The following is a 136,651-nucleotide window of genomic DNA, read 5'->3' as shown; positions in this document are numbered from 1 at the left end:
ATAATACATGGCACTTATGATATAATTATGATTGATAAAAAATTAGAAATATTTGCCATCTGAGCAGCAGCCAACTCACCCCAACTGATATTTAAAGAGCATCTTTGATGTAATATTCCTATACATATCAATTTTATTTTCATAATTTCTTTGTTTTTGTAGCAGAAATTGCAAGCATGCACAAAAGCAGAAAGAATCGTGTAAGCTTTAGTGTTTCTGTGATTCACCTGGGGAGCTTGTTAAACTGCAGATTCTAACTCAGTAGATCTGCAGTGGGGCCTGAGACTCAGCATTTCTAGAAAAGGTTCCCTGGGACACTCAGGTCTGCAGACCACAAATGTCATACATATGTGTGGCTACGAAGTACCTTGACTGGGTGGCTTAAACAACAGAGATAGACTTCTCACAGTTCTGGAGGCTGGGAAGACTGAGATCTGGGTGCCAGGATGGTCAAGTTCTGGTGAGAGCCCTCTTACTGGCTTGCAGACTCTTCTTTTTTGCTGTATCCTCTCATGGGAGAGAGAGGAAACTCTGGTGTCTCTTTTGTGTTTTAAGGGCACAAATCATGAGAGCTTTACTCTCATGATTTCCTCTAAACCTAACTACCTCCCAAAGGTCCCACCTCCTAATACCATGGCCTTAGGAGTTAGGGTTTCAATATAAGAATTTCAGGGAGGCACAAACATACAGTTCGTAACACAAGATATAATGTACTTCTAAGCACTATTATTCAACTTCAATAGTAATTAATTCATGGCCAATTTTATCTTTGTCTCCTCTTCATCTACCCCTACTCCAGTTATTTTGAAGTAAATCTCAGGTTCCTATCACTCACTACACCTATATTTTAGTATTACTTCTTTAAGAAGAGATGCAGTCGTACCCCGGAGATGTTGAGGTTTATTTCCCCACCACTGCAATCAAGTAAATCTTGCAATAAAGTGAGTCGAATGAACCCTTTGGTTTCCCAGTGCATATAAAAGTCATTTTTATACGATACTGCAGTGTATTAAGCTTGCTTCTTCCTCTGCCTGCCACTCCCCCTGCTTGTGTGCTTTCTCTATCTGACAAGTAAATAAAAAAAGAATCTTAAAAAGTTGCTGTAGCTGAGTTCGAAGAGGTTGTTGGGTGTGTTTTCCTCAAGAATTTTGATGGATGGGGCTCCTGCGGGGCTCAGTGGGTTAAAGCCTCTGCCTTCAGTTTAGGTCATGATCCCGGGGTCCTGGGATCAAGCCCCGCATCGGGCTCTCTGCTCAGCAGGGAGCCTGCTTCCCTTCCTCTCTCTCTCTCTCTGCCTGCCTCTCTGCCTACTTGTGATTTCTGTCGGTTAAATAAATAAATAAAATCTTAAAAAAAATTTTTTTTGATGGATTCCTGTCTCACATTTAGGTCTTTCATTCATTTTGTCTATTTTTGTGTATGGTGTAAGAAAATGGTCCAGTTTCATTATTCTGCCATGTGGCTGTCCAATTTTCCCAACACCCATTTGTTGAAGAGACTGTCTTTTTTCCATTGGTCATTCTTTCCTGCTTCATCAATGATTCGTTGACCATAGAGTTAGAGGGTCCATTTCTGGGCTCTCTATTCTGTTCCATTGATCTGAGTGTCTGTTTTTGTGCCAGTACCATACTGTATTGATGATGACAGCTTTGTAATAGGGCTTGAAGTCTGGAATTGTGATGCCGCCAGCTTTGGTTTTCTTTTTCAGTATTCCCCTGGTTATTCAGGGGCTTTTCTGGCTCCATATAAATTTTAGGATTATTTGAGCTGGGGAAAAAGCTGATGATATTTTGATAGGGATTGCATTAAATATTAGATTACTCTAGGTAGCATAGACATTTTCCCAATTTTTGTTCTTCCAATCCATGAGCATGGTATATTTTTCCATCTTTTTGTGTCTTCCTCAGTTTCTTTCTTGAGTATTCTATATTTTCTGAATACAGATTGTTTGTCCCTTTGGTTAAGTTTATTCCTAGGCATCTTATGGTTTTGGGTGTAATTTCTTAATTTCTTTCTTCTGTCTTGTTGTTGATGTATAGAAATGCAACTGATTTCTGTGCATTGATTTTATATTCTGCCACTTTACTGAATTCCTGTGTGAGTTCTAGCAGTTTTGAGGTGGAGTCTTTTGGGTTTTCCAATAAAGTATCATATCATCTGCAAAGAGTGAAACTTTGACTTCTTCTTCGCCGATTCAGATGCCTTTTATTTCTTTTTGTTGTCCGATTGCTGAGGTTAAGACTTCTAGTAATATGTTGAACAGCAGTGGTGGTAGTGGACATCCCTGCTGTGTTGCTGATCTTAGGGGAAAGCTCTCAATTTTTCCTCATTGAGAATGATATTCACTGTGGGTTTTTCATCGATGGCTTTTATGGTATTGAGGTATGTTCCCTCTATCCCTAGACTGCGAAGAGTTTTGATCAGGAAAGGATGCTGTACTTTGTCAGATGTTTCTGCATCGATTGAGAGGATCACATGGTTGTTGTCCTTTGTTTTATTAATGTTGTGTGTCACATTGATTGATTTGCAAATGTTGAACCAACCTTGCATCCCAGGAATAAATCTTTTTTTTTTTTAATTTATTTGACAGAGAGAGTAGGCAGAGAGGCAGACAGAGAGAGAGGAGGAAGCAGGCTTCCCGATGAGCAGAGAGCCGGATGCGGGGCTCGATCCCAGGACCCTGGATCATGACCTGAGCTGAAGACAGAGGCTTTAACCCACTGAACCACCCAGGCACCCCAGGAATAAATCTTTTTAATGTACTGTTGGATCCTACTGGCTAGGACTTTGGTGAAAATTTTTGCATCCATGTTCATCAGGGATATTGGTCTGTCATTCCCCTTTTTGGTGGGGTCTTTGCCTGATTTGGGGGTCAAGGTAATGCTGGCCTTATAAAATGAGTTTGGAAGTTTTCCTTCCATTTTTATTTTTTGGAACAGTTTCAGAAGAACAGATATTAACCTTAAATGCTTGGTAGAATTCCCCTGTGAAGCCATTTGGCCCTAGGCTCTTGTTTGTTGGGAGATTTTTTATGACTACTTCAATTTCCTTGCTGGTTATGCATCTGTTCAAGTTTTGTATTTTTTCCTGGTTCAGTTTTGGTAGTTTGTAGTCTCTAGGAATGTCTCCATTTCTTAGAGCATTTCGTTGCTCATAATATGTTCTTATAATTGTTTGTATTTCTTTGGTGTTGGTAGTGATCACTCCTCTTTCACTCATGATTTATTTATTTATTTTTTAAAAGGTTTTGCTTATTTATTTGACAAAGATCACAAGTAGGCAGAGAGGTAGGCAGAGGGGGGGGGGGGATGCAGGATCCCTGCTGAGCAGAGAGCCCTATGCAGGGCTCAATCTCAGGACCCTGGGATCATGACCTGAGCCAAAGGAAGAGGTTTTTTGTTTTTTTTTTTTAAATTTTATTTACTTATTTGACAGACAGAGATCACAAGTAGGCAGAGAGGCAGGCAGAGAGAGAGAGAGGAAGGGAAGCAAGCTCCCTGCTGAGCAGAGAGCCCGATTCAGGGCTTGATCCCAGGACCCTGAGACCATGACCTGAGCCGAAGGCAGAGGCTTAACCCACTGAGCCACCCAGATGCCCCATTCACTCATGATTTTTTTTTTTTTTAATTTGAGCCCCTTCACTTTTCTTTTTGCTAAGTCTGGCCAGGGATTTATCAATCTTATTAATTATTTCAAAAAACCAATTCCTGGTTTCATTGATCTGTTCTACTGTTCTTTTGATTTTTATTTCATAGATTTCTGCTCTGTTCTTTATTATTTTTCTTCTCTTGCTGGGTTTAGGCTTTATTTGCTCTTCTTTCTCCAGCTCTTTTAGGTCTAGGGTTATATTAGGTGCAGCGTTAGGTTGTGCATTTGAGACCTTCCTTATTTTTTTTTTTAAGATTTTATTTACTTAATTGACAGAGAGAGAGATCACAAGTAGGCAGAGAGGCAGGCAGAGAGAGAGGGGAAACAGGCTTCCCACTGAGCAGAGAACCCGATATAGGGCTCGATCCTAGGACCCTGAGACCATGACCTTAGCCGAAGGCAGAGACTTAACCCACTGAGCACCCAGGCTCCCTAACCTTTCTTATTTCTTGAGAAAGGCCTGTATTGATACATACTGCCCTCTTGGGACTGCCTATATTGCATCCCAAAGATTTTGAAGAGTTGTGTTTTCATTTTTATGAATTTTTAAATTCTTCTTTAATTTCCTGGTTGACCCATTCATTCTTTAGTAGGATGCTCTTTAGCCTCCATGTATTTGAGTTCTTTCCAACTTTCCTCTTGTGATTGAGTTCAAGTTTCAAAGCATTGTGGTCTGAAGATATGCAGAGAATGATCCCAATCTTTTGGTACCAGATGAAACCTGATTTGTGACCCAGGATGTGATCTATTCTGGAGAATGTTCCATGTGCACTTGAGAAGAATGTGTATTCTGTTGCTTTGGAATGGAATGTTCTGTATATATCATGAAGTCCATCTGGTCAAGTGTGTCATTTAAATTCCTTCTTTCCTTTTTGATCTTTTGCTTAGATGATCTCTCCATTCAATGAGGGGGGGTGTTAAAGTCCCCTACTGTTATTGTATTATTGTATTATTGTTTGACCTTTTTATTAATTGGTTTATATAATTGGCTGCTCCCATGTTAGGGGCATAGATATTTACTATGATCTTCTTGGATAGATAGATCTTCTTGGATAGACCCTTTAAGTATGGTATAGTGTCCTTTCTCATCTCTTATTTCAGTCTTTGGTTTAAAATCTAATTTGTCTGATATAAAGATTGCCACACCAGCTTTCTTTTGATGTTCATTAGCATGGTAAATGGATTTCCACCCCCTCACCTTAAATCTGAAGATGTTTTTGGGCCTAAAATGAGCTTCTTGCAGACAGCATATTGATGGATCTTGCTTTTTTATCCAATCCAATACCCTGTGTCTTTTGATTGGGGCATTTAGCCCATTTACATTCATAGTAACTATTGAAAGATATGAATTTAGTTCCTTTATATTGTCTATAAGGTGACTGTTACTGACTGCACTCCTTTCTGGTCTATGTTGCTTTTAGACTCTCTGCTTAGAGGACCCCTTTCAATATTTCCTTAGGGCTGGTTTGGTGTTTGAAAATTCTTTTAGTTTGTGTTTGTCTTGTAAGCTTTTTCTCTCTCCTATTTTCAGTGCCAGCCCTCTTGAATAAAATATTCTTGGCTGCATATTTTTTTCATTTAGTGCTCTGAAAGTATCAGGCCAATCTTTTCTGGTCTGTCAGATCTCTGTGGATAGGTCTGCTGCCAATCCAATGTTTCTACCAGTGTAGGTTACAGATCTCTTGTCCCAAGCTGCTTTCAGGATTTTCTCTTTTTCTCTGAGTTTTGTAAGTTTTATTATTAGATGTCAGGGTCTTAACCTATTCTTATTGATTTTGAAGCAGGTTCTCTGTGCCTCCTGGATTTTGGTGCCTAGTTCCTTCCCCAAATGAGGAAATTTCTCTGCTATAATTTGTTCTAATATATCTTCTGCCCCCCTCTCCCTTTCTTCTTCTTCTGGGATTCCAATTACCCAAGAAGAAGATCTTCTTTTTATCTATCATTTATCTCTTGAATTCTCCCTTTTGTGATTCCATAGTTGTTTATCTCTCTTTTTCTTAGCTTCTTTATTCTCCATCATTTGGTCTTTTATATCACTAATCCTCTCCCTGCCTCATTTTTGATTTAGGCAGTTAGAACCTCCATTTTTGCTTGCACCTCATTAATAGCCTTTTTGATTTCGACTTGGTTAGATTTTTTTTCTCCAGGAAGGGATACTCTAGTATCTTCTATGCCTTTTTCAAGCCCAGTTAGTATCTTTAAAATTGTTATTCTGAACTCTAATTCTGACATTTTCCTAATACCCATATCGATTAGGTCCCTGGTAGTCAGTACTGCCTCTTGTTCTTTTTTATTTTTTTCAAGATTTTATTTTATTTTATTTTTTTCAAAGATTTTTTTATTTATTTGACAGACAGATCTCAAGTAGGCAGAGAGGCAGCAGGCAGAGAGAGAGAGAGAGGATGAAGAAGCAGGCTCCCTGCTGAGCAGAGAGCCCGGGGTGAGGCTCGATCCCAGGACCCTGGGATCATGACCTGAGCCGAAGGCAGAGGCTTTAACCACTGAGCCACCCAGGTGCCCCTCTTGTTCTTTTTTTTTTGAGGTGAGTTTTTCCATTTTGTAACTTTGTCCAGAGAAGAATAGATGAATGAGAGATCAAAATGCTAAAAGGGTAACAACGACGCCAGAAAAATATACACTAAACAAATCAGAAAAGACCCAAAACCAGGGAGAAAGGGGGGGGAAGAATATGATCAGGTTGGTGAATAGAACAGAGCCATACACTAGATTTTGGGTGTTTTTGGTCTGCTAGAAGAAACTGCCTCCCCAAGTTGTAAAGAAAGAAAAACTTATACAATGAAGGGATGGAACATGAATGTAAAAATGAAAATCAAAAAAGATTTTAAGGGTACCTGGGTGGCTCAGTGGATTAAGCCTCACCCTTCAGCTCAGGTCATGATCTCAGGGTCTGGAATAGATCCTTGCATCGGGCTCTCTGCTCAGTGGAGAGACTGCTTCTCCCCTTCCTCCCGCCTGCCTCTCTGCCTACTTGTAATCTGTCTGTCAAATAAAGAAATAAATAAAATCTTTAAAAAGATTTTAAAAAACAAACTGATAAGAAGTTGTTTGAAAAAAGAAAAGAAGAGAAAGAGAGAGAGAGAGAAAGAATGGGATCAGGTAGATGAATAGAACTGAGCCATACACTAGATTTAGGATATGTTTTGGTCTGTTAGAAGAAACAGCATCCCCAAAATTTAAAGAATGAAAAACTTATATACATACAAAAAATAAGGTTAAATAACTGAAGACATAGAATATGACTGTTCAAAATAAAAATTAAAAAAGATTTTTAAAAAGGAAGTGATACAAAGTTAGTGGAAAAGGAAAGAAGAAAAAGTCAAAAGGAGAAAAAAGGAAAGAAAAATTAAAAAATTAAAGTTGAAGGGCTAAAGAATCATGGGGGAAAAGCCATGATTCCTATGTGCTGTATTCCCCTAGCACTGGAGTTTTGCAGTTCTCATTGATCAGTAAACTTGATCTTGTCTGGCTGTTCTTGCTGATCTTCTTGAGCAGGGGCCTGTTGCCCTGATTTTCAAATGTCTTTGCCTGAGGCAGAATTGCGCCACCCTTGCCAGGGGCCAGACTAAGTCATGTGCTCCAATTAAGTTTCTGTACCTTTTGTTCCCTGAATGCTTTCGTAGAGTTTTGGAGGAAGGGAATGAAAATGGTGGCCTCCCAATCTCTGGCCCTGGAGGAGCTGAGAGCTCGGGCCCCACTTCTCAGTGAGCCCTCAGAGAAAAGCAGTCAATCACTCCTGTCTCCCTAGTCTTTGGCGGCACTCCATGCTGGCCCAGCCTGTGACCGAGCTCTATCGCTCTATTGTAACCGGTTTCTATCTCCAGCGCACAGCCCCATTTGGAGTCTCCAAACACAGTAGTTTCCTGCTATGTGCTCTGCGCTGTTCCCCTCAGAGGAGGAAGGTGGGGGTCTCTCCAGATCTGCCACTTGTGGGGTCCCTGCTCAAAGAGCAGTGGTTCAACTGTGCTGGGGATCCCAGTTTAAGGGAACCCTAAGCTGAAAGCCTATTCCTCGGCTCTGTCTCTGCAGCTGGCTTCCCCGCTCCAATACCTGGAAGCTCTGCCACAATCGTACATCCCCAGCCTCTCTGGGACCCCAGGGTCCTGGGACCACTCTGTCCCAGCAAGCATTCTACCCCCTGCTTAACCACCAGAGCAACATCCCTCACTGGAGCCGATGTCTAAAACTTCTAATTTCAAGCTTCTCTTGCTCTATCACTTGCTGTTAAGTGGCTGATTGAGGCTCCCTCCCCTCCCCGCAGTCTGTTTGCTCATATATCACCTCAGATTCCCTCTTCCGCATGTCCTACCTTCCAGAAAGTGGTTACTTTTCGTTCATAGAGGTGCTGCTATTCTTTTCTTCGATCTTCTGTTGAGTTTGTAGATGTTCAGAGTGGTTTGATAGCTATCTAGCTGAACTACTGGGACCAGATGAAATTTCGGTTCACTACTCCTCTGCCATCTTGGGCCTGCCTCTGGAAGTGATTATTAAAAAGCATCAATCTCCAGATAGCATCCCCATTTCCCCCATTGCCCCCTCAACGCTTTTTTATTGTGACATGTTAATTTGTCTCTTCAGTCTTGTTTAGTCTGAGGAGTCCTCTTCCAGCTTTTTTTTTTTTTTTTTAAGAAGCTAAGGTTTTTGTCTGGTAGAGATTTTCCATACCCTCACTCATTGCTCATAACCTCATGAAGTTGTTTAATGTCTCTTCCTGTATTTTCTTTCTTTCTTTAAACTATTTTATTTATTTATTTGACAGAGAGAGAGAGAGCACAAGTAGGCAGAGTGGCAGGCAGAGGGACATGGAGAAGCAGGCTCTCTGCTGAGCGGGAAGCCTGATGTGGGGCTCAGTCCCAGGAGCCCAGGATCATGACCTGAGCCAAAGGCAGACACTTAAAGGACTGAGCCACCCAGGTGCCCCTCTTCCTCAATTTTCTGTATATTGGTAGTTAGATCCAGAACCTTATTCATTCAGGTTTGATTTTTTGGCAAGGCTTCTTCATAGGTGATGCTGTGCATTTCCTCAGGATGTACCGAGCGTCTGTGTCTTTCTACCCATGGTCTTTTAAACGAAATTGTCCCTCCAAACAATGGAATCCATGATTGGGGTATGCTGCCACCGAGTGGTAACAGCACACATAGCCATAGGTTCAAGCAGTAAAAGGAGAAGCGTTTTTCCTGTAAGGTGCCAGAATGCTGGACTTGTTCTTGTCATTGAAACGTTATTAAATTACCACAGTTCTTAAATATGATACTTAAAAGCCTTTTTTAAAATAAATGAATGCTGTGTCTTTATAGTGCTTTTATAGCAACTAACAATAGCTACAATTTATTGAGTCCAGGAACCTTATATCCGTGATCTCATTTAATTTTCACAATACCTGAGAATATTAAATCATAGTGTCCATGGTAAAATAGTGGTGAGGCTGAGATTTGAGGTCTAGGTTTGTTTTCCTAACCATTTCTGCACCTTCCTGCCCTCCCTTTTGATCTGTTTCGGAGTTGCCTGTGCTTGCTGTCCCCTCACCCCTGGGTTACGCCTGTGCTGATTCTTATTTGTTTGTCCTGTTCCCTTCCACACACCAAACCATTGTCCATCCATCTCTGTTCTGGGAAACTGGCTTCTGTGGCTGTCTGACCCAGTGCCTTCCAATGGTTTCCAACTGAGTTCAGCCCAATTTATTCTTTGTGTTTCTACCCTACTTTGCAGTGTTTCTCAATGGCTACTTCTCTCATAGCTACAACTTCTGCTCCAGGTGGCCCTCTTCAAAAGCTTCTCACCTAGCTACAGCTAATAAAATTTTCTCTTCTCTCCCTCAGGCCTCAGGGTGTTAACACTTCCCTCTAATCTGTTCCCTGAGGGTCTCAGCTTCCCTGTGAGTATCCTTTCTCCACCCACCCCAGTCACTAGTACCTTCATTAAAACATCGCAAAAAAAAAATCCCAGCTGAGGGGAACCCTGGGTGGCCCAGTTGATTTAAGCCTCTGACTCTTATTCTCAGCTCAGGTCTTGATCTCAGGGTCGTGAGTTCAAACTCTGCACTGGGCTCCACACTGGGCATGGAGCCTACTTAAAAAAACAAAACCCAAAGAAATAGCAAAAGCAAAGCACTCCCTTATCCCCTCCCCCCTCCCCGGACTGAGGGCACTGGCTGTTTCATGGGGATTCTCTCATGCTCTTCACTCACTTCCTCCCTCTCATTTTCTCCTCAGTCTACTTCAGTGAGACAAGCACCCTGGCATTTCACTGAAAAGTTACCAGTTTCCACTTTTCCTAGGCAAGGGGTTAACTCTCAGTTCTCACCCTGATCTACTAGTAGCTTTAAAGAAATTTTTTTAGTTGAATATAGTTGACACACAATGTTACATTAGTATTGGGTGTAAACATATAGCATAGTGATTGGACAGCCTCATACACATGGTGCTGCAACCCCCACAGGTGTGGCTACCATCTCTCTCCCTGCGAGGATAATACAACATCACCGACTATATTCCCTGTGCTATGCCTTTTATTCTGTAACTTCCTCATTCCATAAGTGGCAGCGTGTACCTCCCACTCCCCTTTCTCCTCTTTGCCCATCCCCCACCGCTCTCCATCAGGTTGTTTTCTGTAGTTAAAGGTCTGATTGTGCAAGAGCCCTTTCTGATGTCCTGGTTGAAGCACTTCCTTCCTAGGCTTTGTTTCAGAATAGTTGACCTTTGTACAGTCTCAGCCACTCCTTCTCCTCCTGACCTCTGTTTTGGTGGCATGTTCTAGCATTCACTCTGCAAACCTCTTCTCTTTCTTGACTCTCTTCCTATTCATCTCATCTAGTTCTGGAGCTTAAATGCCACCTCTGCACAGATGACTCCCCAAATCTCTAGCCCTTACCTACCCCAGAGCTCCAGAATCACACATCTAATCGCCTACCTGCCACCGCAAAATTCCTGATTCTAGACCTCCTCCTACCACTCTGATATACTACCTACCACTTAATTGATGGCATCACCATTCACCCACATGCTCAACTCAAAACCCTAGAGTCATTCTTGACTCCTCTCCTCACTCCCCAAGATACACTCCATCAGCAAGTCCTGTGGGATCTGCCTTCAGAATATATCCAGGATCCCAATAGCTTCTCGCCATTCATCACTGCCACCCATACCCAAGCCACTGTCCTCTACCAGGACAGCAATAGCTTTCTTGACATGTCTTACTACTTAAACTCTTCTCCCTTCTAGTCAGTTCTCCACACAGCTGCCTTCTGGTCTTTTATTTTTTTAATTTATTTAAAAAAAATTTTTTTTAAAGAATTTATTTATTTGACAGAGAGAGATCACAAGTAGGCAGAGAGGCAGGCAGAGAGAGAGGAGTAAGCAGGCTCCCCGCTGAGCAGAGAACTCTATCCCAGGACCCTGAGATCATGACCCGAGCCGAAGAAAGTGGCTTAACCCACTGAGCCACCCAGGCACCCCTAGTCTTTTAAAAAAATGTAAATCGGGTCATGTCACTCCTCTGTTCATCTGTTGACCTTACCGCACACCTGGAATGGAATCTGAAGGGCTCCCATGGGCTTCAGAACACTATGCCATCTGGAGGCGCCCTTCCCCCCCCAGCCACCTGCCTCCTTGCTCTCTCTGCACCCGCAATGCTGACCTTCTCTGAACATGCCAAGCTTTGTCCTGCTCAGAACCTGTCTCTGCTGCTCCCTCTGTGTGGAATTTTTTTTCAACCTTCACGCGGCTATTTTTCATCCTGCAGATTTCTGCTCTCCTGTCATCTCCTCAGAGGGGCCTTCTCAGACCCCTATCTGTAATAGCGACCCTCCCTCCGTGTCACTCTCCAATCTCTGTCCCTGCTTAGTTTTCTTAGCCAGCAAGTGTCATGTTCTGAAATGAAATCACTTATGTGTTCACGTGTTTGTTCTCTGTCTCTTCCTAGAAGGGAAGTTTGGTGAGAGCAGGGGCTTGTGGGAGCCCATTAAATATTTGTTGGGTGGCATCACTTTTATCTCTGTCTTCACACACAGCAAGTGTTTGGTAGATGTTTTCTGGAGACCCTTGGAATCCGGGCCCTGATTCCAAAGGTTCCAGGGCCCCTACGGGCTTCTCCTGGCCTGGGGGGCTAAAGCTATGTGACCTCACTGCGATCCCCTGAGCACTCTACAGTGCCCTTCTCTCTCTCTCTCTCTTTTTTTTTTTTTAAGATTTTATTTATTTATTTGACAGAGAGAGAGAGATCACAAGTAGGCAGAGAGACAGGCAGAGAGGGGGAAAGCAGGATCCCTGCTGAGCAGAGAGCCTGATGTAGGGCCTGATCCCAGGACCCTGAGACCACGACCCAAGCCGAAGGCAGAGGCCTTAACCCACTGAGCCACCCAGGTGCCCTACAGTGCCCTTCTCAAAGGAATGCTGATATCTTGGCCCTGGAGAGGCCAAGAATTTCCAGTGAGCCTTCTTACGGTGGACATGGCTTGCTCTTAGCTTAAGTCCTCCTGTTTGTCCTTTAGTTCAGTTCTACACAGAGTCCTCTGCCGGCCCTGCCATGGGGTGGCAGAGCTAAGGAAGCTTTGCTACAAGAAGCTCAGGACGAGGGCACCTGGGTGGCTCAGTGGGTTAAAGCCTCTGCCTTCCGCTCAGGGTCCTGGGATCGGGCCCCACGTCAGGCTCTCTGCTCAGCTGGGAGCCTGCTTCTCCCTCTCCCTCTGCATGCCTCTCTGCCTACTTGTGCTCTCTCTCTCTCTGTCAAATAAATACATTTAAAAGAAAGAAAGAAAGAAACAAACAAACAAACTCAGGGCAAGGAGGGGTCTCCAGCAGGTGTCACAGGTGCCCAACAGAGGCAGAGCAGCCAGGCTCAAAGGTGCCTGATCAGCAATCCATTTGTTTCCAGCATTCTGGCCGAAAACTTTCTGATCTTGAACTTGCTGCCTCACCTTAACTTGGAAACTCCCCTCAAAGTGAACAGGTTGGGCTTTCCATCTCCCAACCCAGCTTCAGGAGTTATGGGAATCCTGGCCAGCATGCATAGCTTCCAAACTGGGAGTGAAAGCTATTTCAAGATGTATTTGTACACAAGGACGGTGATCTATGGGCTCCGTTACCATAGACGACATCTTCTAATAGTCGTGGCTCTCGGGCATACACAGTATTGATGAAGTTCTAGAACCTAGGTGAGGTTCGGTGGGGTGAGGTTTGGAGCTGACAGCTAAGAAAGAATTCTTAAGACGTCTCTGGTGCAAAAAGGTGGTTTATTAAAGCAGGGGGACAGGGCCCGTGGGCAGACGGAGATGCTGCCCCACCATCCTGAGGAGTGGCTGATCATATTCACAGGAGTTGGGTAGGTGAGGACAAAGAGGGTGATGTTAGTCTCTAAGGAATTTTGGAAGCAAGGTCTCCAGGACCTCGAGGGGCTAGCTATTGCTGGGAAAAAGGTTATTTATTACTAGTAAAAAAAAATCTTCTCGTGAGACCCTTTGGATGTATATCAGTGGGTCATATGCTTGGGAATGATTGCTGACACTATTTTGGAGGTTCAAGTGCCCTTGTTAGTGAGATTTAGATTTAGAAGAAATTTAACTTTATTTACATTTCCTTCTGCCTCAGCCTCCTTCGATTTTATGGTGGGGAGGGCAACATTAGGGCTTGGGGAACTGAGTTATTTGCCTCTGGAAATTGGGCTATTGTTAGGACATTTGTAAACCAAGGGAGACTCTTGTCTTGCAGGATTGTGATCTCTGCAAGTTAACTATTTGGTTTTTTGTGTGTTTTTTTAAAGATTATTTATTTATTTATTTGACAGGCAGAGATTACAAGTAGGCAGAGAGGCAGGCAGAGAGAGAGGAGGAAGCAGGCTCCCTGCTGAGCAGAGAGCCCAATTCGGGGCTCCATCCCAGGACCCTGGGATCATGACCTGAGCTGAAGGCAGACATTTTAACCCACTGAGCCACCCAGACGCCCCAGTTAGCTATTTGTTTTTCTTTTAGGGCAGTCAGGGGTGCCTGAGGAATGTCACACATACTACCAAGGGGAGTGGATGGAGAGGGGGTGCAAGGTGACAGCTTTTGCTTTGTCCTCAGCCAGCCTTCTGCTCCCTCATGAATATGGCAGCAGGGTTGAAGCAGGGACACGATGCAAGATAAATTTTTTCTCTGGCAGGTGTGAATGCTCATTCGCTCATGTGTCATTAAATGTCATTAAAAATGTATTGAGCTGTTGTGTGCTCTGGAATACCATTTTTTGAGATGTTTAACTGTATTCCTTTCACCATGTGCTTTATCACCCTCCTCTCAACTTATTCCCCTACCCCTCTTCCATTCAAGGGGCTGCCTTTTTGGTCATCTATGTCCCTAGGAAAGGGATATGATAGAGATGAAAGAAAAATCAAAGAAGTCTGTCTTGCTTTGGTGTCCAAAAATATATGCCCTTCCATAAATAGAGAAGACTCCAAGAATAGACAAAATCTGCCTGAGAGCAGGGCTTCCCAAACCCCACCCTCAAACATAGAAGAGGTTTCCCTGCAGCTGGGAAAAAGAAAAGACCAAGGTGGTGGGGATAGAGACCTTGGTGGTAGGTATATGGAGGGACAAGGCCTGCCTTCTGGACAGAGACTCATGAGGCAGGGTTGAAGCTTGGGGAGTCTTTCACTCTGGTGAAGGAGTCTGATTCTCATACTCTCAGATGGCAGAGAAGGAAAGAGAGCTTCCAGGCCAGAAGGGTCTTTTTGGCTGTCAGGAATGAGAGAAACAGTGATGGTCACTGGCATGGACAGATGACTGAAGGTGAGGTCCTCACCTCCATCATCTTAATGAGGTGGAAGAGAAATTGTGGGGTGGACTCCAAAAGCCCGAGATTAGGTTTCTGCTCCTTTGGCAGAAGGTGAATTCAAACTCAAAATTAAGTTAAGCCTTCACACACACACACACACACACACACACACACACACACAGATACACAGACACAGATATGCAGACACACAAGCATGTTCCACTTCAAGAAGAAAGTTTATTGGGTTCCTACTGTGTGCCAGGCTGGCAGAAGCCTCCCAGACATGGTTGCTGGCCTCCAGTACTACTGAGTCTTCCAGCAACTTGGGAAGAGCTGGCTGTAAGCCTTGGTGTTCAGGGGACTACTGAAGTGTGTGGATAAGGCTGCATGACCATAGAGGCAAAGTGTGCATTTTCCTGGGAGTTATAGCTCAGGCTTTGCACACTCAGAAGACCTCAATTTCAGGGTGCTCACCGTAGTCACTAAACTCTCAGAAGACTACTAGGGAAAACCAGAGCCTGTGGATTCATTCCCACGAGAACAACAGACCTTCAGGAACTGGCTATTCTCCGCTCCCAGAAGGTTGCTTAGAGGATGGAAGCCTCCAATTAGGCCAGGTGCCCAGATGTTGTTGTGACATGGTTCCCTCCTGCTACCTTTGAAAGGGCTCAGACCTGGGGAATTCTCTGTGATGCCTTGCTCAGTCTCTCCCTGGTGACAAGCCCTCCATTTCTAGGGACTGAATTCAGTGTCCACTTTTTTTCTTTCTTGTTTGCTTGCTTTTTTCTTTTTTCTTTTTTTGTTTTTGTTTTTTTATTTTTATTTTTTAAAGATTTTATTTATTTATTTGACAGAGAGAGGTCACAAGTAGGCAGAGAGGCAGGCAGAGAGAGAGAGGAGGAAGCAGGCTCCCCGCTGAGCAGAGAGCCCGATGCGGGACTTGATCCCAGGGCCCTGAGATCGTGACCTGAGCCGAAGGCAGCAGCTTAACCCACTGAGCCACCCAGGCGCCCCTCTTTTTTCTTTTTTTTTTAAAGTAATCTTTACACCTGGGATGCTGGGGTGGCTCAGTCAGTTACATGCCTGCTGTCAGTTCAGGTTATGATCACAGAGTCCTGGGACTGTGTCCCGCATCTGGCTCCTTACTCAGTGAGGAGCCCGCTTCTCCCTTTGCCTGCCGCTCCCCCTGCTTGTGTTCTCTCTCTCTTTTTCTTTCTCTGTCAAATAAATAAATTTAAAAAAATCTTTAAAAGAAAACTAATCTCTACACCCAACATGGGGCTCAAACCCATGACCCCATGATCACAAGTCACATGGCCCATGGACTGAGCCAGCCAGCCTCCCCTACAGTGTCCATTTCTTAAAAGGAGACCCTTTTTTTCTCATTGTTCCATGTATGTCCCTTTCTTTGCCCACTTCCGTCATCTACTGTTTAGTTTTCTGGGTTATCTTTCCTGCTCTCCCAGTAAAGATTTGCAGAACCATCTTTATTTCTGTCACAACATGCGCATTAGCTCCTGGGGTGGGCAAGATTCCTACATTTTTGTGCATTCTCACTAATTTCATCAGGGAAACACCTCCTATGCATGTCCCCATGCCTTTGGAAGAGGATTATATAGTTCTGAAATCACAGCATACAGCTTGTTTCATCCAGAAAATCATTTTGTAAATAATTACGTAATTACGTAATAATTACGTAAATAATTACGTAAATAATCGCATGTGTTGCAAAAGTTTAAAAATGCATGTATTACTTTAAAAAGCAATTCAGCTTTGAAAAGGTAATAGACAAGTTTGGTATAAAATTCAAAAGGCACTGTCAAATGACAAAACTAAGACAATTTAGTAACAAGCTTCATGTTCTTTGTGCAAAGGAAAACAATCCACGGATTGGGGGAGTACAGAACCTCACCAGCCGTGAGGATCTGGGCCAAGAGCGGATTTTATAGAGCATTAAAAGCAGCAACACAGAAACAGGGCCATGACTGGCTAGGAGGCTGGGGATTTCGTCGTAAGGCTAACAGGACCCATTTTGCTGGGGAAGGTGAGCTAGCTAAAGCTGAGCTGGAGGACTGGGGTTGCTGTATGTTAGGTTTCCACGAAGTGTTTCCTCTAAGTGCAGGCCCATTTAAGCTTAGGTTTGTGATATGGGCCTCACCACGGGGTTGGCCTCCATGCTGTGGGTCCTGACGCACAGTACAGATGCACCGATGAAGTGTATCAGTACAGAGCCAAAGTGGTGAAAAAGAAGTCTTCTTTCCTCTAGCCAGTCAGTTCTCCCCAGAGGTAATCTCAGCTCCCAGTTTATTATGTCTATGAATAAGTTGTAAATATTTCCCAGTTTGTGCCTTGCCTTTCTTTATTTGTGTTTTTTTTTGTCATGTTGATGTTTTAACATTTTTATGTAGTCTATTATTTTTAGATCTAAAAATTAGTTTAAAAATGCACACAAATGTTCATAACAGCTTTATTTGTAATAGCTTCAAACCAGAATCATCCCAGATGTCTTTCAACATGTGAATGTGTATATACATACATATAAATGTATATATATACAAACACACCATGGAATGCTACTCAGCAATAAAAAGGAACACACTATTGATACATGCAATGGATGTATGTATCCATTGGTTGAATTTGTTTTGCAAAATGTTACAATTGGGGATATGGCATAATAAGAAATATAAATTTGCTGTCTGCCTTCCTCTCTCCCCCTTTCCTGGCACACAGCTCCTAAAACCCTTGGAACTCTGAGGTGGTAAGTGTATTTTTATATGTTAATGAGATGACTATTGGCTGGAGTCTCTTGGAAAGCCCCTAAGGATGGAGGGTGTTTTTTGTTTTGTTTTGTTTTTTAAAGATTTTGTTTATTTATTTGGCAGAGAGAGAGAGGATGAGAGAGAAAGATCACAAGTAGGCAGAGGGTGGGGGGAGGGGGAAGTGGGCTCCCTACTGAGCAGAGAGCCGGATATGGGGCTCGATCCGAGGAGCCTGGAATCATGACCTGAGCTGAAGGCAGAGGCTTAACCCACTGAGCCATCCAGGTGCGCCGAGGGGTTGATTTTTGCCAGAGGAACCAACATTGTGATTAGAGAGTTGGAACTTTTAGCCCCATCCCCCAACCTCCAGGGAGAGCAGAGAGGCTGGAAGTTGAGTTAATGATCAGCCAGTGATTTAATCAATCATACCCACATAGTGAAGCCCCCATAGAAAACCTTAAGGCAAGCATTCAGAGAGCTTCCAGGTCGCTGAACACATTGAAGTACTGGGAGGGTGACTCGCCTGGAGAGGGCACGGAAGCTCCGAGCCCCTTCCCACATGTCTTGTCCCATGCGCCTCTTCCATTTGGCTGTTCATAAATTGTATCCATTTAGAATAAAGCAGTAATGTAGTAAGTAAACTGTTTTCCTGAGTTCCATGATCTGCTTTAGCAAGTTATCAAACCTGACGAGGGGTCATGGGAACTCCCGATTTATAGATAGTTGGTCTGGACTCCAGATGGGCAATTGAAGTGGGTGTAGTTTTGTGGGACTGAACCCTTAACCTGTGTTGTCTAATGCTAACCCCAGGTAGATGGTGTCAGAATTGGATTGAGTTGTGAACATTAAGCTGGTGTCAGAGTACTACTTTAGTGTGAGTAGTAACACAGAAAAAAAGAGTTTTTCCCCTTATTTAGAGGGAAACTGAGCAAAGCATAGTGGGGATCTCCTCTCTTTTATTATTACTGCATGTGAATCTATAATTATCTCAATAAAGATTTCAAATAAAAATATATGCAATATAGCATAGAAAGTAAAAATAATGCCTCCTCTCCATACCCTAATTCCATTTTCTAGAGGGAATGTTAACACTACAACATATATCCTTCCAGACATTGTCCTATACTTACACATTTTTCTAAACCAAAATGGGGCTGTACTATTTATCTATGTAAGTAGCTTATTTTTTTCACCTAAAAGGCAGACATCCTTCCATGGCATTTAGGGTTGCTAGATATAGCAATTAAAAATAGAAGATGCCCAATAAAATTTGAATTTTGGATAAATACTAGATAATTTTTAATATGAATATGTCCTGGGGCACCTGGGTGGCTTGGTGGGTTAAAGCCTTCTGACTCTGGCCCGGGTCATGATCCCAGGGTCCTAAGATTGAGCCCCGAATCAGATTCTCTGCTCAGCCGGGAGCCTGCTTCCCTTCCTCTCTCTCTGCCTGCCTCTCTGCCTACTTGTGATCTCTGTCTGTCAAATGAATAAATAAAAATCTTTAAAAAAAAATTAAATATGTCTCTATATGTTGTTTCTTTACCTGGCAATGCAAGGGCAGTATATTTACCTAATTCTTTTGAAAAATTGGTTGCATAGTACTCCAGCATGTACTATTTAGCCTTTGTCTATTGGTGAGGGTGCTGTTTTTGATCAGAGCATTTCATTATTTTTTGTATTAATTCGTAAATTCTCTTAAATTTATATGTACCTTAGACTTTAATTGTTCAAATGTCTCTCATGTTCAACTCAGCAAACATTAACTAAACTACAGCAGAAAAAGCTTGGGCTTTGAATCCCTGGCTCTGCTTCTTAACAAATAACTAAACTTCTTGAGCCTCAGTTTCCTCATCTGTAAAATGGGAATAGGAATATCTACTCTGTATGATTAGAAATAATGTATCTATAACCCCTAGTACCAAGTCTAGCAGAGAACAGAAACTTAAGAGATAAACTACTATTTATTTATAGCAATGTGAAGATCCTGTGATAGGTGCTAAGGATAAAAAGAGTTAAGAAACGTGGGAACCTAGGTGGCCCACTCAGTTAAGTGTCTTGACTCTTGGTTTTGGCTTGCAACCTGATCTCAGGGGTGTGAGCCCATGATGGGCTACCCACTTAGTGTGAGTCTGCTTGAGATTCTTTTTTTTATAAGCTTTTCTTTATTTATTTGACAGAGAGAGAGAGACCACAAGTAGGCAGAGAGAGAGAGAGATCACAAGTAGGCAGAGAGGCAAGCAGAGAGAGAGAGGGGGAAGCAGGCTCCCTGCTGAGGAGAGAGCCCGATGCGGGACTCGATCCCAGGACCCTGAGATCAGGACCTGAGTTGAAGGCAGCGGCTTAACCCACTGAGCCACCCAGGCACCCCTCTGCTTGGGATTCTGTCTATCTCTGTCCCTATCTCCCAAAATAAAGAAATAAATCTTAACAAAATAAATTTATTCCTGACATTTTTATTTACTTTTTATTTTGATGCAATTTCAAAGTTATTGGAAAGTTGCAATACTAAAACAGAACAAGGAACTCTCACATACCTTTTACTCGGATTCACTAATTTCACATTTTGTCCTATCATCATTGCCACTTTCTTCTTCATCATCATCATCATCATCATCATCATTCTCTCTCCCTCTTTGTTTTCCCCAGAACAAGGACATTCTCTTACATAACTACAGGTTCAATGATCAAAATTAGGAAATTTAACAAATTTCCAAAGTAGATTTTGAATTCAGATTTCTCAAGTATTTTTTAAAAAAGATTTATTTGTTTATTTTGAGAGGGAGAGTAGGGGCAGAAGAAGAGAGAGAGAGAATCCCAAGCGGACAGGGTCCAACATGGGGTTTTGATCACACGACCCATGAGATCATGACCTGAGCTGAAACCGAGAGCTGGACACTTAACCAACAGAGCCATCAAGGTGCCCCTGAAATATTTTCAATAGGCTTTTTTGTTGTTGTTAGAGCTATCCCCTTTGCTAACAGGACTGTGGCCCAAAACTTGATTTTGTGTGGCTTCGCAATTTCTCTTTGATTGTATATAGGAATCAAGACATGGTTTGTAGCTTGAGGTCGTCTAACCTGGGCTTACTTAACTTACTTACTTGCTGTGAATGGACTGAAGCGTTCGTCTCCCATTCCCACTGATGACTTAGCCTCATGTAGTGTTGACATCCGGGCATCCATTCTGCCAGAGAGGCACAGTTCTTACCCTGCCTTGCTAAGCTCAGATACTCCTATGCTGATAGCATGGCTGGTTGGTCTTTCTCTGAAAGGTACACCTGCTCATCCCCCTCTCCTGGTCAGCGCCCCACCCATCTCTACCCTGGCACACAGGGCCTGATGACGTGGATCTCCACTTCCTTGCCCTTCCTTTCTTGCCACATCCCCTGTCTCCTTGTGCTCTAGCCAGCATGCCTTTCTCTGAAGAGACTTGTATTTTCTTGCCTCTGGGCTTCTGCACACACACCTTGCCCTGTCTGCGGACTGTTCTTCCCTTATCAAATTTTTCTCTTTCATTTTTTTCCCAAGGCGTAACTCCTTACAAAATACTTCAATCCCCTGGTCAGAAATGGTTGCGCCACTCTTTGAGCTCTAATCAGCTTGGCTTTGTGCACTCGTATTTAGTACTTTTGTCTGGCCCTTTATCAGGGTTGGTTGTCTTTGAATCTGAATCGGGCTCTTCTGTCTGTGAGCTTTCTTGGGCAGAAGCCACATATTTTTTTCCTTTCTCTGTCATTGCCCTGAACAGGGTCTGACATAGGGCAGGCACTGGTGACTGATGGAAGAATAAATAGCATACATTTCCCTGCATGAGAGGGCAGGCATTTGGTTATAGAGATGATGCATGTAAGTGCACATTAACTGCTCAAATAGTCATAGTGGGTCTTATTATTGCTGCTAATGGTGTAATTATTAGTAGACATATTATATCCCAAACGGTCAGACCCACCCGGTTAGTGACTCATGAAACAGGGAGCAGCACACGTGAAATCCAACCTCCTTATTATCTATATGAAGAAATAGGCTTGCATAGGATCAGACACTTCTTTTTCTTTTTTTTTTTTAGGTAACTGAGAGGTTTTCATTTTTATTTATTATTATTATTATTTGGTTTGGATCAGGCACTTCTTTAAAGCCTCACAACCCAGAGCCTGCTTCCTTGTACTGGACTGTTTTGCTATGTGACATAATTACTCTCCTCAATGTAGTAATATCCAACTCTTTTGAATATGTATACTCACAAGAATTTTGAAAAAGAAGACATCTACAGTTTCTCATTATCCTGAATGGTCAAAGAATATAATTTTTGGATTATTGTAAATATTTCTTTAAAAAGCTTGATTAGGGGCGCCTGGGTGGCTCAGTGGGTTAAAGCCTCTGCCTTCGGCTTGGGTCATGATCCCAGCGTCCTGGGATCGAGCCCCATGTCAGGCTCTCTGCTCCGCAGGGAGCCTGCTTCCTCCCCTCTCTCTCTCTGCCTGCCTCTCTGCCTACTTGTGATTTCTCTCTGTCAAATAAATAAAATCTTTAAAAAAAATTAAAAAAATAAAAAGCTTGATTATTGTGTACCTCTTAGAATAAAGCTGTAACATCACTCCTTTAAAGTTATCCAATGGGGGCACCTGGGTGGCTCAGTTGTTAAGCATCTGCCTTTGGCTCAGGTCATGATCCCGGGATCCTGGGATCCACCCCACATTGGGCTTCCTGCTCTAAGGGAAGCCTGCTTCTCCCTCTCTCACTCCCCCTGCTTGTGTTCCCTCTCTTGCTGTCTCTGTCAAATAAATAAAGAAAATCTTAAAAAAAAAAGTTATCCGGGATGCCTGGGTGGCTCAGTTGGTTAAGCAGCTGCCTTCGGCTCAGGTCATGATCCCAGCGTCCTGGGATGGAGTCCCACATCGGGCTCCTTGCTCAGCAGGGAGCCTGCTTCTCCTTCTGCCTCTGCCTGCCATTCTGTCTGCCTGTGCTCGCTCTCTCCCCCTCTCTCTCTCTGATAAATAAATAAAATCTTAAAAAAAAAAAAAGTTATCCAATGGACTGGAAATACTGAGTGATTTGATATCCATCATCATCCATTAAAAAAAACAAACAAACAGGGGCACCTGAGTGGCTTAGTTGGTTGAGCTTCTGCCTTCTGCTGGAATCTTGATCCTGGGGTCTTGGGATCAAGTCCAGCACCCAGCTCTCTGCTGGGTGGAGCAGGGCAGGACGGGGTGGGGGGGTGGGGGGTGGGAGGGGGTTGTGGAGGGTGGGTGGTGGAGGGTGGGGTGTGGTGGGGTGTGGTGGGGGGTGGGGCCGGGTGGAGTGCTGCTTCTCCGTTTGCCTGCTGCTCCCCTGGCTTATGCTTTCTTTCTCTGACAAATAAATAAATAAAATCTTTAAAAAAATACAAACAAAAATACACAGCTTTTTTTTTTTATTAAAGATTTTATTTATTCGACAGAGAGAGACACAGCAAGAGAGGGAATGCAAACAGGGGGAGTGGGAGAGGTAGAAGCAGGCTTCCTGCTGAGCAGGGACCCCCCCCAATGTGGGACCCATCCTAGGACCCCAGGACCACGACCAAGGCAGACGGTTTAACAACTGAGCCACCCAGGCGCCCCTACAGGTTATTTTTTAACAGTTGTTCATTTCTCTTTTTTTTTCTGATACATATTTCCATTCCACAGAAGGTTGCCTTAATGTAATTTTTTCTGCTTGAAAATCTAGGACCCTATAGTACTTCATTGCAGTATACCTATCTATCATCTATCTAGAGATAGAGATATCTATATCTTATATTGCTTCATGGGTAGGTAGAGCAGAACAGAGAATTTTTAGGGCAGTAACACTCCTCTGTATGAACTACAATAACAGATACATGTCATTATACATTTGTCTAAACCATAAAAAGTACACACCAGGAGGGAACTCTGATGTGAACTATTGTCTTTGAGTGATAATACGTCATTGTAGGTTCATCAGTTGTAACATATGTACCATTTGGTGTTTTGGTGGGGGATATTGATAATGGTGGTGGCTATGCATGTGCAGGGGCAGAATTTTTAGGGGTATCTCTGTAGCTTACCCTTAAATTTGCTATGAACCTGAAACTGCTCTAGAAAAGTAATGTCTCTTTTCTTTTATTTTTTGAGGGTGAAAGTGTGCATGCAAGAGCTGTGGGGGAGGGGCAGAGGGAGCACAGTGTGGAGCCCATCTGGGGGCTCCATCTTTTTTTTTTTTTAAAAGATTTTATTTATTTATTTGACAGACAAGATCACAAGTAGGCAGAGAGGCAGGCAGAGAGAAAGGGGGAAGCAGGCTCCCGCTGAGCAGAGAGCCCGATGTGGGGCTCCATCCCAGGACCCTGGTGATGAAGTTCTCGAACCTAAGTGAGGTTCGGTGGGGTGAGGGGAGTGGGTGGAGAGGGGGTGCAAGGCGCCAGCCCCTGCTCCGTTCCCAGCCAGCTTCCTACTCCCTCATCATTGGGATCATGACCTGAGCCGAAAGCAGAGGCTTTAACCCACTGTGCCACCCAGGCGTCCCTGGGGGCTCCATCTTATCCTGAGCTGGGCAGAAATCCAGTCGGCTGCTTAACAGACTGAGACACCCAGGTGCCCCAAAAAGTAATTTCTATTTTAAAAATACATATGCAAATTTGTACTTAACGTTTTCGTTTCTGTGACTGTAAATTTTTTTTTTTAAAGATTTTATTTATTTATTTGACAGAGAGAAATCACAAGTAGGTAGAGAGGCAGGCAGAGAGAGAGAGGAGGAAGCAGGCTCCCTGCCGAGCAGAGAGCCCGATGCGGGACTCGATCCCAGGACCCTGAGATCATGACCTGAGCCGAAGGCAGCGGCTTAACCACTGAGCCACCCAGGTGCCCCTGTGACTGTAAATTTTTATTTTTTCTTCCAGATAGTTTACCATTACAACTGTAATTCATACAGAGATGAAAATCACGTAATGGTCAGACAGCGAACTGTGTCGGGTTGGTGTTTATGGTACCTTGAGTTACCTACCTAATGGACAATTAATTTGGCCCCTGGGGGTTTTTATTCCTGGAGGCCGCACATTTTAGTAGTATTTGGCGAGAGGGGAGGTATACTTGTATTGATGGGTGGGAGAAGGGCCATTGGGCAAGGAGAGGACGAATTGAGAACCGTGAACACTAGCAACTTCTCTAGATAAATTTTAGGAAGCAGGGCCTTAGAAGGCTGAATTATGTGCAAATTTTGTACGTCCACGCCCCCTGGAAAACCTTCACATGCCCTTCGTTGAAAGCGTACTCAGGCATAAGACTAAGGCCTTACGTCACCCAGCCCCAGCAGCCCCAGGATTACTCCGCGTTCATTCCCAGCCCAGCCCTTCCGGCTGCCGGCCAGAGGGCGATCGCGCGCCCCCGCCTCACCCGGACCCGGCGCGACGCGCGCCCCCGCTTCGCTCCGCCCCTTCCGGCCCGGGAGGTTTGATTTCCTTGGCGGGCGGAAGCGGCTCAAACCCGGCGATCCCAAAACTTTCTAGGGGTTTTGGGCACTCGCTGCTTGGCTCGGGACGGCTGGCCCTCTCCAGTGTGCTTCTGCTCGGCCCCGCCTCGCCCGGCTCCCCGCCCCTCAGGTCAGTGTCTCCCCGGGTAGGGCCGGGGTCACGGCTCTGCGAGACGCGAGGGAGCGGCTCCTCGAGCCCAGCTTGCTCCTGGCTCCCGGGAGACTGGAGAATTTCCCCGAAACCTCACCGTACGAGCCCACTCCCGAATGAGATAGGCTTTCCGACCCCCGGTTTTCTCCTCTGTAAGTGGGGATAATGACGTACCTACGTCAGGGTTATTGGTGAGGGACAGGCGAAAACGTTTGCTACGAAGGAGGCTGCGAGAGGTGTGAATTCCCGTTGCATGTTATGTGTTACCACTCCCTTTTAGGAGTCCAAATCCTTCCTCTTTCTTCACCTTCCTAGGGTAGTGGCTTAAGAGGCTCACACTAAAAGGGATATACCCCGACTGCCAAAGCAGTAAAAGGAGCAGCATCACCAAGAAACTGGTGGGGAAAAGAGAAACTCCCAAAGGAGAGCATCCCAAGAAAGCGAGCAGACCTGTAGCAGCTAGCATGAGTAATTGTTCTTGAGCCTCACCTTTGGTATTTCTCTGGTAGTGGAATGGGGGAAGGTGGCGGCGGGTTTCAGAGGTACCTGGACTTATGCTTAGAAGCCAGGGTTTCCTAACTTTTTTGTTCATAATATGGTTTCTGTTGACTACGTTGGGAGAAATCAGAAACTCCTTTTCTGCCCTGCACCATCATGGGCTTCTTTCACCAGCGGATCTGACATTATTGTGTATCTACTGTGGACCAACCAGATGGGCAGATGAGTCCCTTAACGCCTTTAGGAATGAATGCCTCTTTGTTGGTGCTCCCAGAATACTCTGCAAAGGAGCAAGAGAGGATGTTATTAATGTATTAATTACAAGGCCACCTTATAAGCCATTCGGTATTCTACTTCTTATTTGAAATATTTTCTGCATCAGTATCTTAACCACATTCATAGATGAGGTGAATGTATTACCCAGCAAATAATAACACAGCCCAGCTAATACCGTTAGTAAGAAATTGTCCCCAATTTGTTTCTTTTCTATAACATTTAATGATAAATCTTCTGTTATCTAAGCAGTTCCTTGTTGCCTCAGAGAAGTTCAAGATCCCAAATGTACATGTCAACAATTCTTCTATTTAGTCACACTGAGAAGGACATTCAGGTATCTGATTGGGGTCTAGTTTTCTTCTTCATTATTCACAGCTGAGAGGCTGCCTTCCACATTGATCCTGTACCTCCTTTAGACGGCTACAAAGTTGGGTTACTCCAGTCCCATTCTTCCTATGTTCTGTATTTCTAAATTCTAGAGGATAAACAGGGCACTTAAGAATATTTAGATGAGGGCGCCTGGGTGGCTCAGTGGGTTAAGCCGCTGCCTTCGGCTCAGGTCATGATCTCAGGGTTCTGGGATGGAGTCCCGCATCGGGCTCTCTGCTCGGCAGGGAGCCTGCTTCCTCCTCTCTCTCTCTGCCTGCCTCTCTGCCTACTTGTGATCTCTCTCTGTCAAATAAATAAATAAAATCTTTAAAAAAAAAAAAAAAAGAATATTTAGACGAGGGGTGCCTGGGTGGCTCAGTGGGTTAAAGCCTCTGCCTTCTGCTCAGGTCATGATCTAGGGTCCTGGGATAGAGCCCTTCATCAGGCTCTCTGCTCAGCAGGGAGCCCCCCCACGCCCCTCACCCCCACCTACTTGTGATCTCTGTCCGTCAAATAAATAAATAATATTTTAAAAAATATATTTAGACTAGCTTCACAAAATTTAAAAACCAAGTAAACTCTGCTGTCGTAGTACTTTGCAATGCAAGCACCAGTTTTCTTCTATAGTAGCAGAAATGATGTTCCCTGGATTCAGTGGATGTAATTGAGGCCCACATTTATATTATCCAAAAACATGGTATAATTTGAAAGGGTGGATGGTAGATAAAGAAAAAGGAATAAAGAAAGTGAAGGTGATTGGTTTTGTCTAACATTGGCACAAGTTGATCTCTGCTAGTTGACTTGAGGCCATGATCTGGATGTTCAAAACTCATTTGGGAGAAATTTATCAAGTTAATTGTGAATTCTTATATCTCTAATCTGGAGAAATAAATTCCAACCTCATACAAATGGTTGTCTCCTTTTGAGTATGGCAACAAAGCCCAGTCCTTTGTATGGAATTTAGACAGTAAGGTTGATAATTAGGATTCTTATATTTTGTGAGGTCTTTGTCCATTTCCAAACTTTGAAATGTCTTTTTGTATTTCATTTTAAGCTCCTGTGTTCTGAATACCCCAATACTGCTTTAGTGGGGCTTTGCTTTCTCACGAACCTGATAGCCTTCTTTTATAGCAGACAACTTTCTAAACACATTTATAGCCTGACATTCCCCCATTTCTAATCTACTCTTTCTCTTCTTCCTCATCAGGATCCCAAATATTTTCCTTTTTTGCTTTTAGAGGGAGAGTGTGTGAACAGTGGGGAAGAGTAGGGGGGGGAGAGAGAATCCTAAGCAGGCTTCACATGCAGCATGGAGCCACATGTGGGGCTTGATCCCAAGACCCTGAAATCATGACCTGATCTGAAACCAAGAATTGGATGCTTAACTGATTGAGCCACCCAAGTGCCTCTCCCTCTTAAAGAGATTTTACTTTTAAGTAATCTCTATACCCAATGTGGGGCTTGAACTCATAGCCTTGAGATTGAGAGTCACATCTTCCACTGACCTAGCCAGCTAGGTGCCCCAAAACCCCAAAGATTTCTTGTGTTGACTGCACTTTTACTGCTGTTATTGTCTGTTTTGAAATTTCTTAGTCTTGTGAACCGTGTCTTTTTGGGGTGTGGTTCTACTGCATTCCTACCTTTGCCCCATGACAAATACTCTTTAAAAGATTTCTGAATTAGTACAGCTGTTAAGGATATTTTTAATCCTATGCCTCAGGTGCCAGTGAGAATGAATATGACCTTTGTGATGTCTCCTTGGCTGGAGTAACTTTTGCCATGGCAGTGGAAGCAGAATATTTTATACCCCAACTTTCTGTGACCTGACTTCTCTTCTTCCATTGCCCTATCCCATTCATGCAGGTTCAGCTAGATTAAAAAAAGTTCAACCTAGGGGCACCTGGTGGCTCAGTGGGTTAAGCCTCTGCCTTCGGCTCAGGTCATGATCCCAGGGTCCTGGGATCGAGCCCCACATAGGGCTCTCTGCCCTGCAGGGAGCCTGCTTCCCCACTCTCTCTGCCTGCCTTTCTGCCTATTTGTGACCTCTCTCTGTCAAATAAATAAACAAAATCTTAAAAAAAAAAAAGTTCAACCTAATTAAGTTGGTCCACTGCCATCTCTTCCTAGGAAGTGGCTACTATTTATTGGATCAGAATGTCTTTTGTCCATGATCTTTATCTTTCTTGCTATAATAGCTTTGACGTTGAGATTAAAACTGGTTTTTTTTTAAGGCTGATATTTTCCTTGAATTTTAACTTTCCATCCAAAACTTCTGCTCTAGTGTTCTGTTCAGTGACCAAATTTTTGAAGGTTTTTACTTGCTGACAGTAATTTATCTTTTATTTCAAAGTAAAATGATTCGTGGAATCAGAGTGCTTTAAGTATTTTTATTTATTTATTTTGTATTTTTATTTTTTTACAGAAGACAGATAATTTTTAATATTTAAAGAGACTGTTGGGACGCCTGGGTGGCTCAGTTGGTTGAGCAGCTGCCTTCGGCTCAGGTCATGATCCCAGCGTCCTGGGATCAAGTCCCACATCGGGCTCCTTGCTCGGCAGGGAGCCTGCTTCTCCCTCTGCCTCTGCCTGCCATTCTGTCTGCCTGTGCTCACTCTCTCCCCATCTCTCTCTGATAAATAAATAAAATATTAAAAAAAAAAAAAAAAGAGACTGTCAGTGAATTGTCACAATTATGAAAAATATTTGTATTCATTAAAAAAAGAAAAAATCCCTCTATACAAAATAAAATCCAACTGAGTGTTCATACTGAGTGTTCATATATAAATAAATTGTGGTACCTCAATGGAACATTATTCCATCACTAAGAAAATCTGTTTATTTATTTATCGTTAACATGTAATGTATTATTTGTCCCAGGGGTACAGGTCTGTGAATTGTCAGGCTTATATATTTCATAGTACTCACGGTAGCACATACCCTCCCCAATGTCCATAACCCAGCCACCTTATCCCTCCCCCACAACCCCCAACAACCCTTAGTTTGTTTCATGAGATTAAGAGTCTCTTATGGTTTGTCTCCCACCCTGGTCCCATCTTGTTTCATTTTTTTCCCTCCCTAGCCTCCACGACCCCCACCTGCCTCTCAAATTCCTCATATTACAGAGATCATATGATAATTGTCTTTCTCTGATTGACTTATTTCGCTTAGCATAATACCCTCTAGTTCCATCCACATCATTGCGAATGGCAAGATTTTTTTTTTTTGATGGCTGCATAGTATTCCTGTGTGTTTGTGTGTGTGTTTGTGTACCACATCTTTCTTTATCCATTCATCTGTTGATGGACATCTAGGTTCTTTCCATAGTTTGGCTATTGTGGACTTTGCTGCTATAAACACTCGGGTGCACATGCGCCTTTGGATCACTACATTTGTATGTTTAGGATAAATGCCCAGTAGTGCAATTGCTGGGTCGTAGGGTATCCCAATTTTCAACTTTTTGAGGAACCTCCATACTGTATGCCAGAGGGGCTGCATGAGTTTGCATTCCCACCAACAATGTAGGAGGGTTCTACTTTAGGCATTTTAAAAGGAGATTTAAAAGGATATTTGAAAAAATATCCTTTGCAGTTCTAGGGCTTTTGATTATTTAATTCAATTTTTTCTCTATCTCAGCATAAGAATATGCCCTATCCTCAGTGTAGTAAGGATCATCCCTTTATTCCCCTGTCCCCCTTTTTAAAAAACATTTTAATTATTTGAGAAAGAGAGTGAGAGACAACACAAGCAGGAAGAGGGACAGAGGGAGAAGCAGACTCCCGGCTGAGCAAGGAGCCTGATGTGGGACTCCATCTGAGGACCCTGGGACCATGACCCCAGCCCAAGGCAGATGGTTAACCGTCTGAGCCACACAGGCACCCCATGTACCCCCCCCCCCCCTTTTAAAAATAGACTCACCACACTCTTGAGGTAGAACTTACATTCTAGATCTTCCAAATTTATAACCATTTTTAAGGCTTAGTAACATGCTTGCCACTCAACTCTGGATGAGAGAGGATGGGGAACAGAGAACATGAAGGTAGTGAACATGGTGTTGGCCACTCGTCAATCCCAAACCTTTGGCAGTGTTGCTGGAGCTCTGCCTGTTGTTGAGTGAAGACTATTTGGCTCTAGAAATGAGCATTAATACCAGGTTTCCACTTCTGAGAGACGATCAAGATGGATGATCAAGTGATCAAGAGGCATGAGCTTTGCTGTTTCCAGGTGGAACTTCACTTTCCATATCCTGCTTGGATATGCATGTACTCACTTAATTTTTTGAGATGTTAGAGAAAATGGGGTCTGAGGATCCAGAACCCTGTTCTGCCATAGATAGCCCACTACTAGGTCACCAAGGGAGATTTGTGCACAGGGGTCAGGCCAGGCAAAGGAGAATTTCATTACTAGCTGGGTATTGGCCTCAAACACCTCTGTGAACTCTAGAGTCCTGGTATGCTGTGCTGGATTATATGGGAGATTCTTTGTGCCTGACTCAGTGACCTCCACTTCTCTGGGCTTCCTGATTCCTGCTTGGCTTTCTAAGGGGTGTTGGGACATCTCTTCCCAAGACTGAAATCCCAGCCTTGTCCTTCCGTACCAACCTCTGAGAAGGAGAGCCCCTTAGAGAAGCCATTTCTGTATAGATTCAGACATCTTTCACCCTATGTCTACCCGTAAAGAAATCTCCACTTTGCAGTACTAAGATTCAAGTCCTAAGACTTAACCTATATATGAACACTTTTAGAAAATTTTAGAAATCTACTTCCTAGAAACTTTCTGTTACTCATTTTACTTTTTTCTTCCTTCTTGGCTTCCATGAAGCTGTATTCTTCTAATTCTTTTTTTTTTTTTTTTTAAAGATTTTATTTATTTATTTGACAGACAAGCAGGCAGAGAGAGAGGAGGAAGCAGGCTCCCTGCTGAGCAGAGAGCCTGATTTGGGGTTCGATCCCAGGACCCTGGGATCATGACCTGAGCCGAAGACAGTGACTTAACCCACTGAGCCACCCAGGCGTCTCTATTCTTCTAATTCTTACTTTTCTTTTTCCCTTTTGCCTTTTCCCACTCCTAGCAATAGGCCTGGTATGGGTAAGACCTCACCTGAATCCATTTGAAAGATTTTTTAAGTCTTTTAAGTCTTTACACTAACTATAATTGATTTTGTGTGGAATGAGAGATCCAGTGTTCTTTTTTCCCGTGTGGCTAGCCAATTGTCCCAGCTCCAAATCTGCATTTCCATTTGCTGGTACCCCTAAAAGCAGTTTCAGTTCAGTACATATAGACCTCTCCTCCCAGCCCCCCGGGATCTTTGCACCTAAATTGCCTATTTTTGGCATACTCTTCCTCTCCTTTTTGGGCTCACAACCCTGTTGAGGCCTACTGACCAAAGACCACTAAACACATCTGGAGTAAAAAAATTAGGAAGCTTACCTGATTTGTGTGTGTGTGTGTGTGTGTTTTCCATAGATTTATTGATAATATATTAGTTTACCTGATTTTTTATAAAACAAACAAAAAACATTAGGTTTTACTTAGCTTGTTGCAGCAAGAGAAACCATGCTCCCTAGGAACCGAAAAGGGGTTATAGGATTTAAGCTGTGCTGGTGATTTTAAGAAAGGATTAGGGAAGCAAGGACCAGTTTTAGAATGGATATTGTCAAAGAGCTGTGGCATTTCAGCAGGTGGGTATCTTATGGAAGCAGGAGGTGGGAGGACAACATCAGGGAGAAAATGGCAGTCAGTCTAAGAAGGGATCATTATTTCTTTTTTCCCTTTAAAGATTTTTATTTATTTATTTATTTATTTGACAGACAGAGATCACAGGTAGGCAGAGAGGCAGGCAGAGAGAGAGAAGGCGGAAGCAGGCTCCCTGCTGAGCACAGATCCCAACGTGGGGCTTGATCCCAGGACCCTGAGATCATGACCTGAGCTGAAGGCAGAGGCTTTAACCCACTGAGCCACCCAGGCGCATAACATTTTCTTTTCTCTATCTTACTTGATTGTAAGAATTTAGTATATAATACATATGAAATACAAAAGATGTGTTAATTGGCTGTGTTATTAATAAGGCTTTCTGTCAACAGTAGGCTATAGTAGTCAAGTTTTGGGCGAGTCAAAAGTTGGATTTGAATTTTTGACTGTGCAGGGGAATCTGTGCCCCTAACACCTGTATTTTTCAAGGATCAACTGTATATGTAACACATGTAAATTGTGGAGCATAGTAATAAAATATGTATATCATTATATGTTTCTTAAAATTGTATGTGATTGGAATCTTAATTTGCATTTCCCCTGTGACTAATAAAACTGAACATTTTTTCATATTTTTATTGGTCATTTGTGTTTCTTTATGAAATGCCTTTTTATTTCATTTGCTTCTTTTTTCTTTTGGGTTGTCTTTTTCTATATTGTATATAGTATATTCTGGATAAAAATCCATTGTTTATAAGTGTTAGAAATATTTGCTCACATTTATGGTTTTCTTTCTTTCTTTTTTTTTTTTAAGATTTTTGTTTATTTATTTGATAGAGATTACAAGTAGGCAGAGAGGGAGGCAGAGAGAGAGAGAGAGAGAAGCAGGCTCCCCACCGAGCAGAGAGCCTGATGCGGAGCTCGATCCCAGAATCCTGGGATCATGACCTGAGCTGAAGGCAGAGGCTTAACCCACTGAGCTACCCAGGCGCCTCTGGTTTTCTTTTTTTTTAAGTCTATCTTTAGACATGCAAAAGTTCTGCATTTTAATGTTTAATGTATTATTTGTTTATGATTAGTACTTCCTGTATCTATTTATTTATTATTATTTTTTTTGTTTTGTTTTTTTGAAGATTTTCTTTATTTATTTGCCAGAGAGAGAGTGAGAGCACACAGGCAGGCAGAGTGGCAGCAGAGACAAGAGGGAGATGCAGGCTCCCCACAGAGCAAGGAGCCCGATGTGGGACTCGATCCCAGGACACTGGGATCATGACCTGAGCTGAAGGCAGCCGCTTAACCAACTGAGCCACCCAGGCGTCCCTCCTGTATCTATTTAAAAGATTCTCTTTTGTCCTGAAATCACACAATATTCTTTAAAATTTTTTAAAAGTTTATCCTTCATATATAAATCTTTCCTTGATCTGAAGTTGATTTTTTTTTTTTTTAAGATTTTATTTATTGGGACGCCTGGGTGGCTCAGTTGGTTGGGCAGGTGCCTTTGGCTCAGGTCATGATCCCAGCGTCCTGGGATCGAGTCCCACATCGGGCTCCTTGCTCTGCAGGGAGCCTGCTTCTCCCTCTGTCTCTTCCTGCCATTCTGTCTACCTGTGCTCGCTCTCTTTCCCTCTCTCTCTCTGACAAATAAAATCTTAAAAAAATAATAATAATAAAAAAATAAAAATAAAAAAAAATCTTTAAAAAAAAAAGGATTTTATTTATTTATTTGATAGACAGAGATTACAAGTAGGCAGAGAAGCAGTCAGAGAGAGGAGGAAGCAGGCTCCCTCCTGAGCAGAGAGCCCAATGTGGGGCTCGATCCCAGGACTCTGGGATCATGACCTGAGCCAAAGGCAGAGGCTTTAACCCACTGAGCCACCCAGGTGCCCCTGAAGTTGATTTTTATATATGGTATGAGATAAAAATCCAGTTTTGTTTTTCTTTTAAACCATATGGCTAATCAGTTTTTCTGGTATAATTTATTTGCCTATGACGTATTTATATGTGCACTTACAAGAGTGGAGGAGATAATCTCATAGTAGTTCCTGTTTTGATCATGTATTATTTCTGTCTTACAGGTTCTTTTTGTAATTTTATATACACCTCCAGGAGGACTATGAAAGATTATGATGAACTTCTCAAATACTATGAATTATATGAAACTGTTGGGACAGGTAATTGTTTTGTTTTTTTCTTTTCCCTTGGAGGCAGAGGACAGATCAACTATTTTTTTTTTCTTAATTTTGTTTTAAAGGTTTTATTTATTTATTTGACAGAGATCACAAGTAGGCAGAGAGGCAGGCAGAGAGAGAGGGAGGGGGAAGCAGGCTCCCTGCTGAGCAGGGCTCCATCCCAGAACCCTGAGATCATGACCTGAGCTGAAGGCAGAGGCTTAACCCACTGAGCCACCCAGGTGCCCCTAGATCAACTATTTGGGAGTATAGTACATTTGGGCAGTCATGAGCTTTTCAGTTTAATTTTAAAATTAAAGAATTTAAAAATTCTTCAATGTACTTTAAAAGAAAAAGTAGAGTAAGAGAGAGGAGAGTAGTGGGAGAAGCCTTGTAGGTCCTTTTATTTAGAAGAGAAGTCACTGGAGAGTTTTGAGCTGAGGAGTGATCTGACTTTTCTTTTTTTTTGTTAAATATTTTATTTATTTATTTGACAGAAATCACAAGTAGGCAGAGAGGCAGGCGGGGGTGGGGGTGGGGAGGGAAAACAGGCTCACTGTTGAGCAGAGAGCCCTATGCAGGGCTCAATCCCAGAACCCTGAGATCATGACCTGAGCTGAAGGCAGAGGCTTAACCCACTGAGCCACCCAGGTGCCCTGACTTTTATTTTTAAGGGTCATTCTGCTGCTTGGTTGTGAGAAGCTTGGACTGGGAAAGGCAGGGCAGGAGCAGAGAGATGTTAGGAGTTTATTGCAATAATTCAGGTGAGTGATGCTGGAGATGATGGTGACTTGAATGAGGGTGAGAGCAGTGAAGGCAGTGAAAGGGTGGGATTCTGTATGTGTGTGTTTGTGTAGTTTAATTTATTGAGAAACAATGCAATAAAATATGCAAAGTACACTAGTCTTGCTGGAGATTTAGTACACATCCACCTATGTGTTCCCTGTTTAGATCAAGACAAAGTTTCCAGTCAGTACCTGCCTCTTCTCCCCCAGGGTGTTTTGAAGGCAGAGCCAATGGGATTTGTTCATGGGCTGGATATTGAGTATATTGGCCCCCGGGATTTTGGAAAATGTTGAGTTTTTATTTTCTGAAATTGGGAAGACCATGAGAGGAACCACCAGAAGCTTCTTTTTAGAAGTTATATATTTGCTATTTCTCTCTTTCTTTCTTTTTTTTTTTTTAAAGATTTTATTATTTATTTGAGAGAGAGAGTGTAGAAGCAGGGGGAGGGGCTGAGAGAGGGAGAAGCAGGCTCCCCGCTGAGCAGGGAGCCCAATGTGTGACTCAATCTTAGGACCCTGGGATCATGACCTGAGCAGATGCTTAACCAACTGAGCCACCCAGGTGCCCTGAATTGGCAATTTCTTTTAGATACTGATCTGTAGACATTTATCCAGTTTTTGATCCAATTTTGGAACATAATATGCTGCTTTTTTTTTTTAATATCCTACCTTTGATCCTGTTTTAAAACTGAGAGGATGTTTCCTGTTGTCTTTTGTCTCAGCAACTTTATATTGTGTCCTTTATTGTTAATTATAACAATATTGTTAGTGTTATAGTGGATTCTTAGTGTTAATTACAAAGCAAATTTAATTGCTTAATTATAATGTTAATTGCTTAATTATAGTGTTAATTATAAAGCAAATTTCTTTTTTTTTTTTTTTTAAGATTTTATTTATTTATTCGTCAGAGAGAGAGGAGTGAGAGTGAGCACAGGCAGAGTGGCAGGCAGAGGCAGAGGAGGAAGCAGGCTTCCCGCCAAGCAAGGAGCCCAATGTGGGACTCGATCCCAGGCCGCTGGGATCATGACCTGAGCCTAAGGCAGCTGCTTAACCAACTGAGCCACCCAGGCGTCCCATAAAGCAAATTTCTAAACAGCGAATTCTGTTTCCTATTTTCTTCAACCTAAAGTTAGAGACACTATCATGGTAAAAAAAAATCTTCAGCTAGCATTGAATGAGAAGAGGTTAGGATCATGGCTGGCATTTTGGAAGCTACAGAAAGAAAAAGCTACAAACTTTCAGGAAAAAATGGATTGACAGAGCCTTTTAAAAGCATATGGAGGGGTGCCTGGCTGGCTCAGTTGGAGCGTACAACTCTTGATCTTGGGGTTGTGAGTTTGAGTCCCTCACTGGGTATAGAGATTACTTAAAAATAAAATCTTAAAAAAAAAAATTTAAAAAAAGAGTAAAATCTTAAAAAAAAAAAAAATAAAAGCATGTGGAAAGGTATCTGTGCCTGAATCTTTGGGTTGCTCTGATGATGATTTTAGATTACTCTGGCTTATCTTTTCATAATACTTTTTCCTCTACTTAGGTGGCTTTGCAAAGGTCAAACTTGCCTGCCATATCCTCACTGGAGAAATGGTAGCTATAAAAATCATGGATAAAAATGCACTAGGGGTAAGTTTAAAATTATTTAAAAAATATGTATAAATCAGTTTTGTAAATTAAAATCTGAATTTGCTCAAATGTTCTGGTTACTACTTTTGTCTTTCTATAACTTTTTTTTTTAAAGATTTTTTTTTAATTTATTTGTTTGACAGATAGAGATCACAAGTAGGCAGAGAGAGAGAGGAGGAAGCAGGCTCTCTGGGGAGCAGAGAGCCCGATGCGGGGCCTGATCCCAGGACCCTGGAATCATGACCTGAGCCGAATGCAGAGGCTTAACCCACTGAGCCACCCAGGTGCCCCAGGACTGACATTTTGAAATAAAGTTACAGTTGATCCTGGTCAAGACCTGACAGGTCAAGACCTGTATGGTCCCACATAATTGGATGTTTTGCCACTGGACATTAAATTGAGCCTCTTTTTACAATAAAGTTTTACTTGATATTTCATAGATATCTAGATTTCTGTCTTTAATATGGAGTTGGCAATTTTTTCAGCTTAGCTCTTCCTCTTTCCAACTAACTTTTTGTTTTGAAAAATTTTAAGCCCATAGAAAAGGTAGACAATTGAGATAGTGAAGACCTGTGTGTCTTTCACCTATATCACCAGTTTTTAGCTCAACAGGCTTCTTAAGGAACACTACTAAGACTGAAAATGGTAGCACAGGCAGGTCTCTATTATTTTCCTTGTTCGGAATGCTAACCTTCTAAGGGAGTCTGAGATTGTTTTTATTTTTCTGGATGTTGTGCTATTGACCCACATCAAACTAGTCTTTCATAAAACCCTCAATGCTTTGTGTGTGTGTGTTTGTGTATGTGTATACATATAAATAATTTTTGTTATATTTTTCTGTGCTTTTGAACAGTTTGTTTTGAGGCTGTTGGTTGCTTTTGCTACTCAGTATTAAAGCTGTTAATTTTTTTTTTTTAATATTAAAGCTGTTGATATTAATGCTTGGTGTACTTCCCAAATAGGTTTATTGCTCATATAATATGTTTTGTCTCAGAATGATTTGCCCCGGGTCAAAACGGAGATTGAGGCGTTGAAGAATCTGAGACATCAGCATATATGTCAACTCTACCATGTGTTAGAGACAGCCAACAAAATATTCATGGTTCTTGAGGTTAGTAGTGTGATCTAGGGACCAAAAGATTTTTGATCACTGTCTTAGTCTGTTTGGGCTGCTGTAACAGATAGCACAGTCTGGGTAGTTTGTTTCTCAGAGTTCTGGAGGCTGGCAATTCCAAGATCAAGGTGCTGGCATGATCAGGTGATGGCCCTCTTCCTGATTCTAGGCTGGTGCCTTCTTACTATGTCCTTAACGGTAGAGGGGCCACGGGATCTCTCTGGAATCTCATTTATAAGAGAATCAATTCCATTCATGAGGGCTCCACTCTCATGTCCTAATCACTTCCCAAAGGCTCATCTCTTAGAACCATCATCTTTTGGGGGTTAGGATTTTGACATACCAATTTTGGAGGGAAATCAAATATTCAGACCATTTTCATTCACTTTGTCCATAGTTAAGGGAAAAGTGTGTTTCACCTAAAAGATTAAAATAAATTTTAAGCAGCTTACCTGTATGAGTTCTGTCTGTAACTATTTATTTATTTATTATTTAAAGATTAAAAAAAGTTATTTATTTGAGAGAGAGTGAGCGAGAGAGCACAAGCAGGGTGAAGGGCAGAGGGAGAAGCAGACTCCCTGCCAAGCAGGGAACCTGACATGGGACTCTATCCCAGCACTCTGGGATCATGACCTGAGCCAAAGGCAGATGCTTAACCGACTGAGCCACCCAGGTGCCCTGTCTATAACAATTTAGATTAAGTAAACATAAATAATAAGTTGGAGATTCATTGTAAGTTCACAGTTTCTAATACACTCCTGATGGGGTTAGGATTAATGAATGGATCATGTTAGAATTTGTTTCTAGAGGGAAGGATCCATTTCAGTTTTATATGGCATATTTATATGGCATATTAGTCTAGGGCTGCCATAGTAAAGTACCACAAAGTTTGTGGTTTAAAATGACAGAAATTTATTGCCTCATAGTTCTAGAAGCTGGAAGTCTGAAATCAAGGTGTGGGTAAGGTTGGTTTCTTCTGGACAATCTGTTCTGTGCTTCTTACCTAGCTTCTGATGGTTACTGACAATCTCTGGCATTCCTCCTTAGCTTGTACCACTCCAATCTCTGCCTCTGTCTCTAAATGGCGTTTTCTTATCTGTGTCTTTGTCCAGATTTCCCTCTACATGTAACAACACAGTCATTGGATTAGGGTTCATCCTGATTTAGTAGGACTTCGCTGGGACTTGATTACATCTACAAAACTAAGTAACGTTATGTTTATTGGTACCAGATGTTAGGACTTGCACGTATCTTTTTGGGGGACATAGTTCAACTCACAGCCTATAGGTGGGTTTCAATACATGTGTCATATGAATCAGACTCAAGTTTTAACTGACCTTTTGGGCCTGAAATGTCAAGTCTTTAGAATTTCCATCATTCATCTCTTGTTTCATTTTCTTTAATCTCAGCCAAATAATTTGTAACTGCATATCATTTTATAGCTCTATTTCAAAAGCACATTTTTTTTTGTTTTAAAGATTTTATTTATTCATTTGACACAGAGAGATCACAATAGGCATAGAGGCAGGCAGAGAGAAGGGGGGAAGCAGCTCCCCACCGAGCCCAATGCAGGGCTTGATCCCAGGACCCTGAGATCATGACCTGAGCCAGAGGCAAAGGCTTTAACCCACTGAGCCACCCAGGCTCCCCTCAAAAGCACATTTTAAAATTCATAATGTTGGGGCACTTGGATGGCTTCGTTTGTTAAGCAACCAACTCTTGATTTCTGCTCAGGTCATTATCTTGGGGTCCTGGGAGGAGCCCTACATCAGGCTTTGCATTCTGCAGGGAGTCTCCTTAAGGATTCTCTCTCTCTCCTTCTCTGTGTTTCCCTCCGCTTGCACGCTTTCTCTCTTAAGAAATAAATAAATTTAAAAAGATGGGAATGGGTTTTAGTACTCTACTATAGAAATATAAAGCCCCGAATGGACTTAAAGAATCACAGGCGTTGGGGTGCCTGGGTGTCTCAGTCAGTTGAGTGTCTGATTCTTGGTTTCGGCTCAGGTTATGATATCAGGGTCTTTGGATGGAGCCCTGCATTGGGCTCACATTTAGTAGGGGAATCTGCTGGAGATTCTCTCTCTTCCACTTTTGTGCTCTCACTCTCTTGAATAAATATATCTTTTAAAAAAAAAATATCCGTGTTTGTTGGTTCTGCTCCTACTTACTGGTCATAAAACTGCTTGAGTCCATTAGCTATTGATCTCTTTCCTGGAGTAATTATTAACTTGTTTGATCCCAGAGGATATTTTTTAATATGCCTCATGTGTTTTCCTTCCCTTTAAGTTGAATTTAATAATATCTTTGAGTTAAGTAAAATTTTTTGTTTTAATTCCCCTGAAGTGATTTTTCTAGGTAGTAACAATATCTGTGTGTCTCTGTTGTTACTGAAGTATTGCCCCGGAGGAGAGCTGTTTGACTACATAATTTCCCAGGATCGCCTGTCCGAGGAGGAGACCCGAGTTGTCTTCCGTCAGATAGTTTCTGCGGTCGCTTACGTGCATAGCGAGGGCTATGCTCATAGAGACCTCAAACCAGTAAGTGACTGTCACACATGCTCTCAATGTTGAGAATTCAACACCATTTACTGGTAGTTACTAGTTGTCCAAGCATTCTTTCTGTTTATAATCTATCTTGGCTTCTTTTTTTCTTCTACTCATAATGTGAACACTTTTTTTTCCTTTTTTTCTTTTTTGTGCTGGTAGGCTTTTTTGGATGTACTTGATTATTGGCATTCTATATATTTGTTTGCTGTGGGCAACATTATGAATGTCTTTGTAATCAGCTGGGGAATATAAACCTCAGGATTTTATCTCTCAGAAAGAGGAGTTTTGAGTATTTTCTTCAAGAAAATTATCATTGAATATTTTCCCTTCAGTACTCTTTTCCTAACCCCATCTTTTTTAAATTTTAAGTCCATTTTGCATCAGAAGGGAACAGTTCAATGGAATGAAGAGACTCTAATTTTCAGAAACAGAATAAAAATGTGAATACTCTTAAGTCTGCAAGCTCTGACTAATATGAACGATGGTGAATTTATGTTACTTGATATTAGGGTCAGGGACCTAGAATTGGTTGGCAAAATACGGCAATGCTACTATCCTTTTTCTCTGTTTATACCCCAGTCCTTTGATTTGAGTTCATTCTTTTGGTTTAGCACACACTCTGTTTGCTTGTAGTTGAACTTCAGAGCACCAAGGAGAAAATGGTTTATGTTAAAGTGTCTTGAGGGGAAGCAGGATCATTATTAACATTCCTCCTCTTTCCCCTTCTATACTTCTTTTCATTTCATTTCATTCTTTTTTAATGATTTTCATTCTATTGTTCCCAGACTGTTTAATATAAACAATCTTAAATCTTATTTATTGGTTTTGCTGCTGCCTGGACAACATCACACAGAACCTCTAGCGGCAGGGTCTGCAGGCAGAAATGTAACTGTGACAAAGGGTTTTAGAAGAAATGCTTATCATATGGAAGCAGAAGTCTGCATTACATTTCCTGAATTTGGAAAAATGCAAAATATGTGTAACTTCCTTATTGAAAAGCTAGGTAGCTCTGCTGTCATCAGCCAACTCCAATTCTGTTATACTCCAAGTTCTGTTGAGAATCTCAGATGGCAAGACTGTCTTGTTGTGAATGTGTGGTGCAAAGCTCAAGAAGTCTATAATCTTGTTGGCCAAACTCATCAAAGAAGAAACAAAAGAATGGGAAGGCTAAATAGATGATCCCCAGTTGTCCAGACTCTCAAGTTCATTAACTGCACAACAAAAAACCACAAGTGCAATAATATATGCTGCTTCAAAATATTTATAACTCTTGAAGTAAAGGGGAAAGAGAAGAAAAAAAAAACTCTGAAATTCCAGCCAAAATGTATTGCTTTTGCATCTTTTTGTTTGTTTTTACACTTTTTAAAAAAAAAGATTTTATTTATTCATTTCACAGACAGAGATCACAAGTAGGCAGAGAGAGAGGGGGAAGCAGGCTCCCTGCTGAGCAGAGAGCCCAATGCAGGGCTCGATCTCAGGACCCTGGGATCATGACCCAAGCCAAAGACAGAGGCTTTAACCCACTGAGCCACCCAGGCACCCCCTGTTTTTATACTTTTATAGTGTTTGCTTTTGTCCTAAATATATATACTATACATATGTAAAGGGTTTCTCCCCCTAAAATCTGTCAGTCCTTGCATAAGTTCCCCCAGAACACCTAAATTTCCTTTCTATTTTTTAAAAGCCTACTATGGGAAATACTCTGGAAATAAATGTCTTATATGTAAAAGAAAAGCATATATGTTTAAAAATTGTTTTTAGAAATGGCTAGAGGTAGGATGTGATATAAGGAAGTCAATACACAGTTAACGAAAATATCTTTGTTATCCCAGGAAAATTTGTTGTTTGATGAATATCATAAAGTAAAGCTGATTGACTTTGGTCTCTGTGCGAAACCCAAGGTAAGTACAGAAATCAAAACACATTTATTTCCTTTGTAAATGCACCTTTTAGTATGTTATCTTGCAGTGACTCCCACTTAGATTTTATTGAGCCTAGTAGCATCCATTAAGAACGTTAAATTTCATCCCTTTTAGAAGTTCTCTAGATGATTCTTGTATGTAGCCAAGATTGAGAACCACCGCTCTAGGTGTGGGGTTGGTCCACTGAAGACCCAGTGGGTATGCTCTGAATTTGTAGTGCCAAGGTAACATGAGGTCATTATAACGTGAATTCTGAATTGATCATGTTTTGCAGTTTGAGTATGTTGCCACTAGATGATGCTTTTGTTCATTTAAATAGGAGTTTTGGGAATTTAGTGCAGGTCTTTTTTTTAATCCAAGTGGTTTTATAACTAACAGTTACATTTTGAGAGACAGTCCCCTTTTTTAATAAAAGAAGAAGAAAGAAGTCCATATGCACTTTTAAATTTATCCTGTTATATGTTTCCTTAATTTGCACTCCACAGTTAAATACTGGTGTTCTCCAGTGTATCTTCTCTTTGAGGTGACTTTGAACTTCCCAGCTGTGCTATCTGCAGAGCTTCTGTGTGGCTGCCTGTTGGAGGCTTCCTCCTGAGTTCTCTAATGATGGCACTCACGGTCTCTAAAATGAGCTGTCTACACTCATTAAGAGTGTTGAAATCGCAGACCTGTCTCAGCCCTTTGCAGTCCCATGATTATTTCCTGCCCCCGTCAGAATGAGCTAAATGCAAAGGGAAGCAGATTTTGCCCCTTCAGCTGAATGTTTGATTCTTTCTGATTTTCCTCTCCTTCCCTTGGCTCTTCAGAGATTGTCAATGGAGCCTTGTGTCTGGGATTCAAATGCTATAAGGCATTTTTTTGATCGGCAGCCATATAAAGATAAAACATACTTTAAGCAGATAAACTGGTTTAAGTCATGTTCTCCATAGGAGGCAGTGGAAAAGGTTTGTGACAGACTCCATTAGCTTTTATTTATGGCTGCCACAGATTCGACCCACACAGACACCATCTAAAAAAAGCAGGCTTGGCTGAGAGAGGATTGCCTCCGCTTTCTGCTGAGGAGTTCACTTCTGGGCATGTTGTTGCAGTTGTAAATGAAATTTCGCAATCTCCCAAGTCGTTTGCAAGTTGTAAGAGTATACAAGCATTGGGTGGTTGTATCATTTCCATTCTGTCTTGATATTCTGAGGGAGAGCAGAGGATGTTGGGCAGATCCCTCATTTTCACAGTTCTGGAAGTTCAGGCTGTGATCTGTGTTAAAACTGGGTCTAGAACACAGGCTCCTGAGATGCTGTTTTGTGCAGCAGGTCCCTCCCTCCCCTCTCAGAGAAGCCAAGCTTCTGTATTTGTAAAGATTTGGTATTTGAATTAGGGTCCAGGAAAAAAATAGCCCCTTTTCTTTGAGTACTTGGGGGATGGGAAGACACTGAGTGCTTGGGTGTCTGGTAAGCCGATTAGTATGTGAGTAGACGTCTAGGAAAGTATGAACCTGACTTAACTGAACTAAGGGGAAAAGGATTTTGTTCATGCTGGGTTGCAGTGATGCTGCAAATCCCAAAAGGAGGGAACTACATGTGTTTGCATGCGTATGGGCAGAGTATTGAGTTGGCCGCAGAGTCTCTTCGGGGTAATCCTTCATCTAGCTTCTCTTTGGTTGTGCCAAAAGAATGTTTATCATGGTTTTGATTTTGTAAGGCCTGTAACTAATGAGTCTTTCGTTTTTTCTTATTGGCAGGGTAATAAGGATTACCATTTGCAGACATGCTGTGGGAGTCTTGCTTATGCAGCACCTGAATTAATACAAGGCAAATCCTATCTGGGGTCAGAGGTACTCATTCACTGATTAACTCAGTATATAACCAATATATATTTATTGGTGATTTCTAAGTGAGCCAGGCATTGTGCATTGGGGATATTACAATAAGGTAAGAAATAATCTTGTTCTTCAAAGGGTTCAATTTATTCAGAGAGTAAGATATAAAGTAACACATAAAATGAATAACTTGCAATAAATATAATAAGACATAGTATACTTATGAAGCAGGGATGCATTTCTGGTGTCCTTGTTGTGCTTGTTTTTGTGTTAAACAGTACCATAGTTTAGAGTGGTTAGTCCAGCCAGGAAGAGCACAGGGCCACAAGAGCAGAGCTCTTGATGCTGGCTAGCTCTGAGAAAACTTGCACTTTGTTCATAGCCAACTATCTGAGGCCTACAGTCCTGTGTAGGAGGCCCAAGCTCAAAAGGCCTGGGAATTGCTTTTTTACTTACTATTTGCTACTACAAGCTAGTCAGCCCTTTCCAGTGTCTGGAATACTAATTTTGCTGATATTAATATCATAAGGCAAACAAGGTTTAGGTATCAAAAGCTCAGGAAATGCTGGATTGAACAGTTTTCTTTAGTTCAGGACATCGCCAAATCTTTTATTTTATTTTACTTTATTTATTTATTTTTAAAAAATTTTTAAAATTTAAAAATTTTTTATTTTTTTAAAAGATTTTATCTATTTATTTGACAGATCAGAAGTAGGCAGAGTGGCAGGCAGAGAGAGAGGGGAAAGCAAGGCTCCCTGCTGAGCAGAGAGCCTGATGCGGGGCTCGATCCCAGGATCCTGGGATCATGACCTGAGCTGAAGGCAGAGGCTTTAACCCACTGAGCCACCCAGGCACCTCTATTTTACTTTATTTTTAAGATTTTATTTTCGAGAAAGACAGCAGAGAGAACAAGTAGGGAGGGGGGAGTGGGCGGAGGGAGAAGCAATGAGGGACCCAGTCCCAGGATCCTGGGATCATGACATGAGCCAAAGGCAGATGCTTAACTGACTGAGCCACCCAGAGGCCCCTGGACATCTCCAAATCTTTAATATGTTCTTGTACAATGTTGTCCTTTGGGGAACATCACAGAGAACAGCAGGTCTTGATTTGCCTTGCCTACGGAGTCCCCTTTTTATGTGGAATGTCTTTTGGAGCTAGTGTTATGTCAGAGAAACTTTGACATATGTCCATTAACTTTATTTATAACAAGAGAAGACGGGAACTGACTTGTTTTGGTGACTTTTAGTTGGATATAATTTCACAGTTAGGAATAGTTGCAGATAGGGAATGAGGAACTTCTGTATATGTTTAGTTATATTCACAGTTGTTTACATTTTTCCCTATTTGCTTGATCATTCTCTATGTTTGTATATATGTCTATTCTTTCTTGAACCAATTGAGAGTAAGTGTTAGACCTTATACCCTTTTATCATTATGTACTGCATATATTTCCTAAAAGCGAGGACCTTCTCTTTTATACCCATACTTTAGTTCTCAAAATCAGGGAATTTAACATCGATACAACTTATTTAATCCATAATTCATATTTCCATGCTGCTAATCATATCACTAATGTCCTTAGCTATATTTTCCCTCTGGTCCAGGATTGAGTTGAGGATCATGTAATGCATTTAGTTGTTATGTTTCTTTGGTCTTCTTTAACCTGGAAGAGTTCTTTACCCTTTCTCCATCTTTGACCTTGATGTTTTTGAGGAAGCTCGTTATTTTGTAGAAAGTCTCTCAATTTGAGTTTGTGTGAAGTTTATGGTTAGATTCAAGTTAGCATTTTTGGCAGATACAGCACAAAGGGGATGTTGTGGTTTTCTCAGTGAGTTGTAGGGAAAGGAACAAACTTTCACTGACCATTTAACATGACCATTTAGCATGATTTAGCATTTAACTAACCATTTAGCATGATTTTAGAATCATGCTAGGTCATTTTCTTTTTCAGTTGTAAAATTTTACCATCTTAACTTTTTTTTTCTTAAACCATTTTAACCATTTTTAAGTGTACAGTTCAGTAGTGTTAGGTTCATATCGTTGTGCAAATAATCTCCAGAGCTCTTTCCATTTTGCAAAATGAAACTCTATATCCATTAAATAATTACTCTCTATTCATCCCTTCTTCCATTGCTGGCAGCCACCCTTTTACTTTCTGTGTGAATGTGACTATTCTAGGTACCTTATAAAGTGGGGGCATACAATATTTGTCTTTTCATGACTGACTTATTTCACTTAGCATAATGTCTTCAAGGCTTATCCATGTTGTAGCATGTGCCAGAATTTTTTCCTTTTTGGGGGGGGCCTAGGTGTCTCAGTTGGTCCATCCCTGGATGAATGAATAAACAAAATGGGGTATATATACACAATGGTATATTATTCAAACTTAAAAAGGAAAAAAAAATCTTTTTTGGGGGGGGGCGCCTGGGTGGCTCAGTGGGTTAAGCCTCTGCCTTCCGCTCAGGTCATGATCCCAGGGTCCTGGGATTGAGCCCCACATCAGGCTCTCTGCTCAGTAGGGAGCCTTGCTTTCCCCTCTCTCTCTGCCTGCCCCTCTGCCGACTTGTGCTGTCTGTCTATCAAATAAATAAAATCTTTAAAAAAAAAAAAAAGATTTTTTTTTTTTTTAAAGATTTTATTTTTTTGTTTGAGAGAGAGAGTGAGCGAGCAAAAGAGCAAGAGCAGGGAGTAGGGAAAGGGACAAGCAGACTTCCCTCTGCACGGGGAGCCCACCATGGGACTCAATTCTGAGACCCTGAGATCATGACCTGAGCTGAAGTCAGATGCTTAACTGACCACCCAGATGCCCTAGTAACTCTATTTTTAATTTTTTGAGAAACTGCCATACTGTTTTCCATAGTGGCAGCAACATTTTACATTCCTACAACAGTCTACAGGGTTCCTTATACAAGATATTTTTTATAATTGTCATTTATATCCACAGAGATCCTAGGGCACCTGGGTGGCATAGTCGCTCGAGCTTCCTACTCTTGGTTTGAACTTAGATCATGATCTCTCTGTAGTCTGACCCAACCCTGCATCTGGGCTCTGCACTCAGTGAGGAGTCTACTTCACATTCTTCCTCCCTCTCCCTCCCCCACTCTGTTCCTCCCACTCACCTGCAGGGCACTTGTCCTCTCTCTCTCTCAAACAAATAAATACAAAAAATTAAAAATAAATAAATTCTTTATGTCCACAAAAATCCTTTGGAGTGAATACCACTATTCATTTCATTAAGTTAAGATAAAGAAGTTGAAGAAATTGAGGCTCAGAAATTAAGTGCCTCTTCGGGGTCACATAGTTGGTAACTACAGGTCAACATTTGAACAGAGCGAGGCTGTACTGTGTACCCCTACTTTCTCTTTTTTATTATATAATAATTTTCTTAAAGATTTTATTTATTTATTTGAGAGAGAGAGAGGGAGAGAGAGTGAGCACGAGTCAGGGGCAGAGGCAGAGGGAGTGGGAGAGGGAGAAGCAGATTCCCCACTGAGCAGAGAGCCTTAATTCGGGGCTCGATCCCAGGACCCTGAGATCATGACTTGAGCCAAAGACAGCCGCTTAACCGACTGAGCCACCCAGGCCCTCCATAATAGTTTTCTTGAATAGACGTTTTTTTTTTTACATTTTTAAAAAAAGATTTTATTTACTTATTTGAAAGAGATCACAATTAGGCAGAGAGGCAGGCAGAGAAAGAGGGGGAAGCAGGCTCACCACTGAGCAGAGAGCCTAATGCCCTGCTTGATCCCAGGACCTTGATATCATGACCTGAGCCAAAGGCAGAGACTTAACCCTCTGAGCCACCCAGGTGCCCTTTTTTCTACATTTAAAACAAGTTTTAATTCCAGTATAGTTAACATATGGCGTTATATTAATTTCAGGTGTCCAGTATAGTGACTCAGTAATACATTACTCAGTGCTCATCATGATAAGTGTACTCTTTAATCCCTTCACCTATTTCACCCATCCTTCCACTCACCACCCTGTATTTTTCCACTGTTCCGTCTAGTCTCCTAGGGGGAGCGGTAATTATATGCCTAATGCTCACAAGATTCTTAGAGAACTGGTGGTGAGACCCTGCTGGTTTGAATGCATATGAGATTTTCCTATGGGATCTTCAGGTGTTTTCTTGTCTATTTTAATTTAATTTAATTTAATTTTGGAGAGAGAACGAGGAAAAGCAGATTGGGGGAGGGGCAGAGGGGGAGGTAGAGAGAAAATCTAAAGCAGGCTGCATGCCTGCATGTGAGGCTCATTCTCTCACCTGGAGATTGTGACCTTAGAGGAGAATAGGTCAGTTAACTGACTGAGCTACCCAGGCACCTCTCTTGTTCATTTTAGTTTGACTTTCTATCCTTCTAGGAGAGTGTCCCAAGGAATTGTATGAGGCACTTGTTAAAAAATGTAGAGCTCAGTCCTGTATGCTTAACAGATTTTGATTGTTTTCTTTTTTCCTTTTTCTTTTTTTAAAAACGATTTTATTTATTTATTTGAGAGAGAGAGAATGGGAGAGAGAGAGAGCACGAGATGGGGGAGGGTCAGAGAGAGAAGTCAACTTTGCGTTGAGCAGGGAACCTGCTGTAGGACTGGATCCTGGGTCTCCAGGATCATGACCTGAGCCACCCAGGTGCCCTGGTTCTGTTTTCTAAGGCGGGGCTAAAAAAAAAAAAAAGAATAAGGAAAAGAATCTTCATTCTAAAATAAGTACGTTAGGTAGTTCTGTTGTTCATGGTCCAGATCATGCTTTAAGGAATGTCCCATATCTCTAATAAATATCTCTAATTGCTTCAGTGATTTCTCACAGGAAATGGTTTCAAACCCCTCCTCCCTCTGATCATCATCATCGTTATTATTTTTTTCTTATTCGGCAATTGGTAGCGTATGGATTTGCTTGCATTTGCTTTGGCTTATAATTTTACTTGATTAATTTATTCTCATATCCAGTTCAAAACAGCGCAGGAAAGGTGTTTGGATGAGTTAACTGAGGAATACTTTTTCTGTTGTTTTTCTCTCTAGTAGGCTTTGGTAGATTTCTAAGAGGTTGTTGATTTTCTTTATCTTTTTATGTGACCTCAGACATAATCTCTGTTGACCTCTTCTTATAAGATTTGATGAAGCCATGCTAGCCCACTTCTTCCTGTGCAGTCTGTTTGCTTTGAATTTAGCACCCTGATCAGGAGTGCTATGCTATCAAGGCTTAATTTATGGGTTAATTATTTCACATCTCTGAGGCATAAATTGTTAATTTCTGACCTCTTGCAACTTGGAAGAAGAAATCAGGTGTTTGCCTGAAAGTAAATTATTTACTTGGGACATTTTAATAATTTCATATGATTTGGTGGACAGGACTGGGTTAGATTTGGGTTACTTAGTATGGGCACTACCTAGATGTGATGCTGCTTGAGTTATTTTAACGGTTTCTCTCCTCTGCCCAACACTTCCTGCTTTTAAAAAAAAAAAATGCTTGGGGTGCCTGGGTGGCTCAGTTGGTTAAGCAACTGCCTTCGGCTCAGGTCATGATCCCAGGGTCCTGGGATTGAGCCCCACATCGGGTTCCCTGCTCCGTGGGGAGCCTGCTTCTCTCTCTCCCTCTGCTGCTCTGCCTGCTTGTGCTCTCTTGCTCTCTCTGTCAAATAAATAAATAAATTTTTTAAAAAAATGCTGCCCTTTTTACCTCTTAAAATTTTCCTAAGGCTCAAGTGAGGGTGGGAGCTGTGACTTGTCCTCAGCCAACAGTGGCGTCATTATGGACTAAGGCCAAATACCGCTTGAGTAAGTAGGTAGTGCTTAGGACTCAGAGGACACACGGTTATCTTATGTAAAGGTTAAGCTTCTTTCTGGGATTTTGAGATTTGTAGGGGTGTTTGTGCTGGCAGGCTAATTTCTAGCATCTGTATTTGAGAAGTCAATTGCTGAACTTTATTAAGGTTTCTTTACATAGAGAGGACTTTACAGCACAGTTTAGTCACATTTGCAGATTGTTAGAAGTAAATTTTAAGACTTGTTTTGACATCCTCGTGCATGTTTATATAATCCTCACCTGTAATAAGCCCTCAATAGCACTATAGAATTGTCTTCCCGAATCAGAGGCTGGCTCTGTCTCCTTCCTTATCATGTCCTATCCAGCCCAGCCAACTGGGAATTATTTTCTCTTAAGTGTTAGAATCCAACATTGGAAGAAAGCGCATGAACTGAGTCAGGAGACCCAGCTGGGTGGCCTGCCATTGACTGGGTAACTTCAAACAAGCCTTCCTTTCTGACCTCTAGCTTCCCTGTCTGTGGAAGCAGCAGGCTGAATTGGATGGTCTCTGTGCTCTTTTTCAGTTCTCTAAGATTCTGTGATTTTTGTTAAGTGTACTGCCCTTCTGTAATATGCTCTAAATGTTTTTTTAAATTATTTTTTTCTCCTCAGGCAGACGTTTGGAGTATGGGCATACTCTTATATGTACTTATGTGTGGCTTTCTACCATTCGATGATGATAATGTCATGGCTTTGTACAAGAAGATTATGGTGAGTATGACAAGGCATAGGATTTCAGTGTAAAAGTTCTGTACTGCATACTATTTGCTTCTATCCATAAAAGTACAAAAACAGGTAAAAGTAATGTGTGCTGTTAGAAGACAAGATGGGGGTTATGGTTTGGAGGAAGGAATGAATGGAAGAGGGGTCAGGGGTTTCTGTTGTGTTTCTTTTCTTTTTAAGATTTTATTTATTTACTTGACGAGAAAGATCACTAGTAGGCAGAGAGGCAGGCAGAGAGAGAGGGGGAAGCAGGCTCCCCACCGAGCAGAAAGCTCGATGTGGGACTCGATCCCAGGACCCTGAGATCATGACCTGAGCCAAAGGCAGAGGCTTGACCCACTGATCCACCCAGGCACCCCTCTGTTGTGTTTCTTGATCTGGGTGCTGGTTATACTTGTGTATTCAGTTTTTGAAAACTTGTCCAGGTGTGCCCTCATAATATGTATACTGTTCTGTGTGTATATTATACTGCTTCAGTAAGTAGCTCAATGAGACAAAAACAAAAGTAAGATGATTTTTCTGCTAACAGTTTTTATTTTGTATCCCGAAATAATACTTTAGTAATTTACTGGGTTAAATCACATTCTTCTATTGAATTCTGACAAAATAAGAGAAACGGTTTCTTTTTGAAGGTAACATTTGGCTTTAAGGTATAATAGAACTATAGTTAAGAGTACTGTTAGCTTTGTTAAAATCGTTATCTATCAGAGACAGGAAGTAAATTTGTGGTTGTGGGTGTTGTGGATGGAGTAGCAGTGGGGGAGTAACTGCTAATGATATAGGGTTTATTTTGGGGGGCTGAGAGCATTCTGGAATTACACAGTGGCAATGATCGCATAGCTTTGTGAATATACTAAAAATTATTGAACTGAACACTTTGAAAGGGTGATAAGTTATGTGAATTATAGTCAATTAAAAAAATCCTCAAAATCATGTATAGCAAGGAAAACAGTAAAATTCTTTTCAACGATTTCATGTTCAAAGCAAGCTAACACAAGAAGATATGTAAAGAGGAAGAAAGAACACCATTTTGTGCCCCTAGCAAACCAGGGTCAGACCAGCGGAGCAGCTTCTCTCCACAAAGTTTGAATTCAGTTCTGTTGAACAAGTATTTCCAAAGGTCGTCTTTGTATGAGATATTGGAAGGCATGAACAGGGATCTGTAAAACTTGATCATCGTCCATTTCATTCTTGTTGGAGACAGATACAAGACTATCTTAAAAGAGTGAAGGGTCAGGGATGCCATATTATAACAGAGATATAAATGAGGCTAATACAGGAATGGGTAAGGCGTGTGGGAGAACATGTTCTAGGAAGTGAGGTTTGAGTAGGGCTTTCAAAAAAGGGTGGAAGTACTTCAGAAAAGGATGTGGGAGAGAGCATGCTGATGGAGTAGACAGTATGAGCAAAGACAGAAGATTGGAGAAGCATGAGGGAAAACTGTCTGACGTTTTCTGTGGCTGGACCACTGGGTTTCCAGCACCCTTTAGGGAGGGAGACTACCAAATCAACTCTCGTTCTTTGGATGTGTTACACCAAATGGAAGTGGGAATTCCGGTTGGCTCATTTCTTGCCCTATAGAACAAGTTTAAGGGCACTGAGTTCAATCTTCAGTTTTTAAATTTATTTGACTTATTATTTCCTATATCCCATCCTGGAAAAGCCTTTAAAATCCATGCCAGAATGACAAAGAATAGTTTTGGGAAGAGATGGAATGGTGGTAGTTCCAACTCTTTGAAGGCTAAGGAGCTCTGATGGATGCTCGGTTCACGGTAGCTGTTAGCACTGCTTTGGGGAATTGTGTGGACACGTGCTTCTCCTTGGGAAGGGGAGAATGATGGGGCAGTAGCTGGCAGCCGGCTTCCTGGGACTAGTAGCTAACAGCCTGTATTTATTTCTTTCCCTTCTCCAGAAGCCTTCTTTCGGCTTTATAGGATAGTAGCGGTTGCTTTGGCTCTGGTGGCTCATGGTGGCCACAGTTCCTGACTACATAGAACCATAGCCTACTCTGCTCCCAGCAGCATACGAGAGTAGTGGTTGGATCGCTTTATTGCTTCAGCTTTGCTTAGAACAGAAATGGAGTGGGTTGGAGACTGGTCTTTGGGCAGCTCAGCAACAATTATCTAGCTATGCTTTTAAAAAAAAGAATTAGGTTGGGCTCTTCAATATTCTTTTTTTTTTTTTTAAAGATTTTATTTATTTATTTGACAGAGAGAGGTCACAAGCAGGCAGAGAGGCAGGCAGAGAGAAGGGGGGAAGCAGGCTCCCTACTGAGCAGAAAGCCCGATGCAAGGCTCGATCCCAGGACCCTGAGATCATGAACTGAGCTGAAGGCAGAGGCGTAGCCCACTGAGCCACCCAGGCACCCCAATAATTCACTCTTTTTGCTGCTCTTTTCTTTAAAGTAGTAGAGCTATGTTTCTTGTTCTGAAAATAATTTTAGTACTGTAACTACTAGTATATTTTACCTCACTCTTTTTTTTGGAATTCCATGCCAAAGAAACTGACAAACATATTTCTCCTAGATGAACTAGAATTGGATCTATTTGGTGGTATAGCATTAAATCTTATATACCGTTAAAATTCTAGAAAGACAGTGTGGGAACACATAATCCTAGAAAGTCACTGTTGGAAAGGATCTTATAAATTATGTTTTCTTACTTCTGCTTCTTGTTTCATATTTAAATCTTGACTAAAACTTCTTCTGCCTTGGCTGTCGATGTAATTTCTCTGCATATTAGCATCATTTGGAGTACTTTGAAATATATTGGGTCTGGCCCCCAGAGCAATTAAATAAGAATCTCCATGGTTTTTTTTTTTTTTTTTAAGATTTTATTTATTTGACAGAGAGATCACAAGTAGGCAGAGAGGCAGGCAGAGAGAGAGGGGGAAGGAAGCAGGCTCCCCGCAGAGCAGAGAGCCCAACGTGGGGCTCGATCCCAGGACCCTGAGACCATGACCTGAGCCAAAGGCAGAGGCTTAACCCACTGAGCCACCCAGGCACCCCTCCATGGTATTTTTAAAATCCAAGATCTCTGCTTCTGTCTGTGGACAGAATATGGCAAATTACTGAGCCTTTTTGAGTCTTAGTTTCTTCCTATAGAAAATGGATGGAATGATAGTTTTTATAGTCTAGGGTTGTTTGGATTAAATGCATTAAGCTATGCACAGCATTCAGAGTAGTGCTTGATAAATGTTCACCCTTATCCATATACATGTCCAACTATTTTGTCCAGGACTTAAAATTTGTTCAGATATTAGTATGTACTTTTTTTTTCTTAAACTGTTTTATTTGTTTGTTTGTTTTTGGTTTTAAGATTTTACTAGTCCCATAAAGTCTTTTTTAAAAATCTTATTTATTTATTTATTTATTTATTTTGAAAAGATATTTATTTATTTATTTGACAGACAGAGATCACAAGTAGGCAGAGAGGCAGGCAGAGAGAGAGGGGGAAGCAGGCTCCCTGCTGAGCAGAGAGCCCGATGCGGGGCTCGATCCCAGGACCCTGAGATCGTGACCTGAGCCGAAGGCAGAGGCTTTAACCCACTGAGCCACCCAGGCGCCCCTTATTTATTTATTTGACAGAGATCACAAGTAGGCAGAGAGGCGGGGAGAGAGAGAGGAAGGGAAGCAGGCTCCCTGCTGAGCAGAGAGCCCGATGCGGGGCTCGATCCCAGGACCCCGGGATCATGACCAGAGCCGAAGGCAGAGGCTTCAACCCACTGAGCCACCCAGGCACCCCGACTAGTCCCATAAAGTTAATTGAGGGGTATTTTTCCTATTATTGTTTCGTTAAACTGAACCCCTTTTATCTCAAATGAGTTTCAGTTCAGTTTTTAACACAAAGAATGTGCCCATTTTGTCTAATTTCTCAGAGTTAATTCATATAAGATTATTTATCAGTGGCAAAGTATATATCAGATTTTTATGTACCTTTTTAAAATTTTGCTTATATAAGGAATTTTATAATGTATCTATTTATGCTATTCCCTTTCCAGTTTTTTCACATGAATGGAATTTCCTGAAGTTATGGCTATGCTAGGGGCAAAAGCAACTGTCAGTGTAACAAGAGCTAGAATTGACATTGTTTTGTGAAGATGGAGACTTCTGAGGATTATTGACTTCTTGATGATAAGTACAGGAATCATAGTAAGACATTATGCCAGAAAAGATCATTATAATAATTTTATCCAGGGGGGTGCCTGGGTGGCTCAGTGGATTAAAGCCTCTGCCTTTGGCTCAGGTCATAGTCCTGGGGTCCTGGGATCAAGCCCCGCATCGGGCTCTCTGCTCAGCAGGGAGCCTGCTTCCCCCTCTAGCTCTCTGCCTGCCTCTCTGCCTACTTGTGATCTCTCTCTCTCTCTCTCTGTCAAATAAATAAATAAAAATCTTTAAAAAAATTTTTTTTATCCAGGAAAAGTTTTGAATATTTACCTTGGCCATGCAAAGGCTCAGTAAAGATGTCTGACTTTGGACAGTCTAATTTCTATATACCCCATGGATATCCACCTAGTAAAACAAAATGAGATACTGTATGCATTTACCAACTATAAACTTTCATTTTAGAATAATTATATTTCTTTTTTATAATGATGATTAGACAGGCTGTAATCTTTGATTTGCAATGTTAAAATGTAATCCACATGTAAGAAGACTGCTTGGCAGATGGGCATGCATTCAGCTATTCCAAGTTATATCAAGGCAGTAGGGACAAGTTAAGCAGAAGGGGTAGATGGACCAAGGATTGAGGTCAGGATATATTGTTGTCTTATCCTATTGGAAATAGTAGTTGATCTATCATGGAATTGTTCCTACCAAGTCTGACTATTGAGTTAGAAGCGTGATGCACAGGTGTGTGAATAGCTCCAAATCTGTGCTGATCTGTGCTGTAGCTTAACTTACTCCTTTCTAGAGTGCCAAAGGCAAAGAAAGGTTGAACTTCAGTCAGTCTTTTTGCCCAGGTGATATAGAGGTTGGCAAACTGTGACCTACCAGCCAAATCTGGCCCACCACCTGTTCGTTTAAATAAAATTTTATTGGAATATAGCCATAGCTGTTTGTTTACATATTGTCTGTGGCTGCTTTTGCACAATAGTTGGTGGAATTGAGTAGTTGTGACAGAGATTGTATGGCCCACAAAACCAGAACTATTTACTATCTGTTCCTTTTCAGAAAAAATTTGCTGACTCCTGGCTTAGTGTTTGTGATCTGTAGTAGAATGGTCCTCCCTAGAGCCTGCCTACTCCCTTTCTAGAATATTGGTCTAAAATGCTTAGGCTTGTAGTTTATCAAGAAATTAACATTCAGTTAATTGTTTTTATAATGAAAAACAAAGAATGTATGTTAGGTAAAAAGCTAAAACATTACTAAGGAGTATATATTAAAAAAACCAACCCAAAACAAAAAAACTTCCCATTCGCTTAGGCCTCTATTTTCTACCACAGAGACAACTATTTAGAGATTTCTTTTATACATTTGTAGGAATTAGCTGTACTTATACAAACTTTTATATATCTGTATATATCCTTTGGGATTGTATAATCCACATAGTGAATGGACCTTGCCCCCTTCTTTCTTCCTTTTTATTTTATTTTTAAATATTTGTTTATTTTAGTGAGAGAGCGAGCAGGGGCAGGCAGAGGGAGAGGGAGAATCTCAAGCAGACTCTGCACCAAGCACGGAGCCTGATATGGGGCTCGATCAGGATCCATTCAATCCTGAGATCATGACCTGAGATGAAACTAAAAGTCTGATGCCTAGATGATTGAACCACCCAGGTGAACCCCCGACTTTTAAAATCTATTTATTTATTTATTTATAAAGATTTTACTTATTTATTTGAGAGAGAGACACACACAGATATAGTGAGAGACAGAGAAAGCAGGATCAGAGAGGAGAGGGATAAACAGGCTCCTGCTGAGCAAGGAGCCTGACGTGGGACTCAGATTTCAGGACCTTGGGATCATGACCTGAGCTGAAGGCAGATGCTAACTGACTGAGGCACACAGATGCCCCTCCTTTTTAAATTTAACGCTTTACTTTGAAGATTGTTTCATATTTGTACTATGTATAGGTTTTCATTGTTTTTTTAATGGCTGTGTAGTATTCATTATGAAATTTCTGATTCTAAGTTTAGGTACATCATTTTTAAAAATTAATTTTTACACAATTACATAAGCAGTGCATAAAAATATTTTCTGTATCAAGAATTAAAACATTACAGATAACTGAAGTTCTCTTGACCTCTCACATAGGTAATTACTATTATCACTTTGGTTCTTTTGGAACTTTAATTTGTATTTCTAGTATTTTGTATTTTTTCTTAACATAAATGGTACCATACTAATATAATCCTGTATTTGTCTTTATTCAACAGTATGTACCATTGTACATATAACATTAACTCATTTTTACAAATAGTTTGTCTAGCCATTTTCTTATTGAATATTTTAGGTTATTTTCTAATTACTACCATTCATTGAGTATTTACTATGAGCCAAGTGTTGTCTATGCATTCTACATGGATTAACTCATGTAATCCACACGATAGTCCACTGAGGTAGGTACTGTTATCATACCCTTTTTTGTTTTTTTTCTAAAGATTTTATTTATTTATTTGATAGAGAGAGAGATCACAAATAGGCAGAGAGATAGACAGAGAGAGAGATGAGGAGAAGCAGGCTCCCTGCTGAGCAGAGAGCCCAATGCGGGACTCGATCCCAGGCCCCTGGGATCATGACCCGAGCCGAAGGCAGAGGCTTAACCCACTGAGCCACCCAGGCGCCCCTATCATACCCTTTTTTAAAGATGAGGAAAGTGAAGCAGAGAGCAGGAAAATAGTTGCTTGAAGCTATTCGGCCAATTATTGATAGAACTGGGATTTGAATTCAGGTGGTCTGCATCCAGAGGCTTATTCCTCTGGATGCCAGGTATATCCTATGACATGGTTATTCCATCTCGTAGAGCATCCCAAGGAAATTAACTTTTGTCCTGTGTGTTAAAATATATATATTTTAGGATTTTATTTATTTATTTGTCAGAGAGAGCACAGCAGTGGGGGAGGGGAAGAGGGAGAAGCAGGCTCCCCGCTGAGTAAGGAACCTAATGTGGGACTTGATCCCAGGATGCTGGGATCATGACCTGAGCTGAAGGCAGCTGCTTAATCAACTGAGACACCAGATATCCCTATATATTTTAGTTTTTTTCTTCATGCTTTTTTCTAGTATCATTAGCTTTTTTTATTTTGGGGGGAAGGCGGAGATATTATTAAGTAACCTACACCCAACATGGGGCTCGAATTCACAGCCCCAAGTGTGAGGAGTTGCACATTCCACCGATGAGCCAGGTTGGCCCCTAATAATTTTAAATTTTTTAAATACTAATTTTTTGGTCTACCAGAAATTAGTATTGGTATAAGAAGTAATAGAGACTCAGTTTTTTTCTTTTTCAGCCCAATTTTTAAAAAATATTTTATTTGTTTATTGACAGATCACAGGTAGGCAGAGAGGCAGGCAGAGAGAGCAGGGGAAGCAGACTTCCTGCTGAGCAGAGAGCCCGATTCGGGGCTCGATCCCAGGACCCTGAGATCATGACCTGAGCTGAAGGCAGAGGCAACCCATTGAGCCACCCAGGTGCCCCTTCAGCCTAATTTTTATTTTATTTTATTTATTTTTTTTTTTTTAAAGATTTATTTATTTATTTGACAGAGACTACAAGTAGGCAGAGAGGCAGGCAGAGAGAGAGAGAGGAGGAAGCAGGCTCCCTGCTGAGCAGAGAGCCCGATGCGGGACTCGATCCCAGGACCCCGAGATCATGACCCGAGCCGAAGGCAGCGGCTTAACCCACTGAGCCACCCAGGCGCCCCCCTAATTTTTATTTTAAAATAGTTTTAGATATACAGGAAATTTGCAGAGACAGTACAACATTCCCATGTATCCCTCACTTAGTTTTTCCTATTATTAATATCTTGTTACAACTAAAGAACCAGCATTGGTACATTAATATTAACTGAATTCTGTACTTTGGTCCAGTTTCATTAGTTTTTCTCTAATGTCCTTTTTCTATTCTAAGATTCTGCCGGGGTACTATGTTATATTTAGTTGTTATATCTTCTTAGCCCTCTCTGATCTGTGATAGTTTCTAGGGATCTTCTATTTTTAAATAAATTATTACTTACTTATTCTAAAATAAGTAATTGGTTGTCCCAGGACTGCTTATTGAATAATCCATCATTTTCCCATTGATTTGAAAGGATGGTTTTATTATGTATTAAATTTCTACATTTACGTATTTCTTTTTCTGGAATTTTTATTTTATTGTACTTTTTGTCTATTCATCTGATACATAATTGTTTTAGTTGCTGTATCTTTATTATACAATTTATTTTATGTCTGGTAGAATTAGCCTTTTCTTATTATTCTGTTTTTCCTCTAGAATTTTTCCAGCTCTTCTACTATGACTTTTTTCCTTGGCGTACTGTTTAAGTGGAATGTTTGGAAAGCTAATGTGTCCATAATTTGATGTAATAAGGTCTATTCCATTTTAAAAAGGGATGACTTGGTAACATATCTGTGCTATTAATAATGGAAAATGAATGAGCCAGGATTGTTGACCTGGCCTTGGGTGCTCTTTCAGTTGTATGAAATTCCAGTCCTTTCAGAGGGTCTTTATGTTCATAGCCTAGAAACACACTTATTTCCTGCTTGTCCATGTTTTTATTTCTTAATTTTTTGTGTGTTTGTGAGCGTTAATAGTGCTTCTTTTTCTTTTGAAAAACACTACTATTAAATTACTGTACTTCTTTATAATAGAATGTTCTATAGCCATACAAATAAACGAGGAAGCTTTTTACTGTTTTGACTGACACCCAAGATAGATCGTTGTGGGGAAAAGCAAGGTTAGAATAGTATGTATACTGTACTGTTATTTTTGTAAAAATGAAGGAAAGGGAGGCATATTTGTGTTATTTACTGATACATAGAAGGGGACACAAGTTGTTGTAGTTGCTGTTCTTTTTTTTTTTAGATTTTATTTATTTGACAGACAGATTACAAGTAGGCAGAGAGGCAGACAGAGAGAGAGGGGGAAGCAGGCTCCTTGCTGAGCAGAGAGCCTGATGCGGGGCTCCATCCCAGAACCCTGAGATCATGACATGAGCCGAAGGCAAAGGCTTAACCCTCTGAGCCACCCAGGCACCCCTGCTGCTCTTTTTCGAGAGAAAAATTGGGAGAGAGGAACGAAGGGAAGACTTTTCATTCTATGCTCTTTTAAATTTTGAATCATGTAAGGTTTTTACTTCTTTTTTTTTTTTTAAGATTTTTTTTTATTCATTTGACAGCCAGAGATCACAACTAGGCAGAGAGGCAAGCAGAGAGAGAGGAGGAAGCAGGCTCCCCGCTGAGCAGAGAGCCTAATGTGGGACTCGATCCCAGGACCCTGGGATCATGACCTGAGCCCAAGGCAGAGACTTTAACCCACTGAGCCACCCAGGTGCCCAGGTTTTTACCTCTTGCCTAATAGTTCTGATTAGGACTTCTAGTACTGTGTTGAGTGGAAGTGATATAGAGTGGCCATCCTTGTCTTGTTCCTGGTCTTGCAGGAAAAGCTTTCAGTCTTTCCCCACTGAGTATGATACTAGCTATGGATTTTTCATTTATGACTTTTGTTATTTTGAGGTAGTTGCCTCTTTATTTCTGTTTATTGAATGTTTTTATCATGAAAGGGTTTGATTTCTGTCAAATGACTTTTCTGCATCAGCTGACATCATGTATTTTTTTTTTCTCCTTCATTCTGTTAATGTGATGTATAATGTGTATTCATTTGTGTATGTTGAACCTTCCTTGCATTCCAGGGTTTACATAAATCTGACTTGGTATTGGTGTATAATTCTTTTAGTAGGCTGTTGAATTTGGTTTTCTAGTAATAAATTTTTAAAAAGTAGAAGGATGGTGGCTCAGGGGGTTAAAGCCTCTGCCTTTGGCTCTGGTCACAATCACAGGGTTCTGGGATCGAGCCCCACATCGGGCTCTCTGCTTGGCAGGAAGCCTGCTTTCTCTTCTCTCTCTCTCTGCCTGCCTCTCTGCCTACTTGTGATCTCTGTCAAATAATTAAATAAAATCTTAAAAAGAAAAAAAGTAGAATGATGGGCGCCGAGGCAGCTCAGAGGGTTAAGCCTCTGCCTTTGGCTCAGGTCATGATCTCACGGTCCTGGGATCGAGGCCCACATCAGGCTCTTTGCTCAGTGTGGAGCCTGCTTCCCCCTTTCTCTCTGCCTGCCTCTCTGCCTACTTGTGATCTCTCTCCCTCTGTCAAATAAATAAATAAAATCTTTAAAAAAAAAAAAAGAAAGAAAGAAAAGAAAATTGAAAAAAAAAAGTAGACTGATGAAGTTCTGTGTGAGTTTTGAAACCCTAAAACTGATGTGAGAAGTGGAGGAGATGTCTTCTCCAGTGAAGTCTGAGTCTGTCTACAGCAGTGGAGTTGTATGTTTGCTTGAGTTGTGACGAAGTCTCTGCTGCGTAGAGCATCCGCATCAATTTTTTTTTTTTTTTAAAGATTTTATTTATTTATCAGAGGGAGAGAGGGGCAGAGAGCGAGCACAGGCAGACAGAATGGCAGGCAGAGGAAGAGGGAGGAGCAGGCTCCCCGCCGAGCAAGGAGCCGCCGGATGCGGGACTCGGATGCGGGACTCGATCCCAGGACGCCAGGATCATGACCTGAGCTGAAGGCAGCTGCTTAACCAACTGAGCCACCCAGGCGTCCCTGCATCAATTTTTTTTTTTTTTTTTAAAGATTTTATTTATTTATTTGTCAGAGAGAGAGAGAGAGCACAGGCAGAGTGGCAGGCAGAGTCAGAGGGAGAGACAGGCTCCCTGCGGGGCAAGGAGCCCAATGCGGGACTCGATCCCAGGACGCTGGGATCATGACCTGAGCCGAAGGCAGCTGCTTAACCAACTGAGCCACCCAGGCGTCCCCCTGCATCAATTTTTTTAATTGTTGATTTTTTTTTTAAAGATTCTGTTTTTCAGATAATCTTTATCCGCCATGTGGAGCTTGAACTCACAATCCTGAGATCGAGTCACATGCTCCACTGACTGAGACAGCCAGGCACACCTTGTTGTTGATTTTTGTGCTTTATTCCTCTACTCCTTTTTTTTTTTACTTCCAAGGGGAGAGAGCATTCTGAAGTGTGTATGTTTTGTATTTTCATGACCCTTTCATGTGGATTCTTAGGAAAAATAAAATGTTTGCTGGCATGGATATTCTTATTCTCTTGTTATAAAAGTAGTACTTAATATTCATGAGCTTCTCTTGTCATTCTCTAAGTGGCCTAGTTACTATTACTCTACTCCTCTTATAGATGAGGAAACTAACTTACTCAGAGTCTTTTGGCTGGTAAGTGGCAGAGAGGTTTGAACTCAGCTTGTCAAGCTCCAAGCTAGTTCTCTTAACCATCCTGAAATACTGTTTCTCAACTTTGTAGTTACTAGTCCATTCACTTGGGAATAGTATCAAACACCCCAACTTGTCAGATTTACCAAGACTACCAGTTAATTCTCCTAATTCATATTATTGTGCATCAGCTTTTTTTTTTTTTTTTTTTAAAGATTTTATTTATTTATTTGAAAGACAGAGATCACAAGTAGGCAGAGAGACAGGCAGAGGGAGAGGAAGGGAAGCAGGCTCCCTGCTGAGCAGAGAGCCCGATGCGGGACTCGATCCCAGGACCCTGGGATCATGACCTGAGCCGAAGGCAGAGGCCTTAACCCACTGAGCCACCCAGGCGCCCCTGTGCATCAGCTTTTTAACTCACTTTCGGTGTCACTGCTGGTGGAGCAATTTAGGTGAGTCCTTGTTTTCTTTATCAGTAGTGTTAGAGCCTTGCAGTCAGATCAGTCATTTGAAGGTCCGTTCTAGCTCTGAGTAGCTGTAAGTTGTCTGACTTTTCTTTGTTTCCATTTGTGTTCCTTTGTTTGTTTCAGCCTGGGATTTCTGTTGAAATTTTAAATCTTGATTCTGCCCTCATAAATCAGTATCACTTGTCTCTCCCAGCATTGTACCCCTTCGCACGTTTCTTAAATAGCTCTAATCCAAGTTGTCAATTAAAAAACTGAATAGAGGGGGCGCCTGGGTGGCTCAGTGATTAAGCCTCTGCCTTCAGCTCGGATCATGATCTCAGGGTCCTGGGATCAAGTCCCACGTCGGGCTCTCTGCTCAGCGGAGAACCTGCTTCCTCCTCTCTCTCTCTCTCTCTCTGCCTACTTGTGATCTCTGTCAAATAAATAAATAAAATCTTCTTTAAAAAAAAAAACAACTGAATAGAATAGGTATTTAGAGAATTGGGTTTTGGTCCCTATAAAGTACAGTTAACCAAAGTTTTGTGGTGTGTTATCCACAAAGATGAGCTGAGTGACCATTAGTGGCCTTACAGAAATTGAACTACATTAGATCCATGGTGTTTCTCATTTACTGACTTAACTCTAAGCTTTGTTTTTCTTTTCTTTTTTTTTTGTCAACGTATCTGGACCTAAGTTTCCATACTGTCTATTTGCTTTCACTTGCTGCTACTTCATGTTCACATTCATATGGCAGCCATGGAATCAATGCCCTTGGTTATTAATGTATTATTTCTCCAGCGCATGGGGAATGTACCAACATACAGTCTTCAGTGTTCTCTACATTTGTTTGTTTGTTTGTTTGTTTTAATCCTTTGAGGGATATTCTGATATTTTTGGTAAATCAGATATTTATGCATTGGAATGAATATGGTAGAAAATATCTAATTCTTGTTCAGTAGAGATTTAACCTTCCTAATTAATATTATTTACTGATAACTGTATATTCTTTGTTTCTCCTACTCTGAATTCCATTTTTTAGTTTTTCATGTATTTGCAAGTTGAAAATTGATTCAAATTAGGACTTTTATGCATTATTGTGGAATTTAATTTCACACATTATAGATCTTGAAATTTATTGTAATCTTGGCTCAGAACTATTGTTCCGAGGTGCAGTGTAATACAGTCTGCTGGTTGAATCTAATTAAGGTGTCGTATCACTTGCATGCAGTATGTATCTTTGCCTAGAATGTTCTAAAATTCCTCACTTGGGAATAACACTTCCTTCAGTTCTTTTTGGTCTGATTGGAAAACCCAGCAATATTTGACACACTATATGTAACTCTTGTTTAAGAGGCAGACTGTGTTTATCTTTTGCATTTGTTGACTGTTTTAACCAAATTGCTCAACAGCAGTTTCTAGTATGATTACCAGCAGATTGGGTATTAATCTTATTAATGTCACCTATATTCATTTACCATTACTGCATTCAGAGACAAGCATGACTGGGTGCTTGGGTGGTTTAGTTGGTTGGACGGCTGTCTTCGGCTCAGGTCATGATCCCGGTGTCCCAGGATCGAGTACCACATCCGGCTCCCAGCTCCATGGGGAGTCTGCTTCTCCCTCTGACCTCCTCCCCTCTCATGCTCTCTCTCACTCTCTCTTTCTCTCAAATAAATAAATAAAATCTTAAAAAAAAAGAGAGAGAGACAAGCATGACTGTACTCCAGTTCTGGGTACACAAATATTAAAGAAGTATAAATAATTTAGTAAATGAAAGTTGAATAGCTTGCAAGTAAAATTGCTTTCTAACAAGTATAATTTATAATTTTAAAGAAAATGGGCATATTATCTTTTTATGAGATTATATTTTACAATTATTGAGTTGACTATATACTGTAATTATGTGTTAGAAAGATTGCCTGCCTTTCTTAGAACCATGTGAAAAATGAACAATTTCAAGCTCTCTAGAATTCTCAGGATTATCTTGCATAGCCCACAGGGTGTCATACCCGCCCCCCCCCCCCCACTGCCGCTTGGTTTCTCTATTACCCATTTCTTGCTCTCATTTGCAAGGTAATCGTCCTTTAAATAAACAAGAATTCTCTAAAGACTGAGCAGAAACGAGGGTTAAGTTGCACAGCCCTGGTTGACAGAGGGCCTTTTATGGAGATATTCTTCCCCAATAGAATTGCTCATCTCAAGGTCTTTACCATTAGATCTTTGGGTATACTTCCAATATTGAAATAAGGAGCCTTTCTTCCTTTTACCTCTAGGCTTTCTTAGACTTTCCAGCATAGTACAACAGAAAAAGTACCGTATGTCTCTCTTAGTTCCATGTCCACCCCTGTTTTGCTCTGTACAGTGTTTTTCAATTTCAACACTATTGACAATTTGGACTAGATAATTCTATGTTATGGGGGCTGTCCTATGCATTGTAGGATGTTTAGCAGCATCCCTGGCCTGTACCCACTAGATGCCAGTAGTAGCTCCCAAGTCATGACAAAAGAAGTCTCTAGTTGATAAGAGAGTCGATCTTAAAAGTTTTTATCACAAGAAAAACACTAGGCAAACAAACCTTGTAAATATATGTGGTGATAGATATGAATTAAACTTATGGTGGTAATCATTTCATAATATATACATATATTATATCATGTTGCACACATAAAAAGGTCTCCAGATGCTGTTAGATGTCTTTTGGGGAACAAAATCACCCACAGCTGAGAACAAGTGCTTTATAATATTGAACAAGTGCTTGATTTCCCTGGTTGAGACTTAGTATTCTCATCTGTGTAATGTGGTTAATAATCCTTGCTTACTGCACAGGATAAAATATATATGCAAGCGTTTTGTGTGTTTTAAAGTGTTAAGTACAATTAAGAGGCTGGGTTAAGCCTGGCAGTAGAACTTGGCTCTGAATTCTATTACTGTCAGTATCTCAGTGCAAAGAATGAAGCTGAAGATGTTGGGTGTTGGTGATGGGTCACAGGCCTCATGACTTACCGTAGATGGTACTCTCCATAGCTCTTCTGTCCCAACAGGGAAAGTGGGTGGGTATACTTCAAGATGTAATGGGAGCAGCGCTTGACTAGATGATGCATTCCTTACCAGGCAGTCCTGAGGCAGCTGCAGTGGGGCATAGCTCTGTTGGGAGGACATGTGGCATTCCCCAGAATGACTGTAGCCTTTCTTACAGTACTGAGTATTTAGCACTCTGGCAGGCATGGTTTTGGCTAACATACCCATCTCTGGTCTGTTACTATTTTGGGCATCCCTCTCTCCCTCCTGTTTCTTTCAGATTCAACAGACATTTGTTGTCTCTTACGTGCAGGGCATTGTGTTGAGTGCTTTCACATATTCTTTTTTATTCCTTTTAGAATCCTGTGGGTGGAATTACTTGTTTTACAGATAGTAACAATAGTAGTAGTAATAGTAGCCTTAGTTGTAGAGGTGACAGTAGTAGAACTAACATATGTGGTGTTCTTACTGTGTGCCTGGCACTCTGTTCGGTGCTTCATATATATTGAATCACTGAATCCTAGCAACAGTTTTTGGAGTAGGTACTATTATTTTGCTTCTTTGTACAGATGAGGAAACTGAGGCACAGCATGATTCAATAGCTGATCCATATGACTAGGAAGTGGTAGATTCTGGATTTGAATCTAGGAAATTCATCTCCAAAGACTACTGTCTTAGGAAATAGGTCCAGAGAGATTAAATAACATGTACAAGTTCATGGAGCTACCGAGAGGCAGGCTGGGATTCACGTGTAATGTTGACTCCAGCCCCTTACTGTTTCCTGTGTTCCAAGCACCACGCTTTTCATTGACCCATTCTTGCCTCTTTCTGGCTAGGATAGCTTTGGTGGTGCTAACTTAGTGGGGGACTTGGGATAGCACAGTAGGGGGAATCTGTATGAAGATTCGTCATGAATTCAAGATGGGATGATAAAAGGGGTGATAAAATGAGGCAAAGAGGAACTTGGAATCAATCTAGTGGAGATTTTCTTCTTCAGTACTTCATTCTGAATGTTTCTTTTTACATCTGGTTTCTGTAGAATACTGCTGATTTTAGTTAAGAGTATTTTTGTTTTGGGTGGTACTTTCTGAATTTAAAGGCGTAACATTTCTTCTATGTTGATAGATCTGGTGATGGGCCTATATATCTGTGTTGGAGCAGACCACAAAGGGCTAGAACCTAGGATCAGACCTTTCCTTGGGGTGGGCATGCGCTGATGGGAGAGAGGTATGTGTAGACCCTTATAGATGGTGTATAATTTCCTGGTGTTATTATAACAAAGTACTACAAGGCAGTGCCTTAAAACAGCAAAAACTCATTCTTTCACATTTCTGGAGTCTAGAAGTTCAAGTCCAAGGTGTCAGTAGGGCCATGTTCTCTCTGAAGGCTCTAGGGGAGAATCCTTCTTTGCCTCTTTCTAGCTTCTGGTGTTTGCTGGCAAACCTTGGAAAGCATTGAATTGTAGATGCATCACTCCAGTCTCTGCCTCTGTCTTCACATGGCCTACTTCCCTGTGTTTGTGTGTGTCCCAATTTCCCTCCTTTTATAAGGACACCAGTCATATTGGATTTAGGGCCCACCCCTACTCAGTATGACTTCACCTTAACTTGATTACATCTGTGGAAGACTCTATTTCCAAATAAATATGCATTTACACATTCTGGGTGGACATGTGTTTGGGACTGCACCCAGTGTAGGCGGTGCCCAGAGAGTAAACAGCTAAAGGCTCCACTGTCAGCATGAGAGGAGACCCCCAGATTTCATGGGGGTTCTGACCAGTGAATGAAACATGACAGAGGGCACCATAGGAATAGGTTGTGATCGGAGATTTAGGTAGGTCATAACCATTTGATCAGTGTAAGCAGATAGAGTCCTTACCCTAGGCTGGTCTCTGCTTTCTGTGAGACTCTGGCAAGAGCAAGCCCGACTGTTTGAGAGGACAGACAAATGGTCAGGTTGCTAAGAAAGAAAACAAATTAAGACACCCAGGATTTGAATCATGCGAGGGCTTGATCTCAGGAGTTAGGAGCTCAGATAGGAGGGTGGGACCAACTGGTTCAGAGCCAGTCGAACAGCAGCTTTGACTTACTGCTCAGTCCCAGAGAGTTGGCTGAAGCATCTAAAAATGCCCTCTTGCCAGGGATAGGCCTGCACGGAGGAGCAAGGAGAAGTGAATTAAAGGCTTTATCACTGTAATTCAATTTCCAGCACTGGCTAGTGTTAAGGTGCACTGGCAAGGTGTAAATAAGAATGGGCTCTCTGGATGATATTGAGTGCTCTGGATAAAGGAGATTGAAAAATTTAATAACATTAAATGTCATTTGTAAATGAAAGAAAGCTCTTGCCTTTTCTGGGGAACACTTTGTAGGCCAGCCCCTCTGCTCTCATCAGAGAGGCTGAGTCAAAGATGGAGTTGTTTTGACATTGACACCTTTTCATTTGAAATTTATTGCTTGATAACGCTTCTTTGGAACTTTGCTTGTTTCTTGAACATAATCAAAATCTAACCTGCCATGTAAGTCTAGGACTCTGAGTGACCCATACGTTTCTTTTTTTTTTTTTTTTTTTTTTTAAGATTTTATTTATTTATTTATTTGACAGAGAGAGATCACAAGTAGGCAGAGAGGCAGGCAGAGAGAGAGAGAGAGGAGGAAGCAGGCTCCCTGCTGAGCAGAGAGCCCGATGCGGGACTCGATCCCAGGACCCTGAGATCATGACCTGAGCCGAAGGCAGCGGCTCAACCCACTGAGCCACCCAGGTGCCCGACCCATACGTTTCTGTTTCTCCCATGGCCTTGGAGCTGGGCTGATTTTTGTGAGGATGATGTCCTGGACAGTTTATAAGAGCAGAGAACCTGGGATGCCTGGGTAGCTCCGTCAGTTAAGTGGCTGCCTTGGGCTCAAATTGTGACCTCAGGGTCCTGGCATCAAGTCCTGCATCAGGCTCCTAGCTCAGCAGGGAGCCTACTTTTCTCTCTGCCTCTGCCTGCCACTCTGCCTGCTTGTGCTCTCTCTCTGACAAATAAATAAATAAAATCTTTAAAAAAAAAAAAAAAAGGGCAGAGAACCGCAATGCTTGGGCTAGTCGATAGATTCTCCATCTACCTATCTCCACCCTTCTAGTCTTCTTTAACTGCTGTAGGGTTTGCGTGTACACACATGTGTTCCTGTGTGCATGTGTGCTTGCCCTTGTCTCCCTGGACCTGTATTATATTTCTGGCTCAGGAGCCTTATTCAGTGCTTTTTGTCTTCTCTCATTAGTTTGGGGGACCCTCAGGAATTTACCAGCAGATTATGTTCCAAAGTTATCACAAACAATTCTGTGATGAATGTTACTGTTCATGTATTTTATATGCCAAATTATTTGCTTAGGATAAATTTGGGAGTGAAATTGCTGGATCAAGGATATGCGATTTTGAGTGTTTTTATGTGTATTTCTAAATTATTTTCCAGGAAAGCTTACATTCTCTAGCTATATATATAAGTACTCTTTTTTAAAAATTTTTAAAATTTCTTTTCAGCGTAACAGTATTCATTGTTTTTACACCACACCCAGTGCTCCATGCAATCCGTGCCCTCCCTAATACCTACCACCTGGTTCCCCCACCTCCCACCTCCTGCCCCTTCAAAACCCTCAGACTCTTGTCCCTGAACTCTTATTAACACTGGATAATGTTTTTCTTTTTTTTTTTTTTTAAAGATTGGCTTAACCGACTGAGCCACCCAGGCATCCCTGGATAGTGCTTTTCTTAAGTTTGTCAGTTTGATAGACAACAGATGTTGTCTTTTTGTTTAAATTAATTACTTTTTTATTAAATTATTACTTTTTTATTACTTTTTAATTACTATTTTATTTATTTGGACATATTTTCATGTTTGTTGGCCATTTAAAAGTTCTTGTTTTGGATATTATCCATGAATATTCTTTGTTCATTTTCTCTTGGAATTTTTGCTTTTCATCCCATTCCCTTATTTATTTAAAAAATATTAATTGAATACCTTCTATATGCTAGAGCCAGACACTGTTATTTGAGAACAGTACTGACAAAATCCCTGTCTTTAAGGAGCTTACGTTCTATTGTAGTAAGGCAGAAAATAAATAAGTAAATATGTAATATGATGAGAGGGGATAAGGACTGAAGAAAAAGTACGTATGAAAAGGGGTAGAGAATGATTGTCAACTGTTAATCTTTATAGTTTTGGGTTTGCTGTCATGTTTAGAAAAATTCTGAAAATTGCCTCTTCTTTACTTAAGTACTCTGTGGTTATGTATTTCTATTCCTTCTTTAATCTGGATGAAATTAATTTTGGTATAAGCTGTGAATTAAAGTTCAATCTTAATTTTTTTCAAATAATTAACCTTTTATCCTAACATCATTAAACAATTTGTCCTTTGCTAAGAGAAATGATTCTGTTGTTTCTTCTGAATTGTGAGAGGGGTGTATGGCAGGTTGTGTAAATAGATGTGCTATTACCTATTAGTGTTTTGCAAGCCCCTGGTCTTTTCTTTGGTTGATGAATTGGTGACTGTAATTTTTGAGTATTCTAGATTGTAAACATTTGTCTCCTGAGCGTCTTCCATTCTTCCATTGACTTAGAAAATGATTTGCATCAGTTTCCCTCAATGATTATGAATTCTGTCGTATGGATGATATGAGACCCTTTTTTTTTTTTTTAAGATTTTATTTATTTATTTGATGGAGAGACACAGGGAGAGAGGAAACACAAGCAGGGGGAGTGGGAGAGGGAGAAGCAGGCTTCCCACTAACCCTAACCCTGGGATCGTGACCTGAGCTGAAGTCATACGCTTAACTACTGAGCCACCCAGGTGTTCCTATGTGACCTGTTTTTAACCACAGCCTATGTCCTGCCACCAAATATTTTCTGTTACTTCATTTTGTCAACTGATAATTTTTCTGAGATTATAAACTAAAATTTGCTTTAGCAATACGAAAATTGACTACAATGTGTGCTGGTTGTCCATTTAATCACATTACAGATCCCAAAGCCCTCCACATTTATGTTTTCCAGTTACATGCTCTGTGCTCTAGGCCTTCTCTGATATGCGGACAATGTAGAGGTGACAATATTTAATTTGTTGGATTTTCTTCTTTAGGGCAAGAAATATGTTTCTTATGTTGTTAAAATGTTTACTAAATCTTATATTTGGGTTAAGTCTTCAAGCTTGGAAGTATACCTACAGTACTTTGTCATCTTAGAAATTGATGTCAAGGCTGATTAACCTAAATCTTTTAAATGTGTCTTTGTTTTTTGTAGAGAGGGAAATATGAGGTTCCTAAGTGGCTCTCATCCAGTAGCATTCTGCTTCTTCAACAAATGCTGCAGGTAAGCTTTGTTATTTGTTTTTTATTTTTTATTTTTTTATTTCTATTTTTATTTTTTATTATTTTTTAAAAATTTATTTATTTATATTTTTTAAATAATAGAAGTCTACTGCAGTTGTTTGATCCAACTGTAAGATATCTGTAGTGCTGGGGCACCTGGGTGGCTCAGTGGGTTAAAGCTTCTGCCTTCAGCTCAGGTCATGATCCCAGGGTCCTGGGATCGAGCCCCAAATCGGGCTCTCTGCTCATTGAGGAGCCTGCTTCCCCCTCTCTCTCTGCCTGCCTCTCTGCCTACTTGTGATCTGTCTGTCAAATAAATAAACAAAATCTTTAAAAAAAAAAAGGTATCTATAGTGCTGCTACGTTTGGAGGACAGTGCTGTTTCTCTATTAGCTTAACAAATTCCATTCATTATATCTACTGCCCTCCTCTAGATGCTTTCTTAATTGTGTTGCGAATGCATTTTCTTTCAGATCTCTACCATATGTCTTTGCTGATATGGTTTTCCTTCCTTTTTCTTTAGCATTGTCTGTCTTCTCTGACTGGCTCTTGCTCTACTGTCTTCCTCTTTCTTGCTCCCAGTCTTGCACATTAGGTGTATAGTAGACAGGGAGTACAAGCTTCAATGGACAATTGAGGGGACCCCATGACCTTGTGCACTGGTTCTCAAACTTTAGCATGTATCAAGATTGCCAGATGGGCATGTTAAAACACAGATTGCTGGGTGCCACCCCAAGAATGTCCGAGTCAAGAGATCTGGGGCAGGACTAGGAATCTGCCTTTCTAACAAGCTTCCAGATGTTGCTTATGCTCCGGGTCTTGGAACCACACTTTAAGAACCACTGATATTGGGGAAATGGCTTCTTAAGGGCTTAAGGTAAGAGTGCTAAAATCTAGGTATCTACTCTGCCATTCACTAGGCATGCCACCTAACCTGGTTCTGATCTGTCAGATGGGGTTTTGAACCTGGCCTCATGTCTGTGTTATGAGGATAAAATGGGATTAATAGGCAACACTTTGAAAATATGAGTATCTTATTAGTGCAATATTTTTTCATTATTATGTATTCAGAATATCTTTCCGTTTTTCCATCTATTAAGCCATCTCCACTTTTTATTCAAAATTTACCTTAGGCTCACCCACCTTGATTAAGTAGAGCCAGACCACCAAATCTCCATAATGAGATTGAAAACACCTCATCCTTTCTTCTAAACTCCAAAAAACTTAATCTTTGCTGATTAATTTTCCTCTCCTCACATTCGAAAATTATAAATGGAAAAGAAAGGTGTGCTTTTCAACTTGTTCTATGTGATTGTAAGCTCATCGGAGGTAGAGATTGCATATTCACTATGAATGCCCTGCATTGTGGCTCCTTGAATATTAAATTGGTGAATATTTCCTGTGAATAGATTTTCCAGCAAAGACTATTACATCATACAATAGATTGACTGAACTTCATGAATAATGTCCATACCAATGAAGTTCATGTTTGTTAAACATTTATCTCCTAAGCGTGTTGGTTGCTATAGTTTTCTTGCCTCTATTGCCTTTTTTATAGAATTTATTCCAAGGCCATTTTAAGGTCTTTGACAGCATTTTTGTGATGATAAAGTTTACATCTGTTCCGATGAATTTTGAGTTCTTCAGGAGGAAAGGAGTTTTGTGTTCCCCATTCAAAATGTTAATCTCTAGCTACTTCTCAACGACCACTAGGTGGACCCAAAGAAACGGATTTCTGTGAAAAATCTGTTGAACCATCCCTGGATCATGCGTGATTACAACTGTCCTGTTGAGTGGCAAAGCAAGAATTCTGTAAGTAAAATGAAGTCTGGTAGAATTTTTCAAAAAAACTTTGTTTGATCTTTGTGTGGATTCAGGACCTATAGTGATGTAGTTTAAATAAAGAAGAAAATGTATTTTGTAAACTTGTTTGTCAGTTTGGTGTTTATGAGGCTTGTAACCTAATTATACATTTGTCTGTTAATCTCTAGGACAGTGGCTCTTAATTTAGGCTGTACATGAGACTCACTGGGACCTTAAAAAAAATGTGCCCATCTCAGAACAATTAGTAGTTAATTTTAAAAGCTTTGGGTATTTCTTACATGTAGTCAGGATTGTGAACAGTGCTCTAGAAATCGCAGGCACGTCACTTAACTTTGCCAAATATGTTTGTAAAAAGTAGTTTAACAGTTCAGTCTACTTCTTAGAGGAGTAATGAGGTTATAGTGGTTGTCACACTTTTTTAAGTCTGAGGACTCTTGTACACTCTAAATATTTATTGATTGATTCATTTAAAAGTAACAGTAGTAAACCTATTACATTTTATGTCGTTAATTTTTTCATGAAAAATAACTTAAAAAATAAATTTAATGAGAGAAGTAGCATCTTTGCAAATTTCTTTAAAGTCTAGCTTGACAGAAGACACAAGGATCTCATCTGCTTCTATATTCTTTTTTTTTTTTTTTTTAAAGATTTTATTTATTTGACAGAGATCACAAGTAGGCACAGAGGCAGGCAGAGAGAGAGGGGAAGGGAAGCAGGCACCCCGCTGAACAGAGAGCCTGATGTGGGGCTCGATCCCAGGACCCTGATATCATGACTCGAGCCGATGGCAGAGGCCTTAACCCACTGAGCCACCTAGGCGCCCCTATTCTGTTTTGATATGTTGTTTTGATTGAAGCATATGAAGAAAAAGCAGCCTCACACAGATATGTACTGGGAAAATGGTTTAACACTTTAAAAGCTTTTTCAGATAAGTAGGGATATTCTGTGTTAGTTCATTAAGCTTTCTTTTTTTAATTTAATTTAATTTAATTTATTTATTTGACAGACAGAGATCACAAGTAGGTAGAGAGGCAGGCAGAGAGAGAGAGAGGAGGAAGCAGGCTCCCTGCTGAGCAGAAAGCCCGATGCGGAGCTCGATCCTAGGACTTGGGATCATGACCCGAGCCAAAGGCAGAAGCTTTAACCCACTGAGCCACCCAGGCGCCCCTTACATTTAGGTCTTTAATCCATTTTGAATTTATTTTTGTGTATGGTGTAAGAAAATGGTCTGGTTTTATTCTTTTGCATATTGCTGTCCAGATTTCCCAACACCATTTGTTGAAGAGACATTCTTTTTCCCTTTGGATATTCTTTACTGCTTTGCTGAAGATTGACTGTATAATTGTAGATTCATTTCTGGGTTTTCTATTCTGTTTTATTGATTTTATGTGTCTATTTCTGTGCCAGTACAATACTGTTTTGATTACTACAGCTCTGTAATATAACTTGAAGTCCAAAATCATGGTGCCTCCAGCTTTGTTTTCCATTTTCAAGGTTGCTTTGGCTATGTGGCGTCTTTTGTGGTTCCATGCAAATATTTGGGATTGCTTATTCTAGCTCTGTGAAAAATGCTGTTGGTATTTTAATAGGGATTGCATTGAATGTGTAGATTGCTTTAGAAGGTATAGACATTTTAACAGTATTTGTTTTTCCAATCCATGAACATGGAGTGTCTTCCATTTCTTTGTGTCATCTTTGATTTCTTTCATCAGTGTTTTAGTTTTCAGAGTATAAGTCTGTTACCTCTTTGGTTAGGTTTATTCGTAGTTATCTTACTGTTTTAGGTACAATTGTAAATGGGATTAATTCCTTAATTTCTCTCACTCTCTCTCTTTTTTTTGAGATTTATTTATTTATTTATTTATTTATTTGACAGAGATCACAAGTAGGCAGAGAGGCAGGCAGGCAGGAGGGGGGGGGGTGAGGGAAGCACGCTCCCCACAGAGCAGAGAGCCCAATGTGGGGCTTGATCTCAGGACCCTGGGATCATGATCAGAGCTGAAGGCAAAGGCTTCAACCCACTGAGCAACCGAGGCGCCCCTCTCTTTCTCTTTTTAATGATTTTATTTATTTATTTGAGAGAGAGCAAGAGAGCACAAGCAGGGGGAGCGGGAGAGGGAGAAGCAGGCTTCCTACTCAAGTAGGGAGCCCTATGCGGGGCTTGATCCCAGCACCCTGGAATGATGACCTGAGCAGAATGAGGACTCTCAACCGACTGAGCCACCCAGGCACTCCTTAATTTCTCTTTCTGCTGCTTCATTATTAATGAATAGAAATGCAGCAGATTTTTGTACACTGAAGTTATATCCTGTGACTTTACTGAATTTGTTCTAGCAGTTTTTTGGTGGAGTCTTTTGGGTTTTCCACATGGAATATCATGTTATTTGCAAATAGTGAAAGTTTTACTTCTTTCTTGACAATTTGGATGCCTTTTATTTCTTTTTGTTGTCCGATTATTGTGCCTAAGACTTCTCGTATTATGTTGAGTAAAAGTGATGAGAGTCTACATCCCTATCTTGTTCCTGATCATAGAGGAAAAGCTCTAAGTTTTTCCCCATTTAGGATGATATTACCTGTGTATTTTTCATATATGGGCTTTAATATGTTGAAGTATGTTCTCTCAAAACTTTGTTGAGGGTTTTTATCATGAATGGATATTGTACTTTGTCTAATGCTTTTTCTGGATCTATTGAAATGATCATTGATCATATGGTTCTTATCTTTTCTTTTAGTGATATGATGTAGCATGTTGATTGATTTGCAAATATTGAACCAGCTTTGCAATCCAGGAATAAATCCTACTTGATTGTGGTGAATGACTTTTTTTTTCAATATATTGTTGGATTTTGGTTTGCTAGTATTTTTTTTTTTTAAGATTTTATTTGTTTATTTGACAGACAGAGATCACAAGTAGGCAGAGAGGCAGGCAGAGAGAGAGAGAGGGAAGCAGGCTCCCCGCCAAGCAGAGAGCCCGATGTGGGACTCGATCTCAGGACCCTGAGATCATGACCTGAGCCGAAGGCAGTGGCTTAACCCACTGAGCCACCCAGGCGCCCGGTTTGCTAGTATTTTATTGAGGATTTTTGCATCTATGTTCGTTAGGGATGTTGGCCTGTAGTTCTTTTCTAGTGATGTCTTTCTGGTTTTGGTATCAGGTAATGCTGACCTCACAGAATGACTTTGGAAGTTTTCCTTCCTTCTCTTATTTTTTTAAATAGTTTGAGAACAGGTATTAACTCTTCTTTTTTTTTCTTTAAAGTAGGCTCCACACCCAGCATGGAGCCCAACACATGGCTTGAACTCATGACCCTAAGACCAGGACCTGAGTTGAGATCAAGAGTTATATGCTTAACTGACTGAGCCACCCAGGCACTGTGACACTTCTTTAAATGTTTGGTAGAATTTGCCTGTGAAGCCATCTGATCCTGGACTTCTGTTTGTTGGAAGTTTTTTGATTACTGATTCAATTTTTTTCCTGGTTATCGGTCTATTCAAGTTTTCTAATTCTTCTTGTTTCAGTTTGGGAAGTTTATATGTTTCAAGGAATTTATCCATTTCTTCTAGTTTGTCCAGTTTGTTGGCATATAGTTTTTCATAATTATCTCTTATAATTACTTGCATTTCTGTGTTTTTGGTTATTTCTCCTTTCTTATTTGTGATTTTATTTATTTGGGTCCTTTCTCTTTTCTTTTTGATAAGTCTGGCTAGAGGTTTATCAATTTTATTAGTTGTTTTCAAAGAACCAGCCCCTGGTTTCATTGATCTGGTCTATTGTTTTTGGTTTGTTTGTTTCTATATCATTTATTTCTGTTCTAATCTTTATTATTTCCTTCTTTCTGATGGATTTAGGCTGCCCTTCTTGTTCTTTTTCTAGCTATTTTAGCTGTAAGGGTAGGTTATTGAGCAACAGCTTCATTCAAGCAACTGTCAGTACTAAGCCTCAGAATAGCAGAGTGTGCAGGTGTGTGAGCAGTGCACTAACAGGGCCAGGCAAGCGGGGATGTGTCCCCTGTGAGGGTGAGGGAGTGGGTGGTGCAAATGCCTGTGTTCAGCCATTGGGGGTCATCATTTCTCCATGTGTGGGAGGGCTTGGCGTGTCTTCTCAGCCATGATCCTCATAGCATAAGATACACCACTGCTTGTGGGAGAACAGATGCCAACATGAAGAAAGTCTCTGATTTCACCAACACAAAAATTATTTTAAATTTGGGTGCAGAATAAAGTAAAATATATAGTTCTGAGTGTTCAAAAAAAGTATGTAATTTTCCTTATATTTTAGTATAATAATTGCTGATATTTACTGAATACATACTATAATTGAGTAGTGTGCTATTATGTAAGAGCTCTCTATATATTATACTAGAGTATAGTATAGAGCCCTTAGGATATTACCTTTTTTTAAAAAAATTATTTTTTTAAAATTTATTTATTTGACAGACAGAGATCACAAGTAGGCAGAGAGAAAGGAAGGGAAGCAGGCTCCCTGCTGAGCAGAGAGCCTGATGCGGGGCTTGATCCCAGGACTCTGGGATCGTGACCCAAGCCAAAGGCAGAGGCTTTAACCCACTGAGCTACCCAGGCACCCCAGGATATTATCTTTAAGAGTCAAGTGCAGAACAATGTTATTACTTTCAATTATACAGAGCAGTTAAATTTTTTAAAATATTTAAAATTATTTAAATATTTACGTATACTTTTTTTTAAAAATAGGGTTTTGTGTTTTTAATTCTTTTCACTCTTTTTATCCTCTGAAGTAGATACTATTATTGTCTCCACTGTGTAGATGAGGCAATTGAGACACAGAATCACAAAGAAACTTCCCCAAGATCAAACAGTAAGTGTAGAACCAGGATTTAAACCTAGACATAAGGGCTCCAGAATGTGATGGATCTGGCAGGTCAAATCATTCAAATCTGGGGCCTGCATCCTGCGTAGCTGTGACCTTTGTGACAAGGGTTGCTTTTGCTTGTCTGGTCTCTGTTAAAATAGCTCATGGAGCAGAGTTTTGGAGAGGTGGTGTAGTGGTTCTATAGAACAGACTCTGGACTAAGAACAAAAAATGCCAGTCCTGGGGCCGCTTGTGGCTCAATTGGTTAAGCAACTGCCTTTGGCTCAGGTCATGATCCCGGAGTCCCGGGATTGAGTCCCACATCGGGCTCCCAGCTCCATGGGGAGTCTGTTTCTCCCTCTGACCTTCTCCCTCTGACCTTCTCCCCTCTCATTCTCTCTCCCACTCTCTCTCTCTCAAATAAATAAATAAAATCTTAAAAAAAAAAAAAAAAAAAAGCCAGTCCTGGGCACATTCCAGGAATCAGAAATCTGAGTCTTCATTTTCTTCCTCCAGTATGAGTTTTCTGATGTCAGCCTCTTATGTATGTTTGGGTTATGTTTTGTCATTTATAGAGTGCCTTTACATGTTATGTCATTCATCTGTCTTGCCTGCCTTACACTATTGCTTCAGGGATCAAATGAGTAATATACAGGGGAAGTAGAAGTGATGATTATTGCTTTTCAAAGTATTTGCTTTTCTCCCCTCAGTTTTCTGTTTCTTCAAGAGTGAATTATAAAAAATAATCCAGAGTTCCTTGGATATTTAACATATAGGTGCTATTCTATAACTCTATGCATGATCTCCTTCTATCACTTTCACACATAGTTCTAGTACCCAAGTATTGTATTAAATAGAAGTTATATTCAGTTCTATTTTCTGCCCTACTGAACAGGAAATGTAGTAGGCACGGATAATCCAAAATAATTAGCCAGCTTTTGGTATTCAGTTTTGTACTTAATTTAACTTGAGTATGTGTGGCTGAGAATTCGGAGTACAGATCTTCCTTGACTTAAGGGGTTACATATAAACCCATCATAAGTTGAAAATATATAAATAATAAATATATATATATAATATACAATATTATTATATATTATATATACTATAAAATATATTTTATATTTTTATATATATTTCATATATATATAATATATATAAAAGATATAAACCCATTTTAAGTCGAAAATATTGTAAGTCAAAGATGCATTTAATGCATCTAACCTACTGAATGGCATAGCCCAGCCTGGCCTCCCTCAAACATGCTCTGGACACTTACATTAGCCTGCAGTTGGGCAAACTCATTGAACACAAAGCCCATTTTATAATAAAGTGTTGAATATCTCGTGTAACTTGCTGATTACTGTACTATAGTGAAAAATGGAATGATCGTGTAGGTACAGAATGGCTGTAAATGTATTGGCTCTTTCTTCTCACGATCACTGGCTGATGGGGAACTGCAGCTTGTTGCCCTGCCCAGCATCACAAGAGTGTATCTTACCTTATATCGTTAGGGACAAGATCAAAATTCAAAGTGTGAAGTACAGTTTTTATTGAACGTGTATCACTTTTGCACCGTGGTCAAGTTGATAGTCTGGGACTATCTATGCTTAAAGTATTGAGTTTGGTTTGCTAGTATTTTTTTTTTAAAGATTTTATTTTATTTGTTTATTTGACAGACAGAGATCTCTTTGGAAAACCCAAAGTTTCTCTTTCGAGTTTGGAGTCTCTTTGGAAAACTTGAGATAAGTCATGTTTCAGACTTTGGAGTCTTGTCCACCCTACTCTTTAACCTCTCCAGTTCAGGAGTCCAACAAAGAAGCTAACACCTTTCTACCCTTCCCTCCTCTCCCACATACACCTTGTGGTAAAAGCAGGAGGCTAGGAGAGATAGAAAGGTTTTTTTGTTTGTTTTTAAGAGACTGTTTGTTTGTTTGTTTGTTTTTAAGAGACTGTTTTTTGAGAAAAAATGAGCAAGAGAGAGCCGGTCAGGGGAAGAGCAGAGGGAGAGGGTGAGAGTGAGAATCTTAAGCAGGTTCTACAAGTGTGGAGCCTGACGTGGGGCTTGTTCATGTCCCTGAGATCATGACCCAGCCAAAATCAAGAGTCAAATGCTTAACTGACTGAGCCACCCAGGCACCACTGTTTTTAAGAGAGTAACATTAAGATTATGGGGGGAATCCCAGAAATCTTCTCCTTGAGCAGTAGTCACATCAACTGGTGTCAAAGAAGATGCCCAACTGGTGATAAAGTGTCTGAGCTTCTGAAGTTGGGACCTTCCTAAAGGGGGTATCTATAGTAGGGGGACCTGCTAAGGTCAAAGCAACACAGTGGAAACTTATCTTAGCATTTGGAACTTTCATATAGTATCGTAAGTATGAGCTTCTGTGGTCTTCATGTTCTCCGTAACCCATGAGGTTGTGCTTATACCAGCCAGTGATGCCGGTCATTGTTTCTAGTGTTCCTCTATTTTCATGATGGCAGCATGATTTTTTCTTGAATCCATTATAACAAGTGTGGTGTCCAGAACAAGGGAATGTTCAGGATATTGCTCTGCTTAGTGGTGGGCAGAACTTTCCTGGTATATTATGTTTGATTCTGAACACTTCACACTGAGGGTCAGGGACAACCTAGAATGTGCGATCTAAAGAAAGGTCCAGGATGGCAAGAGGTGGCAATCATTAACATGTTGGTTAAGGGAACTAGAAAAGATAAAACTTCTCTATACTAGGAATATTCAAATTCTGAAAAGCTCTTACACCAAGGAGGAAGTAAAATTATGACTGTTAGTAAAAACAGTTAATCATTTTTTGAGGGTCTACTCTGTTTAGATGTACTAGGCTCTCCACATATGTTACGTGTATTGCAAGGCAGCTTCTGTTTCTGCTTTGCAGATGGTGGAACTGAGGCTCTGAGACGAATAATAACCTACTCAAGGTCATACAGTTATTTAGTGATTTCACAACCCAAACCTAGGTCTTCCTAATTCCAAAGTCCATTAGCTGTCAGATTGTAGTGATGCTGCATGGAGATCATAGGCAGACAGATTTTAGGGGATAGGGCAGAAGCTAGCCATCCCAGCTGTTCTGATTCCCGGGAACGGAGAATTTAGGGCAGAAAGTGAAAGATCACTTATTGGGGTTGTTGTGAAGAGAATTCGTACATGGCAGAGATGACTTTAAAATCACATTCCTTTTGAATCTCTTCCACTGTGATTTTCTGAACTCCTGTTCAAGGTCCAGGACCCTTCAGCCTTTTGGTTCTCAGTTTTTCAGATTTAGTTCTCAGAACCTATTTCTGGCCCTTCATAGATAGATCTGAGTACTTGGATAATTTCTTTCCTTCAGCAAAATAAAGCTTATCTAAAAACTATCTCACTTTTTGAAGTTGTGCTTCACTAGGTCCCTTAACATCTTAACATCATGAGGGCTTCTTGGATTGGTGCTAAACCCAAATGTAGCTTGAGGTGCACTGTGCTACAAGTCCAAGCCACTCTTTTCTCCAGCCTGTTGGAGAGCCACTGATCTTAGTGCTCAGATGACTGTTCCTTGAAGAAAATGCCATGCAGGTCTTACAGTGGGGAAGGAGGATGGAGTGCCTTGGCTACATAACATAATTTTAAGAATTAATCAGCAGATGATGGGATGTGAAGGGCGAGGCAAGGGTTTTTCTTTGTGGACTGCTTATTGTCACCTGCTGATACCTTTACAAATTATGGAAAGTGTTTATTCCTACTTAAGAATTTGATGAACTCCTGTTGTTTTGATATTACAAAGTAATTATGCTAGCTTTAAGATTTGAAAACAATAAATATGTTGGTAATTTTTTGTTAATAAAGTTTATAATTTTTTTTGTAGCTTATTCACCTCGATGAAGATTGTGTAACAGAACTTTCTGTACATCACAGAAATAACAGGCAGACTATGGAGGATTTAATTTCATTGGTAAGAAGTACAGTGTGAATTCGAGAATAACATCTTTTGTTTTATTGTTTATTGATAAAATAAATGTACCAATAAAGTACATTAAAAAGAGTAGAACATTTTTCAGACCTAGGATTTTATCTTGGGTATAAATAATATATTTGTGTATGATTTTCACTCAATTCTTTTCTCATGCCCGCTGGATATCCTCTTTTTTAAAAATTTAATTGAATTTTTTTTGTGTGTGTTCCAAAATTCATTGTTTATGCTGGATATCCTTTTAAAAATAACATTGATTAAAGAAAATTATAGTGGGGAAAAAATAAAGAAACAGAAAATACTAGTCCACAGAGAATTGACAGAGTTCTGATTTTACTCCTTGAAATTCTCTAACATGGAACTATGATTCTGCTGTAGGAATAGGTACATGCGAAACACTTTTCTTCTTACTTAAAAGCAACCTTGTAGCATCACATCACCCCGAAGCTTATGAACCAAAATCTATGAAATCATTATCATGATTTCTGGGTTGGATTATTTTAGCTCTTTCAGATGCTCAATCTCTAGATTTTTTCCTAAAGATGGAGGTACTCACTGCGGACTCTGAGTATAATCTAACCTGAAGCAGGGATTGTGCCTAACTTTGCTCCTGATTTAATACTGTGTCTTTCATCATCTATGATTGTATTTTTTCTCTTTTTTAATTTGCAAGGTAAAGGCTTTAAGCCAAAAAATTTTTTTTTTTTTACTAAACAAAGCTTTGTTAAGTCACAGTTCTTTTCAGTGAGAAGGTATAAAGGATTTCTTTTGAATGATATAATAAGCAAAGGTTCTGGAATGTGTGTAGAAAACAGAATGATAATTTAGTTTTTCATGGATAATGCCTTTATTTTATTTTTAAAGATTTTGTTTGAGAGAAAGAGAAAGAGAGCATGAGTGAGGGGGGGAGGGGCAGAGGGAGAGGGAAAAGCAACTCCCCACTGAGCAGGGAGCCCAACACGGCTAGATCCTGACCCGAGATCATGACCCAAGCCAAAGGCAGATGCTTAGCCAACTGAGCCATGCAGACACCCTGGATAATGCCTTTATTTTTTAAAGATTTTATTTATTTGACTGAGAGACACAGTGAGAGAGGGCACATAGCAGAGTGAGTGGGAGTGGGAGAGGCAGGCTTCCTGCAGAGCAGGGAGCCAGATGCAGGGGCTTGATCCCAGGACCCTGGGGTCATGACCTGAGCCAAAGGCAGATGCTTAACGACTGAGCCACCTAGGTGCTCCCTGGATAATGCCTTTAAAGGAATGTCAAGAATTGGGAATTATTGCAAGGTCTTTTATAATGAAAATTTGAAGTTTCCATTGAAGTAACTTTTTAAAATAAAAAGTATGACTTTCTTTAGGATGATCTTTAATACAAGACTGTATTTCAGATACATATGGTTTCTTTTAAAATTTTTGTTTTACAAGTTTTCAGACACCTACAAAAGTAGAATAGAATCGTTTAACAGTGATCTTCCATGTAATCATCATCTAGTTTCAACAGTTAATGACACTTTGCCAGTTTTATCTGTATCCCAGCACCCTCTCCCATTTGTCCTTTCTAACTAGGATATTTCAGTTAGTCCCACACATCCTGTCATTTTATTGAGAAAAAATTTGGTTTGAGATTAACAGACTTAAAATCTGAATCTTAAAGCTAATATACTTAGTAGAGTGCTTGGATGGCTTGGTTGGGTGTCCAGCTCTTGTTCTCAGCTCAGGTCTTGATCTTGGGATCGTGAGTTCGAGCCCCATGTTGGAATTTCAAGAATTATTGAAAAAAGTTCTTAAAATAGTATCCTTTATGTGGTTTTTACATAGTTTTCAAACTTAAAAGTGAAATGGAAATAGGAATTATTTACTTCTGTTACAGAAAAAGTAGATAATGAAGCATGATGGAGATTGTTTTCTGGTGTTACTCTCTCTAAAGATCTCCATGATTCTAAAAGCTAGACTTGAACAACATCAAGAATGCTGTGAAGAAAGTAATAGTTTTTCTTCTTTTGTACTCTTCCCTCACTTTAAAATGCTTTTTTATATTTATTTTCCAGTCCTAGGGATGAGTAGGATAGGCTATGCATTCTAAATGTGAGATTGTCAACTTTATCGGAGCACTAGAGTCTCCTGGGTACTTTAAACTAATCCCAGTGCCTAGGTCACACCCCCAGAGATTATGATTTTATTGGTTTGGTGTGTGGCCTAAACATTAGAATTTTTAATAGCTTCCCAAATGGCAAAAATTTAGAGTAATACTTCTCAACTCCTACTAATATAAATTTTTGCCATTCAGAGTATGTTCTGATTGGCAGCATTAGCATCACTTGGTGCTTGTCAGAAATGCAGACTCTCAGGCCCCACTTCAGACCTACTGAATCAGAATAATCTGCATCTTAGTAAAATCCCTGAGTGATTCCTATGTACATAAAAGCTTGAGAAGCATTGGTGTAAGTCAGTGGTTTTCAACTGGGAGTGATTTTGCCTCTCAGGGGACATTTTTGGTTGTCGCAACATGGGTACGTATACATGCTAATGGAATCTAGTGGTTAGAGGCTGGGATTCTGCTAAATATCTCACAATGCCCAGAATAGCCCTCATAAGAGAGAATTATGCAGGCCAAAGGCCAATAGTGTTGAGGGTGAGAAATCTTGGTTTAGGTAGTCTAAGAGAATTCACATTGGTCCTAGTACTTTCCAGTTTAAATAGCTTCAGGGAATCCAGATTTGAGGTCATCTGTGGTCTGTTATACTTTTTCTGGCACTTTGGGAGCTTTGCCTTTATTTGGGGGGCTGGTTAGATAGGACAGGGAGAAACCAGTTTAGTGAGATCCATGCTGGTATGGTGCTGCTGATCTTTGTGCAGAGAGAGAAGCAATATTATTCTCAAATGTTTGACTCCTTGAACTCCCACTTTTATATCATTTATATGAGCTCTGTCTCTTTTTTTAAAAGGTCTTATTTAGGGGCACTTGGGTGGCTCAGTTCTTGGGCGTCTGCCTTCGGCTCAGGTCATGGTCCCAGGGTCCTGGGATTGAGCCCCACGTGGGGTTTCCTGCTCAGCGGGAAGTCTGCTTCTCCCTCCCACTCCTTCTGCTTATGTTCCCTTTCTCACTGTATCTCTCTCTGGGTCAAATAAATAAATAAGGTCTTATTTATTTATTATATCTCTTGCTCTAAATTTGTCTCTGTCTCAAATAAATAAATAAATAAGACCTTATTTATCTGTGGTCTGTTATACTTAAATAAATAAGACCTTATTTATTTATTTGAGACAGAGACAAATTTAGAGCAAGAGTTGGGATAGGGACAGAGAGAGAGGGAGAGGCAGATTCCCACTGAGTGTGGAGCCTGACATGGGGCCAGATGAAGGGCTGGATCCCAGAACCCTGAGATCATGACCTGAGCCAAAGTCAGACACTTAACTGACAGAGCCACCCAGGTGCCCCATACATGAGTCCTCTAAACTGCTTTTTATATGCAGAAGTTAGAGTTTCATATGTGTTATGATTCTGGACTATCTCACCATGGCCCTCTTGAGACTCACAGTAGTGGTACTAGAGCTTCCTTCCACCTGACTGCATTCCTTATTTTTCCCCTCTCCTTCCAGCTGTGAGTGACTGTGAATTGTGGGAGCAGTCAGTCATCTGGTAGGGGGACTTCACTAGGGTTACACATGCCTATGAGAACCTATTCAGATCAATCCATTCCCCCACCCCTGCAGTGCAAATCTCCCTGTATTCTGGTGGCAAAAGTTTAAAGATTGAGGACCTCACAGCCAAGCTCAGGAAGGACAGTGAGCTATTCCTCAATTTCTCAAATGCTCTGTTCCAGTAACTGCCTGTCCTCAGCCCAAGGGCTTGGGCAGTTCTCTAACATGTAGTCTGTGTGAACAAGAACTGGGGATTTTAGAATGTTTCGGTTTTTTAGGAATGGAGCCTTCTTTATGATAGATAGACCTGTTGTTTTACTTTCAGACATTTGACTTTCAAAACAGGGAGCTGCTGGAGACATGGGTTGTGTTAGACTTGTGGACTGATGATGTTACCTGAAAGTGTAGCTAGTGTGCCAATTAATCTGTTATTGAACACACAACTCCTCCATGTGTCTAATCGTAATGAGTAGTGTGCAGTGGCTATGGCAAAAAAGTTATTAAAAGGATGCTTTTTTGCTTCGGGATAAAGAGGGCTTAGAGTTGTAAAACTCCCAGGCAGGCTGAGAGGACTCCATCTAAAACTGTCCAGGTATTGTGTACAATCTAAGGAGGTGGCAACTTGTTTCTGAGCCATTGTCTGTAATCAGTGTATGGCATCTCTTTTACAAAGGTAGGACTCTCATACTGGAGAGTGATTGTGATTGTATAGTTTTTATCCACTTTCCAAGTACCTTCTCTATGAAACTTTTTCTGTCCTTCCTTCCAACCCATCCTGTCTGGATTAAAGGCAGCATTCTTTGATAATTTATCACAGAATTTTATACTTTTTCCACTAGATTGATAGGTCCATTATATAGATTTCAAAGATACATGCTGATTGTGGCTATCTAAAATATTAGCTGATAAAATTTATTAGTGATAAGTTTTTATTTACACCTTTTTGGTAGTAGGCCTTTTTGGATCATGTGCCTTGTGAGGAGATACATGCATTAAATATTATTTAATTTATTAAAATTTAACACTCCTGTAGGGTAGAGTCACCTAGTTTTATGAGTCCATTATTTAGAAACTTCTAGTTATACATAGTGGATTGAACAGGTGTGTTTACATACAACACTTCCCTAAAATCTCACTAAAATAATAATAAAGAGATAAAAAGAAAAAATTCACAAGGATGTTGAGGATAAAAGAGGAGACAAAAAGTTACGTCAATAAAATTTGGGGAGTTATAAAATAGAGAAGCGGCATCTGACATAGCATTTTAGAAAAAGCTGAAAGTTAAGTGTCTGCAGTGGGAAAGAAAAGAAAATAAGCAAATTGATTAGAGCCTTAGGCTCCAGAAAGACTTAGGAATTAGAGGTACTCGGAGCCTCTGAAGTTGGGAAATAAGTAGGGTGGAAAATAGGAAGATCGGTTGAAAATCTGTACTAGAAGCATTTGGACCCCAGATCTCTTTCTCTACCTTGTGCTGCATGACATCCACCTCCTCCTTACCCCAGCAGGAAATGGGAGACAGTGAACAAGAGGAACTCGTCTACCATACACAGCTTGGGTGGGGGTGATGAGCCATTCTGAAACGAATGCATAGCTACATGCAGTCTTCATATTCATGAGTGAACTGCTATCTCTAAACACCTTCCCTCTTCAAGCCTGAGAATGTTGGAACCAAGATTTTATCCTGTTTGCAGTGGGGGTGGGGAAAATATTGGAAGATTCAATTCTAGGGAAAAGCCAAAGAGAGGACCTACTCTACTAATGGTTGGGAGTTCAGATTCCTGTCTGTTCACCGTAGAGAGAAGCCCCCAAGGTGATGAGCAGCCTCAGACTATACTGAAAGCCTTTAATTAACTGTGCTTTGTAATTCTTCATCTTTCAGTAGAGATAGGCGGCCAAAGCTTATCACACATTTGAGGAAAGCCTCTAACATGAAAATCAGAGATCAAAACAAATGGTGGGGGTGGTGAGGTGGGGGAGAAAGAAGAAAAGTAAAGATACTGAGAAATAAAAGATAAGCAGGGAGTGGAAGAAAATGGCTTGAAGTGATAATTAATATTCCCAGAGATAAGAAAGGCTATTTCTTCTTTGAAATAGGAATAAGATGACTAAAAAGGAACATTTCAAGAGATAGCTCTTGAAAATTTAAGATATGACCACAGAAATGAAAAGCTTAGTAGAAATGATTGAAAGTAAAATTAAAGGAAAACCTCTTAAAAATAGAATCAAAGAACAAAGAGATAGATGAACAAATAGAAGAGAATGGGTAAGAAAGGTCCAACATACAAATAATAGAAGTTGCAGGAAGATAAAACAGAAGAAGGGAAGAAAACATAAAAAAATAATAATAATACAAGAAAAAATATTCCAGAACTGATGGTTTCTAAGTTAGTAAAACTGAGTTGTTTTTTTTTTTTTTTTTTTTTTTTTTAAAGATTTTATTTATTTATTTGTCAGAGAGAGAGAGAGTGAGAGCGAGCACAGGCAGACAGAGTGGAAGGCAGAGGCAGAGGGAGAAGCAGGCTCCCTGCGGAGCAAGGAGCCCGATGTGGGACTCGATCCCAGGACGCTGGGATCATGACCTGAGCCGAAGGCAGCTGCTTAACCAACTGAGCCACCCAGGCGTCCCAGTAAAACTGAGTTTTTTAAGAAGGAAGGGGTTTAGCCAGGTTTTGGAAATATGAATGAAAATAGATGAACACAAAGTGAAATTTCAGAAAACTGGGGAAAAGAGAATATTCAAAAAGTTTCCAGAGACTCCCCCTCCCCCCAAAAAAAGTTTCCAAAAGATCATAAAGAAAGGCCTGGAGTCAGAAAGACCTTGGATTTTTCAGTATCTGTACTAGAAATAAGAGGAGCATGGAACAATTTTTTCAAAACTGTGAAAATAATTGTCATCCTAGAATTCTATACTCAGCCCAACCAGAATCAAGTGTGAGCAGGGAATGCAGTCATTTGTCATAAATTCAGAGTCGCACAAGATTTACCTCCCATTCATCCACCCTCAGGGAATTACTGGAGGATGTATTCCACCCAGACAAGAAAGTATCCAAGAAAGAGGAATATTTAGGATCTGGGAAACTGGGGATACATTGTAGAATAGATGTGAAGGGAATCCCTAGACCAACAGTTGAGTTGCAGGTTGAGAAAGAAGCCAGACAAGAGTGGAGCATGGAGTGCTGACAGCAGGTGGAATGTCTCCAAAGGGGCGATGTTGGAGGGAACAGATGAGCTGGTGTGTGTGGACGTGTTGAGGGGAGATGAAGAGGGCTGGGGAGTGTGGAGTTGAGTTAGTAAGACAAGCAGCTGCCCCTTTTTTATTTTTAACTTCAGGAAAAACCAAGATACAAAAGAAGGAAATACAAGGGTAGTACCCCCTGTGGTTTAGCTGCAGTTCCATATTGGTTGTTATGATATTAGAATATTTATCTACTCATTAGTAAAGAATTTCTACTCAGAATGTCCTCCCCGTTCGTTGTCCACCACATCCCTCAGGTCCCCTGGGCACCTCCCTCCTGTCTCCCCTGGGACCCAGTGTTTAAAAGTTTCATGATCTTCATGGCAGGGTGCCCCAGGACCCTACTCCCCTCTCAGCTTCTGTTCTAATTGCATAGAGTCAGGGTACCAATGAAATATTGTGAACATTACCCCTATTCAATTGTTAATACTAGTTTACATAATCATGATAGTGTAAATATTGATTTAACTAAAAATTGTGATAAAATTATAGTACGAGGATGCAAGGAAGCAGAATGTATGGGGCAGGAAGGGGTTGTAGTAGATCTAAATCCTTATTTCCCATACTAGGAAATTCATAGATAATATCTGAAGCTGAAAAAAAATTAAAGCTGTATAAGCAACAGAGAAACATAGAAGAAATAGCTATAAGTATTTAAAAGTGGTTCCCTGGGGCGCCTGGGTGGCTCAGTGGGTTAAAGCCTCTGCCTTCAGCTCAGGTCATGATCTCAGGGTCCTGGGATCGAGCCCCACATCATGCTCTCTGCTCTTAGGAGCCTGGTCTCCCCCCTCCCACCCCCCGCCTGCCTCTCTGTCCACTTCTGGTCTCTATCTGTCAAATAAATAAATAAAATCTTTAAAAAAAAAAAAAAAAGGAGGGGGTTCCCTCTGAGGAGTAGAAACTGTGTGAGAGAAAAAGAGTTGGTATAGGGGATTGCTTTTTTTTCCTGAATGGAAAAAAAAATAATATAAAATAAATCATTTTTTCTGAAAACTAACTTTACTATTCTAAACAACTTGATTTTCTTTTTTCCAGTGGCAGTATGATCACCTCACCGCTACCTATCTTCTTCTTCTGGCCAAGAAGGCTCGGGGAAGACCAGTTCGTTTAAGGCTTCCTTCTTTTTCCTGTGGACTAGCCAATATCACCCCACTCACAAACATCAAGGTAAATGTTAGAACCTTTTTTTTTTTTTTTTTAAAGATTTTATTTATTTAGGGGCACCTGGGTGGCTCAATGGGTTAAATTTAGCCTCTGCCTTTGGCTCAGGTCATGATCCCAAAGTCCTGGGATTGAGCCCCACATCGGGCTCTCTGCTCTGCGGGGAGCCTGCTTCTCCCTCTCTTTCTGCATGGCTCTCTGCCTACTTGTGATCTCTGTCTGTCAAATAAATAAATAAATAAATAAAATCTTTTAAAAAAAAGGGATTTTATTTATTTATTTGATAGCACAAGCAGGGGCAGCTTCAGGCAGAGGGAGAGAAATGCAGAAATGATGGAACTTTTGAGTGAACACCGACTACTCTTTTTTTTTTTTTTAACAGAGAGAGAGGGAGAATCTTTTTTAAAATTTATGTATTTATTTATTATATATATATAGAGAGAGAGTGTGCGTGCACATAGTGGGAGGGGCACAGGGAGAGACTCTTCAAGCAGACTCCCTGCTGAGCTTGGGGTCCAACTCAGGACTCCATCTCACCACCCATGAGATCATGGTCATGAGATCATGACCTGAGCTGAAACCAAGAGTCATAGGCTAAATGGATTGAACCTCGTTCAGCAGCCTTGTGCTTGCTCCATTCATGAGTGGATACACCACTGGTGTCAGGGAGCCAGAGGAAAGACGTTTTATGATTTAAATATTTTTGGTGGGGGGGGGATAAAATTTAAATAAGTAAGTAAGTAAATAAATATATATTTTTGGTGAAGAAAATGGGAAATTCTGAACTTGAACCCTAAAAATCTAAATGTTAACATGGCACTGAAATAATCCTCTCCTCCCCTCTGTTTTTCACAAAAGTAATTTCTTTCTTTCTTTCTTTCTTTTTTAAAGATTTTATTTATTTGACATAGAGAGAGACCACAAGTAGGCAGAGAGGCAGGCAGAGAGAGAGGAGGAAGCAGGTTCCCTGCTGAGCTGAGACCCTCTGATGCGGGGCTCAATCCCAGGACCCTGGGATCATGACCTGAGCCGAAAGCTGAGGCTTAACCCACTGAGCCACCCAGGCATCCCACAAAAGTAATTTCTGATTGTTCAGAAATTTTTTTTTTTTTTAAGATTTTATTTATTTATTTGACAGAGAGAGATAACAAATAGGCAGGCAGAGAGAGAGAGAGGGAAGCAGGCTCCCCGCTGAGCAGAGAGCCCGATGCGGGCCTCGATCCCAGGACCCTGAGATCATGACCTGAGCCGGAGGCAGCGGCTTAACCCACTGAGCCACCCAGGCACCCTGTTCAGAAAAATTTTAAGCCACAGATAAGCCAAAGGAAAATAGAACTTATCTATGAACCTACTACCTATAGGTTTTATTTGACTGCATCTTTCCAGTCTTTTTTAGTATGCTTATTTACATAATTTATGTATATGCAAGTGCTTTTAAAAGATACTGTATCTTGGGTTGTGAATAAAAATTTTAAATATTGTTGGGACTAAGATTTCTGAAAGAGGATATATTATACTTTATATTATAGACATGAAATGTTTTAATGAATATTTTGATACTCCTTTATGTTGATTGTTTAGGTTTGTTTTGAGCAGTAGTTATAGCTTATGTAATTCAAATTCCTTATATGACTTTGTTGTGACCATGTAAGTTTTTTTATTTTTGTCTTCTTTGTCTCATTTTTTTTTGTCATGAGCATTTAGAATGGTAGAGAAGCTTTACATTTTTGAAAGCACCTGGATCATTCCTAAGAGTTCACATGAGTCTATGTCTTCTGTCTGATTCTTTGTTACCTAAGTTCTACCTTTCACATCATTTGCTGGCTGGGTGTGGTTCTTTGTAATATAATAAGTCTTCCCTTCAGTTAATTTAGGTTGCAACTTAAGTTATTCTAGCACTAGCAAATTGTACTTTTATTATTCTCAGAGAGAGGTGGTTAGCTCTCTTAATGGAATCCAGTATACCCCAAATGACTACATAGGTGAGGTGATTTTATTTCTTTAGGTCTCAAAACTCTGTAAAAAAAAAAAAAAAGCCACCTTTTTCATGATCTTGTGTTGAGTCTTCCTCTGACCTGCCTGAACTCCTTTACTGCTTCATTTAACTCTCTTTTTGGCACTTGTCAATCATGTATTGCAGATATAAGGGATTTTATGTTCTTCCCAAATCCTGCCAGTCCCTTCTTCCTTTCCTAGTTGATATCTTGATCAAACTAAGCATGAAAAGTGTCAGTAGCTGTTATGTAAGGGAATCTTGGGAGTGAGATAATGTCATTCCTCGGTTGGTTTTCTGGTTTGTTCTTGGAGAGCTTTACTGGATTGGTGAATACCCTGTGCGCAGACAGATCTTTCACGCATGGACTTCATGAGTTGTCCTGTCACTCCTCCTGCCCACATTGCCAGACCCTTGAAACTCTCAGACTGAAATGAATCCCTTTAGGTTCAGGAGGACACAAAAACCAAGAACTCTGTTTCTGATCAAGGTAGTTTCAGAAAGGAAGTAGATAAGTCTGTACTTCTAATAAATTCTAATTTCGTCTTAAATTATATATAAATCATGCATATTAAATTATAATAAACTTTATTAATAAACTTTAGCTAAATTTTTACATTTATGACACCATAGTTAACAGGCCTGAGACATTTTCCTAAGCCTTTGAATTTTCTTACATCTGGATTGGCCTGATAACAATTTATCTGCTTATAACATTTATGAAGTATTCAAGTGGAAAAGATCTAGGAAGATACTTATTCTTCTCTTTCAACTAATGAGCTTTGACCCTAATCATGTAATTACTTGGGCATTTATGTTATTTAATCAATTTTTATGATAGGTAGACATTTTAATGACAAAAAAATGGAACAGAAATCAAATTTTGGGTTTTCTGATTTTATGCAAATCACTGAAGCTTGAAACAAGGTTCCTTTGTACTCTTCTTGATAGAATCATCCCTTTTCTCTGGGGTGTTGTTTATAAAAAGCAGGTAATCCTGAACTATTAATCAATAGATGGCATTTTCAGTGAAAGCATAATATAGTCTGATCCAAGAATCATAAAAGACTACATCATCAACATATCATTAGCATTTTCAGCCCCATGCTTGCTCTATAACAGTTAAGTTGAAGCAAGACATACATAAAGATAGCACTATGCTGGAATAATAGATGTTGGGTGCCAATAAGGGGCTAGAGGGGTGCTCTAGTGGGTTTAGGAAGGTTTAGGAAGGGAGTGATCACCATAGATGACTCAAACTGGATCCATAGTCAAGTCTAGAAAAAATGGAAAAGAAGGAACACAGTATTCAGGGAAGGATAAATGAATTAGCAAAATCTCAGGCACCTAAATGTGCTTTATATATTCTGTTTGCAGTCACTAGACTTTGGTTGAGATGGAGGGATCAAGTAGGGGCAAAGTAAGAGGAAGAGACGGAGGAGGTGAGCTGCGAGAATAGGAGAGATCTAGATTGTAGAGAACCTTGAAATGCCATATCAGAAGGGTTAAGTTAGACTTTATGCTATAGATAATGGGAGCCATTGATTTTTTAACAAGATAGAATAAGTCACTAGCATGACAGTAATTTAGAAATATTTATCCAGACTTGTTCAGTTAAGAATGTGTATGTTGTTACTCCCTTCTACAGTGCCCATGGCAGCCATCATTCATTCAACACTGCTCTTTTCCTCACTGAACCTAGATTTAGCTTTAGTATTTTTCTCCACCTAGCACTCCATGTAGCTAGTTCTATTTCATGATAATTGGAGAACTCTGTCATTTCTGGCTGAGAGGGTGGAAACATTGGTGGCACAGACCATACCGCCTATTTGAATAGTTCATGTCTGAGATGTGTCCATGAATTAGAGCAATGGCAGTGAAACTGGGAAGTACATGATGAGGTGTGAAGAATTCAAGTAAAATTGTTTGGCCAGCTAAACTTGATGTTGAAGGGAAGGGAAGGAGAGAGAAATAAAAAATCCAATTATAGGGGCACCTGGGTGGCTCAGTGGGTTAAGTCTCTGCCTTTGGCTCAGGTCGTGATCTCAGGGTCTTGGGATCAAGCCCTACCTTGGGCTCTCTGCTCATTGGGGATCCACCCCCACCCCCACCTGCCTCTCTGTCTACTTGTGATCTCTGTCTCTCAAATAAATAAATAAAATCTTTAAAAAAAAAAATCCGATTATACTTCATAGTCTTAGGATTTAGAGTATGTCTAGTATACCCTTAGTTTGTAGAGGGGGAAGAATGAGGGAAAATAAATGACTCTAGTGGTATTGTTAGCACAGGATCCCAAATATCCTGTCCCCAGGAGATGTTTCATGGAGCTAGTTTATTCCTAGGAGAAATTACTGCATACTCTGTATGTACTAACAACAAAGAAACCTAAGTCATTTCCCTTCTGTTTACTATTTTGTTGGAGCCTTTTTTTTTTTTTTTTTAAGATTTATTTATTTATTTGAAGTGGGGGGCAGAGGAAAAGGGAGAGAGAGAATCCTGGAGCAGATGCCCCCTGATTGTGGAGCAAGTCTTAATCCTAGGATCCAGAGATCAGGATTTGAGCTGAAATCAAGAGTCAGATGCTTCACTGACTGAGCCACCCAGGTGCCCCTTTAGACCTTTTTATGTTATTTGTGTGCTGTTACAGTGATTATCTGATGATAATAAGCAAAATAGTATGGCATATAATGTAAAAATGTTCCAAGACATGTTATTTGAGAGTCCAAGATTCTCTTACGTAATAATTTGTATTAGAGCTTTTTGACTTTTTATTTTCTGTCCTAGATGGTGAGCTCCTATCTTCTTTGTTTCTGCTTCCAGGGCCTTGCCCTGTGCCTTGAACATACTCTTTTTTTAAATTTTTTATTTCTTTTCAGCGTAACAGTGTTCATTGTTTTTGCACCACACCCAATGCTCCATGCAATCCGTGCCCTCTCTAATACCCACGACCTGGTTCCCCCAACCTCCCACCCTCCGCCCCTTCAAAACCCTCAGATTGTTTTTCAGAGTCCTTAGTCTCTCGTGGTTCACCTCCCCTTCCAATTTCCCTCAACTCCCTTCTCTTCTAAAAATTGAATCATGTTGGTGTTGTCTCTAAGTTTTTCTGGTTTTCAATAGCCAAAGAATCTGAGTCTAGAAGATATGACGACAAGTGATGAAAACCATGTACCTGGATTGATAGACTATGACTGGTGTAGAGACAGTCCATCAGCAGGTGTGGCCACTCCTCAAACACCACAGGTTAGTTGTTTGTATTACTACTCAAAGTGGTGTATGTCTTAGTTATGAAAACATCTAGACTCTCATTGGGTGTGTGTAGTAGTTCCATGTAATATGCAGTATTGTGTATGTGCTTGGAAATTTAATGAATTCCTAAGCCATTGAAAACATTAATGAGAGATTGTTGGAATATGTATGAAAGGGAAGCCAGTTATTTCCAAGTTGAAGAAAGCCAAGATCCCATTTTGGAGTACTTTACTGCTCCTCGTTTTGCTTTTTTCTCCCATTCTTTCCCTACCCCTCTTTTGCCTTCCTTTCTTTCATCTCCCCTCTCCCATTCCAAAAATGAGGTCTAGCTTACATGTGGTTAATTATTCACCATTTTAGTCTACAATTCTCTGTGTTTTGACAAATGCATACAGTCATGTAACCACCATCAAAATCAAGAACTGTTCTGTTTCTCCCCGAAATGCCCTCATGCTTCTTCGTCGTCAACTCCATATTCCTCCCCAACTCAGAGAAGCAACTGATCTGTTCTTTTTCCTTTTGATAATCTTTTTTTTTTTTTAAATCTTACTGGTGAAAAATCTTATTGGTGTTTGTTGAACTTATGGGATGTACAATGAATGTTATTCCTCCGCTGTCTTTGAGGGGCCACGTGGAGCGCGCTCCTTCCTCCAGCGGTGAAATGCAGGAGTAGGGATGCTTGTTTCTGTTCGGGAATGCCACTAGACACTTAAATCCAGGGATTTTTTTTTTTTTTTTAATATTTATTTATTTGAGAGCCAGAGAGAGACAATGAAAGAGAGAGAGCATGAGAGAAGAGAAGTCAGTGGGAGAAGCAGACTTCTGCTAAGCAGGAAGCCCGATGCGGGACTCGATCCCGAAATTCCAGGATCATGACCTGAGCCGAAGGCAGTCACTTAACCAACTGAGCCACCCAGGCGCCCCAAATCCAGGGCTTTTACTGGGGCCTGGTTACACAGGCTCTCTTTGTCAGTGCTATCAGTCCTAATCACAGAAATTCTAGACTACTAGAAGGAAAGCTGATATTTATCATAAATCACACTGCTTGTAGTCTGTACAACCTGGTACGGCAGGGTTCGGTGCCCCAGCTATACAAACAGGTACAAACAGACTTGTGTTGGGAACTTCCTAAAAGCTCACTTCCCAGATTCCAGCCAGGACCTACTGTGCTAACTCTTGTGCACAGCAAGGCCCTTGTTATATATGTGTAAGAGTCCCACTGTGTGTATACTTGGGAGTGGAATGAGTATCTTCAACCTTACCAGCCATTTTTCCCTCCAAGTGGTTGTATTAATTATACTTCAACCAGCAGTAGAAGCATGTTGCCATTGCTCCACATATTTAACTATCTGATGAGTATAAAGTTATATCTCCACTGTTGAAAAGTCCATTCTTTCACCACTGGATCTACAGTGGTACTTCAGTCATATATCAAGTTGTTGGAGTGTGTTTATTTATGGGTTATATTTTTGTTTTATTGGTTTATTTTCACTAATACTAGACTTCTTAATTACTTTAATTTTATAATTGTTCTTCTATCTAGTTGGCCAGTTTCCTCCCATCTTATTCTTCTTTAGGAAGTCTTAGCTATTCTTGTCCCTGTGCATTTCCGTATACATTATAGAATCATTTTGACAAATTTCACATATATTCAAATGTTGAAATTGCATTGAATTTAAGATTCAATTTGGGAAAAATTGAAATCTGGACCCTCAAATCCCCCTATCCATAAACACAGTACATCTCTTAATTTATTAGGTTTTAGATAATGGCTTTCAATAAACTTTTACAAATATCCCCAAAAAAGTATATTTTTTTTATTAGATTTATTCCTAAGTACTCTTTTTTTTCCTGCTGTTGGGATGGTAGGTGTTTTAAAATCATATTTTCTATTACTGGTGTAGGGATATGAAATTGATTTTTATGTATTGATCTTATATTCAACAACTTTCCTAAACTCTTAAATTCTTGTAATGTGTTGTTTGTTTGATTTTTTGAGAGAGTGAGTGTGTGAGCTGGGGGTAGAATTTGGGGAAGGGGCAGCAGGAGAGAATCTTGAACACACTTTATGCTGAGTGGGGAGCCCAGTGCAAGGCTTGATCTCACAACCTTGAGATCACAAACCTGAGCCAAAACCAGGAGTCGGAGGCTTAACCATCTGAGCCACCCAGCCTCCCCTGTCTGTATATTTTTTGAGTGTTCTGTGTAGAAAAGTATATCATCTGTGTATGGCAATTTTGTTTCTTCCTTTCTAACTCTTATGCCTTTAATATCCTCTCTTTTATTACTATACTTAGTAGGCCTAGCAATATAGTAGACAGTCTGTGTTCTTCCCAATCATAAAAACAAACAAATAAATAATGTTGCTTTTATCATTAACTATGTTTGTTTTCTCTTTCTTTCTCTCTCTCTCCCTCTTTTACCTTCCCCCTCCCCCTCTCCCTCACTGTCTTTCTCCCCGTCCTTGTCATTCTTCCTCTCTTCACTGCACCTCCCGCCTCTTACTTATCAGGTTAAGACATGTTCTTCATTTTAGTCCCATTTTGCTAAGGTTAGTTTAAAAACCATGAATCTCTGTTGCAGTAAACAAATTAGGTAAACTTTACTTACTAAGATAATCATCTGTTTTTGTTCCTTTCATTAATGGAGTATGTTACATGTTATATGAATACTTAAAAAAAATTTTTTTTAAAGATTTTATTTATTTGATAGAGATCACAAGTAGTCAGAGAGGCTGGCAGGAAGAGAGGAGGAAGCAGGCTCCTCGCCGATCAGAGAGCCCGATGTGGGGCTTGATCCCAGGACCCCGAGACCACAACCTGAGCCGAAGGCAGAGGCTTTAACCCACTGAGCCACCCAGGTGCCCCATCAATACTTTTGATGTTAAACCAGTCTTGTATTCTTTATATAAGCCCAGTTTACTATTTTTTTAATACATTGCTGGGTTTAATTTGCTAAAATTTGTTTAGAATTTTTGCTTCTATGTTCTTAAATGAAATTGGCCTATAACTTTTTTCTTCTGAAAATTTTAATTTTATTATTACAGAAGTAATATATGGATATATTCATCCTGCAAAACATTCAAACAATATAGAACAATGTCAAATAATGAGTGAAAGGCTTTTTTTCTCCTTTTCTTGCCTTCCATCCCATTCTGTATTAATCTTATCTGATTTGGGTATTATGATTATATTAGTTTTCTAAAATGAATTGGAATGTGTTCCTTTCCTTTTTAATTCTCTGGAATGGTTTAAGAACTAGGTATTATATTTTCCTTGAATGCAGGTAGGACCATGCAGGTAGTATGAATTCGGTTCCCAAACCTATGTGAAATTACAGATTATTAGAGACTTTTGGAGATGCCTGGGTGGCTCAGTCGGTTAAGCTGCTGCCTTTAGCTCTGAAGGTCATGATCTCAGGGTCCTGGGATTGAGTCCCACATTGGGCTCTTTGCTCAGTGGGGAGCCTGCTCTTTCTGCCTCTGCCTGCCTCTCTGCCTGTGCTCCCCAGCCCCAGACAAATAAATAAATAAATAAAATCTTTAAAAAAAAATAAATAAAGGAGACTTTTGCTTTACATAAACCCAGAGTCAAGGCCAGGACAGACACATTTTTGCACGAAACTCCTTTCCAGGGCAGAATTATATTTAATTCTCCCTTTCATTTTAGTTACAGCCCCTTTTGGTTTTTCTTGAGAGCTTTAGTTCTAGGTCTAAGGCTTCCATGCCTGTTAAAACCCATTCTGTCATTTATCTGACATAGTAGGTAGTTACCCTTAGAGCAGTGGACATTTAGTTTCAGCCTTGATTACTTCTCTGGATTCATGCTCCTCTTTTTAGTTTGCCCTCTGAGGATTTTCCTTACTTTTGTGGCAAGCTCAACCATAAATTCAGAAGGATTAAAAAGTATTTTGTATCCAACATTTCTGTTAGAGTATTTTCACATGGTTTTTCTGCTCTAATCATTGACTAAACTTTTATTTTTTGATACGTGTTAGAGACAGACCATGGCAATCTAGGCATAGGAAACAATTCTTAGGGATTTATTTGTGGCCTCTCTCAGTATTGCCTAGATCTGGGTATGTTTGATTTAACATTTGACCTGAAACATGTTGAAATGATCCGTCAATAGAACAGACTGAAGTGATCTACATGTACTGAAGAGAACTGAATATTACATTTTCAAATTTCCTGATATTGCCAATAATGTCCTTTTGAGAGTATTTCATTTTAATAAAAATGGTGTAAGGTAATTTGCAAATGATTAAGGCATGTTGTAGAGAAATTGACTTTTCTTCTTCATCAGTGTGCTTTATCCAGGAACTTTTTTTTTCCAGTTTGCCAAGCATTGGACAGAATCAAATGGTCTGGAATCTAAATCATTAACTCCAGTATTATGCAGAGCATCTGCCAATAAGTTAAAGAACAAAGAGAATGTACCTACGCCTAAGTCTGCTGTAAAGGATGATGACTGCTTTGTATTTCCTGAGCCGAAGACTCCAGTTAATAAGAACCAGTATAACAGAGAAATACTCTCCACACCAAATCATTGCACTACACCCTCAAAAGGTATTTGTATGTGGACTAATCAGTGGTACAATACTTTAAATTCCATTCTGCTTACCATCTAAATAATCCTGTAACAGGTCAGAAATGACTAGCATTGCTCTCAGGAATTTCTGCTTTTCTATCGTACGTTATTTGCATTGGTTGAAATGAAAGCATTTTAGTCAACTTCTAATTTTTCTTAAGTGATTTTTTTTTCTTTTTCACTTATATGGAGTTGAATTATAGCATCATAGAATATCAAAGCCAAAAGGCAAGTTGGAGCTCATCTCATCCACCTGCATTTTTCACAGCCAAAGAACCTGAGACTCAGAGGAGTGATTTGCCCAAGGTTATATATCCAGGTTTAGACTTTGCTTTCTCCTTTGCCCCCACTTATCATGGCTAAAGCTAAAGTCTCTGCTGAGCCCTTCTTACTCATGTGGATCTCCAGTTCTGGTATCTGATCCTGTTCGTGCCCCTATCCCAGCAGACAGGAGAGACCTGTGATGTCCTTCTAGGTATCTAGATCTGTGTCCCGATATTACAACTTTCTCATTGCCCTTGGTTTCCTCATCAGCTCAGTCATCACCAATTATGTAAGCTGTTTCCTTTATGACACCTCAGTGTTTTCTTGCTGGCTTCATTTGAGCACATTCTGTTTTGTTAATGTACCTCTTAAGACACAGTGCTTAGAACTGAGCGCAGTTTCCTAGTACTGGGTCTCATATGGGTAAGACCATAAGTGTCATAAGAGTAGAATTCTGTCTGCCATGTCCATTGAAGCATGATATAGTATATAGTAGGGGCCATGTTTATTGTCTGGTACATAGTAGGTGCCCAATTCCTGATATATGGTAGAACCATATCTGATGAATGAAGGAATAAATAAATTAAAGCCTGAGAGGTTTTATTTACCATGTCTATGTCACTTTTTAAAATGACCCCTAAACATTTTTGGCCTTTTTTCCAGCAATTGTGACATACTCTTTTTTTTTTTTTTTTAAAGAGAGAGAGAGAGAGAAAGTGAGTACATGTGTGAGTGGGGAGAGGCAGAGGGAGAAGGAGAGAGAAAATTTCAAGCAGAGGGTGGGGTTTGATCTCATGACCCTGAGAACATGACCTGGGGTGAAATCAAGAGTCAGAGGCTTAACTTACTGAGCCACCTGGGAGCCCCTGATCTACTCTTGTTTTATGTTAAGAGCCTCACGAACCCAAATTCTGAAACACTGCCATGAGAACTGCTGCTAAATCACATCCCGCCATTGTGCTTTCAGTTTACTAGTGGGGCTGAGAGACAGCTCCAGAGCTCTATTTCTTATAAAGATAGTATAATATTCTGTCAGAATATTTACTGTAAGTTCTATTATTATGTTAATGGCATTTTCTCATTCATCAACTCAAACAATACTTTCCCCAGAATTGTGAGGCTGGTTTGTTATGATAACCTTTTGTGGCTGCTTGGGGTTATTATGAGGGCTTAGTGAGATAACATCTGGATATAGTGGGACCTTAGTAGGAGCATCTGTTGCATTTTTTCTTGTTTTTAAAAGATTTATTTATTTATTTATTTGATAGAGAGAGAGAGAGAGATCACAAGTAGGCAGAGAGGCAGGCAGAGAGAGAGGAAGAAGCAGGCTCCCCGCCAAGCAGAGAGCCCGATGCTGGGCTCGATTCCAGGACCCTGGGACCATGACCTGAGCCGAAGGCAGAGGCTTTAACCCACTGAGCCACCCAGGCGCCCCTGTTGCATTTTTTCTTAATGGGGGTTGTTTCTCTTGGTATTTGTTAATAATATAGCTACAACATTCTTTGTGAATCAGGGAGTTGGGTAAGGAGATAAAATGGACTTTAGCTCACTGAGGGCTTTTTTTCCTTTTTTTTTTTTTTAAAGACTTTGATGTTTACAGTCCCTTCTGTAACTGTGTGTGTGTGTGTGTGTGTGTGTGTGTGTGTTTTAAGATTTTATTTATTTATTTGACAGACAGAGATCACAAGTAGGCAGAGAGGCAGGCAGAGAGAGAGGAAGGGAAGCAGGCTCCCTGCTGAGCAGAGACCCCCGATGTGGGGCTCGATCCCAGGACCCTAGGATCATGACCTGAGCAGAAGGTAGAGGCTTTAACCCACTGAGCCACCCAGGTGCCCCAGTGTGTGTGTTTTAACTTTAGTTTTTATTGTTTTTAAGATTTACTTGTTTATTTTATTAAGAGAGAGTGCGCATGCATGTGTGTGAATGTGTTGGGGGAAGGGCAGAGGAAGGGAGAGAATCCTCAATAGATTTTCTGCTGAGTACGGAGTCCATCATGGGGCTCAATTCCAGGACCCCTAAATCATGACCTAAGCCAAAATCAAGTCGGCTGCCCAACCAACTGAGCCACCTAGGTGCCCCTGTGTTTTTTAACTATTTGTGTAATTCTGAAGGTATTGACATATGCATAGTTTGGAATTTTTAGTGTTAAAGTGTCATCAGTTTGTCTATCTTATCCCTGTGTGAAAAATTATCTGTCAAAATGAATTATTGGCCATTTTTCTTTATTTTATTTTTAAAGATTTTAATTATTCAAGGGAGTGAGAGCATGAACAGGGGGAAGGACAGAGGGAGAAGCAGACTCCCCACTGAGCAGGGAGCAGGGTGTGGGGCTTGATCCCAGGACCCTGGGATCATGACCCATGCCCAAGGTAAACACTTAACCCACTGAGCCACCCACGTAGCCGTGGTTATTTTTCTTTAAACATAAGAGCCACCTACAGAAGCTAGTGGCTAAAGCCCCGATTGATAGCTTACATTAGTGCTTTGCATTTGACTTTGACTCTGAGTCATTTCTGATATTAGCAGTAATCACTTTACTGAATTTTGTACAATCCACTTAGTGACAATTTGTCAAAGAGTAACTGTGTATAGTAGTAGATACTCTTTGTGTACAAAGATGAAAACTCTTTTCAGAGATACCCATGAGTGATCTTATTTTCTTATTCTTGTGAAACCAGTGAAAAACAGTGCTGAATAGTCATAAACAAAACCTCTAATGTCTTTTTAAAAACTCGATATCTTATACTTATTATAAAGTGTTATTACTTCTGGGGCGCCTGGGTGGCTCAGTGGGTTAGGCTGCTGCCTTCGGCTCAGGTCATGATCTCAGGGTCCTGGGATCGAGTCCCACATCGGGCTCTCTGCTCAGCGGGGGGTCTTCTTCCCTTCCTCTCTCTCTGCCTGCCTCTCTGTCTACTTGTGATCTCTCTCTGTCAAATAAATAAATAAATAAATCTTAAAAAATAAAAGGAAAAAAAATAAAGTGTTATCACTTCTAAAGTGTATGTAAGTTTTAGATCATGAACAAAAACTTAACTAATCACTGGTAGCCGAATTTATTAGTGCGAATTTGTCACAAGCTGGTTACAAACACCCTCGTAGAATCAAACACAAAATTCTCTAATAGGAATATAAAAATAACCAAAGCTCACAGCTGTTTAATAACTTTGTCAAGACTTCATAAGACTGTTTTCTTTGCCTAACAGGAGTTGAGTAGGACTAGGAATTGAATTAACACCTCTCTACTGTTTCACTTAAAAACATAAATTGGATCCTTGGATTGACTTATTTATAGATGGGAAAATCAGTAGCCATAAAATCTTTGTGTATATGATCTATTTAAATTTATCATATAATATTTATAGTATAATTTTAAGCATGGCCTCAGTTTTGCAAAGAAGGAAAAGAGGAGCCACACGTGCAAAGCAAAATGATATTGTTTTTGTTATAAATCACATGGAAACATTTCTTTAAATAATTAGAACTTAATAGCTCTGGCCGAGTGTTTATAGTATTTCTGAATCACTGAATCAGTGATGTATGTGTTATTGAAAGAAGTTTTGAAACCATAATATGTCACCTGCACATGGTTTGTGTTTCTTGTTTTTCTAATAGCCAGACACCAGTGCCCGAAAGAAACCCCAATTAAAACACCAGCAGATTCAGCAGGAATAGAGAAGTTAATGACAGGTGTCATTAGCCCTGAGAGGCGGTAAGTGTTCTGTTCTTTAGATTCTTTAATCTTCAGTATATGTAACTAGATTCTTTTTTTCATGTATGATAAACCTGATTAAGGTAACAAACCATTGTATAAATTATGCTGGAGACTATGGAAATGTCTAGCTGAATGACAGTGGTCTGTGGCCATTCCTGGAGCTGTTGCTGCTGCCTTCCTCATGGAAGACAAGGGTGGAATTCTGAAACTCCTCAGGAGTAAGACTAGCACTTCACCATATGGCAGGCTGGGAAGACAGTGGCCCTGGCCCTGGCCCCAGCCAGGTGGTACTTTTCTGAGGCCCATCTCTTCATATGCTTCTGCCGTATATAGACATCCACTGACAGCAGTTTCTCAGATAGTAAAGATACCAATGGATGATTCAGAGAAAACTCATTCCTCTTGTGGGGACAGCTCTGCAGCATTCATGACCCTTCCTTGTCTTTTATAGCTATTTTTTTAAGCCACATCCATTTTGAGGACAATTGGGGAAATTAGACCATGAACTAGATATTAGATAGTAATATAGCATTATTATTAATTTTTTGATGTCCTGTTGGTATTTTGTTTATGTAGAAGAGGTCCTTATTCATTGGCTATGTGTGCTGAAGTGTTTCAGGGTGAAGTCTCAGGATATCTTCAGGCAGGTTACTTTCAGATTGGTCAGCAAAGATGCACATACATTTAATATATTTATTTATGTATATATTTAGAGAAAGCAAATGTGGCAAAATACTAACTAACAACTTTTGAATCTAAGAGTATATATGTGTGTTTGCTGTACTATTCACTCAACTTTTCTGTATATTGACTTTTAAAAAAAAGCTAGGGGAGAAATAGTTTTGTCAAGTGGCAGTTGGCCGACGGGAGGAGTGTGACTGCATTTCCAGTGGGGGATGGCTTTTGTGCTTCCTGGAGAGTGAGCATGCTCGAGTGGGCTGTGAGGGCCCCAGCTGCCAGGAAGCCCAGCTTTACTCATGGTTTTTTATTCTTAAGATGTCGCTCAGTGGAACTGGATCTCAACCAAGCACATGTAGAGGATACTCCAAAGAGAAAAGGAACCAAAGTGTTTGGGAGCCTTGAAAGGGGATTGGATAGGGTTATCACTGTGCTTACCAGGAGCAAAAGGAAGGGCTCTGCCAAAGGTGGGCCAAGAAGACTAAAGGTAAGTGGACTGGAATTCTTTAATATGGTTTTCTGAAGCTGACTGCTAACTGGATTTTTTATTTTTTGATTTTTTAATTTCATGCATTTTGATGCAATGGGCTTTGAGAATGCAGAGGTTAATTATATATACTTGCTCCTTTCAAGGAGCAAATCACTGTAGTTAAAATACTCAGCAGTTAATCACAGAGGCAACATGGAGGTGGGGAAACACAGGGCATATATGAGGAATTGAGAGCTGCCTCGAGGATGGGGACTAGAGCTTAATTGTCATATCTCTGGCATGTGGGAAATTCCCTGACACATGGATACCTTTGTAGGCCCTCACAAAGTATTTGAATGCATAGGAAGTGAATTTGAACTTTGAGTGTGTTGTATGTGAAGAAAATAGCAGCAGACTGGGAAGGTAGGCCGAGAGGTCCACACAGGCCCAAGAGGTTTAGACCTTATTTGATAGTCCTGTTATTCCTTAAAAGGCTTAATGTGTCAGTGGTGTGGATAATATGTTCAACTGGTAAAAGAAAGGAAAAAGAAGTTATTTTGGATATAAAATACTTCTTTACTCTCTTGGATTCTCTCAGCATTTCTTCAGACATCTAATGAATAACATATTTTTTGGGGGGAAGTAAGAGGTAAAGGTATGAAAAGATATAGCCCATGTCACTAAGGATCTCATAGAGTGGCAGTGAAGCCAGCCAGGGATGGTGTTCTGTGCTGTGGTAAAAACGTGTTCCAAGACGTGTGGGGCGTGAAGGAGGGGAGAGAAGATGGCAATGTTCCCTATGGTTTGGGGAGTGGGTCTGTGTTTAGTTTTTGCACTGAGACTCTTTGGGGCAAATCTGGACAGGTTTGGGGAAGGAAAATGATGAGCTGTTGGGCAGAAGTGTGCTTCAGGGGAGAATATTCGTTTATGTCCTGTTTTAAAGTGGAAGAAGATAGGACTTCTCCATTAATATTTGTTGCCTTGTTGAACTTGTATAATGCACTGAGAAGTTTTGCACATCTCTGTTCCTTAAGTATAGTTTGTCCTCTTGTTCTAAGATTTTTCTAGATGGAGACAGTTCTGAAATATTTTAAATCCTGACATTGGGATTAAGAAAATCATAGTGTCATTTCCCTGAAAAACAGATGAAATTAAGGAAACATGCCCAATCATATACATTATTGAGAGGCCAAGTGGTTTTCAGATACTGATGGCTAATATGCTAAAAGTGTTCACCTATGTAAATTGTTTGGAACCTGAATGCATTTTCCAATAAGAACTGCTGTGTTAGTTGACTTTCCAGGTATTCTCTAATACTTCCAAGATATAGTTTGGGAATGAGAAGACCTGAGTTCTAGCCTTAGCTTTGTACTGTGTAGCTTGGATAAGCCATTTTATCCTTGACTGCTTCAGTTTTCTTATTTGTAAAAATTGGAGATCATCTCTACCCCAGCAACTTCACAGAGCTGGGATGTGTAAACAAAGCTGTCTCTGTGAGATGCACATGAAATGTTCTATTTTATCAGGTGTTCCAGTGTTGAGTAGCATTGTTTCTATCCATGTTGAACATTTTAACCCCAATGGAGCAGAAACACAGCCCTAATTAGCACACCCCTAACATTGGAAACTTGACCTTACTTTGGATCTTTAACCCTTTATAATGCTTTAAGTTTTGCAGAACTGCAGAGCTTGCTTTAGGAAATTAGTTTCATTTTTTTCCCCTCCCTACTTCTTATATTAAAAGATTATAAATTTACAGAAAATTTAAAAGGTTGGTACAAAGAACACCTTACATTTTTAAGATAGCAAATCATGTAGTTAAGCCCTCTTGTAGGAAGCCATCTGTAAAAATCTGAAACTTAAACAAATTAGGGTTAATTCTTTATTTTACAAAAGGTATCACTAAAATTGTGATTTGAAAGTGTTCTGCTTATTTTCTTGACAAAGCCAATTTAGTTTGGCAAAATAGCCCTGGATGGGAACCCAGCAGACAAAAGGTCCTGCATTAGCTTTCATAACCTGAAGCTGGGTTCCTAAACTCCGGTCATTTAACTCACCTTCATAGTGGCATATCATCTGCCCTGTTATTTATCTGGCATTTTCTTTATATTGACTCTTTAAAAGAAAACCCAAATTTACAGAGGTATAATTGACATAAGTAAACTGTACTTACTAAAAATGCATGATTCAGGGCACCTAATTGGCTCAGTGGGTTAAGGCCTCTGCCTTCAGTTCAGGTCATGATCTCAGGGTCCTGGGATGGAGCCCTGCATCAGGCTCTCTGTTCAGCCGGGAGCCTGCTTTCTGCTCTCTCTGCCTGTTTCTCTGCCTACTTGTGATCTGTCTGTCAAATAAATAAATAAAATCTTTAAAAAAATTTATAAAAAATAAATGCATGATTAATATACTTTGGCATTATATAATATAAACACCTGTGAAATTAATACCACAATTAAGATGGCTAACTTTTTAAAAACTTGAGTTTATTTTTTTTATTGTTTTTTAAAGATTTATTTATTGTAAGGAGAGAACGTGTGTGCGAATTTGGGAAGCACAGGGAGAGAGAAAAGTGAGAATTTTCAAGCAAATTCCCCGCTGAACGCATAAGAGCATGACCTGAGCCAAAATCAAGAATAGATGCTCAACCGACTAAGCCACTCAGGCACCCCTTGAATTTATTATTAGTTTTTGCTAATTATGTTTTTCCAAATCAGATTAGAACAAATATGTAAATACTAAAATAAAACTATAGTTGACCCTTTGAACAACATGGGTTTGAACTGTGTGAGTCACTTATATGTATATTTTTTTCAACAAATATATTGGGCAGATTTGGGGGGGATTTGCAACAATTTGGAAAAACTCAGAAACCACATAGCCTAGAAATATCAAAAAAATTAAGAAACAGTTATGTCATGAATGCACAAGATATATGTAGATATTAGTCTATTTTATTTAAAAACATAAGATATAAACATATTATAAAAAGTTAAAATTTATCAAAACTTATGCACACAAACATACTGGGTATGGCACCATTCACAGTTGAGAGAAATGTGAACAAACTTAAAGGTGCAGTATTAAATCATAACTGCATAAAATCAGCTGTAATACTTGTCGTACTACTATAATGATTTCATAGCTACCTTCTGTTGCTCTTGTGGTGAGCTTATGTAGCAAGTATCTGCTTAAAAATGCTGTGTGATGTGGGGTGCCTGGGTGGCTCAGTGGGTTAAATGTCCATCTCTTGATTTCAGCTTCGGTCATGATCTCGGGGTCCTGGGATTGAGCCCCGCATTGGGCTCCCTGCTCAGGTGGAGTCTGATTGTCCTCTGCTTCTCACCCTGCTTGTGCTCTCTCTCAGATAAATAATAATAATAATAATAAAAACAAAAAAGAAAAGATAAAGTTAAATAAAATCCCATGAAAAACACTGTGTGATGCTAATCATTTCCATGTGAGCAGTTCGTCTCTTCAGTAAATTGCGTATTACAGTAAAAAATGATCACTGGCTGTTCCTGCATATTCTTTCATCATTTTAGGGCAATGCCTTAGACCTTGAATAATGCTAGGGGACCCATAGGAAGTGCTACTAGTGATGCTGGAAGTACCCCCAAGAAGCACAGAAAAGTCATGACATTACAAGAAAAAGTTGAATTGCTTGATATATACCATAGATTGGGGTCTGTAGCTATGGCCACCCACTATTTCAAGATAAATAAATCCAGTAAAAGGACCATTGTTTAAAAAAAATGGTAGGGGAGGATTTGTGAAGCCTTGCTGCAGTTATGCCAACAGGCACCAAAACCTTGCACTTTTTGCAAAATGCTGTTTTTTAAAATCTCATGTTGAAAATGAAGCTTTTATGTGGGTGCAGGATTGAAAGGCAGATGAAAAGGCGTACCTATAAACTTTAATATGATTTGAGAAAAGATGAAGTCATGTTATGAGAACTTAAAGCAAAAGGAAGGTGAAGTATCTAAAGTTGGAGAATTTAATGCTAGCAAAGGATGGTTTGATAATTTTAGAAAGAGGTTTGGTTTAAAAAAGTTCAAGGTCACAGGAAAAACAACTTCTGACCAAGAGGCAGTAGATACTGGTTCCCAGATGCCATTAAGAAAATCATTGAGGAGGAGGAGTCAAGATGGCGGAGAAGTAGCAAGCTGAGACTGCTTCAGCTAGCCGGAGATCAGCTAGATAGCTTATCTAAAGATTGCAAACACCTGAAAATCCATCGGCAGATCGAAGAGAAGAAGAACAGCAATTCTGGAAACAGAAAAACAACCACTTTCTGAAAGGTAGGACCGGCGGAGAAGTGAATCCAAAGCGACGGGAAGATAGACCCCGGGGGGAGGGGCCGGCTCCCGGCAAGCGGCGGAGCAACCGCGCACAAAATCAGGACTTTTAAAAGTCTGTTCCGCTGAGGGACATCGCTCCAGAGGCTAAACCGGGGCGAAGCCCACGCGGGGTCAGCGTGGCCTCAGGTCCCGCAGGGTCACAGAAGGATCGGGGGTGTCTGAGTGTCGCAGAGCTTGCGGGTATTGGAATGGGAAAGCCGGCTACAGAGACAGAGCCGACAGTAAGCTTGCAGCTCCGTGTTACCTTGAACCGGTCGCAGGCTCGGTGAGCTCGGAGCGCGGCTGGAGGTCAGGCAGACGGGAGTAACTGGGCGCTGTTCTCTGAGGGCGCACTGAGGAGTGGGGCCCTGGGCTCTCGGCTCCTCCGGGCCGGAGACCAGGAGGCCGCCATTTGTATTCCCGTCCTCTGGAACTCTACGGAAAGCGCTCAGGGAACAAAAGCTCCTGAAAGCAAACCCGAGCGGATTACTCACCCCGGCCCCGGGTAAGGGCGGTGTAATTCCGCCTGGGGCAAAGACACTTGAGAATCACTACAACAGGCCCCTCCCCCAGAAGATCAACAAGAAATCCAGCCGAGACCAAGTTCACCTACCAAGGAGTGCGGTTTCAATACCAAGGAGAGCAGCAGAATTCCAGAGGAGGAGAAAGCCAAGCACGGAACTCATGGCTTTTTTCCTGTGATTTTTTTTAGTCTTGCAGTTAATTTAATTTTTTCTTTTTCATTTTTTTTTTTTTCTCGCCCTCGGGTAAAATTTTTTTTTAACTGTTACCTTTTTCTTTTTTAACGATTTTTTACTAGTTTATCTAATATATATATATATATATTTTTTACATTTTTCTTAGGTGTTTTCTTTCTTTAAAAATATTCTTTTCTTTTCTTTTTTTTTTTTTCTTTTTTCTTTCTTCCTTTTTGAACCTCTTTTTATCCCCTTTCTCCCCACTCACGATTTTGGATCTCTTCTAATTTGGTTAAAGCATATTTTCCTGGGGTTGTTGCCACCCTTTTAGTATTTTACTTGCCCCTTCATTTACTCTTATCTGGACAAAATGACAAGACGGAAAAATTCAACACAAAAAAAAGAACAAGAGGCAGTACCGAAGGCTAGGGACCTAATCAATACAGACATCGGTAATATGTCAGATCTAGAGTTCAGAATGACAATTCTCAAGGTTCTAGCCAGGCTCGAAAAAGGCATGGAAGATATGAGAGAAACCCTCTCGAGAGATATAAAAGCCCTTTCTGGAGAAATAAAAGAACTAAAATCTAACCAAGGTGAAATCAAAAAAGCTATTAATGAGGTGCAATCAAAAATGGAGGCTCTAACTGCTAGGATAAATGAGGCAGAAGAAAGAATTAGTGATATAGAAGACCAAATGACAGAGAATAAAGAAGCTGAGCAAAAGAGGGACAAACAGCTACTGGACCACGAGGGGAGAATTCGAGAGATAAGTGACACCATAAGACGAAACAACATTAGAATAATTGGGATTCCAGAAGAAGAAGAAAGTGAGAGAGGAGCAGAAGGTATACTGGAGAGAATTATTGGGGAGAATTTCCCCAATATGGCAAAGGGAACGAGCATCAAAATTCAGGAGGTTCAGAGAATGCCCCTCAAAATCAATAAGAATAGGCCCACACCCCGTCACCTAATAGTAAAATTTACAAGTCTCAATGACAAAGAGAAAATCCTGAAAGCAGCCCGGGAAAAGAAGTCTGTAACATACAATGGTAAAAATATTAGATTGGCAGCTGACTTATCCACAGAGACCTGGCAGGCCAGAAAGAGCTGGCATGATATTTTCAGAGCACTAAACGAGAAAAACATGCAGCCAAGAATACTATATCCAGCTAGGCTATCATTGAAAATAGAAGGAGAGATTAAAAGCTTCCAGGACAAACAACAACTGAAAGAATTTGCAAATACCAAACCAGCTCTACAGGAAATATTGAAAGGGGTCCTCTAAGCAAAGAGAGAGCCTACAAGTGGTAGATCAGAAAGGAACAGAGACCTATACAGTAACAGTCACCTTACAGGCAATACAATGGCACTAAATTCATATCTCTCAATAGTTATGTTAATGGGCTAAATGCCCCTGTCAAAAGACACAGGGTATCAGAATGGATAAAAAAACAAAACCCATCTATATGTTGCCTCCAAGAAACACATTTTAAGCCCGAAGACACCTCCAGATTTAAAGTGAGGGGGTGGAAAAGAATTTACCATGCTAATGGACATCAGAAGAAAGCAGGAGTGGCAATCCTTATATCAGATCAATTAGATTTTAAGCCAAAGACTATAATAAGAGATGAGGAAGGACACTATATCATACTCAAAGGGTCTGTCCAACAAGAAGATTTAACAATTTTAAATATCTATGCCCCCAATGTGGGAGCAGCCAACTATATAAACCAATTAATAACAAAATCAAAGAAACACATCAACAATAATACAATAATAGTAGGGGACTTTAACACTCCCCTCACTGAAATGGACAGGTCATCCAAGCAAAAGATCAGCAAGGAAATAAAGGCCTTAAATGACACACTGGACCAGATGGACATCACAGATATATTCAGAATATTTCATCCCAAAGCAACAGAATACACATTCTTCTCTAGTGCACATGGAACATTCTCCAGAATAGATCACATCCTCGGTCCTAAATCAGGACTCAACCGGTATCAAAAGATTGGGATCATTCCCTGCATATTTTCAGACCACAATGCTCTAAAGCTAGAACTCAACCACAAAAGGAAGTTTGGAAAGAACCCAAATACATGGAGACTAAACAGTATCCTTCTAAAGAATGAATGGGTCAACCGGGAAATTAAAGAAGAATTGAAAAAAATCATGGAAACAAATGATAATGAAAATACAACGGTTCAAAATCTGTGGGACACAACAAAGGCAGTCCTGAGAGGAAAATATATAGCGGTACAAGCCTTTCTCAAGAAACAAGAAAGGTCTCAGGTACACAACCTAACCCTACACCTAAAGGAGCTGGAGAAAGAACAAGAAAGAAACCCTAAGCCCAGTAGGAGAAGAGAAATCATAAAGATCAGAGCAGAAATCAATGAAATAGAAACCAAAAAAACAATAGAACAAATCAACGAAACTAGGAGCTGGTTCTTTGAAAGAATTAATAAAATTGATAAACCCCTGGCCCGACTTATCAAAAAGAAAAGAGAAAGGACCCAAATAAATAAAATCATGAATGAAAGAGGAGAGATCACAACTAACACCAAAGAAATACAAACTATTATAAGAACATACTATGAGCAACTCTACGGCAATAAATTTGACAATCTGGAAGAAATGGATGCATTCCTAGAAACATATAAACTACCACAACTGAACCAGGAAGAAATAGAAAGCCTGAACAGACCCATAACCAGTAAGGAGATTGAAACAGTCATTAAAAATCTCCAAACAAACAAAAGCCCAGGGCCAGACGGCTTCCCGGGGGAATTCTACCAAACATTTAAAGAAGAACTAATTCCTATTCTCCTGAAACTGTTCCAAAAAATAGAAATGGAAGGAAAACTTCCAAACTCATTTTATGAGGCCAGCATCACCTTGATCCCAAAACCAGACAAGGATCCCACCAAAAAAGAGAGCTATAGACCGATATCCTTGATGAACACAGATGCGAAAATACTCAACAAAATACTAGCCAATAGGATTCAACAGTACATTAAAAAGATTATTCACCACGACCAAGTGGGATTTATTCCAGGGCTGCAAGGTTGGTTCAACATCCGCAAATCAGTCAATGTGATACAACACATCAATAAAAGAAAGAACAAGAACCATATGATACTCTCAATAGATGCTGAAAAAGCATTTGACAAAGTACAACATCCCTTCCTGATCAAAACTCTTCAAAGTGTAGGGATAGAGGGCACATACCTCAATATCATCAAAGCCATCTATGAAAAACCCACCGCAAATATCATTCTCAATGGAGAAAAACTGAAAGCTTTTCCGCTAAGGTCAGGAACACGGCAGGGATGTCCATTATCACCACTGCTATTCAACATCGTACTAGAGGTCCTCGCCTCAGCAATCAGACAACAAAAGGAAATTAAAGGCATCCAAATCGGCAAAGAAGAAGTCAAATTATCACTCTTCGCAGATGATATGATACTATATGTGGAAAACCCAAAAGACTCCACTCCAAAACTGCTAGAACTTATACAGGAATTCAGTAAAGTGTCAGGATATAAAATCAATGCACAGAAATCAGTTGCATTTCTCTACACCAACAGCAAGACAGAAGAAAGAGATATTAAGGAGTCATTCCCATTTACAATTGCATCCAAAACCATAAGATACCTAGGAATAAACCTAACCAAAGAGACACAGAATCTATACTCAGAAAACTATAAAGTACTCATGAAAGAAATTGAGGAAGACACAAAGAAATGGAAAAATGTTCCATGCTCCTGGATTGGAAGAATAAATATTGTGAAAATGTCTATGCTACCTAAAGCAATCTACACATTTAATGCAATTCCTATCAAAGTACCATCCATCTTTTTCAAAGAAATGGAACAAATAATGCTAAAATTTATATGGAACCAGAAAAGACCTCGAATAGCCAAAGGGATATTGAAAAAGAAAGCCAACGTTGGTGGCATCACAATTCCGGACTTCAAGCTCTATTACAAAGCTGTCATCATCAAGACAGCATGGTACTGGCACAAAAACAGACACATAGATCAATGGAACAGAATAGAGAGCCCAGAAATAGACCCTCAAATCTATGGTCAACTAATCTTCGACAAAGCAGGAAAGAATGTCCAATGGAAAAAAGACAGCCTTTTCAATAAATGGTGCTGGGAAAATTGGACAGCCACATGCAGAAAAATGAAATTGGACCATTTCCTTACACCACACACAAAAATAGACTCAAAATGGATGAAGGATCTCAATGTACGAAAGGAATCCATCAAAATCCTTGAGGAGAACACGGGCAGCAACCTCTTCGACCTCTGCCGCAGCAACATCTTCCTAGGAACAACGCAAAAGGCAAGGGAAGCAAGGGAAAAAATGAACTACTGGGATTTCATCAAGATCAAAAGCTTTTGCACAGCAAAGGAAACAGTTAACAAAATCAAAAGACAACTGACAGAATGGGAGAAGATATTTGCAAACGACATATCAGATAAAGGACTAGTGTCCAGAATCTATAAAGAACTTAGCAAACTCAACACCCAAAGAACAAATAATCCAATCAAGAAATGGGCAGAAGACATGAACAGACATTTCTGCAAAGAAGACATCCAGATGGCGAACAGACACATGAAAAAGTGCTCCATATCACTCGGCATCAGGGAAATACAAATCAAAACCACAATGAGATATCACCTCACACCAGTCAGAATGGCTAAAATCAACAAATCAGGAAATGACAGATGCTGGCGAGGATGCGGAGAAAGGGGAACCCTCCTACACTGTTGGTGGGAATGCAAGCTGGTGCAGCCACTCTGGAAAACAGCATGGAGGTTCCTCAAAATGTTGAAAATAGAACTGCCCTATGACCCAGCAATTGCACTATTGGGTATTTACCCTAAAGATACAAATGTAGTGATCCAAAGGGGCACATGCACCCGAATGTTTATAGCAGCAATGTCCACAATAGCCAAACTATGGAAAGAACCTAGATGTCCATCAACAGATGAATGGATCAAGAAGATGTGGTATATATACACAATGGAATACTATGCAGCCATCAAAAGAAATGAAATCTTGCCATTTGCAACAACATGGATGGAACTAGAGCGTATCATGCTTAGCGAAATAAGTCAAGCAGAGAAAGACAACTATCATATGATCTCCCTGATATGAGGAAGTGGTGATGCAACATGGAGGCTTAAGTGGGTAGAAGAATAAATGAAACAAGATGGGATTGGGAGGGAGACAAACCATAAGTGACTCTTAATCTCACAAAACAAACTGAGGGTTGCCGGGGGGAGGGGGTTGGGGAGAAGGGGGTGGGATTATGGACATTGGGGAGGGTATGTGATTTGGTGAGTGCTGTGAAGTGTGTAAACCTGGTGATTCACAGACCTGGGGATAAAAATATATGTATATAAAAAATATATGTTTATAAAAAATAAAAAATAAAAAAAAAAAAAAAAAAAAAAAAAACCCATCTATATGTTGCCTCCAAGAAACACATTTTAAGCCCGAAGACACCTCCAGATTTAAAGTGAGGGGGTGGAAAAGAATTTACCATGCTAATGGACATCAGAAGAAAGCAGGAGTGGCAATCCTTATATCAGATCAATTAGATTTTAAGCCAAAGACTATAATAAGAGATGAGGAAGGACACTATATCATACTCAAAGGGTCTGTCCAACAAGAAGATTTAACAATTTTAAATATCTATGCCCCCAATGTGGGAGCAGCCAACTATATAAACCAATTAATAACAAAATCAAAGAAACACATCAACAATAATACAATAATAGTAGGGGACTTTAACACTCCCCTCACTGAAATGGACAGGTCATCCAAGCAAAAGATCAGCAAGGAAATAAAGGCCTTAAATGACACACTGGACCAGATGGACATCACAGATATATTCAGAATATTTCATCCCAAAGCAACAGAATACACATTCTTCTCTAGTGCACATGGAACATTCTCCAGAATAGATCACATCCTCGGTCCTAAATCAGGACTCAACCGGTATCAAAAGATTGGGATCATTCCCTGCATATTTTCAGACCACAATGCTCTAAAGCTAGAACTCAACCACAAAAGGAAGTTTGGAAAGAACCCAAATACATGGAGACTAAACAGTATCCTTCTAAAGAATGAATGGGTCAACCGGGAAATTAAAGAAGAATTGAAAAAAATCATGGAAACAAATGATAATGAAAATACAACGGTTCAAAATCTGTGGGACACAACAAAGGCAGTCCTGAGAGGAAAATATATAGCGGTACAAGCCTTTCTCAAGAAACAAGAAAGGTCTCAGGTACACAACCTAACCCTACACCTAAAGGAGCTGGAGAAAGAACAAGAAAGAAACCCTAAGCCCAGTAGGAGAAGAGAAATCATAAAGATCAGAGCAGAAATCAATGAAATAGAAACCAAAAAAACAATAGAACAAATCAACGAAACTAGGAGCTGGTTCTTTGAAAGAATTAATAAAATTGATAAACCCCTGGCCCGACTTATCAAAAAGAAAAGAGAAAGGACCCAAATAAATAAAATCATGAATGAAAGAGGAGAGATCACAACTAACACCAAAGAAATACAAACTATTATAAGAACATACTATGAGCAACTCTACGGCAATAAATTTGACAATCTGGAAGAAATGGATGCATTCCTAGAAACATATAAACTACCACAACTGAACCAGGAAGAAATAGAAAGCCTGAACAGACCCATAACCAGTAAGGAGATTGAAACAGTCATTAAAAATCTCCAAACAAACAAAAGCCCAGGGCCAGACGGCTTCCCGGGGGAATTCTACCAAACATTTAAAGAAGAACTAATTCCTATTCTCCTGAAACTGTTCCAAAAAATAGAAATGGAAGGAAAACTTCCAAACTCATTTTATGAGGCCAGCATCACCTTGATCCCAAAACCAGACAAGGATCCCACCAAAAAAGAGAGCTATAGACCGATATCCTTGATGAACACAGATGCGAAAATACTCAACAAAATACTAGCCAATAGGATTCAACAGTACATTAAAAAGATTATTCACCACGACCAAGTGGGATTTATTCCAGGGCTGCAAGGTTGGTTCAACATCCGCAAATCAGTCAATGTGATACAACACATCAATAAAAGAAAGAACAAGAACCATATGATACTCTCAATAGATGCTGAAAAAGCATTTGACAAAGTACAACATCCCTTCCTGATCAAAACTCTTCAAAGTGTAGGGATAGAGGGCACATACCTCAATATCATCAAAGCCATCTATGAAAAACCCACCGCAAATATCATTCTCAATGGAGAAAAACTGAAAGCTTTTCCGCTAAGGTCAGGAACACGGCAGGGATGTCCATTATCACCACTGCTATTCAACATCGTACTAGAGGTCCTCGCCTCAGCAATCAGACAACAAAAGGAAATTAAAGGCATCCAAATCGGCAAAGAAGAAGTCAAATTATCACTCTTCGCAGATGATATGATACTATATGTGGAAAACCCAAAAGACTCCACTCCAAAACTGCTAGAACTTATACAGGAATTCAGTAAAGTGTCAGGATATAAAATCAATGCACAGAAATCAGTTGCATTTCTCTACACCAACAGCAAGACAGAAGAAAGAGATATTAAGGAGTCATTCCCATTTACAATTGCATCCAAAACCATAAGATACCTAGGAATAAACCTAACCAAAGAGACACAGAATCTATACTCAGAAAACTATAAAGTACTCATGAAAGAAATTGAGGAAGACACAAAGAAATGGAAAAATGTTCCATGCTCCTGGATTGGAAGAATAAATATTGTGAAAATGTCTATGCTACCTAAAGCAATCTACACATTTAATGCAATTCCTATCAAAGTACCATCCATCTTTTTCAAAGAAATGGAACAAATAATGCTAAAATTTATATGGAACCAGAAAAGACCTCGAATAGCCAAAGGGATATTGAAAAAGAAAGCCAACGTTGGTGGCATCACAATTCCGGACTTCAAGCTCTATTACAAAGCTGTCATCATCAAGACAGCATGGTACTGGCACAAAAACAGACACATAGATCAATGGAACAGAATAGAGAGCCCAGAAATAGACCCTCAAATCTATGGTCAACTAATCTTCGACAAAGCAGGAAAGAATGTCCAATGGAAAAAAGACAGCCTTTTCAATAAATGGTGCTGGGAAAATTGGACAGCCACATGCAGAAAAATGAAATTGGACCATTTCCTTACACCACACACAAAAATAGACTCAAAATGGATGAAGGATCTCAATGTACGAAAGGAATCCATCAAAATCCTTGAGGAGAACACGGGCAGCAACCTCTTCGACCTCTGCCGCAGCAACATCTTCCTAGGAACAACGCAAAAGGCAAGGGAAGCAAGGGAAAAAATGAACTACTGGGATTTCATCAAGATCAAAAGCTTTTGCACAGCAAAGGAAACAGTTAACAAAATCAAAAGACAACTGACAGAATGGGAGAAGATATTTGCAAACGACATATCAGATAAAGGACTAGTGTCCAGAATCTATAAAGAACTTAGCAAACTCAACACCCAAAGAACAAATAATCCAATCAAGAAATGGGCAGAAGACATGAACAGACATTTCTGCAAAGAAGACATCCAGATGGCGAACAGACACATGAAAAAGTGCTCCATATCACTCGGCATCAGGGAAATACAAATCAAAACCACAATGAGATATCACCTCACACCAGTCAGAATGGCTAAAATCAACAAATCAGGAAATGACAGATGCTGGCGAGGATGCGGAGAAAGGGGAACCCTCCTACACTGTTGGTGGGAATGCAAGCTGGTGCAGCCACTCTGGAAAACAGCATGGAGGTTCCTCAAAATGTTGAAAATAGAACTGCCCTATGACCCAGCAATTGCACTATTGGGTATTTACCCTAAAGATACAAATGTAGTGATCCAAAGGGGCACATGCACCCGAATGTTTATAGCAGCAATGTCCACAATAGCCAAACTATGGAAAGAACCTAGATGTCCATCAACAGATGAATGGATCAAGAAGATGTGGTATATATACACAATGGAATACTATGCAGCCATCAAAAGAAATGAAATCTTGCCATTTGCAACAACATGGATGGAACTAGAGCGTATCATGCTTAGCGAAATAAGTCAAGCAGAGAAAGACAACTATCATATGATCTCCCTGATATGAGGAAGTGGTGATACAACATGGAGGCTTAAGTGGGTAGAAGAAGAATAAATGAAACAAGATGGGATTGGGAGGGAGACAAACCATAAGTGACTCTTAATCTCACGAAACAAACTGAGGGTTGCCGGGGGGAGGGGGTTTGGAAGAAGGGGGTGGGATTATGGACACTGGGGAGGGTATGTGATTTGGTGAGTGCTGTGAAGTGTGTAAACCTGGTGATTCACAGACCTGTACCCCTGGGGATAAAAATATATGTTTATTAAAAAAAAAAAAAAAAGAAAGAAAATCATTGAGGAAAAAGGATTTCTTCCTGAACAGGTTGTTTTTTTGTTTTTGTTTTTATTTTTGAACAAGTTTTTAATGCAGACAAAAATACTCTATTCTGGGGGTGGGGACAGTGCCACAAAAGACATTTATTAGTAAAAAAGGAGAAGGAGCACCAACATTTAAGGCAGGGAGGGATGGTCTAACTCTGTTGTTTCATGCAGTACAGTCGGGGTTATGACTAGCACTGCCCTTGTTTATATAGCTGCTAGCTCCCAAGTCTTGAAGGGAAAACATGCCCACCAGCTGCCAGTCTTTTGTTTGTACAAGAAGGTCTAGATGAGAACACTTTTTCTGTATTGATTCTATCAGTGCTTTGTCCCTGAAGTCAAGAAGTACCTTGCCCATAAAGGATTACCTATTAAAGTTCTTTTGATATTGGGCAAAGCTGCTGGGTCACCCAGAACCCCCTGAGTTCAGCACTGAAGTGTCAAAGTGGTCTGCTTGTCCCCAAACACAATGTCTCTAATTCAGCCTCAAGAAAAGGGGGTCATAAGGACCTTTAAGGCTCATTACACCCAGTACTCTCTGGAAAGGATTGTCAGTGTTATGGAAGAGAATGTCATTCAAAGTCTAGAAGGATTACATCATTGAAGATGCCATTGTTGTAACAGAAAAAGTCATGAAAGCCATTAAGCTGGAAATGACGAATTTCTGTTAGAGAAAACTGTCCACATGTTTTGCATGACTTCACAGGATTTATGACAGAGCCAAGCAAGAAAATCATGAAGGAGTTCATAGATATGGCAAAAAAAAAAAAAAAGAAAGGAAAAAAGAAAAAAGAAAGAAAGAAAGAAAGAAAAAAAAAGGTGCGTGTGGGAGTGTTTCAAGATACGGGTCTTGGAGAAATTCAAGAACCAATAGACGCCACACCCGAAGAATGAGCAGAAGATGAATTGATAGAGATAAGTGCTTCTGAAACAGTGATAGATAATGAGGAAGAAGACATAGAAGAAGCAGTACCAGAAAGCACATTGACATTAGACAGTCTGGCTGAAAGGTTTCCATTATTCAGGACTGCTTTTGATTCCTTTTATGACATGGATCCTTTTATGATATGAGCACCGAAACTAAAGCAAACAGCAGAAGGAGGATTGGTACCGTACAGAAACATTTTCAATGAAATGAAAAAGCATGAAGTCAGGGACGCCTGGGTGGCTCAGTTGGTTGGACGACTGCCTTCGGCTCAGGTCATGGTCCTGGAGTCCCAGGATCGAGTCCCGCATTGGGCTCCCAGCTCCATGGGGAGTCTGCTTCTCTCTCTGACCTTCTCTTTGTTCATGCTCTCTCTCACTGTCTCTCTCTCAAGTAAATAAATAAAATCTTAAAAAAAAAAAAGAAGCATGAAGTCAGACAGAAATTACGATGTACTTCCATAAAGTTTCACCAAGTGTGCCTGCCCCTCCTGCCTCCCCTTCTACGTCTTCCACCTCTGCCACCCCTGAGACAGCAAGACCAGCCCTTCCTCTTCCTCCTCCTTCTCAGCCTGCTCAACATGAAGATGAGGATGAAGGCTTTTATGCTGATCCATTTTCACTTAATGAATGGTAAACCATCATCATGCCATACAGTTAGTAAACTTATCTATGCGTATGTGTGTCTTTGTGTGAGTATCTCATAGCAGTACAAGAATCATATGAGACATTTTTGTGTCATCATCATTTGCCTAAGTATTCATTGTATAGAACATTGTGTGCAGGACCCACAGAAGTGGATTGTCTGTCTTTACTTAGACATAAGGTGAGTGGTATTTACTATAAAATTAGTAATGTGTTAGTTTTCTTACTGTTCTATAACTTTGCTTTCAAAGAATTCTGTTACTGTACAGTATGCTTCTCTTGTGATTGGAGAAACTGCGTCTCAGCCTATCATCACCAGCAAGTGGTTTTTTAAAAAAATGTTTCTAATACTGTATTATGAGTATGACTGTATTACTGTATCCCATAAAAATTTTATAATCATTTGTTCATTAGTGTATAGGCTAAGCTACTGTGAAGCGATCATGTTGATTACACTAGGTTATCACGAAGCAATCCAGTTGCTGCTTCCTTGTTCTCAGTGCGTGAATCACAACACCTGTAAATAAATACAATTTTCTTTTTCACATTATCTTTTCATTTTTGATATCTAGTATCAGTAATACATGTAGTATCTATAGTGTTTTGTGTCATGTAAGACTATTGATGTAGGTTTCTAACAGATGATTCATCTTGTAAACAATGTAAACTTAGAGTATTGATAAATACAGTACAGTACTGTAAAAATATTTTCTCTCCTTAGTATTTTCTTAATAACATTTTCATTTCTCTAGATTGCTTTATCATAAGGGTATAGTATATATAATATATATATATAGGGGTGCCTGCGTGGCTCAATTGGTTAAGTGTCCAACTCTTGATTTTGGCTCAGGTCATGATCTCAGGGTTGTAAGATCAAGCCCCGTGTCAGGCTTCATGCTGCCCTGCCAGGGATTCTCTCTCTCTCCCTCTGCCCTTCTCCCCCCAAGCCCCTGCTCACATGCTCTATCTCTCTCTAGAAAACAAAAACAAAATAACAACAACAAAAAAAAACATATACAGAATATGTGTTAATTGACTACTACATATCTGTAAGACTTTCGGTCAACAAAATGCTATTAAGTTTTGGGGGAGTCTAAAGTTATATGTCGATTTTTTACTTTGTAGGGGGTCAGTGTCCCTAACCCCTGTGTTGTTCAAGGGTCAACTGTATATTCAAACAACGTTTCCTAGGGCATTTGTTTCATTTCTGACAGTTTACATTTTAGGACTGTTACCATCTCTAGCATAGCATGGGAAGAGAGAAACAAGTGAAGTTCAAATAGACATGTTAATTATTATTTAAGCATTTCTTTAAAAGATTGGTAGGAGAGGAGGATGAAAGGTTAAAAAGCATGATATGGATGTAGTTAGAAGTGAACATAATTTCTCCAAGCTCTTCAGTGCCATCTTACTTTAGCTTATTACCAAGAGTTGGTTGTAAATTGTTTCTGTATTTCTCTGGAATGTTTCCCTTTGAACTGGTACTATAAATGAGTTTGGGATCTCTCAGTTAGGCAGGATGGTCTTTGTGTTGATGTAAAGATTTACTTCTTACTCCTTGTTTTTCTTTTTTAAGCTTCACTATAATGTGACTACAACCCGATTAGTGAATCCAGATCAACTCTTGAATGAAATAATGTCTATTCTTCCAAAGAAGCACGTTGACTTTGTACAAAAGGGGTAAGAAGCACTCTTAGAGATTGTTGCATTTATTGCTTGCTGTCTGTTGAACTTTGAGAAGACGTCTATTGATTCTTCTCTTCTCTTTTTTAAAAAATATTTCTCCCACCTCGTTTTCATCAAAAAAGCTTTTATGCTAGTGTCATTATTCATAATTTAGTCTCGGTGTTATATGAGCTAGTGCCATATTGTCACCACTTTCAAAATAGGACCCTTCAGAATAGGAATAGACTTTTCAAAGTAGGAAAAATCTGAACTTCTTCCAGTTTTCTTTTCAGTCCTCTATTTTCCTCTGGTGTTCTGCTTTTTAATAATATTTATAAACTGCAATCTAAATTTAGAGACACCTCAAACCAATTAGGGATTTATATGGAACCCTTTCCTTTATGGCTTGCTGTTGGACAGGACTGGGTTTTTAGCACTTTATTAAATTATTTCACCTGAACTCTCTTCCACTGTTGAGTGAGCTGCCAGCAAAGCCTCCATGGCTGTGATCTCATGGTCTGAATGGCCAGACCTCTTCTCATTATCTAAGGTGTTCATATTTCTTTCTTTTTTTTTTTTTTAAAGATTTTTATTTATTTGACAGACAGATCACAAGTAGGCAGAGAGAGAGAGAGAGGAGGAGGCAGGCTCCCTGCCAAGCAGAGAGCCTGATGTGAGGCTCGATCCCAGGACCCTGGGATCATGACCTGAGCCGAAGGCAGAGGCTTTAACCACTGAGCCACCCAGGCGCCCCGGTGTTCATATTTCTAAGCATTTCCAGTTATGTCTCTAAAATTTCATTATTGAGGCAGATAAAAAGAGCCACTAATAGATGTAACAAAATATTTAACTAGAATATTCAATGCAGAGTAAGATTTTAAGAAACAATCTTTTGTAAAATAATTTTATTTTTCATTATCTGTAAATATTGGCAAGCATTCCTTACCTGAACCCTTGCTTTCTTCTTTAGGTATGATCAGAACAAACATAACTCACTCTTGCTTCATGCTTGGGCTGTATCAATGGTTCCAGAACCTCTAGCCAAATCTATATCAGAAAGCTTTCAATAATCTTTCCTTCAGCATATGATCTCTCTTTTCGATCACCAACTAGCTGTTAACCAATAATTTATTCTTCTGACTTCCTGATCAACTGCAAAGTCTCCACTTTGATCCTTTTTTTCCTTTTTAACTTTTCTGTTTGTTTTAAACTACTTTGTGAAAAAGCAGAGCAATGAAAGCTGTTTTTTTAGTGGTGTGATGTTACTAATCTCGACTGTATTCCATTATGATCTTTTACCAAACCAGAAGAATTGGTTTTTCTCTTCCATGGACTGAATTGCTCTCCACTTCATGTTCCCATAAGGAACCTTAACTATAGGGTACTCCTTTTGGCATTTCTGATAATGACTGCTCATTTTTAAGAGATCAAGACCCCAAACACAGATCCAAATTAGTCAGAAAAAGGATGATATTTTGTGAAACCTCATAACAGATACAAGTAATTTCTCCACACTTCTGTGGAACCCTGCCTAATCATCTGCCCCTAAATGTTTAGGGAACTGAAATTTAAAATAGATCCTATTGCTAATTATTTATTGGAGATTAGTAAGACAAACTAAAATATGCAAACAAATTTAAAAATTCACATGAATTCAATTTATCTAACTTTGCTGGAACATACCTATTTCTTAAGACATGTTTAAGGCTTCATTTGGACTGGACCCTTCCATCATCAGAGCTGTTATGTTGCAGTTCTAGTACATTCACCATGTGTTTCAACCATGGGAATATACCGTCTCCATGGGCTGTTATAACTCTGCCATAAAGTGTAACCATCCTAACCTCTTATTACTATTAGAAAAACCTCAAAAACATTTGCCCTTCTGACAGGTTGGTAGCTTCAGCTTTATTTATATCAAAGACAGAATTTTCTGATGAGGTGTACACACACAAAAAACTCTTAATCTTCCCTGCACTTTCCTTTGTTGTGAACATTGTGGAAATGGCCTAATGCTCACAGCTTACACTGTTGAAAGAGATACATAAAGAAAACCAGAAGATCTCTTGAGCATGAATGGCATGGGCGGCTCCAAAAGAAGGGCTTTTCTTTGGACAAGGGAAAATTCTGATAAAGCCTTTCATCTTTCTTCTTTCCTAAGATCCTAGTTCAACTTCTGGGAAAACACCAGTCATGCTCCATGACTAAGGTATAGCTAAATCATTTGGAAAGTGTAAGCAGTAATAGATTGCTTAATGTGAAATAATGGTTCATTTTCCCCACTGGCCTCCTGGAGGCTTAGAAATCTCTTATATTCTACAGAATATTCATGATGTTCCTACTAACTGGTTTCTTATCTTGTTTTTCGTAGCTATACACTGAAGTGTCAAACACAGTCAGATTTTGGTAAAGTGACAATGCAGTTTGAACTAGAAGTGTGCCAGCTTCAAAAACCCGATGTGGTGGGTATCAGGAGGCAGCGGCTTAAGGGTGATGCCTGGGTTTACAAGAGATTAGTGGAAGACATACTGTCTAGCTGCAAGGTATAATTGCTGGCTGATTCCCCCCTCTGCTGGATGAATATGGGTGTGATACAGCCTATGTGGAGACTGGTATGACTGGTTTTATCTTTAAAGTTCTTTGGAACTACAGACTTGTTTCTCAAGAGCTGTGTTAAGGACCAGTATCTTTTTGTTCTTAAACAAAAGATATTTTGCCAATGAATCTAAGGCGTGCGCATCTGTCATTATCTATTACTGTCTTTTTTAATCATGTGGCCTGGTATATTAATAACTGTTGACTTTCCTAGATTCACTTCCATATGTGAATGTGAGCTCTTAACTATGTCTCCTTTTAAATGTGTAATTTCTTTTTGAAATAAAATCATTTGTGAATATAGCAGGCTTCTCCTCTTCTTTGTATTTGATTTTGATCCAAACAAAACCTCAAATGGCTTCCTGACTATTAAGTAGAGACTATTTGGAGATGTTTTATCTGTTATCAAATATGCCTTGGGCAGAAAAACAGATAAGAATTCATTTGCATAATTTTTTCCTGTCTCTGATTTAAGTAGGATTTATTGAGATCGTTAACTAAGTCACAGCTGTGGTTACCAGAGTTAAACAGCACATTTAATATGTTGAATAAAAGACTATTGACTTCAGTAAGTGTGTTCGGTCAACAATGATAAGTATCTGAACTATGAACCCCCATGAAATGTTACTTTATGGTAATTTTCCTTAAGTCTCAATGTTGGCCCAGAATTTGTATTTTTATTTCATTTTATTGGTCTCTAAAGGCTAGCACTCAAGTTTTATTTGTATGGATTTTACCAATTAAACTAGTTGGAGAAAAATAGCACTACCTCTAGTCAGTAGTGAGAGGAGTATTTTGTCACTCATTTATTCAGTAAACATTTACTAAGTGCTTACAAACATTAGGCTCGGGCTGAAGATGGTATTTTCTAGTTAGCTCAAGGAGCTCAGAATCTATTAGGGGCAGATACAAAAATTAGTGTTTATAGTATAGAGGGGATGACCAACTTCAGAAGGTTAAGGGATGTTCTTGGAGGAAACAGTATTCTTAAAGGATATATAGGTGTTGTTCAGAAAGAGAAGAGGGAATATAACATTCCTGGCAGCAAGAAGAGTATATGCAAGGGCACGGAACTATAAAATGGCATACCTTATTTAGGGTAGAGGCAGTGTTGGGTCCATGGTCCAAGGGGCGAGACTGATTCAAAGCGAAGGTCAAGCAAAGCTTTATTTCACGCCAAGCATCAAGAACCAAACCGACCGGCCAGGGCCGTCTCTTGCAAAGAGGTGACCTCTCTCTGCCTTACAGACTAGCTTTTAAGGGCAAAGGCCATGTGGTTGGGCCTGGCCACGCATAGGTGACCAATGAGATTGTAACACAGAGAAAGCTGCACAGTCCTGCTAGGTCACACATCAGTGACCAATTGAATTACAATTTACCCTATAGTAGATTTTTTTTTTTAAGATTTTATTTATTTATTTGACAGAGAGAGATCACAAGTAGGCAAAGAAGCAGGCAGAGAGAGAGGAGGAAGCAGGCTCCCTGCTGAGCAGAGAGCCCGTCGCGGGACTTGGATTCCAGGACCGCAAGATCATGACCTGAGCCAAAGGCAGCAGCTTAACCCACTGAGCCACCCAGGGACCCTCTATAGTAGATATTTGAACTAGCCCCACCAATTGGATAGCTCTACCTGGCCTGACCCACCCTTGTATTTGGGCTTTGTTACCTGGGACTGGTTTCCCGATCTTGTTTTGTTTTGTTTTTTAAAGATTTTATTTATTTGACAGACAGATCACAAGTAGGTAGAGAGGCAGGTGGGGGTAGGGGGGCACAGGCTTCCTGCTGAGCAGAGAGCCCGATTCTGGGCTCCATTCCAGGACCCTGAGATCATGACCTGAGCTGAAGGCAGAGGCTTAACCCACTGAGCCACCCAGGCGCCCCTGGGACTTGTTTTTAAGTAAGTTCCCTGAAGGGGTTGGGGGCAGGGTCAGGATGGAGCTGTTCTGGCTAAATAGGCCCTTACTGCAGAAGGTGGTGCAAAGAGGAAATAGCTAGAGTTGAGGGTAAAACATTTAGCTAGAAATAAGGGACAGAAGAACTGGGAGGAACTCGAATGTTCCACTAAACTGTTTTGGCAAAGGGAAGCTGTCAGAGGGTTTTAAAATTTTTTAGAACAGCTTAGTGAAATATAATAAACACACCATAAAAATTCACCTCTTTAAAATGTATAATTCAGTGGGTTTTATTATATTCACGTTTGTGCAGCTCTTACTGCAATCTAATTTTAGAACATTTTCATCACCTCAGAGGGCAACCCTACATCCGTCAGTGGTCACTCCCCACTCCCCCACCCCACAGCCCCTGGCTCCTACTAATCTACTTCCTGTGTCTGCATCTGAGTATTCTGGACATTTCATGTACATGGGCTCATACAGTATGTGGCCTGTTGGGTCTGGTTTCTTTCACTTAAATAATGTTTTCAAGATTCATTTTGTTGTAGCTTGTGTCAGCACTTCATTCCATGTTACAGCTGAATAATAGTCCATTGAATGGCTGTATCACATTTTATCTACCCATTTATCAGTTGATAGACATTCAGGTTGTTTATACTTCTTGGTTATTATAAATAACGTTGCTATGAGCAGTTGTGTACAAATTTTTGCGTGGACGTGTTTTCAGTTGTTTATATATACCTTGGGGTAGAATTGTGGAGTCATTAAACATTTTGAGGAACTGACAAACTACTTCCAGTTTTATGGTCCCACCAGTGATATATGAGGGGTCTAATATTTCTGCATTTGCTGTAACATTTGTTATTGTCCGTCTTTTTTATTTTAGCTCTGTGCAGTAGTATCTCATTATGGTTATGATTCGCTTTTCCCTAATGACTAATGATATTGAGCATCTTTTCATGTGCTTATTGGTCATATATCTTTTTGGAGAAATATCTGTTCACACCCTTTGCCCATATTGAATCTGTTTGTTTATCTTTTTATTGTTAAGTTGCAAGAATTCTATAGTCTTGCTGTAAGCCTTTTACCAAAAATGTGATGCAAATATTTTCTGTAATTCTGTAGGTAGTCTTTTTACTTCCTTGTTAGTGTCTTTTGAAAAACAAAAGTTTTATATTTTCTAAAATCCAATCCAGCTATTTTTATAAAACATAAGAGAAGAATCACCCTTGTATTCCTGTGGCAGATGGCACAGTCTGGAGCAAAAACTTTTGACCACGAGGCACAATAAGAAGTCCATTTTACTTTGGGATGCATCACACATAAATGTCAAATACTGCTTAGCTTTTCTATAAATATGATACTATTTTCTATTTTATTTTCTAATGTAAACATCTAGTCTGACAACCGCAGTCTTTACACTGGAGTTTTAGTATATTTACTTTAAAAATTAAAAATTTTAAATATCTTTTTTGGGGATTAATTCAGCCTAGAAATGCTGTCATTGGCTCTACTACCCCTCGGCCTGGATCAAGTAAAAAATAGGTAACTTCATTGCTATTTGGGCTAAGTCTTGCTTTTCTTTAAGGAAATAAATGTTAATGGTTGCCATAGCATCTAAAATCTATCACTTAGCTCTACATCTTTAGAGCCATTTGGAAAATTAAAGGGGTATAGCTGGGAGTAAATGAGGGTGGGTTAAATCCTAAAAGGCAAATATGGTTTAGATTGTTGACACTGAACTGAACCTGCTTAGTTTGAAGTTGGCTTCCCTTTCCATTGCACAGCCATACCTGGACTTCTTTGGAGGGTGTATGTAAATTTTATGTCCAGAGGAAGGCAACCTCAAATACCTGAAGGTCTGTCACGAGGGGAAAACAGGAGACTTGTTTTGGTGATAGTAGCAGGCAAAGTAAGTCCAGTGAGAAGTTGGAGGTAGAGGTCGTATCTTATTCGCCTTTGTGTTCCAAGCATTTAGTAGTACCTGGGCTGTGGCAGGGACTCCGCATAAACTTACAGAGCTGAACCGTATTGAAGTTAAGCTCACAATAAAGAGCTTTCAGAAAAATTCCAAGGTACCTGACAGAAGACTGTGCCTGGGAATACAGTGTTTTCCCTGTCACTGGATGTGTGCAGACATGTTGGACAGCCATTCATAGGAAAGGTCATAGGAGGGATTTAAGTTCTGAACTGAAACCAGTGGTCGTAAGCTCCTATCTGCCGTAGTATCCATGGTCCATTAGCAGTGTGGAAGATAATGAATCAATTATTTGGATATTGGGGGTAGAGTGACTGCAGAAGCTTTGGCAGCAGCATTTTAGGTCATTCTGAGTATTTTGCAAATTGAGGATGATAGAATGGTGAATGAGTTGCAGGAGCGATAAAAGGTTGTGTTTGCTGGCTGTGATAAGGAGAAATAAAGTAATGATCCTAGTATAACTACCTAAGATTGAATACCCACTATGTGCCAGACTCTTCACTGCATGATTTATATCCGGCATCAGCAAACTGGTCTGTGGGCCACCCTGTAGCCTTTTTTGATAATTTCATTGGAACATAGCTGTGCCCACAGTCTTACACAAACTGGTTATGATGTAGGAAAACTTCACTAATTCAGTGTAATTTTTTAAAAGATTTTATTTATTTATTTGACAGAGAGAGATCACAGTACACAGAGAGGCAGGCAGAGAGAGAGAGAGGGAAGCAGGCTCCCTGCCGAGCAGAGAGCCCGATGCGGCACTCGATCCCAGGACCCTGAGATCATGACCCGAGCCGAAGGCAGCGGCTTAACCCACTGAGCCACCCAGGCGCCCCCTAATTCAGTGTAATTTACTACAATTGAGTTTGTTTTGTGAATCTTAGTGAAAGTAAGAAATTCTAAATGTCTTCCTCTGCATAAGAAGAATATAGTCTACTAAGAAAACAAGAATTGAAAGACTTTCAGCTTCTTGGTTCCACAGTGATTTTGTACATTTTAAAGAGCTTATTTTTATGACTGATTATTATGTAATATAGGCCTATAGAGTTATATTTTTAAAAGTCTTTCTGTAGGCTCTGAGTTAGGATCTATGTCCTTGCATTTTCTAACTTCCGGAGGCTACCCACATTTCTCAGCTTTTGACCCTCTTCCTTCCATCTTCAGACAAAGGCAAATTGAGTCCTTTTCACATTGTATTACTCTTTTGCACGATCACATTTCCCCCTGACTCTAAACTCTTCTCCCTCCCTCTTCCACTTTTAGAGACCGTAATGGTTACATTGGGCCTGCTCGTGTCTTGCAGGAGTAGTTCCCTGTCTTAGAGTTAGCTGTTTGGCAACTTTAATTCCGTAATTCCATTTGTACGCTTGATTCTCCTTTGACATGTAGCACACCATATTCATAGATTCCAGGAATTAGGATGTGATGTCTGTGGTGTGGGGTGATTCTTCTGCCCATCGCAGTGGTTAACTGATTTTTGACGAAGATACCAGGACGTTTCAGTTGGGGAAAGAATAGTCTTTTTAATTAATGGCGTTCAGGGGTGCCTGGCTAGCTCAGTAGGTAAAGCATGTGGCTTTTCATCTTAGAATTATGAGTTTGAGTGCCACATTGGGTGTGGAGATTGCTTAAAAATAAAATCTTAAAAAAAATAAAAGCAAATGATATTCAGATAATTGGATGTTCACATGCAAAAATGAAGTTGGACTCCTCCCTCACACCATGTAAAAAATTAACTTAAAATGGATCAGAACCATGGGACACCTGGTGGCTCAGTTGATTATGTGTCTCCCTTCAGCTCTGGTCATGATCCCAGGGTTTGGAGATTGAGTCCATATCAGGTTCACTGCTCAGCAGAAAGTCTACTTCTCCCTCGCCCTCTGCTTTCTACCCCCTGCTCATGCTCTGTCTCTCACTCTTTCTGTAAAATAAACAAATAAATGTTAAAAAAAAGAAAAAATAGGATCAGAACCTAAATATAAAAGTGAAAATGATAAAAATTCATTAAAAATGTGTGGGAGTAAATAAATCTTGGATTAGGTAATGGTTACTTAGACATAACATGAAAAGTACAAGCAACAAGTGAAAATACAGATACATTGGACTTTACCAAAGTTAAGAACTTCAGAGGACACCATCAAAAAAAAAGAAAAAACAGTCTACAGAATGGAAGAAAATATTTGCTAAATACATCTGATAAATGACTTGTATCAAAATATAAAAGAATTCTTAAAACTCAACCAGAAGGAGACAACACAATTTTAAAAAGGGGGCAAATGATCTGAACACATACTTCACCCAAGAAGATACACATATGGCAAATCAAGGTATGACAAGATGCTCAACATCATTTGTCATTAGAGAATTTCAAATTAAAACAAGATACCACGACACACCTATTAGAATGGCTAAAATCCAAGAAACTGACAATACCAAATCCTGACAAAGATGTAGAGCAACAGGATCTCTCATGCATTGCTGATAGAAATGGAAAATAGCACAGCCACTTTGGATGCCAGTTTGATAGTTTCTTAGAAAGCTAAACATACTCTCCCCATATAAGTCAGTAATTGTGTTCCTACATCTTTGTCTAGTGGATTTGAAAACTGAGGTCCACACAAAGACTTATTCATAATTGCCAAAAATTTGAAGCAACAAAAATATTCTTCAGTATGTGAATGGCTAAACAAACTGTGGTATACCCATACATTTTTTCAACAATAAAAAGAAATGAGCTATCAAAGCCAGGAGAACACCTGGAGGAACATTAACTGCATATTACTAAGTGAAAGAAGCCAGTCTGCAGAGTCTGCCCACTGTATGATTAGAATTATATGGCCTTCTCGAAGGGGCAAAACTAAAGAGACATTAAAAAAATCGGTGGTTGCCACTGGGATGGGAAGGAGTGTTGAGTAAGTGGAGCACAGGAATTTTTAGGGTGGCAAAACTAGTCTGTATGATACAGTAATGGTGGGCACATAATATTATGCATCTGTGAAAGCCTATAGAACTTTACAGCACAAAGTGTAAACTCTAGTTATCTGAATCTGTTCAGGCCACGATAGCAAAGTACCACAGACTGGGTGGTTTAAATAGCACTTATTTCTCATAGTTCCGAAGGCTGAGAACTCCCCAGGATCAAGGTACTGGCAGATGCCTGCTTCCTGGTTCGGGCAGCTGCCTTCTCACTGTGACTTAATGTGGTGGCAGAAGAGAGGGAGCTCTGGAGTCTCTTTTGAAAGGGCACGAATCCCATTCATGAGGGCTCCGTCCCTCCACTTGATGACCTCCCAAAGCCCCACCTTCAAATACCATCACCTTGGAGATTAGGTTTCAACATATGATTTGGGGGTGGGGAGTCTACGGCCATACCACCCTGAACGCGCCCGATCTCGTCTGATTTGGGGGTGGGGGAGTCCACACATTCAGTGTGCAGTATTATTGTACGTGAATTAAATCACTTAAGCTGGGATATCTCAGGGAGGGATATATTCTGTAACAAGAGAAACTAGCTATTAAAAAATGTATGAGGGGTGCCTAGGTGGCTCAGTGGGTTAAAGCCTCTGCCTTCTGCTCAGGTCATGATCTCAGTGTCCTGGGATTGAGCCCCGCATTGGACTCTCTGATCCGCGGGGAGCCTGCTTCCCCCTCTCTCTCTCTGCCTGCCTCTCTGCCTACTTGTGATCTCTGTCAAATAAATAAATAAATTTCTTTAAAAAAATGTATGAAATAACCTCACTGGTGGGGGTGGGGGAAAAGTTGCCTATCTGAGTACCTTTGGAAATGAAGAGAGTATGTAAAACTCAAGACAGAAGGAACCACACGGTACTCTAAATACTAAAATTGTTTCCCATGAGAGGACAAGTTAACAATTCTGGTACTTGTATACTGGAACTAAAGTAAATAGATGGTAGATGGTGGAAGCTAGATTTCTAACTGTTGAAGTGGGAATTTACAGGTAAGGGAAAGAGGCTAGAATGATCCATGTCTGTGTGGTGATGGATTAGGGAAGGAGATATGAGTAAGAACTCATTTACCTTTTTTTTTTTTTTTAAAGAGAGGGAGAGTGGGGGAGGGACAGAGGGAGAAGGAGAGAGAGAATCTTAAGTAGAGTCCATGTCCATCGTGGAGCCCAACATAGGGCTTAATCGCACAACCCTGAGATTATGACCTGAGCTGAAATCAAGAATTAGACCCTTTGACAGAGCCACCCGGGTTTCCCAGATCTCATTTACCTTAATATAGACACAGATGGTTATATACAGTATGGAGTTTCCTCAAGATGTTAAGAGTAGAGATGTTAAAATGTTAAGAGTAGAGCTACCCTATGACCCAGCAATTGCACTACTAGGTATTTGCCCCAAAGATACAGATGTAGTGAAAAGAAGGAGCACATGCACTACAATGTTCATAGCAGCAATGTCCACAATAGCCCAACTGTGGAAGGAGTTGAGATGCCCTTCAACAAACGAATGGAAAAAGATGTAATACATATACACAGTGGAATATTATTCAGCCATCAGAAACAATACCCACCATTTGCATCAACATGGATGGCACCAACATGGGACTGGAGGGGATTATGTTAAGTGAAGTAAGTCAAGCAGAGAAAGACAATTATCACGGTTTCACTCATATGTGGAACATAAGCAATGGCACGGAGGACCACAGGGGAAGGGAGGGAAATCTAAAAGGGGAGAAATCAGAGAGGGAGATGAACCATGAGAGACTATGGATCCAAGAAACAATCTGGGGGTCTCAGAGGGGAGGAGAGTTGGGGGGGTAAAAGGGTGATGGGTATTAAGGAGGTCACGTGCTATGATGACCACTGGGTGTTATACTTAACTAATGAATCACTGAACACTAACTCAAAAACTAATTGTACTATATAGGGGCCAAATGAATATAAAGTGTATATTTAAACAGAAAAAAATGTTTATAGACCTGTGTATATATACAACTTAGTATCAGCACATGTATTTCTTTGTTTTGTCAGCTGAGGTCTGAAAGACACCTTGGTAGTAACCAGCAGACCTAGTGCCTAGATCTTGTTTCTTTTTTTTTTTTTTTTTAAAGATTTTATTTATTTATTTGACAGAGAGAGATCACAAGTAGGCAGAGAGGCAGGCAGGCAGAGAGAGGAGGAAGCAGGCTCCCTGCTGAGCAGAGAGCCCGATGCGGGACTCGATCCCAGGACTCTGAGATCATGACCTGAGCCGAAGGCAGCGGCTTAAGCCACTGAGCCACCCAGGCGCCCCTAGATCTTGTTTCTAATATCATTCTCCAATTAAAGGAATCAGGACTGCTTGGAGAAACAGCTGATTTTATCTAGGACTGGGGCAGGAAATAATGAAAGATGAGTCTGAAACATAGTGCCAGGAAGTAAGGAAGTGCTAACAACAGCAATACTCACATTGATGGGCATATGTCATCAGGTGGAGAGAACTTGGAGTTGTTAGCAGATTTTTAAGATGTTTGAAATGGCAGTTATTGTTAAAAGCTCTGTTATGACTGAGCAGAGAGATTTTGGGCACTTGGCTTGGCCTTTGAGAGCTTCAGGTTCTCAGCTGTTAAACAACAGTGCCCTCTTCAGGAGGCAGTTGTAAGATGGTCAGAGTATGTGTGCATTCAGAATACAGGGTCTGTCTAAAGTCAGCCCAGAAGATGAGATTCACAGAATCCTTCCAAGTGGACTCTGTGTCGAGTGGTCTTGTCAAGATGCAAATCTTATATGTATGCCCAGTCCTTCCACTGATAAACCTAAGGCCCCCAAATGATTAGCCAACTGACGCAAGGCCATTTGTTGAATATATGGTCATTCTTGACTTACTTTTAACATCATTTCGTTCAGTTACTCAGTCAATATCTGTTGAATTTGAACTTCATGTTGGTGGTAGGTGAGTTATGGGAAAGAATACATGTATTTTCCTGCCATCAGGGTGCTCAGGGTCTCAATGAGAAATCCGTTGGGCAGCAACAAGATGCATTGAAGTTCACACATGGGGTTTGCAGGGGTCACCTTTCCATGTGATCTTCCAAGCCAACTTTCCAAGAGGCAACTGTTTCTAAGAGCATATGAGAAGAAGGGTCTGGGGTATAACCTCTTATTCCTACTTTAATGCATTGTGAAGACTTCTCTGAGACCAGCTGTAGCTTTTTGTATCACTATCAACAAATCTGTGCACTTGAGCAGGAAGAGTGCTGGATTCTGGTACTCAGGTCTATGGACTCCTGAGCTGATTCTGTTTATAACCTTGGATAAGTTACTGGCCATCTCTGGGTTTGTTTCTATAAACATGACACACACATGCAAACATATACAAACCTCTTTCAGGGTCTGTCCTAGCTGATACCACACATGATGTCAAGGTTTGAGTGTAATTAGGAGAGATAGTTTCAAGTTTCGGCTAAGGTAAGTAGCTCCAACAGAGTAGCTATGAACACCTCACCATGTGCCATAGTATATGCTTAAAATACAACACTCCTTACAAAGAACACTCTGACCTGGACAGCACACTTCCTCTATGTTTAGGTGTTCATTTTGCTGATCTCCTTGGTGTTTTGAATTCCCAGTCTGTTTTATACACTCTGAGAAGACTCAGGCATTCACTTGATGGAGAGAAATAACTTGCTCAGAAAAATATTTAGAATTACCAAGCACAGAGTTATATAGCAGAAAGATTTAATTCCAAGGGAGGCTTTCAACGAAATTTGGTGGTTCATGGGAAGTTTCTTGCGTTTGTCCTGAAAGACCTAAACCATCCGGAAGGCCAGGGTGTTCTTGGAGGTGAGAGTGATCCACTTTGATATTTTAGTGTCAGAGGTGCCAAAAAACTGACTTTTGTGGGGGGATATCTCTCACGATTTAATATTTTTATTTTTATATTTTAATGTATTTTTAATGTTAAATTTGATTCTGTTTTGGACTAGATATTAGAATGAGGAAATATTGATTTATACAATTTCAGAGCTGAAAATAGCCCTTGAGATAAAAGACTACTGCCCTTTTCTCTACCGCACCCTGTCCCTGCCATGTCCTTAGCTGAGAGGAGGATCTTTTTTTAGAGAAAGAGATAGAAAGAAATCATAGGGGACAACTCCAGGGTGACAAGATCCACCATCCATCATGGCTCCTGACCACGAACAGTTGGAGCCTTTCTCTTTACTCTGTGGTTTTTTTTTTAATTAACCTTTTTTCATTTTTCCTACTTTAGAATTTCACATTATAGTCCTTTGTTCATTCTCCTCTTTTCTCTCGATAATGAAAATGGATATAATATGAACTTAAACTCACTTGCCCTGGGTCATTGCCAGTGCTTAATAAAAGTGTATTAGTATTTGTAGTAATGATAATAACCCGCAGATAATGATGTCGCTAAAGACCAAAGGGTCCCCTTGCATGAGAAGCCCCCCCTTCCAGTCTCCTAGCTTTGCTGGATTTAACGGAGACCTTGACTGCTTCAGATAGTCATTGTCCCTTTTAAATTATCAAGGTTTCATGGAGACAAGCATTCTTCACTTAAGGGTTTTCCAGACTGTCTGATGTGCTGGGCTCTGGATAACCTTGTTCCTATGTCATCATATGTCATGCTGCCTCTCAGAAATTGTTCCCTGATGTTTGCAAAAATGAACTACTTAAAGGAAAACCAGAAGAAATTCCCTTTGTTCACTTACACACACACACACACACACACACACACACACACACACACACTTCACTATTGGAAATGGTTACACCTGGATAAGTGAGTCAGGGTCATGAGGAGATTTTAAGTTGTTGTATGATGTGAGGAACAGTAGGAGGAGATGAGACTTTACAGAGGTGAGACTGAGGAGGGCATGTGACAGGCATCTTCACAAATCTGAAGATACATGGAAGAGGGATTTGAACTTTTCTGGGTACACCTGTCGGGTACAAAGAAGACCAAATGCATGGGTATAATAAGTTGGATTTGGTTTGATACAAGGTAGGCTTTTCTTCTTAGTTGTCTAAGAAGGAAACACACTTGCCCAGAAAGTGGCTAATCCCCTATCCCGGAGTGCTCCTGCTGGAGCAACAGTGGAGTTCCCCCAACTGGGACTGTTGAGGAGGAGTTGTAAAGACTAAGTGACAACTGAAATGAATCACTTGAGGCTCCTTTCTAACCCCAAGGGGCAATAATTCTATGAGGTTCTTGATATGAGAATCTTGATCCCATTTCTACATGGTAAAGTGGGAGTCCAAGGGGTTTCTTGATAGAAAGCTCAAGTCTAGGGTCCGGCTTTAGGAAAGGGAAAATGGCTTTGTCCAATGGCCCAGCATCTCCTCTGGCCCTAGGGTTATATGAGTGGATCTAAGCCTGAGGCAAACTGCACCATTGTCAACTACACATCTGAGGAATAGGTGAAGTAGTTGAAGAGAGACAGGAGAGGAAACAAGTCATCAAAGTTAAGAGAGGAGGCCTTTGAAGGAGGCATAGACACCAGCCCTGAAAGCTGCTAAGAGGACTAGGAGG

The 136,651-nt window shown here is 40.2% G+C and overlaps 1 protein-coding gene and 1 pseudogene across 1 annotated transcript; both read left to right on the top strand.

The window, feature by feature from the left end:
• Positions 1 to 24,623: 24,623 nt before the first annotated feature.
• MELK (maternal embryonic leucine zipper kinase) lies at positions 24,624 to 124,589 on the top strand. Its single transcript, XM_059142699.1, has 18 exons — positions 24,624 to 24,770; positions 33,698 to 33,793; positions 36,110 to 36,195; positions 37,190 to 37,306; positions 39,703 to 39,846; positions 41,688 to 41,756; positions 43,513 to 43,605; positions 50,003 to 50,101; positions 70,246 to 70,314; positions 72,027 to 72,125; positions 80,823 to 80,909; positions 88,839 to 88,970; positions 94,075 to 94,197; positions 98,539 to 98,770; positions 102,672 to 102,768; positions 103,768 to 103,936; positions 121,603 to 121,706; positions 124,063 to 124,589. Exons 2-18 carry the CDS (start codon positions 33,736 to 33,738, stop codon positions 124,238 to 124,240), a joined length of 1,956 nt encoding a protein of 651 aa, XP_058998682.1. The 5' UTR covers positions 24,624 to 24,770; positions 33,698 to 33,735; the 3' UTR covers positions 124,241 to 124,589.
• On the top strand, positions 40,685 to 41,497 carry LOC131812952 (interleukin-1 receptor-associated kinase 1-binding protein 1-like; annotated as a pseudogene).
• Positions 124,590 to 136,651: the final 12,062 nt, after the last annotated feature.

Source organism: Mustela lutreola, chromosome 12 (genome assembly GCF_030435805.1).
Source record: "Mustela lutreola isolate mMusLut2 chromosome 12, mMusLut2.pri, whole genome shotgun sequence".
In the NCBI taxonomy this organism is placed as follows: domain Eukaryota; kingdom Metazoa; phylum Chordata; class Mammalia; order Carnivora; family Mustelidae; genus Mustela; species Mustela lutreola.
Note: the sequence above shows the minus strand (reverse complement) of the source record. Positions and strands in the feature narration are given on the sequence as shown.

Coding starts and splice junctions, on each gene's coding strand:
- MELK (XM_059142699.1), top strand. CDS start 33,736: ATGAAAGATTATGATGAACTTCTCAAATACTATGAATTATATGAAACT. Junction 33,794..36,109: donor ATATGAAACTGTTGGGACAG/GTAATTGTTTTG, acceptor TCCTCTACTTAG/GTGGCTTTGCAAAGGTCAAA. Junction 50,102..70,245: donor CTTTGTACAAGAAGATTATG/GTGAGTATGACA, acceptor TGTTTTTTGTAG/AGAGGGAAATATGAGGTTCC.